The sequence below is a fragment of the Nerophis ophidion genome, linkage group LG04, assembly GCF_033978795.1.
Source record: "Nerophis ophidion isolate RoL-2023_Sa linkage group LG04, RoL_Noph_v1.0, whole genome shotgun sequence".
NCBI classification, from domain to species: Eukaryota; Metazoa; Chordata; class Actinopteri; order Syngnathiformes; family Syngnathidae; genus Nerophis; species Nerophis ophidion.
In genome coordinates this window covers 51704158-51848336 of record NC_084614.1, presented here as the reverse complement: position 1 = coordinate 51848336, position 144179 = coordinate 51704158, and the positions used below count along the sequence as shown (strand labels likewise).

The window sequence follows — 144179 nt, the reverse complement described above, 5'->3', positions numbered from 1 at the left end:
GTTTGATTCAAACAACAATGGCGGCGAGCAGTCGTGTGCTGACATTGATTCTGCTATTGCAACTGTTTTGTCAAATCAATCGAATATTAATTATTTAAAAGATGAACAGAGAACGGTTTTGAAGGCATTTTTTGGTGGCAAGGAGGTTTTGGCTCTTCATCCGACCGGGTTTGGATTTCCCAGTGCCGCTCTCATCAGCGTTACGGGTTGATTTCGATGTGAGTGGTTGAAGTAACACATTCAAGAAAAGGGACAAGTGGTTTATCCAATCACATACAATGATTTTTTTTACAACGCCCCGCCTTCTGAAATATATCTCCTATTGAGAACTCTCAGATCCTTGTGTGGCGCTCAGCGGACTACAGGGATCTGGAGAGAGTCAAGGTTATGAGTTCCCTCCTTCCATCTCCAAAGACATGCACCTGGGGGATAGATTGATTGGCAACACTAAATTGGCCATCGTGCGGAAATGTTAATTGTTGTCTATCTGTGTTGGCCCTGCGATGAGGTGGCGACGTTTCCAGGGCGTACCCCCTTCTGCCCGAATGCAGCTGGGATAGGCTACAGCACCTTCCGTGACTCCGAGAGGGACAAGCGGTAGAAAAAATGGATGGATCGGGATGGTGAAAATTTTAACGTGGGTTATTTATTCACGATGTATGCACGGTTTGCCGATGTTGTGAGATACTGCATACAAAACTCGATACCAGCAAACATTATGGCAGAGTTAACAGCATTACAAACAATAATTGAAATAAAACCAAAACAATCTGTATTCATGCGGGGTCTCATTGTCATCAGATCATGATAATTAATGTTTTTACATTCTTTCTTTTTATGTTTTCTAGTTGCTAAGTTTTATATTTTCATTTAAGAGGTCACTGTGTTTAAATTAATTGAGTTTTTAGCAGATTTTAAGTTTGTTTTGTTTTGTCATATTTAATTTGATATTGTGATGACAGTTTATCCTTTGCCACAATTATGATCAGTAAGTGCTGTATAACTTCGTATCACAAATAGCCTAAACTTTGTAAATTTTACAGACTGGAGTGCACCAAGAATAGGAAGTTTTAGTTCTTTTTCATCTTTACACATTTGTTAAAACCTAACCCCTAAACCTAACTTTTTTCCCATGTAATAAACATGATTTTTCCCAAACCTAACACTTTTTTAGTCAATAAATAAATCCAAAAAATATTTTTATATTGCTTTCAATGTTGAACAAACCAAAACGCTCCATACAATGTTTTTCAGTCTGTCACATCTGAAGAAACTGAACACAACATCATCAAAAAACTATTTGTTAGTGTACATACTTGGAACTTTATGAAAAAAACAATTATTATAGACAGGGAGGTACACCTCACCATCCTGTGCAAACCGCTTAAACCCTAACTCGAGACGCGAGACTCTTCAAGTCTACACTCAAAAACAAACAGTGACTATAGTTGGCATAACTTCCCTATGTCCTGTCAGATTAATATAAATAATTATATTAAATATATGGATTCATATTTTCAAAACAACTGACATGGAAATCAGAGGGCAGGACTTTATTTTTTTAAATATTTTTTTTGTGTTACATTTAAATTACGTCATTATTTTGACAGTTTGACAGAAAGTGGGTACGACAATCGCTCTTCCAACACACAGCGCGTGTTCTGGCTTTAAGGCATGGGGCACCTGACTGACCTGACAACGGTATACTCCCAACAGCGTTTTACATCAATTTTATTCAAGTCAACCCAACATTTGTTACGTCAGTATGATTTAATGTTAACCTTACGTTGACAGCACATTATGGATTAAATAATGTTTAAAATAAAAGTGGACTTCAATGCCAGGAGTTGCAGCGGGGTGTACATGACCTAAATGTTTATATTGAGAGAGGATGGTAATGTACAGGGCACACAAAGTCCTACACAAAGTATATTTGCAGTCAGTCATATCATCATCTGTCACTTAACTACCAAGGACATGACCTTGGTATCCTCAATGGTAGTTATGGCCATGCCTCTGACCTGCTCATTGCTAGATTAACCTGCCCCGTGTAAATGCCCACCACAAAAACAGGCTTCACATACATTTTAAAATGTATGGTGTTTTGCAAACTGTATGTCGATGATCTTTAAGATTTGTCACTTTCCTTTTCATTGAAATATGCTAACCGAGCATGATGTTGTCCTCTTGTTCCACTCGGCTGTGGTTTGTGATACGACATCTATACGTTGTTGTATGTGATGTATGATATCTATATGCTGTTGTATGTGATATATGATATGTTGCATGCATGGGATATATGACATCAATTTTCCTGTTGTCGGTGATATGACATCTATATGTTGTTGTACATGAGATATGACGTTACATTGTTGTATGTTCTATATGACATCTGTTACATTGGTGTATGTCAAGTGGTATTTATACATTGTGATATATGAAAGGTATTCAAACCTATTGAAAATGATGTGAGCATTTAGCATACTTAGTTTGAAACTCACCATTTTAGCTATAGTGTGAAAATTTAAACCAGACTCTCTGATGATGTCTCCCAGTTTGAAAATTGGACAGAAAGGATCTGTCTTTGAATCATGAAGACATTTCTTTATGTAATCAATGTCAATGTGCTCCACAATGTTACTCCTGCAAACACAAACGTGTACTGTGATGAGTAATTTCATGCCTGAGTTTCTGGTTGAATTCAGTTTGTTTTTTTCCACACACTTTAGGTGCAGAACATTGCTCACAATGCAAAATATGATCATTGATACAATTCCATCCAAGAGCTGCTTTCAAAATGTTTCCTTTAAAAACAAAATAAGGCTTGATAAATAAATACTAACAAAAATAACAGTAATAATACAATTGTAGACTGCAAACTATACATTAGATGAATATACAAATCCTGTTTCCATATGAGTTGGGAAATTGTGTTGGATGTAAATATAAACGGAACGGCGTGGCGCAGTGGGAGAGTGGCCGTGCGCAACCCGAGGGTCACTGGTTCAAATCCCACCTAGAACCAACCTCGTCACGTCCGTTGTGTCCTGAGCAAGACACTTCACCCTTGCTCCTGATGGTTGCTGGTTGGCGCCTTGCATGGCAGCTCCCTCCATCAGTGTGTGAATGTGTGTGTGAATGGGTAAATGTGGAAGTAGTGTCAAAGCGCTTTGAGTACCTTGAAGGTAGAAAAGCGCTATACAAGTACAACCCATTTATCATTTAACACAATGATTTGCAAATCCTTTTCAACCCATATTCAGTTGAATATGCTACAAAGACAACATATTGATGTTCAAACTGATAAACTTTTTTTTCCCTGCAAATAATCATTAACATTAGAATTTGATGACAGCAACACGTGACAAAAAAGTTGGGAAAGGTGGCAATAAATACTGATAAAGTTGAGGAATTCTCATCAAACACTTTTGGAACATCCCACAGGTCTGCAGGCTAATTAGGAACAGGTGGGTGCCATGATTGGGTATAAAAACAGTTTTCGTGAAATGCTCAGTCATTCAAAAACAAGGACGGAGCGAAGGTCACCATTTTGTGAACAAATGTGTGAGCAATGTGTCAAGCAGTTTAAGAACAACATTTCTCAACGGTCTATTACAAGGAATTTAGGAATTTCACCATCTACGGTCCGTAATACTATCAAAAGGTTCAGAAAATCTGGAGAAATCACTGAACATAAGTGATGATATAACGGACTTTCATTCCCTCAGGCGGTACTGCATCAAAAAGCGACATCAGTGTGTAAAAGGTATCACTACAAGGGCTCAGGAACACTTCAGAAAACCACTGTTAGTAACTACAGTTTGTCGCTACAAATTAAAACTACTATGCAAAGCCAAAGCCATTTATCAACGACACCCTGAAACGCCGCCGGCCCGAGCTCAGCTAAGATGGACTGATGCAAAGTGGAAAAGTGTTCTGTGGTCTGACGAGTCCACATTTGAAATAGTTTTTTGGAAACGATGGACGTCGTGTCATCTGAACCAAAGAAGAAAAGAACCATCAGGACTGCTCTAGGTGCAAAGCTGAAAAGCCAGCATCTGTGATGGTATGGGGGCGTATTAATGCCCATGGCATGGGTAACTTACGCATCTGTAAAGGCACCATTAATGCTGAAAGGCACATACAGGTTTTGGAGCAACATATGTTGCCATCCAAGCAACGTTATAATGGACGCCCTTGCTTATTTCTGCAAGACAATACCAAGTCACTTGTTACAACAGCGTGGCTTCATAGTAAAAGAGTACGGGTACTCCATTTATATTTACATCTAACACAATTTCCCAACTCATATGGAAACAGGGTTTGTAAATTATTGCGGCACATATAGCTATCTAAATAGATACAGTATACTGAACAAAAATATAAACACAACAATTTTGTTTTTGCTCCCATTGTTCATGAATTGAACTCAAAGATCTAAAACCTTTACTATATACACAAAAGACCAATTCCTCTCAAACATTGGTCACATATCTGTCTAAATCTGTGTTAGTGAACACTTATTCTTTGCCAAGACAGTCCATTAAGCCTAACAGTGTGGCATATCATGATGCTGATTAAACAGCATAATCCTTGCACAAGGTCAAAGTCAAGGTTTCTGCAGACATTTGTAATTCAGCATCAAGAATGAAACAAACACACATTCATATAAAACATAAAAATCATTATAACCCACAAACGATCACCAGTATACAGGTACACCATAGAACAATACAATATATTACCTAATAAACCCATAAAATAATCATGATAAAATTACCATGGTACAATAAATAAATGAAATCACCATGGGATGGCCTTTTTTAAGAGGGTGATGACAATATTCTTAAACCGTTTCGTCCTACAAAGCGGAACAACGAATCGCCGACCGTAGCGAAGGAGCTGGAATTCACTGCGTGAAGGGTGATGGGTGCAGTGATGAATAATAGAACTCGCCTTGCGCTTCCTCCATTCTGAGCTGCCAGCTTATTGTGGTAGAGGAGTTTGCCTGTCTCAATGATTCTAGGAGCTATGTTGTCCGGGGGCTTCTATGCCCCCTGGTAGAGTCTCCCAAAACAGGTCCTAGGTGAGGGATCAGACAAGGAGAAGCTCGAAGACCTTATTGGAAAATAATAAACAAGGACTTAGATTTCCCTCGCCTTGACCCGGGGCACCGGGGCTCCCCTTTGGAGCCGGGCCCAGAGGTGGGAAATGATGGCGAGCACCTCGTCGCCAGGCCTGTCCCCATGGGGCCCGCCCGGTCACAGCCCAACGAGGCAACGTGGGTCCCCCCTACAATGGGCTCACCAGTCACAGGATGGCCCATAGAGGTCGAGGGCAACGTGAGCATGGCAGCAGCCAAAGGCAGTGCACTTGACGGTCCTATCCTCGGCTACATAAGCTAGCTCTTGGTATGTGGACTGTCAACTCGCTGGGGGGGAAGGAGCTTGAGTTGTTGCACGGGGTGGAGAAGTTCCGGCTGGATATAGCCGGACTCACTTCAATGCACAGCAAGGGCTCTGTAACCAGTTTTTTCGAGAGGGGCTAGACTCTCTTCCACTCTGGCGTTGAACACAGTGAGAGGTGACGGGCTAGGGAGGCAATAATCCTTGTTTCCCCCCGACTCAAAGACCGCACGTTGGACTTTAACCCAGTAGACAAGAAGGTAGCTTCCTTTCACAATTGGGTGGGGGAAATGGGTGCTGACTGTTGTTTGTGCTTACGCACCAAACAGCCGCTCAAAGTACCCACCCATTTTTGATTCCCTATAGGGAGTACTGGAGAGTGCTCCCTCACGTGATTCCCTTGTTCTGCTGGGTAACATAGTTTATGTTGCCAATGACAAGTGAAACCTGAAGAGGTATAATTGAGAAGAACGGCCGCCCGGATCTGAACCCGAGTGGTGTTTTATTATTGGACTTTTGTGCTTGTCACAGATTGGCCATAACAAACACAATGTTCTAACATAATGGTTTCCATAAGTGTACATGGCGCCGAGACACTCTAGGCCGCAGTTCCATGATCGACTTTGTAGTTGTGTCATTGGATTTGCGGTCTCATGTTTTGGACACTGGGGTGAAGAGAGGGACGGAGCTTTCTACCGATCACCACCTGGCAGTGAGTTGGCTCCGATGGTGGGGGAGGATGCCGCACAGAACTGGCAGGACCAAGCGCATTGTGAGGGTCGCTGGGAACATCCAGCAGAGTCTCCTGTCAGAGAGAGTTTCAATTCCTACCTCCGGAAGAACATGTGTTACTAGGGAGGTGCTGGATATTGAGTCATAGTGGACCATGCTGCGTACCTCTATTGTCGAGGCGACTGATTGGAGCTGTGGCCGAAAGGTGGTTGGTGCCTGTCGAGGCGGTAATCCTAAAACACACTGCAGCAGCGGTGAGGGATGCCGTCAAGCTGAAGAAAGAGTCCTATCAGGTCATTTTGGCTCCAAGTCCGAGTCTATGGTTCTCACCCAGAAAAGGGAGGAATGCCATCCCCGGGTTGAGGAAGAGATCTTGCCTTAAGTGGAGGACTTCAAGTATCCCAGAGTCTTGTTCACGAGTGGGGAAGAGAGGATTGTGAAAACGACGGGTGGATTGTGAAAAGGACGGGTGGATTGATGCAGCGTCTTCAGTAATGCGGACACTGTATAGATCCATTATGGTAAAAATGGGAGCTGAGCCGGTAGGCAAAGCTCTCAATTGACCGGTCAAACTAAATTCCTGTCCTCACCTATAGTTATGAGCTTTGGGTTATGACCGAAAGGACAATATCACTGGTACAAGCGGCTGAAATGAGTTTCCTCCGTTGGTTGGCGGAGCTCTCCCTTAGAGATACGGTGAGAAGCTCTCTCATCCAGGAGGAGCTCATATTAAAGCCGCTGCTCCTCTACATCGAGAGGAGCCAGATAAGGTGGTTCTTGCATCTGGTACGGATGCCCCTCGGACACCTCCCTGGGGAGGTGTTTAGGGCACGGCCTGGTTCTCAGGCAGTGAAGACGTTGTTGTCCCTTTTTACACACAGCCTCGCAGTTCATCTCGAAGGTCACCTTTGAGTCTGTGACCATGTCAAGGTATTTGTAGCAGTCTACAGGCTGAGCTTTGATGACTGTGATAGATATGGCATTGGTGTGGGTTCTAAAAACACTAATAATGTCATTTGTCTTCAAGCTTTTCAGCTGTATAAAGGATTCCTTACACCAGCTGACAAATTCAATAACACGACTATGGCTGGTCTAATTTCCGCTATGAAGTCTCATGATAACTTTTGCATATGCATCCACATTTATGGATGTATGTTATATTGTCTTTATATTCCGGCGAGTTAATCCATTTTTTGGGGGGAATTGAAGGGATTATTATGATGGGTTCAAGAGGCCTGAGGGAAGAAGCTGTTACAGAACCTCCAGGTTCTGCTTCGGAGGCTGCGGAACCTCGTTCTAAAGCCCAGCAGTGAAAACAGTCCTTGGTGGAGGTGGGAGGAGTCTCTACAGATTTTCTAAGCCCTGCTCAGGCAGCGGCTTTTTGCGATCTGAGCACGCTTTACAACCCTAATGGCACAGTTCAGATTAGCTTAGGCTGTTTTTAGTGCTACTATGTCGACCGACTTAAACGCTTTGTTCCGAGCCTTCAGCATTGCACGTACCTCACTGTTCATTCAGGGTTTCTTGTTGGCCGGTGTGGGGATGTTCTTGATCACACTAACATCCTCCATGCACTTCTGAATGTATGCAGACACAGACTGTGCATACTCCTCCACACGTGTGATGATTGTCGGTGGCGGCTGCCTTGAACGTATCCCAGTCTGTTCTTTCGAAACAGTCTTGTAATGCTTCCATTGCTCCCTCTGGCCAGGTCCTCATCTGCTTCACTTAGCTTGCTTCCTGACCAGCAGGGGCTTGTATGCAGGAATTAGCATCACAGATGGATGGTCTGAGGAGCCGAGTTGGGGGCGGCCAAATCAATCTATCCCCAGGTGCATGTCTTTGAAGGTGGAAGGAAGCTGGAATACCCAGAGGCAAACCACACAGTCACGGGGAGAACATGCAAACTCCACAAACAAAGACCCCGAGCCTGGGGATCGAACCCAAGACACGTACTAAACCCTGTTCCACCATGCTGCCAATAATTTTGTTTAGCCTTTAATATTTCAACTTTCAGTTCCTTTTTTGCTGCCTCCATATAAAATGCTTCTTTCTGACTAAATGCTACTTTGTTTCTCTAAAAGGGGAACTTTATTTTTTGCCTATCGTTCACAATCATTATGAGAGACAAGAAGACAAAAAGTTTTTTCCCCGCTCTACCATGTAAAAACTGGCTCGTTCTAGGTGGCTCGCAATGGAGCTAATGGGAGCAATCAATTGCACCTCTAAATCACTTAAAAATGCATTCATAAACCGTCAACAATACTTCATTCACATTCCGTAACCCATATAATAACCAAGCTGTAGCGACATTGTTACTGTAAGAGCAAACACTGAGGAACTATTTTTCTATCATAGTAACACATCGGCGTGCTACGGTTTTAGCTCTAAAAGCTAACTACGGCAAGAGATAAGCGAGCTTCTGCAACAACACTGTGACATGACACCAAATTGTACTGACTGAAAAACATGAACGATCATATTAAAGTATCTGTGAAGTATTTGCCCGCATTTCATGTATTTTTTGTACACGGCTGAGCTAGCCAGCCAGTGGGTGTACTGTAGTTGTCATAGCACGCATGGTGTATGTGTATCATAATCGATATTAAAGTGACTCACTCGATGGACAGTTTTTGTCCGGTTCAGCTGGCCGGGGACGTTTCCTATTGATTTTGGGTGAGCAATCCATTTATGTTAAAATACCATGGCTCCAAGTTCCATATATAGCGTCAAAATTGCTTTCATCCCCCCCTTCGGCTTCCGTCTGCTTCAGCGTCTCAGTCTTCATTAGTGCTTGCTTCTATAAGCAGCAGTATATTTAGGTGCAAAAGTATACAATTGTAAATCTTCATTTGTCCAAAAAAATTCTTCTTTGTTGTCTGTTACCAGTCTGCTATAAATAGAAAACACACTGGTGTTTGATTCCAGAAGTAGAAACACAAATGTTACCAGAAGTCAGATGTGCGCTGCTTAGAAAACAAAAAACAATGCGCGGAATAAACCAGTCGCGGAAATGATTACAATTATCAAAATATGGTAAATATTGAATACAATACATATTGTTTTGAACGTGTCTTTTACAAGATTATAAATAGACTTGCAGTGTGTATATAAAATGTTGCTGGAGGGTTTTAAAGTTGTTTTAGATGGCTTTGAAGGCTACAACGGTGACTGCCATTAGCCGCATCTTTCAAGCGTTTTATATCATCTTTTAAAATTGTAAAAAAAAAAAAAAAGGCATGTGTGTTATTGTCTCTCATAATGATTGTGAACGATATGCAAACCCCCCCCCCCCCCCCCCCCCCAAAAAAAAAGTGCAGTACCCCTTTCAAATTGGATTTAACTGATTTAGACATCCATGGTTTATTATTGGGATAAATCCTAAGAGTCTTGGTTGTGATGATCATGTTCTTGCAGAAGGAAATATAAGAGCAGGTGACATCAGAGTTCATCAACGTCCTTACAAGAATCAGAGATCACGTCCCACATGGTGCAGTCAAAACAACCCTGCAGACTAGCAGTGGAATCCTAACATATTTGTACTTCTTTGGTCGATATTGTTTTCTTTCTTTAGTACCGTTTTATATGTTGGGAGGAGTTATGATCTGTAGACCATCAGGGAGGCAAGGGGATGGATTTAGAGGCACCTTTTACTGTGCCATAACAGAGATCTAATGACTTGTTCTGTCTGGTTGGACAAGTTACATATTGATAAAAAACAGACAGTGAATTCCTTAGGGACACATGATTAAATTCACCCAGTAAAAAATTAGATGCTTCAAGCTACAGTACTTGTGGCTGTGGTAGGGTTTGCTTTGGGGTGAATGTACACAGTCGTTAGAAATATTTGTGGAAACTCCCGGGGGTAAATGAAATGGACGAAGCGACACTGTCAGAATTTACACATTAGGTGTGCACAGTCTTTCCAACAGTGACAGCGCTGCAGTAGCATTGCCATGCTGGAAGATGAGGTGAATGGCACAACAATGGGTCTCAGGATTTCGTCATGGTATCTCTGTGCATTATAAATGCCATCGATAAAAATGTACTTTCATTTTTTTGTCCAAAACATACGCCTGCCAATACCATAACCCCGCGCCCACTATGGACCACTCAATTCACAACATTGACATGAGCAAACTGGTCTTTCACATAACGCCAAACACGCTGTCTTTTGCCATCTGCCCTGAACAGTGAAAACCGGGATTCATTAGTAAGGAGAACACCTCTCCAATGTGCCAGACGCCATGGAATGTGAGCATTTGCCCACTCAAGACAGTTACGACAAACTGCTGTCAGATCGAGACCCCAGTGAGAATGACGAGCATGCAGATTAGCTTCCCTGAGACGGTTTCTCTTGCAGTTTGTGCAGAAATTATTTAGTTATGCCAACCAGTTGTTGCAGCAGCTGTCCGGGTGGCTGATCTCAGAAGATCATGGAGATGCACCTGCTGGATGGGGACATCCTGTTCCTGGTTTGTGTTTTTCCTGCATTTTTTGAACATTAAATCATGTTTTCCTGTATCAAGCCTGCCATCTCTGCATCTTGGTGTTCATCACCACCTTCACGTGACACAGAGTGGTCTTTCATTGTGGGCAACCTAAGGCACACCTGTGCAATTATCATGCTGTTTAATTAGCGTCATGATATGACTCACCCCTGAGGTAAGGTGGATTATCTTGGCAAAGAAGAAATGCTCAGTAGCACAGATTTAGACAGATTTGTGAACAGAATTTGAGAGGAATAGGTCTTTTGTGTATATAATACAAGTTTTAGATCTTTTAGTTCAACTCGCTAAAAATGGGAGCAAAAACAAAAGTGTTGCAATTTATATCTTTGTTAAGTGTAGATAGCTAGATGATAGTTGTAATACATATGTTTTTTATCATAATAACTCATTGTACTTGATTGGATCATCCTTGTCACCTTGTTATGCCATATGACGGGAACGTCACAGAGTTCTTGATGAAGAGCGTATAATTCTCTGCAGACAACAACAAGGGAGGACTGCATGTAAAAAAACAGACATGAGCATTAGTTGTATGTATTTCAAGCAGATTGTAGAAAGTATTCCACAAACACTTTCCACTTACTCTGGTATTTTATTGTCGTTCTCAACTGGACACCAAGCCAGAACCTCACAGGTTTTTGTGGTTTTGTTACACACACCCGTCATACGCCCTTTAAAACAATAACATTACATAAGCATTTATGCACACATTTGTGTGTGTGTGTGTGCATGTATATATATATATAATGTGTATACGTACCTATAAATGTTTACATATATATATATATATATATATATATTTATATCCATCCATCCATTCCCTACCGCTTGTCTCGTTCGGGGTATATATACATACATACATATATATATATATATATATATATATATATATATATATATATACAAACGGGGTTTGTATATATATATATGTATGCACACGTTCGGGGGTATATTATATATATATATATATATATATATATATTATTATATATATATATATATATATATATATATATATATATATATATATATATATATATATATATATATATGTATATATACCCCGAACGGGACAAGCGGTAGAAAATGGATGGATGGATATATATATATATATATAAAAAAAAAAATTTTTTTTAAATCTCCTGATGATTGAGGGAACCCCTCATGAAACAGTTCTGTAGAGATGAAGTAGTCTTGTGATTTTTCCCACACCTACATATATATATATATATATATATATATATATATATAGAGAGAGAGAGAGAGAGAGAGAGAGAGAGAGTATACGTATCTATAAATGTGTGCATACTTATATCTACATAAAAACCCCATTTCCATATGAGTCGGGAAATTGTTTTAGATTTAAATATAAAGGAAATACAATGATTTGCAAATCATTTTCAACCCATATTCAGTTGAATATGCTACAAAGACAACATATTTGATGTTCAAACTTTTTTTTTCGCAAATAATCATTAACTTTAGAATTTGATGCCAGCAACACGTGACAAAGAAGTTGGGAAATACAGCTTCCATGAAATACAAAGTAATTCACAAACAAGGATGGGGCAAGGGTCACCAATTTGTAAGCAAATTGTCGTACAGTTTTACAAACCCCGTTTCCATATGACTTGGGAAATTGTGTTAGATGTAAATATAAACGGAATACAATTATTTGCAAATCCTTTCAAACCCATATTCAATTGAATGCACTACAAAGACAGGATATTTGATGTTCAAACTCATAAACCTTATTTTTTTTTTTTTTGTGTAAATAATAACTTAGAATTTTATGGCTGCAACACGTGCCAAAGCAGTTGGGAAAGGGCATGTTCACCACTGTGTTATATCATCTTTTCTTTTAACAACACTCAATAAACGTTTGGGAACTGAGGAAACTAATTGTTGAAGCTTTGAAAGTGGAATTCTTTTATGTTTTATGTAGAGGTTCAGTCGTTCAACAGTCCGGTGTCTCCGCTGTTGTATTTTACGCTTCATAATGCGCCACACATTTTCGATGGGGGACAGGTCTGGACTGCAGGCGGGCCAGGAAAGTACCCGCACTCTTTTTCTATGAAGCCACGCTGTTGTAACACGTGCTGAATGGGGCTTGGCATTGTCTTGTTGAAATTAGCAGGGGCATCCATGAAAAAGACGGCGCTTAGATGGCAGCATATGTTGTTCCAAATCCTGTATGTACCTTACAGATGTGTAAGTTACCCATGCCTTGGGCACTAATGCACTACCATACCATCACAGATGCTGGCTTTTGAAGTTTGCGTCGATAACAGTCTGGATGGTCTGCTTCCCCTTTTGTCTGGATGACACGATGTCGAATATTTCCAAAAACTATTTCAAATATGGACTCGTCAGACCACAGAACACTTTTCCACTTTGCATCAGTCCATCTTAGATGATCTCAGGCCCAGAGAAGCCGGCGGCGTTTATGGATGTTGTTGATAAATGGCTTTCACTTTGCATAATAGAGCTTTAACTTGCACTTACAGATGTAGTGATAAACTGTATTTAGTAACAGTGGTATTCTGAAGTGTTCCTGAGCCCATGTGGTGATATCCTTTAGAGATTGATGTCGGTTTTTGATACAGTGCCATCTGAGGGATCGAAGGTCACAGTCATTCAATGTTGGTTTCCGGCCATGCCGCTTACGTGGAGTGATTTCTCCAGATTCTCTGAACCTTTTGATGATTATTATGGACCGTAGATGTCAAAATCTCTAAATTTCTTGCAATTGCACTTTGAGAAATGTTGTTCTTAAACTGGTTGACTATGTGCTAACGCAGTTGTGGACAAAGGGGTGTACCTCGCCCATCCTTTCTTGTGAAAGCTGTTTTTACACCCAATCATGGCACCCACCTGTTCCCAATTAGCCTGCACACCTGTGGGATGTTCCAAATAAGTATTTGGTGAGCATTCCTCAACTTTATCAGTATTTATTGCCACCTTTCCCAACTTCTTTGTCACGTGTTGCTGGCATCAAATTCTAAAGTTAATGATTATTTGCAAAAAAAAAAAATGCTTATCAGTTTGAACATCAAATATATTGTCTTTGTAGCATATTCAACTGAATATGGGTTGAAAAGATTTGCAAATCATTGTATTCCGTTTATATTTACATCTAACACAATTTCCCAATTCATATGGAAACGGAATTTGTATAAATAAGTGTGTGTGTGTGTGTATATATACATATACAAACCCCGTTTCCAAATGAGTTTGGTAATTGTATTAGATGTAAATATAAACAGAATACAAAGATTTGCAAATCTGTCAACAAAATACGACAGCGGTACCCCCGACTGTTGAACGACTGAAGCTCTACATAAACCAAGAATGCGAAAGATTTCCACTTTCAAAGCTTCAACAATTAGTTTCCTCAGTTCCCAAATGTTTATTGAGTGTTATTAAAAGAAAAGATGATGTAACACAGTGGTGAACATTCCCTTTCCCAACTACTTTGGCACATGTTGCAGCCATGAAAATCTAAGTTAATTATTATTTTAAAAAAATGAGATACATTTTATGAGATTGAACATCAAATATCTTGTCTTTGTAGTGCATTCAATTGAATATAAGATTGAAAATGATTTGCAAATCATTGTATTCCGTTTATATTTACATCTAACACAATTTCCCAACTCATACGGAAACGGGGTTTAAAGTTAAAAGTTAAAGTACCAATGATTATCACACACACACTAGATGTGGCGAAATTATTCCCTGCATTTGACCCATCACCCTAGATCACCCCCTGGGAGGTGAGGGGAGCAGTGGGCAGCAGCGGTGCCGCGCCCGGGAATCATTTTTGGTGATTTAACCCCCAATTCCAATTTGTTTATATACACACACATTTATATATACATATACATATATATGTATATGTATATGTATGTACATATAAATGTGTGTATATATAAATGTGTGCGTGAATATATAGATATATGCATATGTATATATAGATGTGTGTGTGTGTGTATATATATATATATATACACACACACACACACACACACACACACACACACACATTATGGGAGTAACGGTTGATTGATATATAGATAGATCGATTTATATATTTCATATTACTAAGATTAAAAAAAATCAATATGTGCTCGGCTAGTTCGCCTTCCCGAAGATACATAATTGATCTAACATTGTTTTAAAAGCTTGTTCATCGATTTTATTGACACATTAAAATAAAATTTGCTTTAACAACAGCAGACTTCATATAAAGTTTATAGCACTTTTAAATAAATAAAAACGTTAATATTATTAAAAAAAACGCAAAGGTCTCCGAGTTAACCTTGTGCTTTTACTTAATTTCCCCACCTTTTTTTTATGATCAGGCAACTTTAATAAAGCTGAAATAGTGCAGCAGTTTTGGGCTCTTTGACCCAGCTATGCTGGAGTCCTTCTCTTTGCTAACATACCATGCAAACTAGAAGCTCGGACCACTGCAGAGGGGGAAAACAGATGACAACAAGCCGAAACGAAAGTGCGGCAGATGTGGAGGAGCTGGCCTTATGCCTCCCGTACACTGGGGTCGTCCTTATTACATTTTAGTGCGGGTAACTGAATTGCTTTTCCGGTTGACCTGTGAATTCACACAAGGCATTACAGATCCTTACAACTTGTTTTAACTGATGTTCGGCGCAATATTGGCACATATTAAGACATATTAAGTCTCTAAACCTACTCAGTGGCCAAGTGGTTAGAGCATGGGTGTCAAACTCTGGCCCGCAGGCCAAATTTGGCTCCCCTTGTAATTTATTTTGGCCCTTGAGACAATATTCAATTAACATTAGAGCTGGCCCGCCGGTATTATACAGTGGCGGTGCATTCACCGATAATTCTAATACTTGCCAACCCTAGGGATTCCCCCCCCCCCGAAAATCTACCGGCGCAACCATTCTCCCGAATTTCTCCCGATTTCCACTCGGACAACAATATCGGCGGCGTGCCTTAAAGGTACTGCTTTTAGTGTCCTCTACAACCTGTTGTCATGTCCGCTTTTCCGCCATACAATCAGCGTTCCGGCCCAGTCACGTGATATATGCGGATTCTACACACACACACAAGTGAATGCAAGGCATACTTGGTCAACAGTCATACAGGTCACACTGAGTGTGGCTTTGTAAACAACGTTAACACTGTTACAAATATGCACCACACTGTGAACCCACACCAAACAAGAATGACAAACACATTTCGGGAGAACATCCGCACTGTAACACAACATCAACACAACAGAACAAATACCCAGAACCCCTTGCAGCACTAACTCTTCCGGGACACTACAATATACACCCCCGCTACCAACAAACCTTGATTTTGCATGTCACTATATGTTCAATTTTCAATGCAAAACTTGTTTGGGTCCCTATTAAAAGGTTAAGTTGTTCAACTTTGGCCCGCGGCTTTGTTCAGTTTAGAATTTTGGCCCACTCTTTATTTGAGTTTGACACCCCTGGGTTAGAGTGTCCGCCCTGAATTTCGGTAGGTTGTGAGTTCAAATCCTGGCCGAGTCATACCAAATACTATAAAAATGGGACCCATTACCTCCCTGCTTGGCACTCAGCATCAAGGGTTGAAATTGGGGGTTAAATCACCAAAAAGGATTCCCGAGCGTGGCCACCGCTGCTGCTCGCTGCTGCTCAGTGCTCCTCTCACCTCCCAGGGGGTGATCAAGGGTGATGGGTCAAATGCAGAGAATAATTTTGCCACGCCTAGTGTGTGTGTGACAATCATTGGTACTTTAACTTTTAACTTTAATGGCTATGCTGATTTTTGTTTTAATGTTTCAGTAAGACATGCACCTGGGGATAGGTTGATTGGCAACACTAAATTGGCCCTAGTGTGTGAATGTGAGTGTGAATGTTGTCTGTCCATCTGTGTTGGCCCTGCGATGAGGTGGCGACTTGTCCAGGGTGTACCCTGCCTTCCGCCCGATTGTAGCTGAGATAGGCGCCAGCGCCCTCCGCGACTCCGAAAGGGAATAAGCGGTAGAAAATGGATGGAAAATGGATGTTTCAGTAATATCAACAGTAATGTAATATAAAGTAATATTTTACATATTGTGGACATATTATTTGTCTTAATACTTCAGTAATACTAACAGTAATTGTAATGTCATGTAATATTCACTTAATGTGGACATGTTCACCAGCTGAACGCAGGTTTGCGTGCACATTGAAGTGAAACAAGACAAGACAGACGCAAACATGGTTTGCTGGCAAGGACATAAAATGTTCAAGTATTCTGAGTCATTGTGTTTGTTTTTTTATGAAGAGCCAAAGCCCATTTCACAAACATCATCAATGTGTGAGAAGTGTGATCAGGTTTTGGACTGAATCCAAGTCAAATAAACTAAAGATCAACTTTATTTCTGCATGTAAACATACTGTAAGACAATTATAAATCCATAGCACACAGTCAGGATTTACCGTGTCCTGTACGTTTGTACTCCCCTCCCTGACAATCCACATCTTTTCTGCAGCTGTGCTTTCCTGGAAGCTGTTGGAACAAAAACACTGCTCACACTTTGCATACTAATAATCATTGTATAGGACTAATAGAAATACATAATAATCATGTTATAGGATCAATAGAAATATACAGTGAATATTGCATAGGACCAATAGAATAATCATTGTGAAGGACCATTATGAATACATAACTAGATGAGGCAATTCATGAAGGAATTACGTGTGAATGCTCCAATGCTGAAGTTGAACTGAAATGCTGATAGAATGTAGTATGAATCTAATAATTTGAATGTTGAAATTGTTTTAATGTTGAAGAGCTGACGCTGAACTGAAATGCTAATGGCTGTAAGGTGAGTGTAGAAATGGTTTGAATGTTGAAATTGTTGAAATGCTGAAATGGTTTGATTGTTGAAGCTGTTTGAATGTTGAAAAGCTGAACTGAAATACAAGTGAAAATGTAGAAATTATTTGAAATTTGAAAAAGAATGTTAAAATGGTTTGAGAGGTGAAGAGCAGAAGCTGTACTGAAACGTAGTATGAATCTTGGTATAGGTAGGAGAGTTAAAATGCTTCAAGAACTTACAAAGAAACATAATTTATATATTTTAGTTGTAAATATATCACATTAGTTAAAATACTGGCATAAAAACCCAGCATGCTAACAAGGTAACCGCCAAGTAACAAAATAAATGATTATTAGGTTTACAATGAACAATATTAGCAAAAATGTTCCAAAAAAAAAAGTTTTACTTGCTGACATGAACATGCTAACAGATACAGCTAACATGCTTATAAGATGGAGGCAAGTAACAAAATACATGTTTATTAGGTAAAAAAAAAAATTAAACTAGGTAAAAATGCTAGCATAAAACATTAACATGCTAACATTAGTATGGTATCAGTGAAACAGCTAGCATACTTTTAAGATGGCACCAAGTAACGGAATCCATGGTTATTAGGTTAAAAAGTATGAAAATAGCTAAAATGCTATCCTAAAATGTTAGCATGCTAACATTAGCATTGTACATGGGAACAGCTGGCATACCTTTAAGATAGCCCCAAGTAATGGAATCAATGATTATTAGGTTTAACATTTACATAATGAGCTGAAGTGCTAAAAAAAGGTTGGAAATGAGGTTCTTTAGAAACAAAAAAGCAATTCCTGGAAATCTGTTGAGCATGGAAAAATAGTAGTTTGAATGTCCAGAATGAGTTGAATGTGTTGAAGTTGTAATGGTTTGAAACGGTTGAAAAATGTGCGAATAGTGGAAATTTGAAAAATAGACAACTCAATTTGAATGGGGAAAATGTCCTTAAGAACGGGGAATTCTGGGGAAATCCGCTTTTTTTTTAATTGTTAAAAAACAGCACACAATTCTTGAACAGGCTTAATAATTTGAATTTGAAACGGTTTGAATTAGACGAAAAATGTGGGAGTTGTGGAACTTTGAATAAAGTCTCATTCTTTTTAATGGGAATTTCATAAAAATTGGAGAATTTAGGAAAATGAGCAATTTTTTTCTGAAAATGGTAAAAAACTTTGATGGTCGGTGTTGAAATTTTTCTTAATGGTCGAGAAATGTTGAAGTTGTACCATTTTTAATTGAGAAATGATAATACGGAATTTCGGGAATTTCGAAAAAACTGGGAATTTTTCCATTTCAAAAAACAACTTTGTTTTTTGTCCTGATTAAGAGGAATATTTTGACAGTGGAATGGTTGAAAAGGGTTGAAAGATTTGGAAGGAGTATTCGACAGAAAGTAGTGTGAAAATAGGGTTCGGAAAACTGGGAATTCTTGGAATTCCTGGAATTTTTTTGAACTTGAAAAAGTGATAGTTTGTATGTCCAGAACAAGTGGAATATGTTAAAGGTGTAACAGTTTGAATTGGTTGAAAAATTTGGAAATGGTTGAAGTTTGAAAAATGGCCAATTCATTTTGAATAGGAAAAATATACCGGAAAAGCGGGAATTGTGGGAAATTTGGGACTTTTTGGAATTTGTCGATGGAAAAACCCGCGATAGTTGGTAGTTTGAAGTTGGAACGGCTTTAATCGGATGAAAACTGTGGAAGGTAGCGAGCGCCAAAATCTGGAGAAGAATAATAACAATAAAAAGATTAATTTTGGTGAAGAAAAACATGTGTGAATACTTTGGAGCATTCACACAATTATCCATCCATCCATCCATCTTCTTCCGCTTATCCGAGGCCGGGTCGCCGGGGCAGAAGCCTAAGCAGGGAAGCCCATTTTTACTGTTATGATGCCATCAGCAGGTCGATCGATCGTGATATCTACACAAGTGTAAGCTAAATCTAATATACCCGCTGCCTGAGGGCACATCACTTGATAAAACTCCACTGCTGGGGCTTTGCCTGTCCACAACTGATTACTACAAGTAAGACAAACACTTATATTTGTGGTTTTTGTAACGATATGTTTATGAAATTATTTAAGACTTTATCGTGTCTGAAATTTGAAAAAGTCAGCTATTTCTATGGTATTGACGTGATTTTAATGGACTCTTGTTGTTAGACTTAGACTTGGACAAACTTTAATGATCCACAAGGGAAATTGTTCAACACAGTGGCTCAGTTACAATGATGGAAAGTGTAAGGATGGAAAGGACAATGCAGGTATAAATAGACTAGATATAGCAATGTAAAATATTACATATCTGCGAATATGTACAATATATACATAATTTGTGTACGGTATATTATATATACAGATATAATATGTCAAAAGCATATATACAATATATACCAATTACTATGTACAATATTACAGTCTATGTGTCAGCCCCAGCATAAAAAAGAGAGTAAATCCAGCAGAAAATAGAATATAGACATTAAAAACAAAGAGAAGTAGCTGACATAGAAGGTGTCAGGTAATAGACGGATATCATCTATTGCTGTATGGGGAGTGATTTTACAGCTGGATGGAGTGTGGAATGAAGGGGTTCTTGAATCGCACAGTGCGGGAAGGAAGTTGAAGGAGCTTGTTGGAGTATGAACTCCGCTGTCCCTCAATTGTTTGGTGGAGTGGGTGGGCAGGATTGTCCATGATGGCCAGCAGTTTGTCCAGTGTCCTCCTGTCCCTCACTGACACAAACGCCTCCAACTGCAAGCCAATAGTTTGGCCGGCTTTCCGGATCAGTTTATCAATCCGGTTTGAGTCCCTTTTGCTGGTGCTGCTCCCCAAACAAACCACTGCGAAGTGCAGTGCACTGGCCACAACAGACTGATTAAAGATCTCCAACAGCTTGCTGCACACATTAAAGGACCTAAGCTTCCTCAGGAAAAAGAGTCTGCTCATTCCCTTCTTGTAAACAGCATTGCAGTTGTCCTTCCAGTCCAACCTGCTGTTCAAATGAACTCCCAGGTACTTATACTGCCCCACCACTGCCACCTCCCGGGCCTGGATCTTGATGGGCTCCACCGGGGTCATCTCTTTCTGAAGTCAATGACCAGCTCCTTGGTCTTGTCCACGTTAAGGACCAGACCACAAAGTCAGCGATCAGTGTCCTGTACTCCAATTCCTGTCCCTCTCCAATACACCTGCCCACAGCAGAGTCGTCAGAGTATTTCTGCAGGTGGCAGAACCTGTAACTGTACTGGAAGTCTGAGGTGCACAGGGTAAACAGGAAAGGAGACAGGACAGTCCCCTGCGGAGCACCTACACCACTGACCACAGTATCTGACAGGGAGCACCCTAGTCGCACAAACTGGGGCCTGTCAGACAAGTAATCAGTGATCCAGGAGACCATAGATGAACTGATACCCATCCTGGGCAACTTATCACTCATCCGAATTGGCTAAATGTTGTTAAAGGCACTGGAGAAATTAAAGAACATGATCCTCACACTGCCCTTCCCACCATCCAGGGGAGCGTGAGCACGATGCAGCAGGTAGATAACAGCATCATCAACTCCTACATGGGGCTAATATGCAAACTGTAGAGGATCCAGGGAAGGAGCCACCAGGGGTCTCAGCTGATCCAGTACAAGATGTACTAAAACCTTGCTATTGTTTAAAAGCTACATACAATATTAATTGTTCTTTATTCATGCACATAATTCAAATTCTTTATTTTAATGTATTATTGGTTGCCAAAAAGTGATTCAACATAATATTTTGACATTGATCATCTCATCTGTGCACCTGCAATTATTTATTTACGTGTATCTACAATATTTGGGCCAGTACTAATTAGATTGTCTGCTAAACTCCAATGGAAAAAGACAGCAACATTACGATTTGGTTTAAAGAAATGTAAGAGAATGTAGGATACATTTTTATATAATCTTGGAATGTTCATAATAACACTGACATGAAAGCTGATTAAAGCAACCTGTTTTTGTCCACCACTGTATCGATCTGAGATTGTGAAGGTGTACCTACTGTTGTGACCGGTGAATCTACATCATGTTTATGAAGTTTATTTTTGACTGTGACTGCAAAAAATAATGGTGAAGTTTGTCTTCAAAATATATACATATAACATTGTGCATTTTCAAAAGATAAATTATGATACTTTTAGAGATCGTGGAGAATGGTTTTAATACATATACAATGCATATTATCTAGACCACAAAAAAGTGCTTCAAATGTAGATTAAAATAAAAAAGTCCACTTTAACTACTGTTTATTTAACAGCATAAAATGTGAATACAGCGACTTCCTGCCCAGTGCAGAGTAGCATGGCAATATTAAATGTAATCGTTCACACATGTATTATTACTTTTTGTATTATTTATTTGAAATTGTTAGTAACCCAAAGAAACAGTGTAAACTTTCTTGTCCTCGTATTATGCAGCATTTAACAAAACTACAGTGAAGTGAAGTGAACTTCATTTATATAGAGCTTTTTTGTAGTGACTCTGAGCACTTTACCCTGGTTTAAATGTTCACGTTACATTTAAACCAGTGTAGTGGCACTGGGAGCAGGTGGGTAAAGTGTCTTGCCCAAAAATGGCGGAGGAGGAGATCGAACCACGCCGCCCTACAGTGTATACTAGGGGTGCTCACACTTTTTCTGCAGGCGAGCTACTTTTCAATTAACCAAGTCGAGGAGATCTACCTCATTCATATTTTTAATTTATATTTATTTATGAAAGAGACATTTTTGTTAAGAAGTTAAAGGTGTTTAATGACAATACAAGCATGTTTAACACATATAGATTCCTTTCTTTCATGAAGACAAGAATATAAGTTGGTGTATTTGATTGTGATGACTTGGATTGATTGGAATCAAACAGTGGTGCTGATAACGTCCGCATTTTCAAATGGAGGAGAAAAAAAAAAAAAGTCTCCTCTCTGAGCTGCTACCTTACCGTGGTAGAGGAGTTTGCGTGTCCCAATTATCCCAGGAGCTATGTTGTCTGGGGGGCTTTCATGTCCCCTGGTAGGGTCTCCCAAGACAAACAGGTCCTAGGTGAGTGATCAGACAAAGAGCAGCTCAAAGACTTCTATGGAATTACAACAAAATGAACTCAGATTTCCCTTGCCCGGCCGGGCACAGCCCCAAGAGGCAACGTGGGTCATCCCTCCAATGGGCTCACCACTCATAGGAGGGGCCATAGAGGTCGGGTGCATTGTGAGCTGGGCGGCAGCCAAAGGCAGGGCACTTGGCGGTCCGATCCTCGGCTACAGAAGCTAGCTCTTGGGACGTGGAACGTCACCTCACTGGGTGGGAAGGAGCCTGAGCTAGTGCGCGACGTAGAGACGTTCCGGCTGATTATAGTCGGACTCACCTCGACGCACAGCAAGGGCTCTGGAACCAGTTCTCTCGAGAGGGACTGGACTCTCCCACTCTGGCGTTGCCGGCAGTGAGAGGCGACGGGCTGGGGTGGCAATTCTCGTTGCCCCCCGGCTCAAGGCCTGCACGTTGGAGTTCAACCCAGTGGACGAGAGTGTAGCTTCCCTCCGCCTTCGGGTGGGGGGACGGGTCCTGACTGTTGTTTGTGCTTACGCACCAAACAGCAGTTCAGAGTACCCACCCTTTTGGGTACACTCGAGGGAGTACTGGAAAGTGCCCCCCCGGGTGATTCCCTTGTCCTACTGGGGGACTTCAACGCTCATGTTGGCAACGACAGTGAAACTTGGAGAGGCGTGATTGGGAAGAATGGTCGCCCGGATCTAAACCCGAGTGGTGTTTTGTTATTGGACTTTTGTGCTCGTCACGGATTGTCCATAACAAACACCATGTTCAAACATAAGGGTGTCCATATGTGCACTTGGCACCAGGACACCCTAGTTCCATGATCGACTTTGCAGTTGTGTCTCATGTTTTGGACACTCGGGTGAAGAGAGGGGCAGAGCTTTCTACCGATCACCACCTGGTGGTGAGTTGGCTGCGATGGTGGGGGAGGATGCCGGACAGACCTGGCAGGCCCAAGCGCATTGTGAGGGTCTGCTGAGAACGTCTGGCAGAGTCTCCTGTCAGAGAGAGTTTCAATTCACACCTCCGGGAGAACTTTGAACATGTCACGAGGGAGGTGCGGGACATTGAGTCCAAGTGGACCATGTTCCGAACCTCTATTGTCGAGGCGGCTGATTGGAGCTGTGGCCGCAAGGTTGTTGGTGCCTGTCATGGCGGTAATCCCAGAACCCGTTGGTGGACACCAGCAGTGAGGGATGCCGTCAAACTGAAGAAGGAGTCCTATCGGGTTCTTTTGGCTCATAGGACTCCGGAGGTAGTGGACGGGTACCGACAGGCCAAGCGGTGTAAAGGTTTCAGCGGTCGCTGAGGCAAAAACTCGGACATGGGAAGAGTTCGGGGAAGCCATGGAAAACGACTTCCGGACGGCTTCGAAGCGATTCTGGACCACCATACGCCGCCTCAGGAAGGGGAAGCAGTGCACTATCAACACCGTGTATGGTGCGGATGTTGTTCTGCTGACTTCGACTGCGGATGTTGTGGATCGGTGGAAGGAATACTTCGAAGACCTCCTCAATCCCACCAACACGTCTTCCTTTGAGGAAGCGGTGCCTGGGGAATCTGGGGTGGGCTCTCCTATTTCTGGGGATGAGGTTGCTGAGGTAGTCAAAAAGCTCCTCTGCGGCAAGGCCCCGGGGGTGGATGAGACCCGCCCGGAGTTCCTTAAGGCTCTGGATGCTGTGGGGCTGTCTTGGTTGACAAGACTCTGCAGCATCGCATGGAAATCGGGGGCGGTACCTCTGGATTGGCAGACCGGGGTGGTGGTCCCTCTCTTTAAGAAGGGGGACCGGAGGGTGTGTTCCCACTCTCTTGGGATCACACTCCTCAGCCTTCCCGGTAAGGTTTATTCAGGTGTACTGGAGAGGAGGCTACGCCGGATAGTCGAACCTCGGATCCAGGAAGAACAGTGTGGTTTTCGTCCTGGTCATGGAACTGTGGACCAGCTCTATACTCTCGGCAGGGTTCTTGAGGGTGCATGGGAGTTTGCCCAACCAGTCTACATGTGCTTTGTGGACTTGGAGAAGGCATTTGACCGTGTCCCTCGGGAAGTCCTGTGGGGAGTGCTCAAAGAGTATGGTGTACCGGACTGTCTTATTGTGGCGGTCCGCTCCCTGTATGATCAGTGTCAGAGCTTGGTCCGCATTGCTGGCAGTAAGTCGGACACGTTTCCAGTGAGGGTTGGACTCCGCCAAGGCTGTCCTTTGTCACCGATTCTGTTCATAACTTTTATGGACAGAATTTCTAGGCGCAGCCAAGGCGTTGAGGGGTCCCGGTTTGGTGGCCGCGGGATTGGGTTCCTGCTTTTTGCAGATGATGTGGTCCTGATGGCTTCATCTGGCCGGGATTTTCCGCTTTCACTGGATCGGTTCGCAGCCGAGTGTGAAGCGACCGGAATGAGAATCAGCACCTCCAAGTCCGAGTCCATGATTCTCTTCCGGAAAAGGGTGGAGTGCCATCTCCGGGTTGGGGAGGAGACCCTGTCCCAAGTGGAGGAGTTCAAGTACCTAGGAGTCTTGTTCACGAGTGGGGGAAGAGTGGATCGTGAGATTGACAGGCGGATCGGTGCGGCGTCTTCAATAATGCGAACGTTGTATCGATCCGTTGTGGGGAAAAAGGAGCTGAGCCGGAAGGCAAAGCTCTCAATTTACAGATCAATCTACGTTCCCATCCTCACCTATGGTCATGAGCTTTGGGTCATGACCGAAAGGATAAGATCACGGGTACATGCGGCCGAAATGAGTTTCCTCCGCCGTGTGGCGGGGCTCTCCCTTAGAGATAGGGTGAGAAGCTCTGCCATCCGGGAGGAACTCAAAGTAAAGCTGCTGCTCCTCCACATCGAAAGGAGCCAGATGAGGTGGCTCGGGCATCTGGTCAGGATGCCACCCGAACGCCACCCTAGGGAGGTGTTTAGGGCACGTCCAGCCGGTAGGAGGCCACGGGGAAGACCCAGGACACGTTGGGAAGACTATGTCTCCCGGCTGGCCTGGGAACGCCTCGGGATCCCCCGGGAAGAGCTAGACGAAGTGGCTGGTGAGAGGGAAGTTTGGGCTTCCCTGCTTAGGCTGCTGCCCCCGTGACCCGACCTCGGATAAGCGGAAGATGATGGATGGATGGATGGATGGATGGAGAAAAAAAGTCTTCCTTTCTGTCCAATACCACATGAAAGTAGTTGGATTTGGCATCTCATTTGTCCAACTTGCATAATCGTTTATAAACACTTTGTTATGAGAGTAGCGTATGTGTGTGGCCCTTTAATGTCTGGCAGCAGTTGAGTGATGTCAGTGAGTGTGTGGGTGGGCGAGCGAGGAGAGGTAGCGGTCGCTGATGGCGGGGGAGAAATACATTGGCATCAAACGCCGTAGTTTGCTAGCTTGTGCACGCTTGCTTTCTGAGACTCTTATTTTGTTAGCACAGGCAGGATGAAGCAGGTCTTTTATGGTGAAGACAGGAACTGTGCAGTCGGTCTTTAGAGTTTTGACAGTAGGTACTGAGTTTGTTGAAATAAAAAGTCCTTCTCTCCGTCCGTCCTGTTAGTGATGTTTTTCTTAAATATGAGCTCGCAGCAGCCAGCGTCATCTCACAAAATCCTCGGGTGCCGAGAATGTCAAAAAACTGACGAAAGTGAAGTCTTGGTGAAGATTGATGATTGCTCATTTTTATGTCTATTTTTTAATGCCTGGCTTGAGATCGATTGACACACCCTCCGAGATCGACCGGTAGCTCGCGATCGACGTAATGCCCACCCCTGGTGTATACTATACGTTACAGCACGCCACACATAAAACACCTTCTTCTCTCTTGGACTCTAACTAGCAGGCAAACATCACTAGCCCTTATAGCCCAACCCCTAAATCATGGCTCATAAATATACACAATAATCTGTCCCTGTAATATATATAAAAAAAATAAAAATGAAAAATCCCCAAAAAAGTGTACACATATAGGGGAAAACCTGTCAACAAAAAAAATCTAAGAAATGCTTTGTTAACGTTTTGGTTATGTTGACAAACAACATAATTTGGGTGCGTTGACATACATTAAGAGGGTTCCACTGTAGTATAATTAGTTACTCAAAAACAGTCTTCGACAAGTTCAAATTGTACCTAAGAGGAAGACTGCAGTAGTATATAGCAGAAAAAGAGTAAATATATTAAAAAATGTTAATATAGTATTAAATATGGTAGAAGACGTTCACTTACCTCAGGACACGTTCCTATTTTCTGCTCTGCAGTCATGATGAAGTTGGTCATGACAACGAAGGAATAATCTCCCTTCAGCAATTCAAATACAAATGTTTGTTATTATGATGCAAGAAATACACACCAGACGGTTGTTATGGTGAAAACTCTTTGACTTCTCCCTGTCCTTTATCTGCTGTGTGTGACAGCGTAGCCTCAGGTATCCATGGGAACTAATAGGTGTTAGATACGCTGTAAATACATCTCTCCCGTCCAAAGGCAAAACCTATTAACTCACTTCTAGCTGATTTTGAGAAAACAAAGGAAAACCAATTTATCTTGATGCTGTCTTACAAAGATCTACAAAGTCATCAAACGTATAGATGTTTTCTTGAGCTTTCATTTTCTTGCCGATTGAGCCATGGATTGAATCTGCTCTCATGAACGTGTGCCCTTTCTCCAGATATTTTATCACAATCTCGGGTGGGCCCCATTCTGCGGTTGCACATTGTGCAAGAGCCGTGTACAGCGTCCAGTTTTTATTTTGACCTCCACAGTTATCTGCCCAAAAGAGTATGCAAGGGGAAGAATCAAGAACAATACATTTAATGAAGGTGCTTCCAACGTCCTGGGCCAATCTTCCAAATATCCCCTCGTGCCATAATATCACATAATCAGGTTGACCGTCGGCCCCCATTCGTGCAAATGTCTCATCAAAGACAATAAGGCGACTGACAAAGAAGCTCCGATTGGTCCCTTGAGATACTAAATTTTCTGTTGTATTTACGCGGTTATGTGGTAGTTGCTAGGTCCTGCCATGCGTGTAACAGCTTACTTACGGTACAAATTACAATATTGCATACACTAATGTAAAGCATATCACCTAGGAACTCCAAAATTATTATCAGCTCAGTTTTGACCAAAATTGAGTTACTGGGTTTTGCCTTCGGACGGGAGATCAAGTGTTGCAACTGTCTATTTTGCTATATATGGTTCATTTAACTTGCAAAAAGTTCAAGGAAGACTGTCACTTTGTCTTTATTTTCCTTCATCAATTAACAGGAACATTTCAATAAAGAAAATATAGCTGCCTGTAATATTTTCTTTTGATATAATGTCTGCTCGCTTATTTATAGGGGGTATACAGCTAGCAGAAGGACACCTTGATGTCAACCAATTTATGCTGGTCTCGTCCCACATGTTGTCACAATTGCATCTGGCATGGAGTCGAGCCAACAAACACAATTGCATCGTAAACTTTAAACTTTGTCACCATCAGGGCATATGGTTTTGATGTTTTTGGATCGACACAGCATACAATGTTCATCTATTCTGACAGTTTAATTTGAGGACTGAGGATAACGACACACATCATCTGTGATCCAAACAATAATGTGCACACAAACATAAATTCCTTCGTTGTTGGTCTCCATTATTATCACTAACCTGTGATGGGAAGACACAGTCAGCCACATCCCACACTCTCTCAACTCCAGATATGTTGGTGTAGCCCACGCCTTTCATTTTGGTAAAGACAGAGCTGACGCCTGTGTCTGTAGACTGGTAGCCTTTCTCGTAGATGAACTCCCACCTGAACAGGATGCAAGACAAAACGGATCAGGCCTGCCATCATGTCAAGCTACGCACCAAGCCAACAGACGGGTACATGTACTTGTGGACTACTAGCTCGCCTACCTGCACCTTGCAAACATTTGATTCATTGTTGTTACATCATGTCTTCTACTTTGAATGTATATCAAATAGAAATATTAAACTTGAACACCTTAGAGAATTCTACGACAACTTTTTTGTGGCATGGCAGGAACGAAAGTTGCATGTCAACAAACGAAAAATTACAAGTCAAGTTTTACGGTATAGCAGGCTTGACCTCAGTATGCAAAGTGCATGTAAAAATATATTGTAATTGGCAAAAATAGGTAGCGAGAAAATAAAAGGAGGTGACAATGACCCTGCGCTGGATAATGAACTCTCCTGATTGGCGATCAGGGACAGGTAAGGAAACAATCACTCTAAACAAAGGTGAAGTTTTCAATCAAGAAACAGGAAGTCAAACAATGAAAACTAAGAATGCGGGGAAGAATCGACAGGCTTTGCCAAGAGCGACCGGGTGGACGCATGCGGGCTGGGAAGGAACCCCCTGGATGACACAGCAAACCCCGCAGCCTACGAGAGCGAACCCCAAGAAACCCACAACACGCAGGGGCAGAAGAAACTCTGCCTCCCAAGTAAGTGCCGTGTATTGTGGGGACATCAACTGCCTTGGGCTGTGGGCTTGCGGGCTCGTGTGTCAATACGCTGGCTGTGGGGTTCTGTGGACAGGGGGCGATTTGGACCCAGGGACCTGCGGTGACCCCCGGAAGTGACCAAGAGGCGGAGCGGGATGTGTACGGCCACGTAAGTCCTGCGAGTGCCCGGAGAATGGCGAGGACAGTGGGCCTACCCAATACTTTGACGCGGAACTACAGCAAAGGCAGGGGAAACCCTGCCTTGTGTAAGTGTGACGTCAGCCTGGATAGCGTTTCCGTGGTTTTAGATGATTTTATGCCCGTGGCCTGCCTACGTTTTAATTTTCAGTGCATGAGGACGCCGTGGAAGTGGGCTCAGCCAAGATACGTACCCACTACGCCTGTTGTGTCTGTACCCTCGCCCATCACATTGGTTACCAATTGGTATTTTAGTGTTGACAACTTGACTGTTTTTTATTGTATTGTAATAAATTGTGAAGGAGTAGAATCATCTTCCCTTATTTTGGACAGCTGCTCTCACTACATTGGGTTCTTAATATTTATATTGGTATTAAGCAACATTTTTATTGTTTTTTTTTAATATTTTACCACTCGGGTCCATCACACTATCATGAGGGATCATAGCATCAATAATTGTGAAGAGATGGACATTTTTTGTTAAATATAATGAGTTACGATGACAGTTCCACTAGGGAAACTAAAGTGTTCCCAGACCATTCTGTCCTCTGCCAGACGTATCGCTGGCAGAGCACTCCAGCACTCACTCTGGAGGAGTGCTCAGAGCAGTGAACCCCAGGAAGGCAGCTGGTCCAGACGGTGTACCCGGGAACATGCTCAAAGCATGCGCTGACCAGCTCTCCTACATTGTCACTGTGTTCTTCAACCTCTCCTTGGCACAGGCACTCATCCCACCCTGCCTTAAATCCGCCACACTTATCCCGGTACCCAAGAAAGCTGCCATAAACAACCTCAACGACTATCGCCCAGTAGCACTCACACTTGTCATCATGAAGTGCTTCGAGAGGCTGGTCCTCCCCCCCACCCTAGACCCACAACAGTTTGCCTACCGGGCAAACAGATCCACGGAGAAAGCCATAAGCGTCGTCCACTCTGCACTGAGCCACCTGAAACACCTGGGGAACTATGTCAGGATGCTTTTCATCGACTGTAGCGCCGCCTTCAATACCATCATACCACACATCCTGGTCACCAAACTGCTGGACTTAGGCCTCTCCACACCCACCTGTCTTTGGATTAAGGACTTCCTGACCAACCGACCCCAGATAGTGAAACTCGACCCCATCTCTCCACCTCCCGCACACTCAGCATCGGCTCTCCACAGGTCTATGTGCTGAGTCCTTTGCTGTATTTCCTCTGCATCCATGACTGTATTCAGCCCACCCGGAGAACACCATCATCAAATTCACCGATGACACAACGGTGGTTGGACCCATTACAGGGGGGGATGAGTCTGCATACAGAGATGAGGTCCTGAAAATTTTAGCGTGGTGTTCAGTGAATAACCTGGCACTGAACACAACTAAAACAAAGGAACTGATCTTTTGACTTCAGGAAAAACACTGCAGACCCCGCGAAGATTCAACTTCCTAAGGGTGCTGAGGAAGAACAGACTGGAGAGGCAGCTGATGGTGACCTTCTATCGCTCGGCTGTCAAAAGCTTGCTGAAGTACTGCATAACAGCGTGGTGCGCCAGTTGCACCGAAGCATTCAAAAAGGTGATTCAGAGGGCCATAAAGTCTGCACAAAAAAATCATCGGCTGCCGCCTCCCCTCCCTGAAGGATTTGCACAACTCCTGTTGCCTCAACAGAGCAAAAAACATCACCAAAGACAGTACACACCCTGGCTTCCACCTGTTCAACCTGCTACCATCGGGCAGGCGCTAAAGGTGCATCAGAGCCAGAACAAACAAGCTCAGAGACAGCTTCTTTCCCAGAGCTGTCACCATCTTGAACTCTAATTTATAATAAATAATTCACCCTTATACAATATCCTATCCTAATACCCTAGTGTGCAATATTACCCTTCGAGTGAAATACATCCGACACTAACTGATATCACTTCGGTACTCATGTCTTGTTCTGTATATTATACAGTATTTTGTATATTGTTTTGTATATTGTACAGGATTGCTTATTATTTTTAATGGATAGTAGTCTATTTCTTTTAATTCTTAGTTATATCTTTATTACTTCTTGTGTAATTTATTCTTATCCCATATTTGTTCCCACTACGGCACCTTAATTTGGAGTCCTTAATCTCGTTATATGCAAATATAATGACAAAGTCCATTCTACTCTACTCTATTCTACCAAGTGCAAGACATAATCTCACTGACAAGTCCTCGGTCTACCACATGGAACACCTCACTAGAAAGGATGATGTCTGCCACTTCAACTGGCTTTGCTTGATGAGAAGGAGAAAAGTTTCAACTGTGAGCCCCTCCTGTCCATTAGAGAAACAACTTTTGGCCGATTGTATTCGCAATTTGTCCTTTTGGTCACTACCCAAAGCTTGTGGGCATAATTGAGGGTAGCTGAATCTCTCTTTTCACCATCACAGTCAGATACAGCGATAGCAACACTGCAGACTATACTGGAATCTTTGTGTCGACCTGACACTCCAGCCTTCTTTCACTTGTGAACCAGGTACCAAAAGATACATAAACACCTACACCTGGGGCAAGAACTTTGTCAAGCGAAATAAGTGCTCGCTGCGAAATAAGTGCCCAAGCGTGTCGGGGCATATATTTAGCGCTTTAAGTGCGAAATATGTGCCCACCCTATTGTATACAGTGCAGTGACGTGCAGTCAGGGGCAGCAGGTGAGGCCTGCCATTATGGAAAAAAAAAATGTAAAAATAAAAATGATATTGTTATATGTATTTAGTGATTATACTATAAAGTTATTTCCCATTTAACTTTACCAGTTTTAAATATTTTTTTATTCAAAATAGCTTAATTTTCACATTTGCCGTTCAAATTCTGAGAATTACTTGCAGTGAGTCCCAGCCAGCTGAGCCTCCCCGTGGATTGCGCAATGACTCGGCTAACTGCTGGCTGCGGTCCAGTGAGACCGTATTGCTACATGAATTATACTATACATTTCCATAGTTTAGTTAGCTGAGGTATATAATGTACAGAATATTTTGTCAACAACTGTATGTGTGCAACGTATTTCTTGCGCTGAGCAATCAAAAAAAAAGGCTCCGAAGACGGACTATGTGAGGCTCCTGTTCTCGGGCCTCCTGGTGGTGGAGGGGCGCTAGTGATCCCAGAGATCATTCTTGCACTACTCGGCTAGGCCTGCATGGGGAGATCTGAAGCCGGTATGTTTTAAAGTTGTCGTTTGCCTGCATATCGTAAAAACAACCGTCCAACATTTTACAACTAATTGTAAACTTATAGGTGCCAACCCTCAGGGCCGAGTTGCGACGAAAGATGAGTTGAGTTGGTAAGTGAATTTGTTTGCTAATAGTAGCTACTAGCCGTGCCCATGTATTTTCTATGGGCGGTTAGCATCGGTTGAATTTATATTTATGTCGAGTCTTTATTTAGGGTACTTAAATATGGTGACTGAGTACTGTGGCGTTTTAAGGCCAGCTGCACTTTTTATGCGCCGAGTTGGTAGGTCTATCTGTTTGCTAATAGTAGCTACTAGCCGTGCCCATGTAGTTTCTATGGGCGGTTAGCATCGGGTTTTAGTCCTGTTTCCTCCAATGTTTCTGCTCCGATTGAATTTATATTTATTTTGAGTCTTTATTTTGGGTTCTTAAATATGGTGACTGAGTATTGTGGCAATTTAGGGCCATATGCATTTTTTATGCTACAGTTAAGACAATGAATGAACACGGCGCCGCTGGAGCGCGGTTACTTCTGTCATAGTGACAACACTGTGTACTGTCGTGTTTGTTATTTTGTACATACATGTGATTATTTAATATTTTTATGTTAGGAGTTTATCCCTAATAATGATAAAAATAAGTGTAATTTATTTATACTATACTATACTATACTATACTATACTACACTATACTATACTATACTATACTATACTAGCTAAAGTACCTGCTACATGAAGTTAAAGTAGCAATGATTGTCACACACAAACTACGTGTGGTGAAATTTGTCCTCTGCATTTGACCCATCCCCTTGTTCACCCCCTAGGAGGTGAGGGGAGCAGTGAGCTGCAGCGGCCGGGAATCATTTTTGGTGATTTAACCCCCAATTCCAACACTTGATGCTGAATGAGCAGGGAAGAATGCTGGTATGAGCTTTTAAACATAACCCGTTAACTGCTGCCAATCAAATGGTGAATAATATACTCAATTGGGTTCATATGTTTATAAATCTGCCGTGATGAAGTCAGTGCCTCACCAGCCATGAACCTCACCTCACGTCACTGATACAGTGTGTATGGGACGGCTTGCCAAATAATTGCCCCTGTTGCCTCAGTGAGAGTGCATATGAGGTATACTCATTAGTTAAACTTGGATTTGCTGATATTGTTAGCTAAAAGAAAAATCGTATCATACCACTGCTGCTGACACAGTCGTCCTCTTCCATGACGGTTGTCAGTCCACACAAACAAACAAATCTTCAGAGTCTCGCTAAATCACTACTAGGATGGTCTCTCTCTCGCTACACAATGACGCCGCCCTGCTAAAAAAACTGCCTTGCTGGTCACTGCGCACTGGACTGCACTTATTTTGCTGGGCAAAAATTTGGCGTCACACCTTACTTGCAAACAAAAGGGTGCAATCCATCCTTTTCTAACAGCAAACCATGGCCACATACCTATTTTGCGAATCAATACCTTATACGTTTTTAGTGCCAGAGTGATAATAGGAACTATGATGTCCAAGGTCTTTCACAGAAAATTGGGCCACTGATTCAGAATACCCAATTGAAAAAAAGTTAAAATGACACCGCATGAAATGCTGGGAGAGGGGTTTTGCAATCCAACCCTTGGCAGTGTTGATCTGTTCTCTGCTACTTTGTTTTCTAAGGAAATACAACATGACCTCGGCTATGGCACCATTGCAATGAAAGAGGAGTTTTGAACACTCAAAGACAGATGATTAATTGAAATAAATGATAATGGAATTTTCTGAATAGTCAGTCAATTAAATTTAATCCAATATTTATCGTCAGTTTGAACAATTTAAGTCGTGTACAGAAAGCGACTTGTACTTCTTGTCGAAGCCAAACCCTTCCACATTATCATTGCCATGTAAGTTTATACAGCATTTAAGAATCATATCAATAGATGGCGGCGCCCGTACGGGCTGCAACATTGCGGAGCTGCTGCTAAAGATGGAACATTTGGCAGAAATACCGGACAATTCCACAAACTTTATGGCTGGCTCGCATCGTGGTCACTCTGTGATCACGTACGACCGCCAGACACTTCTGGATGTGGACATATCGGGCCGTTTTGGACTGATAGACGCTTGCGTGCTAGACTTGCTAACTAGCATGGGAATACGTCGGCGGCTACATCCAGCGGCCTGTGAAGCAGGGGAGTCTAGTAGCAGCGGGGGCCGTCTACGGAGCAGACGCCAGCGGTGTGATCGGAAACGCGAATGTCGAGCGGGGCTAAAAACAAAGCAGAAGGCTAATCCCCACAGAACACCACTTCCCTCCACCCTGCAGACGGATTTAGATGAAAGATGCAAGACTACTGGTCTGGGTAAGGAGTCTGTTAAATTAGAACACGTTTTTTCTGCTTTGAGTGTTTCAGAGTTGGACATGTGTTCTACTGAGGTGGCTAACTATGATGCGTGCAGTTTATCAAAGCAACAAACAAACAATCGGAAAATCCCCGTTACTGAGGTGGCTAACCATGATGCGTGCAGTTTATCAAAACAACAATCAAACAATCGGAAAATTCCTGTCGTATCAATTCGTAGATATGGTCGTAACTATACTAAATGCACTGGGCATAATAAACACAACATTATTAATATTGCTACTACGGATAATTTGATCAAAAACTCCATTAAACAGCCCACAACCTATAATATAGGTTTTTTAAACATAAGATCATTTTCTCCCAAAACATTATTAGTTAATGATATTATCAGAGACAACAATCTTAACGTCATCGGTCTCAGCGAAACCTGGCTTAAACCAAACGACTTTTTTGCGCTAAATGAGGCATGTCCTCCTAACTTTACACATGCGCATATTGCCCGTCCGCTTAAAAGGGGTGGGGGGGTCGCACTAATATACAACGAAAACTTTAACCTTAGTCCTAACATAAATAATAAATATAAATCGTTTGAGGTGCTTACTATGAAGTCTGCCACACCGCTGCCTCTACACCTGGCTGTTATCTACCGCCCCCCAGGGCCCTATCCGGACTTTATCAATGAATTCTCAGAGTTCGTTGCTGATCTAGTGACACACGCCGATAATATAATCATAATGGGGGACTTTAATATCCATATGAATACCCCATCGGACCCACCGTGCGTAGCGCTCCAGACTATAATTGATAGCTGTGGTCTCACACAAATAATATATGAACCCACGCATCGCAACGGTAATACGATAGACCTAGTGCTTTTCAGGGGTATCACCGCTTCCAAAGTTACGATACTCCCGTATACTAAAGTATTGTCCGATCATTACCTTATAAAATTCGAGGTTCAGACGCATGTTCGTCAAACTAATAATAATAACTGCTATAGCAGCCGCAACATTAATACGGCCACAACGACAACTCTTGCTGACCTACTGCCCTCGGTAATGGCACCATTCCCAAAGTATGTGGGCTCTATTGATAACCTCACTAACAACTTTAACGACGCCCTGCGCGAAACCATTGATAACATAGCACCGCTAAAGTTAAAAAAGGCTCCAAAAAAGTGCACCCCGTGGTTTACAGAAGAAACTAGAGCTCAGAAATTATTATGTAGAAAGCTGGAACGCAAATGGCGCACGACTAAACTTGAGGTGCACCATCAAGCATTTAGTGATGGTTTAATAACTTATAAACGCATGCTTACCTTAGCTAAAGCTAATTATTACTCAAATCTCATCCACCGTAATAAAAACGATCCTAAATTTTTGTTTAGTACGGTAGCATCGCTAACCCAACAAGGGACTCCTTCCAGTAGCTCCACCCACTCAGCTGATGACTTTATGCAATTCTTTAGTAAGAAAATTGAAGTCATTAGAAAGGAGATTAAAGACAATGCGTCCCAGCTACAACGGGGTTCTATTAACACTGACACGATGGTATTTACGGCGGATACTGCCCTCCAAAATAGTTTCTCTCGTTTTGAGGAAATAACATTAGAGGAATTGTTACAACGTGTAAATGGAATAAAACAAACAACATGTTTACTTGACCCTCTTCCTGGGAAACTGATCAAGGAGCTCTTTGTATTATTAGGTCCATCAGTGCTAAATATTATAAACTTATCACTTTCCTCGGGCACTGCTCCCCTAGCATTCAAAAAAGCGGTTATTCATCCTCTTCTTAAAAGACCTAACCTCATGGTAAACTACCGACCGGTGTCTCACCTTCCCTTTATTTCAAAAATCCTCGAAAAAATTGTTGCGGAGCAGTTAAATGAACACTTAGCGTCTAACAATCTATGTGAAACCTTTCAATCCGGTTTCAGGGCAAATCACTCCACGGAGACAGCCCTCGCAAAAATGACTAATGATCTATTGCTAACGATGGATTCTGATGCGTCATCTATGTTGCTGCTCCTCGATCTTAGCGCTGCTTTCGATACTGTCGATCATAATATTTTATTAGAACGTATCAAAACACGAATTGGTATGTCAGACTTAGCCCTGTCTTGGTTTAACTCTTATCTTACTGATAGGATGCAGTGTATCTCCCATAACAATGTGACCTCGGACTACGTTAAGGTAACGTGTGGAGTTCCCCAGGGTTCGGTCCTTGGCCCTGCACTCTTCAGCATCTACATGCTGCCGCTAGGTGACATCATACGCAAATACGGTGTTAGCTTTCACTGTTATGCTGATGACACCCAACTCTACATGCCCCTAAAGCTGACCAACACGCCGGATTGTAGTCAGCTGGAGGCGTGTCTTAATGAAATTAAACAATGGATGTCCGCTAACTTTTTGCAACTCAACGCCAAAAAAACGGAAATGCTGATTATCGGTCCTGCTAGACACCGACCTCTATTTAATAATACAACTCTAACATTTGACAACCAAACAATTAAACAAGGCGACACGGTAAAGAATCTGGGTATTATCTTTGACCCAACTCTCTCCTTTGAGGCACACATTAAAAGCGTTACTAAAACGGCCTTCTTTCATCTCCGCAATATCGCTAAAATTCGCTCCATTCTGTCCACTAAAGACGCCGAGATCATTATCCATGCGTTTGTTACGTCTCGCCTCGATTACTGTAACGTATTATTTTCGGGTCTCCCCATGTCTAGCATTAAAAGATTACAGTTGGTACAAAATGCGGCTGCTAGACTTTTGACAAGAACAAGAAAGTTTGATCACATTACGCCTGTACTGGCTCACCTGCACTGGCTTCCTGTGCACTTAAGATGTGACTTTAAAGTTTTACTACTTACGTATAAAATACTACACGGTCTAGCTCCATCCTATCTTGCCGATTGTATTGTACCATATGTCCCGGCAAGAAATCTGCGTTCAAAGGACTCCGGCTTATTAGTGATCCCCAAAGCCCAAAAAAAGTCTGCGGGCTGTAGAGCTTTTTCATTTCGGGCTCCAGTACTCTGGAATGCCCTCCCGGTAACAGTTCGAGATGCTACCTCAGTAGAAGCATTTAAGTCTCACCTTAAAACTCATTTGTATGCTCTAGCCTTTAAATAGACTCCCTTTTTAGACCAGTTGATCTGCCGTTTCTTTTCTTTTTCTTCTATGTCCCACTCTCCTTGGTGGAGGGAGTCCGGTCCGATCCGGTGGCCATGTACTGCTCGCCTGTGTATCGGCTGGGGACATCTCTGCGCTGCTGATCAGCCTCCTCTTGGAATGGTTTCCTGCTGGCTCCGCTGTGAACGGGACTCTCGCTGCTGTGTTGGATCCGCTCTGGACTGGACTCTCGCGACTGTGTTGGATCCATTATGGATTGATCTTTCACAGTATCATGTTCTCATAGTCATCATTGTCACCGACGTCCCACTGGGTCATTATTGTCACCGATGTCCCACTGGGTGTGAGTTTTCCTTGCCCTTATGTGGGCCTACCGAGGATGTCGTAGTGGTTTGTGCAGCCCTTTGAGACACTAGTGATTTAGGGCTATATAAGTAAACATTGATTGATTGATTGATTGATTGAATGAGGAAAGCATGGCTGAATGTTCAGACGAAGCAGTATAGGTGAGATGTGTTTCTGCAGTGGCGGAAGGAAAAGAGAAAGAAGGCATCTTGATGTTCGATTACGATTACCGTTCATAGTTTGAAACATCAAACCTGACATTGGATTGTCACTTTTGTCTTTTTAAATGTGACATTATTTAAATGTGAATTATTTTGAAAGTATGTTTATTTTGCTGAAGTTGCTAGCGATCGCTCTCTGGCTCTACTAAAGAAGATTACTTAGAGTTAAAACAATTTTTCTTTTAATGTTGTATTGTTGGAAGGATTTATGCATAACTATAAAACGGATGGTGTGTGTGTCTGTGTGTGTGTGTGTGTCTGTGTGTGTGTGTGTGTGTGTGTGTGTGTGTGTGTGTGTGTGTGTGTGTGTGTGTGTGTGCTTGTGTGTGTGTGTGTGTGTGTGTGTGTGTGTGTGTGCGTGTGTAATCCTTAAACTGTTAAATGGTCATGCACTGGAAAGAAATGCAATGTAAGTAACTGTATTTGTTTCTATTTTCAAACAGAAATCATGAAATAAGAAGTAAAAATTAAATATGTTCCAAGCCAATCAATGGTTTAATAAAGAGGCTGACTTGGTCAGCTACAGCCAAGGAAAGCAGCAGGCCCAGACAAGCTATACCCCCGATTCCTGAAGACCTGTGCTGCAGAACTGGGTGAACCACTTCAAAGGATCTTCAACCTCAGCCAGTAGCTGGGAAGAGTGCCCACCCTCTGGAAGACGTCATCCATCGTTCCAGTTCCCAAAAAGAACTGCCCCAGTGAGCTGAACGACTACAGACCAGTGGCGCTCACCTTTCATCTAATGAAGACATTGGAGCGGCTCTTTCTTACCCTCCTCAGACCACAGGTGCAACATGCCCAGGACAGCCTGCAGTTTGCGTACCAGGCAGGCATTGGTGTGGAGGATGCTATCCTTTACCTGCTGCACCGAGCCCACTCACACCTGGATAAGGGAAATGGCACTGTGAAGATCCTGTTCCTGGACTTCTCGAGTGCCTTTAATACCGTCCAGCCCCGCCTCCTCCAGGACAAGCTTTACAAAATGCGAGTGGACCCCTGTCTGGTTGCCTGGATTTCGAACTACCTCACCGACAGGCCACAGTACGTCAGACTGAAGGACATCACGTCTGGCACTGTGATCAGCAGCACCGGAGCACCGCAGGGAATGGTGCTGGCCCCTCTTCTCTTCACCCTGTACACCGCTGACTTCTGCTACAACTCAGAGCTGTGTCACATCCAGAAGTACGCGGATGACACAGCCATCGTCGGGTGCATCAGGGACTGCAGAGAGGAGGAGTTTCGGAACCTGGTGAGGAACTTTGTTGTCTGGTGCCACACAAACCTCTTGCAGCTCAATCCGTCAAAGACCAAGGAGCTGGTCATTGACTTTGAGAGGTCGAGTCCACGGTCACAACCTATTGTGATCGAGGGAGTTGAGGTACAGACCGTGGACTCATTCATGTACCTCGTGGTTTGGGTGGACAATAAGCTGGACTGGACTGTTAACACGGACCACCAGTACAAGAAAGGACAGAGCAGGCTGTACTTCCTCAGGAGGCTGCACTCCTTCAACATCTGCAAAAAACTCTTGTGGATGTACTACCAGTCTGTGGTTGCCAGTGTTCTGTTCTACATGGTAGTGTGCTGGAGGGGCAGTACATCTAAGAAGGACAGCTCCAGACTTGAGAAACTGATCAGGCGGGCCGGTTCTACAATCGGAAAGAAACTGGACTCACTGGTGACGGTGGCAGAGAAGAAGACTGTTGACAAACTAGTGAGCATCCTGGATGATGCCAGTCACCCTCTGCATAGCGTTATCAGTAGCCAGAGGAGCCTGTTCAGTGCCAGACTGCTTCATCCCAAGTGCAGGACTAATAGACTCAAAAACTCCTTTGTCCCACACGCCATTAGACTGTACAACTCCTCTCTGGGGCGGGGGGTACAAGGATGACAGGGGATGCAAAACAATAACAGTGCAATACGTTTTCATAACATGGTCACTACTGCCTACTTTCTCTTGTTATATTCTTATTTTACTGTTATATTTGTATTCCCATTGTTGCTTTTTATTTTTTATTCTTATTGTAATATTTCTCTATTCTGTTTCCATTTAAACCCCCATTATTTACTTTTTACTTTTTTATAAATTGATCTCACCTCTGTACACTGCTGCTGGAATTTTAATTTTCCTGAAGGAATCAATAAAGTCATATTTATCTATCTATCTATCTAACTTCTACTTCTTTGCGGATGACAGTGTCCACTACGAGTTTTTACTGGCAAGATCGCTATGATAAAGAGAACAAGGTAGATGAAAAAGTAAAGCTTGAAGAAAAGTTCAATTAAACAAGAAGGACAATAAAATTTACATTGTAATAAATGTATACAAAATGATTTCAAAGTTATGACACTTTTCAAACAGAAGAAAAACATTTATTATCAAAATAAAATAAACATTATACCTAGAAAATCGTGGACAGCGCAGACCAACGCCAGGCCCATTAGTAAAAAAAAAATGTCCTGAATACAGAATGTGATCCAGATCAGCCCCAATATGATAGTTTCACTGATTAGTACAAAGATGCCCCATAAACTACTTTCGTTCTTCTTTCCCTTTTTTTTCTCTCCGTTGTCAAGTTTGTTGTAACAGAAATACACAAGAAAAAAATAAATGAATAAATGACCGCATATATTCCAATTAAAGAAGTTAAATTGAGAGCTTTGCCTTCCAGCTCAGCTCCTTCTTCACCACAACATTATTGAAGACACCGCACCAATCCAACACGATCCATTCATCCCTCACTCGTGAACAAGACTCCAAGGTACTTGAACTCCTCCACTTGGGGCAAGATCTCCTCCCCAACCCGGAGATGGTACTCCACCCTTTTCTGGGCGAGAACCATGGACTCGGACTTGGAGGTGTTGATTCCCATCCCAGTCGCTTCACACTCGGCTGCAAACCAATCCAGTGAGAGCTGAAGATCTTGGCCAGATGAAGCCAATCAGGACCTCATCATCTGCAAAAAGCAGAGAACTAATCCTGCAGCCACCAAACCAGATACCTCAACGCCCTGAATGTGCCTAGAAATTCTGTCCATAAAAGTTAGGAACAGAATCGGTGACAAAGGGCAGTCTTGAGTCCAACCCTCACTGGAAACGGGTCCGACCTACTGCCGGCAATGCGAACTTAGCTCTGACACTGATCGTAGAGGGAGCGGACCGCCACAATCAGATAGTCCGTTACCCCATACTCTCCGAGCACTCCCCACAGGACTTCCCGAGGGACATGGTCGAATGCCTTCTCCAAGTCCACAGAGCACAAGTAGACTGGTTGGGAAAACTCCCATGCACCATCAAGGACCCTGCCGTGAGTATAGAGCTGGTCCACAGTTTCACGACCAGGACGAAAACCACAATGTTCCTCCCGAATCCGAGGTTCGACTATCCGGCGTAGCCTCCTCTCCATTACACCTGAATAGACCGTAACAGGAAGGCTGAGGAGTGTGATCCCACAATAGTTGGAACACACCCTCCGGTTCCCCTTCTTAAAGAGAGGAACCACCACCCCGGTCTGCCAATCCAGAGGTACCGCCCATGATGTCCACGCAATGTTGCAGAGTCTTGTCAACCAAGACAGCCCCACATCATCTAGAGCCTTAAGGCGGATCTCAACCACCCCCGGGGGCCTAGCCACCGAGGAGCTTTTTAACTACCTAGGCAACCTCAGCCCCAGAAATAGGAGAGGCCACCACATTCCCTAGGTACTGCTTCCTCAGAGGAAGACGTGTTGGTAGGATTGAGGAGGTCTTGAAGTATTCCCTCCACTGATCCACAACATCCAATGTCTAGGTCAGCAGAACACCATCCCCACCATACACGGTGTTGACATTGCACTTCTTCCCCTTCCTGAGGCGGTAGATGGTGGTCGAGAATCACTTCGAAGCCATCCGTAAGTGGTTGTCCATGGCTTCCCTGAACTTCTCCCCATGTCCAAGTGTTTGCCGCACACCGCTTGGCCTGTCGATATCTGTCTGCTGCTCCTATGAGCCAAAAGAACCCGATAGGAATCTTTTTTCAGCTTGACGGCATCCCTCACCGCTGTCATATTTCCGGCTTTTTCCCCCTGACTTCCATCTCCTATTACACTTATGCAAACAATTCTGACTTTTCCATCCGGGGAGGGCTCCACGCCTTTCCGGCCTTGTTACAGGCTGCTCCTCCTTGACACGACAGGCACCAACCACCTTGCGGCCGCAGCTCCAATTGGCCGCCTCAACAATAAAGGTACGGAAGATCGTCCTTTCGGACTCAATGTCCTGCGCCTCTCTCGTGACATGTTCAAGGTTCTTCCGGAGGCGGGAATTGTAACTCTCTCTGCCAGGCGACTCTGCCAGGCATTCCCAGAAGACCCTCACAATGCGTTTGGGCCTGCATCCTCCCCCACCATTGCAGCCAACTCACCACCAGGTGGTGATCGTTAGAAAGCTTCTCTCTTCACCCGAGTGTCCAAAACATGAGACTGGAAATTCGATGACACTACTACAAAGTCGATCATGGAACTGTGGCCTAGGGTTTCCTGGTGCCAAGTGCACATATGGGCACCCTTATGTCTAAACATGGTGTTTGTTATGGACAATCTGTGAGAAGCACAAAGGTCCAATAACAAATCACCACTCGGTGATTTGTTATTGGCGGCCATTCTTCCCAATCACGCCTCTTCAGGTTTCACTGTCGTTGCCAATATGAGTGTTGAAGTCCCCCAGTAAAACGAGGGAATCACTCTGGGGGAGCACTCTCCAGTACTCCCTCCAGTGAATCATAAAAGGGTGGGTACTCTGAGCTGCTGCTTGGCGCGATAGCGCAAACAACAGTCAGGACCCGTCCCCTCCACCCGAAGACGGAGGGAAGCTACCCTCTCGTCCACTGGGTTGAAGTCCAACCTGCAGGCTTTGAGCAGGGGGGCAACAATACTTGCCGCCCCAGCCCGTCGCCTCTCACTGCTGGCAACGCCAGAGTGGAAGAAAGTCCAGCCCCTTTCGAGAGAACTGGTTCCAGAGCCCTTGCTGTGCGTCGAAGTTAAAGTTAAGTTAAAGTAACGATGATTGTCACACATACACTCGGTGTGGTGAAATTTGTCCTGAAGTGAGTCCAACTATATCTAGCCGGAACTTTTCCACCTCGCGCACTAGCTCAGGCTCCTTCCAACCCAGCGAGGTGACGTTCCACGTCTCTAGAGCTGTCTTATGTAGCCGAGTGTCCTGCCTTCGGCTGCCACCCAGCTCGCATTGCACCCGACCTCTATGTGAAGTGAAGTGAATTATATTTATATAGCGCTTTTTCTCTAGTGACCCAAAGCGCTTTACATTGTGAAACCCAATATCTAATTTTTAAATTTAAACCAGTGTGGGTGGCACTGGGAGCAGGTGGGTAAAGTGTCTTGCCCAAGGACACAACGGCAGTGACTAGGATGGTGTAAGCGGGGATCGAACCTGCAACCCTCAAGTTCCTGGCACGGCCGCTCTACCAACCGAGCTATACCGCCCTATGACCCCTGCTATGGGTGGTGAGCCCATGTTGCCTCTTCGGGCTGTGCCCGGCCAGGCCCTCGCCATCGTGCCCCAAGTCTGGGCCTGGCTCCAGAGGGGGGCCCTGGTGACACGCGTCCGGGCAAGGGAAATCTAGGTCCTTCGATTGTATTTTTCATAGAGGTCCTCGAGCTGCTTTTTGTCCGATCCCTAAAAATTTGTCTGAGAGACCCTACCAAGGGGGCATAAAGCCCCCGGACAACATAGCTCCTGCGATCATTGGGACACGCAAACACTTTTACCACGATAAGGTGGCAGCTCAGAGAGGAGGCTAGTATTGCTGTGCCTCACCTGCGATCATGCAATGAAATAAAATATATAATGATAAAATAATTGTAATTGTAGTTTTTATTTTTTATTTAGCTTCACCAATTTTTATTATTTTTTCTTCAAAATCGCTGAATTTTCGCAATCCCTCGTTAACTGCTCTGTCTGGAATACTTTAGAGCGCGTTCTTGTCTGGTGTGTTGCTGAGCATTCAAAATGACAGAGAAAAAAGAGCGAGGTGAGGCAAACAGTTCTCGTGCCTCACGATAGGGGCGCTCATGATCCCAGACATACGGTGGCCTCAGCGAGTAAGTGCCGCAGCGACTTGTTTTTTCTGTCTCGTGCAGTCCGACTTTTAACATGGGTGACTATATTTCCACACTTAAACAGATTTCAAAAGTGTACTTTCAAACAATGCAGGAAATCAATACTAAAGGAAGACCAACGCCGTACCTGAATGGTTTGTTTCAATCAACAGGACGGAAAGTTATTCCCTCTTTTCAAATGGAGTGGTATACACGAAAAGACTGGCTTTGTGGATGTTCTACAAGAAACCACCTGTTCTGCTTTCCTTGTCTTCTTTTTTCAACCTGTGGCATCGTTCGGACTCAAAAGGGATTTTGTGACCTAAAGAATTTGCAAGAAGCCTCACCAAACATGAGCGGTCGGCCGCTCATATTCAAAGCCAGATTGCGCTAAAAACGTTTGGGATGACGAAGATAGACTTGGCTTTGGATGAACGGCGGCAACTCAACATCAGTGTTCACAATGCTTAAGTAAAAGACAACCGACCGGGAGATTTTAAAATGTCTTATCAATGCGACCTGCTTCCTTGCCAAACAGCAGCTAGCATTTCCTGGAAATGATGAGAGTATGAGCTCTGCTAATCGCGGAAACTATGTTGAACACTTACATGTCTTAGCTGAGAAAGATGACAGGCTAGCTAGACATTTGAAGACATCCACTGTATTTTGTGGCTTGTCGAATAGAATACAGAATGATTTAATTGAATGATGACATCATTAGAAATTATATTTAAAAGGACATCAGTGCAGCCCCATTTTTTACTTTAGAAGTAGATGAGAGCAGCTGTCACAAGCAAAGCTCAGAGATAAAACTGGTGCAGTCTGTGAGGTAACAGTGAGGTTTACTCACTGTTACGCACACAAACTGAACCTAGTGCTATTACGCTCGTCAAAGTGCATGCTCAAGTGTCGCGTATTTTCTAAAACAACCAAGGGACGAGGGATGTTTTTCAGCAAGTCTATGTAATGTGACTCTCGCCAGATCATTGTCGTTCACTGACCTCCACACATTGATCTGGACGTTCTCAATAGGAGATGTATTTCAGAAGGCGGGGCCTTGTAAAAAAAAAATTTTTTTTTTTTTTATATTTATATAGCGCTTTTTCCTAAAGTGTCTCAAAGCGCTTTACATAGTGACACCCAATATCTAAGTAACAAATAAACCAGTGTGGGTGGCACTGGGAGCAGGTGGGTGAAGTGTCTTGCCAAGGACACAACGGCATTGACTAGGATGGGGGAAGCGGGGATCGAACCTGCAACCCTCAAGTTGCAAGCACAGCCGCTCTACCAACCGAGCTATACCGCCCGGTATAAAAATCATATAAAATCAATGTATATGATTGTCACAGTCTCTGTCTGTGTCTGTTTATCTCTGTGTGTGTCTTTGGGAGAGTGGGCATGTTTTGGGCGTAGGCTTGGCTCTAGCTCTCAGCCTGGCACAGCTGTTTCCAGCTGCCTAATCACTCAGCTGCTTGCCATCAAGTCATCACCTGCAGCCTACAAATTTTGGACTTCACTCAGCGCGATCGCCAGATCGTTTCACGTTTCTACATGTTGTAACGCTTCTCGCCCATTTTTACTAGAATTCTAGCACTTTTGATCATTTTGCGAATCTGCCATTTTGGTGTTCTTTGACTCCTCATCTTAGCCCTGTTTTTTCCTCTACCTTCAGTTCCCTACCTGCCGTGTGTGCTTGCCTCAGCCTGCTAGCAACAGCCTGCTAGCCTCAGCCTGCCAGCCTCATTCTGCTAGCCTTAGTCTGCTAGCCTCAGCCTGCTCACCGCAGCCTGCTAGCCACAGCCTGCTAGCCACAGCCAGCTAGCCTCAGTCTGCTAGCATCAGCCCGCTTGCCATAGACTGCTCGCCACAGACTGTTAGCCTCAGCTTGCTAGCCACAGCCTGCTAGCCTCAGTGTGCTCTCCTGGACTGCAAAGCCAAGGACTACGAGCTCCCTCCTTTCACTCTGGTTTCATTAATAATAACCCCTGAACTTTAATTCAGCTTGTCTTTTCTGCATTTGAGTTCACCAGTTTTACCAAGCGTGACAGTGATTGGATAAACCACTTGTGCGTTATCTTGAATAACATGCTACTTCAACCACGAACAGCAAAATCAACTCGTGACGTTGATGAGATCGACACTGGGAAATCCAAACCCGGTCGGAAGATGAGCTAAAACATCCTTGCCACCAATAAATGCCTTCAAAACCGTTCTCTGTTCATCTTTTAAATAACGAATATTCGATCGATGTTGCAAAACAGTTGCAATAGCACAATCAATGTCAGCATATGACTCCTCGCTATGTGCCGCTATTGTTGTTTGAATCCAACAGTCCTTTGGGCACGACATCACATCTAGGAAATCCCACCCGGCGATCCTGATTGGTTCATTATTTTTTGCTATCTGGAAGGAGTTTGCAATGCCTTCGAGCCCAGACCTTTGTGTTGAGCTCAGCGAAATACAAGGATCTGGCGAGAGTCAGGTGACAAAGCGCACTCACTTGTTTGATGGTGTTGTCAAGCGTCACTTACCCAGAAAGGGCCTACAGGATGGAATTCTAATTCTAGGCTTCTGAAGGCAATAAACATGCACCAAACTGATCTTCACACTGTGTTTAATATCGTTATGGAAAATCCAGATAGCTGCGATAATGACACGCTGATCATGGCAGCAGGATACAATCTGTCAAAAGCGTCAACATGCTTTTTAATTACTGCGTATGAGTGCATTTATAACAAAACCGACGCACTTTACAGAGTGCTGCAAAACAAGGTGATTGAATACATTTGATTGATTGATTGATTGATACTTTTATTAGTAGATTGCACAGTACAGTACATATTCCGTACAATTGACCACTAAATGGTAACACCCGAATAAGTTTTTCAACTTGTTTAAGTCGGGGTCCACGTTAATCAATTCTTGCACACATCTGCGACACAGTCTCAGTTATCGAGTGCATGAGAGAGTTTGACAGTTTCTACGACCGATTTCAGCAGAAACTTGGCGCACTTAGTTTGACGGAGTGTGGAGACAGACAGTCGGTAAGAGAGGAACAGAGACGCGTGTTCTGTAATGTTATTGACGACATCAGCGATAAAATGAAGGAACGGTCTATCCATCCATCCATTTCCTACCGCTTGTCCCGTTCGGGGTCGCTAGAGCCTATCTCAGCTGCATTTGGGCGGAAGGCGGGGTACGGCCTGGACAAGTCGCCACCTCATCGCAGGGCCAACACAGATAGACAGACAACATTCACACTCAAATTCACACACTAGGGCCATTTTAGTGTTGCCAATCAACGTATCCCCAGGTGGATGTTTTTGGCGGTCGGAGGAAGCCGGAGTACCCGGAGGGAACCCACGCAGTCATGAGGAGAACATGCAAACTCCACACAGAAAGATCCCTAGCCCGGGATTGAACCCAGGACAACTCAGGACCTTCGTAGTGTGAGGCACATGCATCAACCCTGTTGTACCGTGCTGCCCCAAATGAAGGATAGGTTTGACCATTTCGATGTACTTGCTTTCCTCTGTTTGGTGGATTGCGCAAAATTTTGTGAAATGTCACAACATTTTTATTACATGAAACTGCAGAGCCTGTAAAAGTATGCCAAGTTCTTTGACTTTGTTGGACTTAAGGCCAATCTCATGGGACTGGATAGCTCAAAAAAGGTGAGGGATGTATGTAAATCTCCTGGACAGCTCCTCAAATTTTTGGCCAAGAATGACGTTACTTCAACTGTTCCTGAGGCAACAAAGTTGCTCCAGTTAAAGCTCACTGTGCCAGCTACTACAGCGTCAGTGGAGCGGTCATTATCAGCACTGAAAAGACTCAAAACATACAGCTGGAACAGGACTGATCAAGGAAGGCTATCTTCACTGGCGGTGATCTCCATTGAAACAGACATACTTTTAAAACCGAAGGAAGATAAAGAGGACTTTTACCAGAAAGTGACGGAAATTTTTATCCAGAAGGATATGGAATTCATGTAAGTAAAGGTAAAACAGAGATACCATTTTTTTCCTATTGTTTTTAATGAAATGTGCATTATGTGGACGACAGTTTGTATGCGTAAAGAATGCAGAAATTAAACATAACCCGTTAACTGCTGCCAATTAAATGGCAAATAATCTGTGCTGAGCGCATTTATTTGTAAATCTGATTCAGATTACGTCAATGCCTCACCAGCTATTAACCTCACTACACCTCACTGATCTTCGCTGGGCACAAACTCATGGTCAGAAATTCTCTGTTCTCTCTCCCTACTTGACAGAAGATGGCGTAGAAACACACAGAGTCTCAAAGACTGGCATACCCTCAACTAGATCAAGGGACAGACGAGAGCTACGCATAATTCGCTCCATGCCTGGGGCAGATGACTGCTGGACGGATCACCGCCTTCTCATGTGTCGCCTTGACATCAAGAGCCAGCAACCGCCAAAACGGGTTTCAGTAAGGTACGGACCACATAACCATCCCAAGACATTAGGGAATTTATTGAAAGAAACCTGATGGACCTCCCTGAGCCAGCATCTATTGAGGATCACTGGACCAACCTTCACGATGCTATGACCGCTGCCGCCAAAGAGACGATTGGCTTTGCACAAAAGAAGAACCAAAACTAATTAGTTGAGAATGAAAAAAAACATCTTCCATCACTTTAAAGCCGAATTTGGACACACCTTGCCCTTGAAAACCACACCACTGCGGAAAAAAAAATGGAAATACCAGCAGGCATCAGCAGAATGCCAGAGAAAATCAGAAAAACTCAATATACCCTCACAGACCGATTTTCAATCAATGGAAGGCTCAAGCAATGATGCACACTGGCGCCAACCTGTTTCTCATTGTACATGGCTGCCATAGTTAACGACATCCCACCAGACTTGCCATCCATCAACATACGCTAAAGTATGAACGGCGGACACATTTACACGATGGGTAAGTTTACACATTAGACACGTTTAGACAGGCACATTTACACATTAGACACATTTGTAAAATATAAATACATTAGACACTTTTACATGATACACACATTTTCACATTTGACACATTTACACTTTCGTTTACGCATGTTCTCATACATCCAGGTCATTATATTCTCAGGGCATTCAATCGAACGCAACGTGACTGTTTGGTTTGTCTTAGAAGACCTAATCTCATCCGAGTAGGCTTAGTCAGTTCATGTTCATAGACCTAAATTGGTCAGCTCTAGTCTTAGACTTAAATAGGCCAGATCTAGTTTTAGACTTAAATTGGCCAGAACTAGTCTTGCAGTGGGCAGCACGGAGAAACAGGGGTTAGTGCCTCACAATATGAAGGTCCTGGGTCCGATCCTGGGCTCGGGATCTTTCTCCCCGTGACTGCGTGGGTTCCCTCCGGGTACTCCGGCTTCCTCCCACCTCCAAAGACATGCACCTGGCGATAGGTTGATTGGCAACACTAAAATGGCCCTAGTGTGTGAATGTGAGTGTTGATGTTGTCTGTCTATCTGTGTTGGCCCTGCGATGAGGTGGCGACTTGTCCAGGGTGTACTTCACCTTCAGCCCGAATGCAGCTGAGATAGGCTCCAGCACCCCGACCCCAAATGGGACAAGCGGTAGAAAATGCATTGGGATTGGATAGTCTTGCAGTTGGTGCCATTTACACATTAAACACGTTTACATACCCATGTGCGCATTACACAACATCCATCCATCCATTTCCTACCGCTTATTCCCTTTTGGGGTCGCTGGCGCCTATCTCAGCTACAATCGGGCGGAAGGCGGGGTACACCCTGGACAAGTCGCCACCTCGTCGCAGGGCCAACACAGATAGACAGACAACATTCACACTCACATTCACACACTAGTGCCAATTTAGTGTTGCCAATCAACCTAACGTGCATTACACACATTACACATATTTACAAATTAAACATATACACATTACACGTATTTATATATGACACTTTTACACATTACACACATTTAACAATAGACACCTTTACCCATTACACATGCCTACAGTGTACAATGCAGTTATTAGCACCTACCGCGACCCTGAAAAGGACATGCGGTAGAAAATGGATGGATGGATAAATGTCTTACCCGATGATGTAGGCCAAGACACCCAGTTGGATGAGGCGGCACACCACCCCCACTTTCTTGTTCTTGACCAGCACCTGGCGGGGGGTCTCATACTCGAATAAGAAGTCAGAGAGAGCATCGATGATTTGGCTCTTCATTTTGGGGCAACTGACCGACAGAAAAATGGGTCTTCACCCCTTAAAAGCACCCTAACTTGTCCTCTTTTTTCACTTCCTCAACAGTGACTTCTCTCCTGTCATAAGAAACATCAGATGTGCTTTATGACAAGTCTTTAAACTCTCTCTCTCCCTCTCTCTCTCTCTCTCTCTCTCTCTCTCTCTCTCTCTCTCTCTCTCTCGCTCTGTCTCTCTCATGGCTGCATCTTTATTGTAGCTAAGGGCAAACATTAAATTTCTCCTGAATTTGACTATGTGGTGTACTTAAAATACACAACAGTTGCCACATCTACTCTTTAAGTAATCAAACCTTATAGTCAAGCCACTGACACCCTCTTCCTGCATGCAAGGTGCAAATAGGTACCAGGCAAACCCAAGACAAGTACATATTGCATGTTTGCATATCCTCTTGTGACTATTTGCAGGGATTATGCCTATTCTTTAGGGGCACACTGTGCTCTCTACTTCTTGCATTGTCACTTCATGTGTACAGCAAGGGAAGTAGAAACAGATAGAGTGGCTCTTAATTTGGTTCCATATCGTGCATGTCTCCCTGAGCGCTCGTTTCTCTCTTTTTGACAGACTTTCTTTTCGGACTTCGACAGACACCAAATATGGTCCAAAAGGTCAGAAATTCCACTACAATCACCTGTCCATGTTTGGCAGCCCAGCACACCTGGTTGCAGTAGCCAATCAGGCTACTATCTATGCCTGCCTTGCCTGTCCATCGGCGTCGATGATTGACTATGTTAGGGATCTTATGCTGGATGCATGACTTCTCCTCCTTGTTTGAGTATAATAAAAACTCTTACGTGCACGTCATTCTCCTGTTTGCTGCATCTTGGGGTCACACCTACCGCAGCTATGCGGGTTCCTCACACTAGTTATCTATTTAATACAACTCGAATACAGTATTTACAAAATTTAAAGTGGACTGAAAGGTCTTACATCGTCCAGATAACTGAAATTTCACTATCAAGTTCAATCAAAGTATATTTATATAAAATCACAGATTGTCATATTAAAAGCAGTTTTTGAGTTTTGTTTTGTATTTAGTTTTGCATCACATTCGACTAATATTACAGCTTGTCATATACCCTCACAGTGTCTCTGAAAAAATATGCCGATAAAAAAAATAATAATAATAATAATTATAATAATAATCTGGCCCACGGGCCGTAGTTTGGGGACCACTGCTCTAAACTATGAGTCTGAATGTAAGTTTAGAAGATTTTTTGTACTTGTGTCCTTTTAAGGATGTACCTGAAGTCAGCTGGCATGGGGTCAAACATAACGGTCCGGTGCATTGTGTGTAGGATGATATTCAAGAGCAGGCACCTGGGTGACATGGTCTTTGTCACCTCTCTGGTGGGGAGAGAGCCTGAATTTGTGCGAGAGGTACAGAAGTTCCGACTAGACAGTCAGATTCTCATAACCCAGATTTTAGGATGTGGAACCAAACTACTCAAGATGGGCTGAACCTTGTTCTACTTTGGAGTTGCTGCAGGGGACAGAGGGGAGCTGGTGTGGGCTTTATGTAGTGGCATGTCATGCAAACTCAACATTTATTACCTATTGATCCATGCTATTATGCATTTGGGATTTTCATAAAGGCTGGAATATATTCTAGCGACGTGTAGCTTGTGTCCCCCCCGATGGCGTCTTGTAATTGTAATTTTCAGCCAAAACATTACGGGGCAGTGTCTCCAGAAGGAACAACTACAGCTGCTGTTGACTTGATGCGATGTATTTTCTTCTTGTCGAGAGTGACGACAGACATGGACATCTTTGTCGCCACTGGAACTAATCATTCACAATCCTCAGTTTACTTTTAACAGACGTTTTAATTATAAAACAGAGGAAAATACCTGCGTGAAGACGGACAGTGCGGCTTTTGAATGAGTATTATACATAATGTATGAACGCTGTTATTATTTGCAACGCTATTCAGCTGTTATAATAATATGTGTAAATAAACTAAACTTTACAATAACTATTGTAAGTAAGCAACATGCTGTTGTTATTTTGTATGGTCATGTTCAGAGTTCACAAATGTTTGTAAATCTACCATGCCTGAAAGGTTATTGACGGAGAATGAGAAGTGTTGTCCATCAATCCACTTTGTACCGCTTGTCCCTTTTGGGGTCGCGGGAGGTGCCGGAGCCTATCTCAGCTGCATTCAGGCGGAAAGCGAGGTACACGCTGGACAAGTCGCCATCTCATCGCAGGGCCAACACAGATAGACAGACAACATTCACACTCAAATTCACAACAATTTAGTGTTGCCAATTAACTTATCCCCAGGTGAATGTCTTTGGAGGGGGGAGGAAGCCAAAGTACCTGGAAGGAACCCACGCAGTCGTAAACTCCACACAGAAAGATCCCGAGCCCGGGATTGAACCCAGGACTACTCAGGACTTTCGTATTGTGAGGCACATATACTGACCCCTGTCCAGCGTGCTGCCCGAGAAGTGTTGTATGTGAGAAAAAAAATATGTGTAGGCAGGAGAAAGAATATGTGTCAGAATTAAATCTGTTGTTGGCACAAGACTGGCAATAAAAGTTAAAAAGAGTGTCGTACTTTGTGACTTTTTCTGGATGCAACAACACCATCCACCCATCCGTCCACCCATCTTCTTCCGCTTATCCGGAGACTGGTCGCGGGGGCAGCAACCTAAAAAGAGAAGACCAAGCTTTTTCTTCCATCTCTTTTTTGTTTCGCGGAAATGTGCCTTCAACTCGGAAGGAGTCACTTCAAGTGTGTGCCAAGAAAAGCCCTGCTTCACCCACAAACCTTCACAATTGATGGATTTTCCTCCCAAAAAAACACTTTTAATGGCGGGCTCGGTGACTACTAACTATGGCAATGGAGCTGACCGGGATTATCCTGATACCAATATTTTGGTACCTGTATCGTTACTAAAATGTATTTTGATACTTTTGAAAATAAGGGGGACCGCAAAAAACGTCATTATTGTCTTTTTTCAACAGAACATCTTATTATACATTAAACATATGTTTCTTATGGCAGTCAAAGAACAATGTTGTCATAAAATATGAACAAATAGACAACTTCTCCTTCAGTAGTAAGTATGCAAACAGGTTACAAAAGCTCCTAATTTGCCTGCTGACTATGCAGTAAGACATTTTTTCATTTCCCATTGTATTATTTTGTCAAAATGATAAAGGACAAGCAGCAGATTATTAATCTACTTGTTTGTTTATTCTTAATATCTGCCTCCATTTGGCAGATGTTTCTACTTCCACTTCTCATCAACAACACAGACTTGGGAGCCACTATCCCATACAGCTTGTGTTTGCTACCTTGTACGTAGCACTGAACCAAGCACCGATTTCCTACCAGAGCAACAAAACGAGGCTTTCTGTCCTCTTCCCTCGTGTTATAACACATTTTTGGACAAGAGTGTTTGTTTCCTTGATGGTGAGAGTGCTGTTTGTTATTTATGTTTTAGCCAATCTTTAGCTTGACACGCTTTACAGCAGTATATTTTCTTTTACGTGACTCACATTGTCTCAGCTTTTGACTCATACACACGGATGATCTGTTGACCAGCTCTCTCCATCCCCGCTGCCCTCAGCAGCTCTCATTGCCTCATTGAGTTTCAAGTGAGTCCATTCTCCGATGTTATCTTCCCACCTTTTCGTTTGTCTTCCTGGTCTCCTGCCACCTTGTACGGAGCATTGCAGGATAGTCCTTGTGAGGCCTGAGGATCTGGTGATGTGTCCGTATCACCTCATTTCCTGCTTTATGACAGTGGTGAGCAGGTCATCGTGTGGGCCGGCACCTTGGCTAATCTTTTGCCGGACCTCCTCGTTTGTGACGTGTAGAATCTAATCTCCAAGCTCTGTTATATCTTTTGCAACTCTACTGTGATGGTCCAAGTTTCAAAGAAGTAAAGAAAGATTGAGATTACAATTGAGCGCTTTAGTCTCACCTTTGATGCTTTTTTTTGTTAAAAAAAAAAGTTAAAGTTAAAGTACCAACGATTGTCACACACACACACTATTGTCCATGTGGGCTTGAGTTTTGCCAGGGCAGTTTGACACATTCAAAACATACAGTTGATGTTGGCCCTTAATCACAAGTGCGACAACAGCCAAATTAATTTGATGACAAACTATTTTATAATAATAATAATAATAATGGATTAGATTTATATCCCCCTTTTCTATTATTAGATACTCAAAGCGCTCACAGAGAAGTGGGACCCATCATTCATTCACACCTGGTGGTGGTAAGCTACATCTCTGTAGCCACAGCTGCCCTGGGGTAGACTGACGGAAGCGTGGCTGCCAGTTTGCGCCTACGGCCCCTCCGACCACCACCAATCATTCATTCATCATTCATTCACCAGTGCGAGCGGCACCGGGTGCAAGGGTGAAGTGTCCTGCCCAAGGACACAATGGCAGCTATTTGGATGTCAATAGGTGGGAAGCGAACCTGCAACCCTCAGGTTTCTGGCACGGCCGCTTTATCCACTACGCCATACCGCCCCAGATTTCCAGTTATTTATATTTCCAAGGAAATATATTTTAAGACATGACAGCTATCTTACTGTTGTTAAATTACATGTATATTATGTGCAAAAAAATGTGCTGGTCAATGTTATACCAATATTTGATTTAACTACAATAGAATTATTGTGTCAGTTATTATATATATATATATATATATATATATATATATATATATATATATATATATATATATATATATATATATATTTATTTATTTGGGATGTGGGAAAAAATCGATTCGAATACGCATTGCGATTCTCACGTTGTGCGATTCAGAATCGATTCTCATTTTTTTTTAAATCGATTTTTTTAAATGTTTTATTTTATTTGAATTATTTTTTATCAACCCAACAAAGCAATACACAGCAATACCATAACAATGCAATCCAATTCCAAAACTAAACCTGCCCCAGCAACATTCAGAACTGCAATAAACAGAACAATTGAAAAGAGACACAAACACGACACAGAACAAAACAAAAGTACAATATTATCAACAACAGTATCAATATTAGTTATAATTTCAGCATAGTAGTAATTGAAAATCCCTCATTGACATTATCATTAGACATTTATAAAAAAAAAAAAAAAAAAAAATAGTGTCACAGTGGCTTAGACTTGCATCACATCTCATAAGCTTCACGACACACTGTGTCCAATGTTTTCACAAAGATAAAATAAGTCGTATTTTTGGTTCATTTAATAGTTAAAACAAATGTACATTATTGCAATCAGTTGATAAAACATTGTCCTTTACAATTACAAAAGCTTTTTTAAAAAAATCGACTACTCTGCTAGCATGTCAGCAGAGTGGGGTAGATTCTACTGAAATCCTATGTATTGAATGAATACAGAATCGTTTTGAATCGGAAAAATGTCGTTTTTGAATCGAGAATCGCGGTGAATCGAAAAAAATCGATATATAATCAAATCGCGAACCCAAGAATCGATATTGAATCGAATCGTGGGACACCCAAAGATCAAAGATTCGCAGCCCTAATATATATATATATATATATATATATATATATATATATATATATATTGGGTGTCCCACGATTCGATCCAATATCGATTCTTGGGGTTGCGATTCGATTATATATATCGATTTTTCCAATTCAACGCGATTCTTGATTCAAAAACGATATTTTTTCGATTCAAAACAATTCTGTATTCATTCAATACCTAGGATTTCAGCAGGATCTACCCATGTCTGCTGACATGCTAGCAGAGTAGTAAATCTTTTTTAAAAAGCTTTTATAATTGTGAAAGACAATTTTTTTATCAACTGATTGCAATAATGTAAATTTGTTTTAACTATTAAACGAACCAAAATTACGACCTATTTTATCTTTGTGAAAACATTGGACACAGTGTGTTGTCAAGCTTATGAGATGCGATGCAAGTTTTCTTTTTTTTTCTTTTTATAAATGTCTAATGATTATGTCAATGAGGGATTTTTAATCACTGCGATGCTGAAATGATAACTAATATTGATACTATTGTTGATAATATTCATTTTTGTTTAACTACTTTTGTTTTTTTCAGCGTCATGTTTGTGTCTCTGTTTATAGCAGTTCTGAGTGTTGCAGGGTCAGGTTTGGTTTTTGAATTGGATTGCATTGTTATGGTATTGCTGTGTATTGTTTTCGTTGGATTGATGAAAAAAAAATAAATTATTTTCTTTTCTTTTTTTGAATCGATTTTTTTTTAAATGAGAACCTATTCTGAATCGCACAACGTGAGAATCGCGATTCGTATTCGAATCGATTATATATATATATATATATATATATATATATATATATATATATATGTAGGTGTGGGGAAAAAAATCATAAGACTACTTCATCTCTGAGATGAAGTAGTCTTGTGATTTTTTCCCACACCTACATATTGCGCTCTACCACGATATCGAGCACTATTCTCTGGATAATCCAATCAAGACATATACATATATATATATATATATATATATATATATATATATATATATATATATATATATATATATATATATATATATATATATATATATAAAGGGTGTATATATATATATATGTATATATATACACTTTATATATATATATATATATATATATACACTTTATTTATATATATACAGTATATATATATATATATATATATATATATATATATATATATATATATATATATACACTTTATTATATATAAAGTCACTGTTATGGAATATGACTAATAAAGTATTGATTCATATCTGGAACACTGGCATTAATCATACATTAGCTGTGTTGGCCCTGTGAGGAGGTGGGGACTCGTCCAGGTTGTACCCTGTCTTTCGCCCAAGTGCAGGCTGGGATAGGCTGCAGCACCCTTGCGAACGCAAAAGAGACAAGTTTGTCGAAAATGGATGGATGGATAGCTTACCATATAGCTTGCTGGCAACAATTTCACTGGTGGGCACAAATACTGTACAATAATCTTTAATTCAGAAATTATAACCAATAGTAATAGTAATTGTAATGATAATGTTTGACTACATGGTGGTAATAATAGTCTACAAATGACTAGGAACCAATTATAGTTAGTGTTTAGCAGGACTCATTAGATGTAGACACACCTTGTACGCACGCGGGTTGAAGAAGCGTTGGTTATATGTTATCGTTATTAAAAGACAGTTCTACAAGACATCCAATGATGTGTTATTTTAAACAATAACATAACATGGTACCAGGAGTAAACGAAGATTGAAGTGGAGTATTGTGAAACGCGACATGGATTTGAAGCCACCTGAAAAGCTGAAGCTGAGTGGAAATGTCGACAGCAAGCAGCAGTTCCAACTGTACATGGCGGCTGTGGGACTGCAGGATAAGCCGGATGCAAGGAAGATAGCATTACTGCTTACAATAGCAGGCCCACATGCCATTGAAGTTTACAACAATTTTGTGTTTGACAATCCAGATTACAATAATAAGTTGGATGTTGTCATTGAGAAGTTTGATGATCATTGCTCTCCCAAGAAAAATGAAACATATCAAAGATATGTGTAACGGTGTAGAAAACAAAATATCCTTATGCTTGATTAAATTATGAATGAAGTGTTGCAACAGCGTCTGTTGCTGGCGAGAAGTGGTATGTACGGTCACCTGTGGGAAGTGCTCAGAACTGTGACGCCTCCAAACTGGTGAGACACGTTTTTGTATTGTCCGGGATTGATTACTAATTAGATGATTACTACTTTGTAACAGACACATAAAAAGTTTCGCTAATTGGTATTGACCAAAACTGTATCCTAGAGTGATATTTTAAAGACAATAACACACTTTTACTGTGTAAACTAATTGGTGATTATTGATGTGTTATTTAGAGAATCCCGTGACCCAAGTGGACTCACAATCTCACAATTTGCACTGTTTTACAGGTAATATTATATTTCATGCCACTGTGTTTGTTTGGCTGTTCACATATTTGTCCTCACCTATTGTTATGATGCTAATGCTAACATGGCTAGCCCGCAGCCTGGTTTATCAACCGCATGGTTTGAAGCAGCCATTTTGGATGCGAGGTGTGTTTAGGGACATCCTGTAAAATGTAGTTTCTGTAAATTTACTGTGTATTTTGCATATAAAAAAAAGGATTATTGTTAATTTGAGCACACCATTGTCAGTACATGTGAAACCATTGAAGAAATTAATATGATAATTAGTATAAAGATTTGGTCTAAACACTATACGATCACACCCAAATGTAACATGTTGTTTGTACAATGAAACTATGGTTTGTTATGTCAAACATCAGAACTGTGACGCCTCCAAACTGAGAATCCCGTGACCCAAGTGGACTCACAATCTCACAATTTGTACTGTTTTACAGGACACTGTTATTAAAGAACTTCATAATCCACCTGGTGCCAGTGATATGTTGAAGCGACAGCAGTGTGGAGCTCCATTTTGCCACATACAGTTGTGGACCGTCACATTGGTGCCGTGACCCGTCGAATTTGGCTCTTCACATCGGACCGGATCCATCTTGCTGGACGGCTTCTTCATTACGCCATCAGGTGGACAGGGTTTAAGCTGTGTGCACTGTATCCGATTTGAGTGTTTTATCCGTGTTTTTTTTGGTATCCATATTGTGAGTTTTATGCTATTTTATTTTGATATTTCAAAATGAGCTATTTAAAGTTTGACACTAGTACACCCTTACATAGAAGTGTTGGCAGAGGTAGAGGGATCCCATTGGTGTTGCAGTTTGACAGTCCTGTTCAAGGGGATGTAGCTCATGTGGCGGGGGGTAGACAGGTTCCAGTAGAGGCTCACTCAGATAGTGGAGACAGGGTTCCTTCTCAGAGCCACCACATGAATACTACATTGAACACACAGGTTACTGCTACGCCAACAGCAGATCCCACTTTACAGTCACACGATGTAGTCAGCCAGATGAGTGACATCATAAGGCACGTTGGCCAGCAGCTAGCTGACAGTATAGTTACACATCTAGGGCCAGCTCATACTATGCCGACACCTAGTGCCTCAGGTGTTTGTGACACGCCCATTAACACACTAACACAAGGTCAAGACTCCTCACAAGTGCGTCAAGTATCACACAGGAAGGTGAAAGAACCTCCGTCCTTTAGGGAAGATGACACGGACGCGGTGGATGTGCACGAATGGGAGGACCTGATGAGGAACTACATAAGGAGGTCTGACATCAACATGGAGAATCAGGCAGAAGAAATGCTTGTCCACCTCAGAGGCAGAGCAAGAGACATTGTGAAATTTGGCATGAGGAATAGTGGCATTGATGTTACAAAAAATCCAGATGCGATCTATAGCCTTCTTTGTAAGCATTTTGCTGCTGTGCCCTGCTCACCTCTTCCCCTGGCAGACTTCTACACAACGTTGCCGAAGGCAAATGAAGGTGCATACGACTACTGGCTGAGACTCAACCAAGCTGCTGACATTGCAGCTGACCGCCTCAAGGAACAAGGCAAGAATTTGGACTGTTCCGCCATTGAGGTGACACGAATGTTTATAAAGAATTGCCCCTCCAGAGATATTTCCATGACATTCAGGTCAAAGACGATTGACAAGTGGTCGGCTGTGGAAGTCCAGGCTGTGCTGGATGAATATCACACAGAGTTGTGCTCAATGAATGCTGCTGAGATGAGTAGGAAGCCCAATGAATGTGTGTATTTGAACAATGTTGATATGCTTCACACTGCAGTTGGTCGTTCTGACACTAAAGAGGCTAACATGGCTAAGGGTACAGACCAGAATGCCATGTTAGAAAAGATTTTGCTGGTGCGGTCTGCTCAAGCCCGTACCTCTGTGGCCAGACCACCAAAGACACGGTTCTCCAGAATTATGGGTCTGGATAACTCGCCTTGTGCTGTTTGTGGTGACATGACTCACTCTGCACTTTTTCACTGCCGTAGGGATGGACTCTGTTTTCAGTGCTATTCACCTGACCACGCCAGGCGCGATTGTCCTGCTCAGGCGAGGTTCACGCCAGCTGCACAGTCGGAAAACTGATTGATCTGCACCAGGGGGAGGTCGGTGTAGATCCTGTTAATGATCCTCCCAGTAGTTTTTCCTATGATTTAGAGTCTATGTTTGAGTCACTCAGTTCCGACATACCCCCAGATAGAACAGTTGTTTTCCAAGGCACACACAGAATTCAGAAGTCTGATAGCTTGTTCTATACTACTGTCACATCAGGTGGTATTCCCCTGACAGCGATGATTGATAGTGGGTCTACAGGTTCCACATTAAGTGAGCGTGCTGTAGCGCGGTTGTTGGAGCACATTCCAAACATGAAGCGACACTCAAATGATGGTGTTGTCATTATTGGATGTGGTGGCCATCAAGTGACCCCTTCAGCTGTTTATGATGTGGAAGTGGTGGTGTATGAATGCAAGTTGGCTGTTCCCATGTTTGTTGTGCCTGGACAGACAGACGACATGATCTTGGGCAGTAATGTCATAAAAAAGATTCTTCAACTGATGAGAGGGACTGAGAGCTACTGGCGACTCATGTCATAGCCTAGCAGCGTCATTGATGAAGATTGCCACCGGTTGTTCTCTCTCCTTTCTAACACAGAGAAATGGAGGGGTGAAACTGTGCCTGACAAGGTTGGCACGCTGAAGCTTCAGCAATGTGTCATGCTCCAGCCGATGAGTGAACACCTTGTTTGGGGTAAGCTTCCTGCCTCAGCACCTTTGTCAGTTGGCAGCACAGTGATGATCGAACCGACCCAGTCACGGTGTAGATCAAGGAAGATTCTAGTTGGTAGGGTGATTTCACCAATGTGGGGTGATCGATACCTGCCTATGAAAATCATCAACCCCACCAGTGAGCCTGTGATGCTTAAGAAAAACTCAAAGCTAGCAGATGTGTTTCCCTGTGTTCCTGTTGAAGATTTGTCTCAGCCTGACCACATCCAAGTTCATTCCCAAGTTGTGTCTGCTGCTACAGAGGGTAAAGTCTAAAGAGGACATCAAGGCAGCGCTGCACAGGCTTGGTCTGCAAGATCTGGATCTGGATGCTTGCGCTGTCTCCGACCTTTGGAGAGACAGGCTTTTCCGGCTCATCGAGAGACATGAGACAATCTTTTCGCGCAACAAGATGGACTGTGGGGAAGCATCTGACTTTGTGCACAAGATACATCTGGTGGATGAGAGGCCTTTCCGCCTGCCCTATCGCAGGGTGCCACCAAATTACTATGAGAAGCTAAGAACCGCTCTCAGTGAGATGGAAGAAAACGGCATAATCCGGAAATCCACAAGTGAATATGCATCACCTTTGGTTCTTGTTTGGAAGAAAGATGGAAATTTGCGCATCTGCACTGATTTCAGATGGCTCAATGCGAGGACAGAGAGAGACGCACACCCACTGCCTCATCAGGCTGATGCTCTCGCCGCACTTGGAGGAAATGTCTTTTTCTCCACCATGGACCTCACGTCAGGATTCTATAATGTACCTCTGTTTGAAGGACACAAGAAGTACACTGCCTTTTCCTCCCCCTTTGGTCTTCATGAGTACAACCGAATGCCACAGGGTCTCTCGAACAGCCCAGCTACATTTATGAGGATGATGCTCTCTATTTTCGGGAATGAGAATTTCACTAGCCTCTTGTGCTACCTTGACGATCTCATGGTCTTTGGTCCAACAGAACAGATAACGCTTGAGCGGTTGGAGATGGTTTTCTCACGCTTGAAGGACCACAACCTCAAGTTAGCACCAAAGAAGTGCTACTTTCTCAGGAGATCAGTGAGATTTCTTGGCCATGTTATATTTGAGTCAGGAGTCCAAACAGACCCTGAAAGGTTGAAGCCATTTGCAGAGTGCAGGCATCTGACTTGATGGATAGTGATGGTGTAACTCCCTCTCAAAAGAAGATTCGATCTTTCTTGGGGATGGTGTTGTATTATCAACATTTTATTGAGGTTTGCTCCATTAAGGCTAGACCCTTATTTAAGCTCATCTCGGGTCAGAAGGCAATTGGTAAGGCCAGGCGAGGAATGAAATCTAAATTGAAGCGGTCGAGTTGTGTCAAACTGTCAGCAGAGGACTGGACAACCGAGTGTCAGGAAGCCTTTGAAACTTTGAAATGTGACCTGTCCCAAGGGTCACATTTCCTGACTTCGGAAAGCCTTTTATTCTTGCTGTGGATGCTTCGTTTGATGGCATCGGAGCTGTTTTGTCCCAGCTTAGTGCTGGCGAAGAAGTTTCAAGGCCAGTCACATTTGCTAGTAAAACGCTGTCAAGAGCCCAGCTGAACTATCCAGCTCACAGGCTGGAATTTTTCGCTTTAAAATGGGCCATTTATGAAAAGTTCTCCCACTGGCTAAAAGGGAGGCACTTTACTGCATGGTCTGACAACAACCCCCTGACCTATGTCTTGACAAAGCCCAGGCTGGATGCCTGTGAACAAAGATGGGTTGCAAAACTGGCAGCTTACGATTTTGACCTGAAATATGTGCCAGGGCCCAAGAATACAGTGGCTGATGCCTTGAGTCGTGAGCCCTTTGTGCAGTCCTGTGTCAGTCATTGTTTGGTAAAGGAGCCATATCTGTCCTTGTTGGATCAAGTGAATGAAGTTGTGAATGATACTGTACAACATGCTTTACGTTTGACCACCAACTGTCAAGCTGTTCGATCTACAGGAGGCCAATCGACCGAAGGACAAGTTTCTTCTCAGTCACCTGGAGGTGCAATTGCTGCTGGAGAAGTGTCCGCAGTGTTAGATGCACACCGGACTGGCGGTGTCTCTTTGCTGCCAGGAACAAGCCCAACATCGCTACAGCTGCCCAAAGAAGATTCATCTGTGGTTGTCCCTCACAGTCAACTACAAAATCTTCAGCAGCAGGACCCCACGATTAGCAGCGTTCTCTTCTATGTGAACCGACACAAAAGAACGTCAAGACATGAAAGAACGACTGAGTCGAGCTGTGTGCTCAGATTGTTGAGACACTGGGATAAGTTCAAAGTACGTGGTGGAATTCTATATCGAGTGAAGAAGGACCGCTTCATGAACAAGAAAATCTTTCAGTTTGTCGTTCCAGACTCGCTGAAGAGACAGGTCTTACATGGCGTTCATGACGCAGCTGGTCATCAGGGCCGCTCTAGGACAATTTCTCTGGCCAGCGAAAGATTTTTCTGGGTAGGAATGGAAAAAGATATCTTGAGACATGTTGTCAACTGTCAGAGATGCATTTTGGGTAAGACACCTGAACCAGAAGCCCGTGCACCTCTTGAGAACATCCGCACTTCGGCTCCCATGGAATTAGTGTGCATTGATTTTTGCACAGCGGAATCAGGTGACAATAAATGCACTGATGTCCTGGTTATGACAGACCATTTCTCGAAGTTGGCTCTTGCATTCCCCTGCAGAAACCAATCAGCAAAGCAAGTTGCCCGGTGCCTGTGGGACAAGTTTTTCTGCATCTATGGATTCCCTAAAAGGATTCATTTGGACCAAGGAGCTAACTTCGAAAGTAGGCTTATCAAGGATCTTCTTCAGATGGCGGGAGTGCAAAAATCCCACACGACTCCATATCATCCAATGGGCAATGGTATTACTGAAAGATTCAACAGAACTCTTGGAGGTATGATTCGGACCCTTCCCCCGAAATCCAAGTCCAGATGGCCGCAAATGCTCCAGACTCTGACGTTTTGCTACAACTGTACAGTGCATGAGACCACAGGCTTTGCCCCGTTTTACCTGATGTTTGGTCGTGTCCCACGCTTGCCTGTTGACGTTATGTTCCATCATGTCTTGGAGAACTCCACTGTTGTCAGCCACAATGAGTTTGTGTGCCATCTAAAAAGGGATTTCATTGAGGCCACACGGATTGCTAAACAACACGCAGTTGATGAGGAGGATCGTCATGCGAAGATATACAATCGAAAGGTTAAAGGGTCACAGTTAGTTGTAGGTGACAGAGTGTTGCTTGCCAATCGAGGTGAAAAAGGGAAGAAGAAAGTTGCAGACCGATGGGACTCAACCCCTTTTGACGTTGTGTCTGTGAGATCAAAGATCAATTTGTACCGGATTCGTGATGCAACAGGGAAAGAGAAGGTAGTACACCGGAATTTGCTGCTCCCAGTTGATGTCCAGACATTCCCCGGGATTGATGAAGCCCAGACAAATTCTGATGAGTCACAGTCAGATACAGATTGTGGCGATAGCCAGCCTAGTGTTTTATGTAATCAAGATGATGTTCAAGCATGGACTAAGGAATGGCTCATGCAGTCACCGGCTCAGGCAGAGGCAGGAACTGATGATGAAATTGAGGATGATCAACTCGATGAAGGCTGTCGGATGGATGGCATTGTGGAAAGCCAGTCTGTGGAATTGCCTATCAACCTCTCTGCCGGATCTGGAAGCAGCCACATGAGTCACGCACACACTGAACTTTCATTTGACCCTGTAGTTCACACACCAAATTTGACAGACCTTCCTGTTGCCCTAGACAACACGTCCCCACTACAGGTTGAGTTAGAAGAAGTAGTCTGCACACATCCACTAGACACTCAGGGAACCTTAGTCTCCACAAGGTATGGTAGAAGTATTAGGCCACCCAAAAGACTTATTTGGGAGATGTCATTCCAGAGAGTTGTTGTACCACCATTAGTATGGGTGTAATTATTTGATTTGGTTTTGGGACGAACCGTGATATTGTTGACTTGTATTAGCACAATTGTAAAATGTATTTGCTATGCTGGACGCTAATAGCGCTACTGCTGGGCGTAGATATGTACGTGTATGTGAAATGTAAATGGCATTTCTAATGGTCTGTGATAGGTGCAGGTTTTGGTACCCTCCTGTGCCTACACACTTCTTGAGGAAGAATTTCTGACATTGACTTTTCCGTTGTACATTATTGCCCGAGATCCTCATACTGTTTCTACTTTTTGTCGTTAAAACTGTTCTTCATGTTTTGCCTCACTTCAGCATAATTTAAGGGGGGTGTATGTAACGGTGTAGAAAACAAAATATCCTTATGCTTGATTAAATTATGAATGAAGTGTTGCAACAGCGCCTGTTGCTGGCGAGAAGTGGTATGTACGGTCACCTGTGGGAAGTGCTCAGAACTGTGACGCCTCCAAACTGGTGAGACACGTTTTTGTATTGTCCGGGATTGATTACTAATTAGTGAATATTGACTGTCTATATTTTGATTACTACTTTGTAACAGAACATAAAAAGTTTCGCTAATTGGTATTGACCAAAACTGTATCCTAGAGTGATATTTTAAAGACAATAACACACTTTTACTGTGTAAACTAATTGGTGATTATTGATGTGTTATTTAGAGAATCCCGTGACCCAAGTGGACTCACAATCTCACAATTCGCACTGTTTTACAGGTAATATTATATTTCATGCCACTGTGTTTGTTTGGCTGTTCACATATTTGTCCTCACCTATTGTTATGATGCTAATGCTAGCATGGCTAGGCCGCAGCCTGGTTTATCAACCGCATGGTTTGAAGCAGCCATTTTGGATGCGAGGTGTGTTTAGGGACATCCTGTAAAATGTAGTTTCTGTAAATTTACTGTGTATTTTGCATATAAAAAAAAAGGATTATTGTTAATTTGAGCACACCATTGTCAGTACATGTGAAACCATTGAAGAAATTAATATGATAATTAGTATAAAGATTTGGTCTAAACACTATACGATCACACCCAAATGTAACATGTTGTTTGTACAATGAAACTATGGTTTGTTATGTCAAACATCCAAACTGAGAATCCCGTGACCCAAGTGGACTAACAATCTCACAATTTGCACTGTTTTACAGGACACTGTTATTAAAGAAATTCATAATCCACCTGGTGCCAGTGATATGTTGAAGCGACAGCAGTGTGGAGCTGCATTTTGCCACATACAGTTGTGGACCGTCACATATGTGTTCCGTTCAAGAGTGCAATTTCATGGAGAAAAGTTTGACGGATTTGAGGCTGAAAGCACAAACATGCAACTTTGCTACACTGAAAGACTCTATGATAAGGGACCAGATCGTATGTGGCATAGAAGACAAAAAAGTCAGAGAAAGTGTTTTGAGAGACAGCATTGTCATTGGAGAATGACATTGAAATTTGTCATTCAGCAGAATTGTCACAGATGCACATCAAGACGTTTGGTGAAATGGCGTCCACCGCAGCCAGCAGTGTGGCAGGTGACAACGTGTGTGTCGTGTCAAGGGGATGGAAGTCGCAGCCTGCACAGCAGAAGAGTGACGTCATGTTTCAATGCAAGCACTGTGGATCCCAGCACAAGTCAATGCAGTGTCCAGCATTTGGTAAGCAGTGTTCCAAATGCAATGGAAAAAATCACTTTACCAAACAATGTTTTGCAAAAGGAAAACCATGCGCTAAGAAGGAAAAATCTGTCAATGTAGTGGAGGACACTGATCTGGGTGAAACATTCTTCGTTGGCCTAGTGAACAGTGAAAATGAAACTGAAAAAGAAGTCAATACTGTTGATAAAGACAAGTGGATTGCATCGCTACAAATAAATGGAACTCTAATTACCATGAAACTAAATACTGGTGCAAAGGCAAACTTGGTCAGCATGGCAGACATCAAGGTGATGAGAGAAAGACCGAACATCCACAAAACAACAGTTGCTCTGAAAGACTGCAATGGTCGTAGCATTGACAGTCTGGGCACATGCAAATTGAGAGTCACAGTAAAAGGATGAGTGCACTACCTGCTATTTTCAGTTGTCACTGAAGAACGTGCGTCTTTATTGGGTGACAAAGCATGTGAAATTTTAGGACTGGTGAAAAGAGTGTATCTTGTGTACACAGATGTGAGCGCTCAAAAAATTTAAACTGATTCAATAGTGCAAAACTACGCTGGTGTGTTTACTGGTTTTGGTGCTTTACCATTTACCAGCTTAAAGAGCAGGCACGTCCAGTTGTCCATGCAGCGCGAAGAGTTCCAGCAGCACTTAAAGAGCGTCTCAAAAAGGAACTGGACCGGATGACAACACTGGGTGTTATAAAGAAAATTGAGGAGCCAACAGATTGGGTAAACTCCATGGTCTGTGTGAAAAAGAAAAATGGCGATCTAACAATATGCATTGATCCAAAAGACTTGAAAGAAAACATAAAACGTGAGCACTACCAAATACCAAAACGTGAAGAAATAATCAGTGAGATGGCTGCCGCAAAATATTTTTTTTAATTGGATGCGTCAAATGGCTTTTGGCAAATCAAACTAGACAAAAACATTAGCAAATACTGCACTTACAACACGCCTTTTGGTCGTTATTGCTTCCAACGCTTGCCATTTGGGATAAAATGTGCATCAGAAATATTCCATAGAGCAATGGAAAATACCATTTAAGGCTTGGAAGGCGTGCGAGCGTACATCGACGAAATTGCTGTGTGGGGAAGAACAGCAAAAGAACACAACGAAAGGCTGACCAAAGTGTTGGAAAGTACAAAAATATGGACTCAAATCAAACAAAAAGAAGTGTCAGTTTAGAGTGTCAGAAATATTTTTTCTTGGAGACAAGCTCAGTGCACATGGCGTTCAACCTGATGATGAAGAATTACACGCCAGACAAAGAATGCCAAGTCCCACAGACAAGACAGGTGTACAGTGTATATTGGGCGTGTTCAACTATATTGGCAAATTAATCCCAAACCTTGCTGTGAAAACATCCTGCATTCGTGAACTCCTTCACAATGACACAGAGTTCAAGTGGACGTCCAGGCACGAGGATGAGTGGCAGAGACTGAAGGAAACACTCACTGCTGCACCTGTGCTGATGTTCTTTGACCCTACATAGAAAAAAAAGGTGTCAACAGATGTCTAAAGATGGACTGGGTGGAGTTTTACTACAGGCTGATGGTGAACACTGGAAACCAGTAGCCTATGCATCACAATCCATGACACAGGCTGAATGTAGGCATGCTCAAATAGAAAAGGAATGTCTTCACTACCTTCACTGTAGAAACAGACCAACGTCCCCTAGTTTCCATCATCAGGATAAACCTGAATGAAATGACACCAAGAATACAATGTTTCATGATGAAGATGCAGCCAAATGATTTTCAACTCATCTACACACCTGGAAAGCACTTGATACTGGCTGATGCACTCTCAAGAGCACCCATGGAAAACAGCGTCAGTGCTACTGAAGAGGAAGTACAAAATCATGTGAATATGGTGTCAGCTGCACTTCCAGTGTCAGACATAAAATCACAACAAATCGCTAAGGAAAAGGCAAAAGATGAAGAGTTGCAGCGCGTTATTACCAACATGCAGAATGGATGACCTCCACATTCCAGCCCACGGTTCTTCCATGTTAGAGGTGAACTAACTGTTGTGGATGGACTTTTACTGAAGCAAAACCAAATAGTCATTCCACAAACATTGAGGCAGGATATACTACAAAGAATCCATGAAGGTCATCCAGGGGTTGAAAAGTGCAAGAGACGAGCACGCGATACTGTATACTGGCCTGGAATCAACAAAGACATTGACAACATGATTGGCAGATGTTCAACATGTCAAAAATACAGAAACAAACAAACCAAAGAACCCATGATATTGCCTGACATTCCCACTGCAGCATGGCAGAAAGTGGGAATGGATTTGTTTCATTTGAAGGACAAAGAGTATGTTGTTGTAATTGACTACTATTCTAATTTCCCTGAAATGGCTTTGCTATCAAGCACATCATCAAACTGTGTGACCACGCATGTCAAATCTATATTTGCTAGACATGATATACCGCATACTGTGGTGAGTGACAATGGACCATGTTTCAACAGCAAAGAGTGGCAGCAAATTGTAAACCATGATGATTTCAGACACGTGACGTCAAGCCCTCTGTATGCACAGTCAAATGGAAAGGCTGAGAAAGGAGGACATATTCTCAAGCAACTTTTGAAGAAAGCAGTGGATAGTAACTCTTGATTCATACCTAGCACTACTTAGTTACAGAGCAACACCTCTTGAGTGTGGCTTGTCACCCTCTGAACTACTGATGAAAAGAAAGCTTCGTACTACACTACCAAGTATGTCAACACCAAGGCAGAGTCAAAAAGTACACTGAAAGCTAAAGCAACAAAAGCTAAAGCAGAAGTCATTTTATGACAAAGCAGCCAAATCGCTCCCACCAATATCATTAAGTGACGCAGTGAGAATTTAAAGTCCTGATGGTTGGAAAAAAAAAGCTACTGTTCTCCAAGAAACATCACCACGAGCATATACTGTGAAGACTGAAGAATGAAATATACTTTGTCGAAATCGTCGCAGTTTGCTGAAGGTTCCTGGGACTGTTTCAAACCAAGCAACAGCTGAGTCCGAGGTTTCATCTACACCTACTGACTTTGAAACAATGCCAGTGCAGCACATGAATGAAGATGTGACTGACGATTCTGAACCTGTGTTGAGAAGATCCACAAGGCAGATCAAGAAACCTGTGGAAGATGACTACCTGTATTATTTAACTCTTAATTTCAAACTGATTGACAAGCAAAAGAGTTGATATTTTCTAATACTGTTCTACATGGATAATTTTTGAAAAGATTGCATATTCATGTGGTAAAGAAAGAAAAACAAGTTATTTGTTTAAAGGGGAACAGTATCATAATTTCAAAAGGGTTAAAAACAATAAAAATCAGTTCCCAGTGGCTTGTTGTATTTTTTCAGTTTTTTTTTTCAAAATTTTACCGGTCCCCGAATAGCCCTAAAAAAAGCTTTAAAGTGTTTGATTTTCGCTATTTGTGATGCGACGATCCATTTCCCTGTGACGTCATACAGTGCTGCCAATGTAAACAAACAATGGCAGATACCACAGCAAGATATAGCGACATTAGTTCGGATTCAGACTCGGATTTCAGCGGTTTAAGCGATTCAACAGATTACGCATGTATTGAAACGGATGGTTGGAGTATGAAAGTATTGAAGAAGAAACTGAAGCTATTGAAAGAATAGCTATTGACGCTATTCATAGCCATAGCATGGCCGAATAGCTGCGTTAGCATCGCCGGTAAATTGTGCGGACCAAACGATCAGGACTTTCGCATCTCTTGACACTGGAGCAACTTAAATCCGTCGATTGGTAAGTGTTTTTTTTGCATTAAATGTGGGTGGAAGGAAACGTAATATAGTTGCAAATGCATCTGCAGGTTATCCATACATCTCTGTGCCATGTCTGCTTTAGCACCGCCGGTAAATAGCATGTTAGCATCCATTAGCATAGCATGTTAGCATCGATTAGCTGGCAGTCAACATCATCAAAACTCACCTTTGTGATTTAGTTGACTTTATAGTTGCAAATGCATCTGCAGGTTATCCATACAGCTCTGTGCCATGTCTGCCTTAGGACCGCCGGTAAATAGCATGTTAGCATCGATTAGCGTAGCATGTTAGCATCGATTAGCATAGCATGTTAGCATTGATTAGCTGGCAGTCACGCCGCGACCAAATATGTCTGATTAGCACATAAGTCAACATCAACAAAACTCACCTTTGTGATTTCGTTGACTTTATCATTGCAAATGCATCTGCAGGTTATCCATATATCTCTGTGCCATGTCTGTCATCGCCGGTAAAATGTGGAGACACTTTGGTACATTCAATGGGGGTCTGGCGGCAGACACTATCGCATCTTCGGGCCAACGGTGCAAATTGAATCCCTCCCTGTTAGTGTTGTTACACCCTCCGACAACACACTGACGAGGCATGATGTCTCCAAGGTTCCAAAAAATAGTCGAAAAAACGGAAAATAACAGAGCTGAGACCCGGTGTTTGTAATGTGTTGAAAATGAAAATGGTGGCTGTATTACCTCGGAGACGTCACGTTCTGACGTCATCACCACATGAGCGATAAACAGAAAGGCGTTTATCCATCCATCCATCCATCATCTTCCGCTTATCCGAGGTCGGGTCGCGGGGGCAACAGCCTAAGCAGGGAAACCCAGACTTCCCTCTCCCCAGCCACTTCGTCCAGCTCTTCCCGGGGGATCCCGAGGCGTTCCCAGGCCAGCCGGGAGACATAGTCTTCCCAACGTGTCCTGGGTCTTCCCTGTGGCCTCCTACCGGTTGGACGTGCCCTAAACACCTCCCTAGGGAGGCGTTCGGGTGGCATCCTGACCAGATGCCCGAACCACCTCATCTGGCTACTCTCGATGTGAAGGAGCAGCGGCTTTACTTTGAGTTCCTCCCGGATGGCAGAGCTTCTCACCCTATCTCTAAGGGAGAGCCCCGCCACACGGCGGAGGAAACTCATTTCGGCCGCTTGTACCCGTGATCTTATCCTTTCGGTCATGACCCAAAGCTCATGACCATAGGTGAGGATGGGAACGTAGATCGACCGGTAAATTGAGAGCCTTGCCTTCCGGCTCAGCTCCTTCTTCAACACAACGGATCGGTACAACGTCCGCATTACTGAAGACGCCGCACCGATCCGCCTGTCGATCTGACGATCCACTCTTCCCTCACTCGTGAACAAGACTCCTAGGTACTTGAACTCCTCCACTTGGGGCAGGGTCTCCTCCCCAACCCGGAGATGGCACTCCACCCTTTTCCGGGCGAGAACAATGGACTCGGACTTGGAGGTGCTGATTCTCATTCCGGTCGCTTCACACTCGGCTGCGAACCGATCCAGCGAGAGCTGAAGATCCCGGTCAGATGAAGCCATCAGGACCACATCATCTGCAAAAAGCAGAGACCTAATCCTGCGGTTACCAAACCGGAACCCCTCAACGCCTTGACTGCGCCTAGAAATTCTGTCCATAAAAGTTATGAACAGAATCGGTGACAAAGGACAGCCTTGGCGGAGTCCAACCCTCACTGGAAATGTGTTCGACTTACTGCCGGCAATGCGGACCAAGCTCTGGCACTGATCGTACAGGGAACGGACCGCCACAATAAGACAGTCCGATACCCCATACTCTCTGAGCACTCCCCACAGGACTTCCCGAGGGACACGGTCGAATGCCTTCTCCAAGTCCACAAAGCACATGTAGACTGGTTGAGCAAACTCCCATGCACCCTCAAGAACCCTGCCGAGAGTATAGAGCTGGTCCACAGTTCCACGACCAGGACGAAAACCACACTGTTCCTCCTGAATCCGAGGTTCGACTATCCGACGTAGCCTCCTCTCCAGTACACCTGAATAAACCTTACCGGGAAGGCTGAGGAGTGTGATCCCACGATAGTTGGAACACACCCTCCGGTCCCCCTTCTTAAAGAGAGGAACCACCACCCCGGTCTGCCAATCCAGAGGTACCGCCCCCGATGTCCACGCGATGCTGGATCTCGTCCACCCCTGGGGCCTTGCCACCGAGGAGCTTTTTAACTACCTCAGCGACCTCAGCCCCAGAAATAGGAGAGTCCACCACAGATTCCCCAGACACTGCTTCCTCATAGGAAGACGTGTTGGTGGGATTGAGGAGGTATTCGAAGTATTCCTTCCACCTATCCACAACATCCGCAGTCGAGGTCAGCAGAACACCATCCGCACCATACACGGTGTTGATAGTGCACTGCTTCCCCTTCCTGAGGCGGCGGACGGTGGTCCAGAATCGCTTCGAAGCCGTCCGGAAGTCGTTTTCCATGGCTTCCCCGAACTCTTCCCATGTCCGAGTTTTTGCCTCCGCGACCGCTGAAGCTGCACACCGCTTGGCCTGTCGGTGCCTGTCCACTGCCTCCGGAGTCCTATGAGCCAAAAGAACCCGATACCAGCGGTGAGGGAAGAAAGGCGTTTAATTCGCCAAAAATCACCCATTTAGAGTTCGGAAATCGGTTAAAAAAATACATGGCCTTTTTCTGCACCATCAAGGTATATATTGACGCTTATATAGGTCTGGTGATAATGTTCCCCTTTAATACATGACATTGTATTAGCAATGTGTGCTTAGCTTGGAAAGGGGGATGTAATGATAGTGTTTTACCACATGGTGGTAGTAATAGTCTACAAATAACTAGGACCCAATTATCGTATGTGTCTAGCAGGACTCATTAGATGTAGACACACCTTGTACGCACGAGGGTTGAAGAAGCGTTGGTTATATGTTATTGTTATTAAAAGACAGTTCTAGAAGACATCCAACGATTTGTTATTTAAAACAATAACATAACAGTTATGCTCACTCTTACTTGTGAAAAGTAATCTCTCGTGACTTGTTTTCCACCTCCGCCAATTTGTGCGAGAATATTAAGCACAATGCTGTGGTGGGGTCATGTTCTTCCTTCTTCTTTCTGCTGCTCAGAGGACTAGAACAGTGGTTCTCAACTTTTTTTCAGTGATGTACCCCCTGTGAACATTTTTTAAATTCAAGTACCCCTTAGTCAGAGCAAAGCATTTTTGGTTGAAAAAAAAAAGCTAAAGAAGTAATATACAGCACTATGTCATCAGTTTCTGATTTATTAAATTGTATAACTGTGCAAAATATTGCTCATTTGTAGTGGTCTTTCTTGAACTATTTGGAAAAAAGATATAAAAATAACTAAAAACTTGTTGAAAATTAAACAAGTGATTCAAATATAAATAAAGATTTCTACACATAGAATTAATCATCAACTTAAAGTGCCCTCTTTGGGGATTGTAATAGAGATCCATCTGGATTCATAAACTTAATTCTAAACATTTCTTTACAAAAAAAGAAATCTTTAACATCAATATTTATGGAACATGTCCACAAAAAATCTAGCTGTCAACACTGAATATTGCATTGTTGCATTTCTTTTCACAGTTTATGAACTTACATTCATATTTTCTCGAAGTATCCATCCATCCATCCATTTTGTACCGCTTATTCCCTTTTGGGGTCGCGGGGGGCGCTGGCGCCTATCTCAGCTACAATCAGGCGGAAGGCGGTGTACACCCTGGACAAGTCGCTACCTCATCGTAGGGCCTAACACAGATAGACAGACAACATTCACACTCACAAGGGCCAATTTAGTGTTGCCAATCATGTTGAAGTTGTATTCAATAAATATATTTATAAAATATTTGTTAAATTATTGCTATTTTTAGAATATTAAAAAAAAAAAATCTCACGTACCGTTTGGCATACCTTCAAGTACCCCCAGGGGTACGCATACCCCCATTTGAGAACCACTGGAGTAGAAGACCGGCTCAAGATGGCGGCTGTATTTCCTGTCCCACCGCACCCGATATGGCGTCTAATGGACATGATGTCAATAGTGATAGGCCGGAATGGTGAATGACGTCGAAGACCTGCGACAGTTTTTACCTCGGCTTGGTGCTGAGAAGTGATTCCGGTTGACCGAGTGGGTGGTGACCTGGAAGGACAGACGAGGAGAGACGCGGAACTACCAAACATTTGGAGTGAATTTGGCGGCGGCGAGAGTATCTAAATCTGTTTTGGCGGTTGAGCATAAGCTGTTTTGTGACTGGATCGAGATGGAAGGGGATAGTGACGGGATGTATGAGGATAGTATGGAAATGGATAGGACTAGAGGGGAGAGAGGAAAGAAGGGGAGAGGAGGGAGTGAAGGAAAGGCGAGTACTAAAAGAGTGCATGAAGACGATGAAGAGGTTGATAAGAGGAAAAGGGTTATGATGGATGAATATAAGATAATTTATACATTTAAATCAAACCAAGATATGAATGACATTAGTTTGATGACTCTGGTTAAGGGATTAAAGAAGGACATTGGAGAGGTGGAGATAGCCAAGGTGCTCAGGGACGGACGGCTGTTGATTAAATGCAAAAATGGAGAGCAAAAGAACAAAGCAATGCGATTGCAAAAACTGTGCAACAAAATAATAAAGGAAAAAATCGAAGTGGGAGAACGGAAGGGGGCAAGAGGAGTCGTGACAGGAATCCCAAGAGGAGAAAATTTAGATGATCTGAAAAGAGAAATAAAAGGAGGAACTGTCACTACGATGAAAAGATTGATGGCATTTAGGAACGGTGAAAAGACTGAGAGCGAATCCGTGCTAGTGCAATTTGCAGAGGAGGTCCTTCCAGAGAGAATCATGATTGGGTATCTAAGCTTCTATGTTAGAGCTTACGTGCCACCCCCAGTACGTTGTTTCAAGTGCCAACGCTATGGGCACATAGCTAGTGTGTGTCATGCTAAGATGAGATGTGGACGGTGTGGAGGAGAGCATGAATATGGACAATGTGGAGAAAATGAACAGGTCAAGTGTTGTAATTGTGGCGGGAATCACACAGCAGCGTATGGGGGCTGCATCATAAGAAAACAGGCAACAGAAGTACAGCAAATCAGAGTTGAACGAAATATTACTTATGCAGAGGCAGTTAAAATAAGAAATCAAGAAAGTGCAGAACAGGACAGAAGTGAAAATAGTTCAAGAAATAAAAAACAAGAGGCAGCAAATACAGGAATTTCCATGGATAAACTAGTTGTATTCCTGGCTTATGTAATAAATTGTACAGAACAGGCTAGAAACAAGACTGAGAAAATCAAAATAATTGTCAAAGCAGCAGCAAAGTTTCTAAATTTAAAAGAATTATCCTGGGAACAGGTGCAAGGTGAGCTACAGAGAGTAGACGAGACCGAGTCATGTTACCACAATCCAACGCCATGTTAATTGTTCAGTGGAATGCCAGAAGTCTGATAGCAAACGGACAGGAATTAAAGGGATATATTAATAATATGAAAAATAAACCACATATAATATGTATTCAAGAAACATGGCTGAAGCCAAAATTAAACTTTATAATAAAAGGATATATAACGATACGTAAAGATAGGAATGATGGGCAAGGAGGAGGATGTGCCATATTTATTAAGGAAGATATGCATTATTCAATATTAAAAGTAAAACAAGAACTAGAGATAGTAGGAGTAGAAGTATGGAATAATAAAGAAAGATACAAAGTACTAAACTTCTATAATCCATGCAAGAAATTAGAAATTCACCAACTAGAAACAATAATGGAGCACTGGAGTGGCAATATTATTTGGTGTGGTGACTTTAATGCACATAGCACAATGTGGGGTGAAAGGGATGACTGGAATGGGGATACATTGGAAGCACTTTTGGAGGAAAAAGAACTGGTGTGTGTGAATGATGGGTCGGGAACAAGGTTAGATGTCGTCACGGGTAAAGAAACAGCAATAGATTTAACACTAGTGTCACAAGGGTTAGCAGGAAAGGTGGAGTGGGAAGTAAATAAATACAGCACAATGGGAAGTGATCACTATCCAATCGTCATTCACATAAACATAAATCATAGGACAGAAAGCACTAGGATAGAAGGAAGATGGAAGTATAATCATGGTGACTGGGAGAAATTTAGGGAAATTACCGACATAACTTTAAAGGAAGTAGATATAAATCAAGATATTGAACAATTAAATACAGATATTACAAAGTGCATAATAGAAGCAGCCGAACAGAGCATACCAAGGAATAGTATAGGGAGAAGAAGGAAGATAGTGCCGTGGTGGACACAAGAGTGCACAGATGCAATACAAGAACGGAATAGAGCATTTAGAATATTGAGAAGAACACATAATTTCCAAGACATGATCCAGTATAAAAGGCATCAAGCTAGAGTAAGGTATGTTATTAAAAAAACAAGAAAACACCATTGGAGAACTTTTTGTGAAACACTAAATAGAACTACTCCTTTAAGCCAGGTGTGGGGAATGATCAAGAGAATGTCAGGGCTCAGAAAAGAACATAAAAATCATGTGATGAAAGATGGAATGCGGAGTGTGGTAGGAAATAAAGAAAAAGCAGAACTTTTAGCAAAAACCTTTGTTAAAGTGCACAGTAATGATAATTTGAAAAATGTAGAAAAACAAAAGAGAGAAGAAACAATTAGTGTAAATATTGAGGAAATGAAGGAAGACAACGATAATAGTTTTATCAACACTGTGGATATGACATTTTCTTTGGATGAAATGGTTCGAATTTTAAAAAAAGTTAAAAATACGACGGCAGGGAAAGACCTGGTGAGTTATCAAATGATCAAAAATTTAGGTAGCATCGGCAAAGAAGTGGTCTTGAAATTATATAATAGGATATATGAAGAAGGAAAATTACCAGATGAGTGGAAAACAGCTGTAATAATTCCAATATGCAAGCCAGGGAAAGATCCGGAAGAGGCAGGAAATTATAGGCCGATTGCATTGACCTCAAATTTGGGCAAAGTAATGGAAAAAATGATTAATGAAAGATTAATATATTATTTAGAGTCAAAAGAAATTATAAAAAACTACCAAAGTGGTTTTCGCAAAGCAAGAAGCACAAATGACCCAGCAGTGCAGCTGGAAGAGGAAATTAGAAAGGGACAAATAAATAAAGAAAGTATAATTGCGGTATTTTTTGACATAGAGAAAGCGTATGATATGTTGTGGAAACAGGGGTTGCTGATGAAACTAAATAGGATTGGGATTAGAGGAAGAATGTACAGATGGATAAAAGACTTTTTAACAAGTAGAACATTATTAGTAAAGATAGAAAATGAATATAGTAGAGAATACAAAGTGGAAAATGGGACCCCACAAGGGAGTATAATAAGTCCAGTACTATTTTCCATCATGATAAATGAAGTTTTTAGTGAAGTGGAAGGGTTAGTGGAGGTGGCATTGTTTGCTGATGATGGAGTGATGTGGAAGAGAGGTAGAAATACAAATTATATAGAAAAGAAGATTCAAAAAGCGGTAAATAATGTTCAAGACTGGGGGACGGCTTGGGGTTTAAGATTCTCTGTTGGAAAGACAAAAGTCATACATTTTACGAAGAGGAAAATACAAAACAAGCTCCAAATAAAACTCTATGGAGAAAACATAGAAGAGGTACAAGTTTTTAAATATTTAGGAATATGGTTTGATAAAAATATTAACTGGTCAACCCACATCAGCAAGATAATGGAGAAAAGTAAAAAGGTGTTAAATATAATGAGGGCTTTGAGGGGTAAAGATTGGGGGGCTGATAGGTTAACATTGAAAACAATATATATCACTTTAATTCGGTCTGTTATCGACTACGGATGCATTATTTATCGATCTGCTTCAAAAACTCTACTTGAGAAAATAGACCGGATCCAGTCGCAGGCGTTAAGATTATGTTGTGGAGCTACTAAATCTACTCCAGTGGCAGCATTACAAGTAGAAATGAATGAAAAACCTTTGGACATGAGGAGAGATCAACTCTCAGCAGTTTATTGGGCAAACTTAAAAGGATCCAAGCAAGGACATCCAACCCGTCAAGTGCTAATAAATTGCCAAGAAAAAGGGAAGAAAAAAATGAATAGTTTTGGGTGGATAATAGGAGATATATGTAAAAAAACACAAATTGACAATATTAAAGTGAGCCCTACAGTACCAATTCCTGCAATACCACCGTGGATGTATGAAAACCCAAAGGTAGACATGCAGTTACTGAAGAATAGACATTTAAATAGTTACCAAATAGAACAACGGATTGAGGAAATGTTTTTTGATAATATTATGATATACACAGATGCATCAAAAACTATAAATAGTAAAGTAGGAGCTGCTGCAGTTATCCCACAGAGAAATATAGTGTTGAATAAAAGAATTAGTGATAAACTATCTGTTTTTACGGGGGAATTGGTAGCAATTTATATGGCAGTTAACTGGATAGAGGAAAACAAAGCTAGGAAAGTAGTCGTGTGCTCGGACTCCAGCAGTGCATTGACGAGCATAAAAAACATAACATCAGAAACAAGACTAGATATAGTTTATGAAATAGTTCAGGCAATCTACAGAATAAATAAAGCGGGAGGTGTGGTAACATTTCTCTGGGTTCCTGCTCATGTAGGAGTTGAGGGAAATGAGTTAGCTGATAGATACGCAAAACAAGCAACCACTAAAACAGAAGTAAACATGGAGATTAAGCACAGTAAAGAAGAAGTGAAGAGCATAATTAAGATAGAACACAATAAAAAGTGGCAGGATAATTGGAATAAGGAAACAAAAGGTAGAGAGTTTTACAAAGTCCAGAGGAAAGTAGGTGTAATGAGAGGAGGGGGTAGAAATAGGAAGGAAGAAGACATTATGACTAGAATGAGATTAGGGCATACATATCTAAATAGTTCACTAAAATTGATAGGCAAACATACTACAGGGCTGTGTGATTTTTGCCACCAGATAGAAAATGTTGACCATGTCTTAATACAATGTAGGAAATATAATAGAGAAAGAGAAATACTGGAAAATAAGTTAGCAAAAGAAAATATTAGGTTAGAAGTGGGAGATATATTAGGATTGCATTCAGAAAACATAGGATATAAAGCAATATACACATATTTAAAAAACACTGGGTTAAGTAAAAGAATATAGAGTAGGGATCCACCTCGGTCCACACTCCATTACAGTAGGTGGCGGTAATGCACACCAGAAGGTTGCTTGCCAACCGCCATAAAAACAAAAGAAGAAGAAGAAGAAGAAGTTTTTACCTCGTGAGACATTTTAACTGTTAGCTGGTGCTTGCTCGTACCGTGAATAATCACGAAAAGTACCTTTCATATTTTGCCATATCCAGGGTAATATATTAAAAAGTCAGGACTCTGAGGAAGGCTTCTCTTCTAGATCATGCCCAATGAACCCGATCATCCTCCGGCTAAAAAATTTAAGCCGGCGTCTGTTTTCTTCCGCCTCGACAAGCAGAAAGCTGGTATGTTGCTGCCTGGGAAACCAAAAACAACGACGATTGAAGACCAAAGAAAACAACTTCCTATTTATCAAGCCCGAAATCAGCTTTTACACCACCTGAGACAACTTCACAACGCTATTCTCATAGGTAAAGTCTCACGATCACATGACACTGTTAGCGTGGTGCTGTTCTATGTTTATCTTGTTCATTCATGATTATCGTAAACATAAAAGTACTGGACCTAAGCTCCCACTTGAACTGTTGTTATTGAATGTAGTGAGCAGATCGATTACAGGGATAGGATCGATATCGGGTCCATACGAGCGTGGTCGGATCTCGATCATATAACTTTTTGTTAGTCTGGCAAAGTAAAAAAAGAGATTCGCACATTCGAAGTTATTGAATCAATAACTGAAAATTGAAACGTGAATGCGACTTGACAGTGTATAATAATTTAGATTTGTATTTTTTATTATGTGTGAAATAGGCTCCAGTGACCCCGAAAGGGACAAGCGGTAGGAATGTTGTAAGCACAATACCAATGGGCGCAATTTGCAAAATGTGCAACCGCATTTTGCAAATTTAATGTCAAATCAAATCAAATGGTTATTGGATTCCTCAATATACAGCAGGGATAGGGAACCTATGGCTCTAGAGCCAGATGTGGCTCTTTTGATGGATGCATCTGGCTCTCAGATTAATCTTCGCTGACATTGCTTAACACAATAAGAAATTTATATTTCCACTGGTAATCAGAGTTAAAAATAATGTTCATAATACAAAACATTCTCCTGCATTTTAATCCATCCATTCGTTTTCTAACGCATCTGTTCAAGAAGGCGCATCAATGGAAAGAAGTATTCTATTTATTATTGGTTAGCTTCAGAATAAAAATGTTGTTAAAAAGAATATGAGAGTTATTGTACTCCAAAAATGTTGACGTTACTTAAAAAAGCACGCATTTAGTTGTTTTCAGTGTTAAAAAAAATAATATAAGGCTCTCATGGAAATACATTTTAAAATATTTGGCTTTCATGGCTCTCTCAGCCAAAAAGGTTCCCGACCCCTGCTATACAGTGTACATCCACGACTAAACTACTGACTAAACTACTACCAAGTGTGGATTCAGGCCGGGTGGCCTATTTCAAGTTCCAGGTAACCCTACATTATTATATTTTATAAATAGTAAACCAAGTTGTGGTAGTAGTTTAGTCAGTAGTTCTGTCGTGGATGTACACTGTATAGTGATGAATCCAATAAACATTTGATTTGATTTGATTTGATTTGATTTGACATTAAATGTTTAATTTTTTTTATATTTAATTTAATTTTTTATTGCGCTCATTGGTATTGTGGTTACAATAAATGTATGGATTTTCTTGTCAGGGGTTGCTCTTTGTAGACGGTCCCCAAGTAGTAGAATTGTTTACCATTGTACTGTGATTGGAAGGTAAATAACAAGCGGTAGAAAATGGATGGATGGATGGATAACTTCGTCATCCATGTTACCATGGATTGATTAACGTGGACTCCAACTTAAACAAGTTGAAAAACGTATTCGGGTGTTACCATTTAGTGGTCAATTGTATGGAATATTTACTGTACTGTGCAATCTACTAATAAAAGTTTCAATCATTCAATCAATCCGAAATAAATAAAATAAAAACGACAATAGACCCATTTCTGTTGAAAAAAGCACATTGACCGGTTTTGTTGTAAGCACAATACCAATGGCGCGCCCGCATTTTGCAAATTTAATATCAAATCAATTCAAGTCAAATCAAATGTTTATTGAAATCATCACTATACAGTCTACATCCACGACAGAACTACTGACTAAACTACTACCACTACTTGGTTTACTATTTATAAAATATAATAATGTAGGGTTACCTGGAACTTGAAATAGGCCACCTAGCCTGAATCCACACATGGTAGTAGTTTAGTCAGTAGTTTGGTCGTGGATGTACACTGTATAGTGATGAATCCGATAAACATTTGATTTGATTTGACATTAATTTTGCAAAATGCGCCCATTGGTATTGTGCTTACAACAGTTTCCTACAAATTCTTGCAGATTGTATTGCTGAAAATTAACTTGTAGCTCATTGTCTCCGCTACTATGGTCACAAAAAAGTACTATTTGTGCTTTAAAGATGTTTGGTTTTTGAGCTATTGAGGTGTTATAGCTATCTCTGAATGTGCGAATCTATTTCTAACTGTACCGCAGTCTTTAAGTTGCGTTATTAATTTTGTGACAAAGTTAATATTGTTTTGTATGGTATTAAATGGTATAAATGATTCATTATAAATGATAAATCCATTGTATATAGAAATGTTACATAGTTTGCAAAGTCAGTGAGTGAATACGTTGTTGGACATAGGGGACTTTAAAAGATACAATGTTAGTGATGTATGTAATAATCACTTTGCATGTATTTATTCTAAAGTTTTCACAGTCAGTGAATAAACCATTTGGAAAATAAGAGGACTTTAAAATATGATAATGATATGTATGATAATTACATGGCACACATGTATTATTATACTTTATAATGTTAGCAAATTAGTTGTTTGACATTAGGGTGGGCTTTAAAATACAAAAATAATATATTTGATAGTTAAATTGTATAAATAGTGATGGTCAGATGAAGCCTCATGAGGCATAGAACCACTGAGCCAATTATGAGCTGGCCACAACTCTCTAAAGTTAAAGTCCCATGGATAGTCACACACACACTAGGTGTGGTGAAATTATCTTCTGCATTTAACCCATCCCTATGTTCACCCCCTGGGAGGTGAGGGGAGCAGTGAGCAGCAGTGGTGGCCGCGCTCAGGAATCATTTGGTGATTTAACCCCCAATTTCAACCCTTGATGCTGAGTGCCAAGCATGAAGGCAATAAGTCCCATTTTTCTATAGTCTTTAGTTTGACTCGGCTGGGGTTTGAACTCACAACTTCCAGTCTCAGGGTGGACCCTCTAACCACAAGGCCACTGAGCAAAAGCCCACATTTTCAATGTAGTTTGGGCAGTTTCTGTCTTGTCGAATCTTCCGGCACAATCTGAACTGCGTCCCGAACAGTCACGTTGTACAAGCGGGTAGCAGGACTTTGCAAGTCATTATAACCGTCTCTTTCCCTACATTAAGCAAGCCTCAATACGCGCTTTGCGAAAACTCCCCCTCCATTACTCCACACACGCCTCGAAGCCTTGGCACATTTCGTCCTATCACAAATAAATAGTTTACAAAGTCAGTGAATAAGTTGTAGTTGGGGGACTTTGACTGTATTTTGGCCAAGTAATAAGTAATAATAATTTATTGTTTTACGTTTCGTTGATATTGTTTCATATTGTTGTATTTATTTATATCAGGTTGTTCACAAAAAGGTTTGGATATATGTGTTTGCCTAAAATGTGTGTCATGTTATATTGTGATGGTAATCATGATCAACACAATAAATGCTCAATAATGAAATCACTGAAGGATGTAGAAAAATGTCTAGTAAAAAGCGGTTGTATTGATAATGCTTACTGTCACATTTACAATATTTAAAAAAAAATCGACAGCAAAACTTCTAAGGGTGTATGTAATGTGTGACGTGACACTTTTTTGATCAGACTTTTTTTTATTGTCAGGGGAAACAGGCTCAGGAAAGACCACCCAAATCCCCCAGTATCTCTATGAGGCAGGGATTGGACGCCAGGGCCTCGTTGCAGTCACTCAGCCCCGCCGAGTGGCTGCTATCTCGCTGGCAGGAAGAGTGGCAGAGGAGAAAAGGACACATCTTGGCAAGCTGGTATGTCAGCAAAACCATTATGTCCCACATCACGTCTACTGAAGTTATTACTTACGGATAAAATGTGGCACCAACAGTCTGTTCTTTTTGGACCAGATCACAAAAGAGATACCTGCCATATAAAAATTGTGTTTTTTTAAAGTCTTATATTGTTTATCTCTTCTACTAATGACGGCATATAATGTCCCTCTCTACGCCGTGTTTTTTACTATTTCTCTGCTATATTGAGTGCGGAGAATAATGGGTAAACCTAAGGTCATATAGTAGAAAAGATGCAGATCAAAATCGAATCCAATTGTTCCTTATTCAATTTCTGGCATTTCTTGGAAGTTTCTTCAAAACAGGCCATAACTTTTTGAGTGTGACAAGGCACGGTCATATCTGTTTGCTGATATTGTCCATTATATTTTTTCAGGTGGGGTACTCCGTGCGTTTTGAGGATGTCACCTCCTCTGAGACCAAGCTGAAGTTTATGACCGATGGTATGCTCCTACGTGAGGCCATTAGTGACCCCTTACTGCTGCATTACACAGTAGTAATCCTAGATGAAGCTCATGAGCGCACCGTGCACACAGATGTGCTGTTTGGAGTGGTTAAAACAGCTCAGCGCAGGCGCAAAGAACTTAATAAGATTCCTCTGAAGGTAATCCAAATCAAACCTGTTTCTCATTGGATTTCATTTAGCTTAAATTTGTCTCAAAATGTTTGTGCTTCAATCTGCTCAGGTCATCGTGATGTCAGCTACAATGGATGTGGACCTGTTCTCTGAATACTTCAACAGGTCACCTGTACTGTACTTGGAAGGCAGACAACATCCCATTCAAATCTATTACACCAAGCGGCCTCAATCCGACTATCTCCAAGCTGCTCTCGTCTCAGTGTTCCAGATACACCAGGTAGATACCATAAACACCAGGTAGATACAATAATCACCAGGTAGACAACTGATTAAGCCGGGGCCGTTAAAACATTTTGCTGGGTGATTTATTGTCCCACAAATTATTGCCGATAAACTACCGGATATTATTGTTAGCATTATTTTGTGACCAAATTGAGCACTAATGTAATAATAATACAAAATAATAATGCAAATAACCATTTAGAAGGATATACACTTTTATTTGTCTTCTCTCTGTGACTGCGTGGGTTCCCTCCGGGTAGTCCGGCTTCCTCCCACCTCCAAAGACATGCACCTGGGGATAGGTTGATTGGCAACACTAAATTAGCCCCAGTGTGTGAATGTGAGTGTGAATTTGTGTTGGCCCTGTGATGAGGTGGCGTCTTGTCCAGGGTGTACCACGCCTTCCGCCCGAATGTAGCTGGGATAGGCTCTAGCCCCCACGCGACCACAAAAAGGACAAACATTAAAAAATGGATGAATGGAAGTAGGGATGTCCCAATCCGATATTGATATCGGAAATCAGTCCGATATTAGCCCAAAAAGTGAATATCGGATTTTATCGGACTGAATCTAAAAACTCCGATATAAGCTGTACTTTTACCGCTGCAGCACTTCTTTAATAGGTGACACTGGTTTGATCACACTCCACCACAGAAGGTGGCGGCAATGCCCCTTAATTAACGTTGGGGCCGGCCGCGGAAGAAGAGCGTCTCTGATCCAGCATGCACAGCTCACGTGATCACAACAACAACGCGTGTACTTGCAACAAAGTGTAGTGAATCACTACACTTTGCTGCAAGCACATCACTACTAGTGATGTCAGCTGTGTGGAAGTATTTTAACGTAAACTCGGACAAAGACGTTGCCGCTAAATGCAACATTTGTCAGGCGCAAGTGTCCCGTGGAGGTACAGAACCGGGAAGGTTCACTACAAGCAACCTCATCGCACATTTGAAAAAACACCACAAAAAAGAACATGAGGATTTTCGCGAGAGCAGCAAGGCGAAGCAACAAACCTCTGGCTCGCTTCAGCAACCCACGCTGGCCGAAAGCTTTGCAAGACGTGACAAACTACCACGGGACAGCAAAAAGGCAATGGCCATAACAGAAAAGATAACCCAGTTTATTGTGCTTGATGACCAGCCCCAGTGGTGAGTAATGTCGGGTTTAAACGCTTAATGGAGCACCTCGAACCTCGCTACATTATTCCTAGCCGCCACTACATTTTCGACAAAACTATACCCCAGATACACGAAGAGGTTAAAAAGTGTATTGCCGCACACGTGGAGAAGACAAATGCTATAACAGGGGTCGGGAACCTTTTTGGCTGAGGGAGCCATACAAGCCAAATATTTTTAAAAGTATTTCCGTGAGAGCCATATATATATATTTTTTTTAACACTGACTACAACTAAATGCGTGCATTTTTAAGTAAGACCAACAATTTGCCTTGTATTCTTTTTAATAACATTTTTATTCTGAAGCTAAACAACAGTAAATAAAATATTTCTTACCATTAAGGCAACTTCTTGAACAGGTGCGGTAGAAACCGGATAGATGGATTAAAATGCATGAGAATGTTTTATATTTTAAACGTTATTTTCAAAGGCCTACTGAAACCCACTATTACCCACCACGCAGTCTGATGGTTTATATATCAATGATGAAATAATAACATTGCAACACATGCCAATACGGCCTTTTTAGTTTACTAAATTGCAATTTTAAATTTCTCCCGAAGTGTCCTGTTGAAAACGTCGCGGAATGATGACGTGTACGCGTGACCTCACGGACTGTTAGGAAATATTAGCGCTGCGCACACACACAGCTAAAAGTCGTCTGCTTTAACCGCATAATTACACAGTATTTTGGACATCTGTGTTGCTGAATATTTTGTAATTTGTTCGATTAATAATGGAGAAGTCAAAGTAGAAAGATGGAGTTGGGAAGTTTTAGCCACAGAAACACACGGTGTTTCCTTGTTTAAAATTCCCGGAGGTGAAACTTTCCTATGGATCAGAGCGGTCAAGCGAACATGGATCCCGACTACATGTCAACCAGCAGTTTTCGGTGAGAAAATTTTGGTAAAAAGTCTACACTTACCGGAGATCAGCTGAGCTTGTGCTGGCCGTACAGCTGCCGTCGACTTCCATCAGACACTGAGGTCAACACACCCGTGGATACACCCTTCCGACTGTCAGGTACTATTGAACCACTAAAACACTAGCAACACAATAGAAAGATAAGAGATTTCTCAGGATTATCTTAGTAAATGTGTCTAAAAACATCTGAATCTTTCCCAATGCAATCGTGTTTTTTTGTTGTTGTTGTTGTTTTTCTAGTCCGTCGCTATCAATATCCTCAAACACAAATCTTTCATCCTCGCTCAAATTAATGGGGAATAGCTCTTTTTGTTGGAGGCCCCCATTAAAAACAATGTGAGGATGTGAGGAGCCATCAATGTGTGATGTCATCGTCTGCGACTTCCGGTAAAGGCAGGGCTTTTCTGTTAGCGACCAAAAGTTGCAAACTTTTTCGTCGATGTTCTCTACTAAATCCTTTCAGCGAAAATATGGCAATTTTGCAAAATGATCAAGTATGATACATAGAATGGACCTGCTATCCCCGTTTAAATCTCATTTCAGTAGGCCTTTAACACTGTGATTACCATCGGAGTTATTCTTTACTTATTGTGTTAAGCAATGTCAGCAAAGATTTATCTGAGAGCCAGGTGCAGTCATCAAAAGAGCCACATCTGGCTCTTGAGCCATAGGTTCCCTACCCCTGTGCTATAAGCTTCACCACAGACGTCTGGAGCTCAGACCATCGTCCGCTGTCTCTGTTGAGCCTGACTGCTGCGCACTGGGTGGACACTGAATTCACACTGTAGAGAGCAGTGTTACATGCACGTGAATTCAGGGGATTGCACACAGCTGATGCAATCATGCACGCCATGGAGGAGATGCTGCATGACTGGAAGATTGAGAAAAATAAGTTCCATGTCGTTATAAGAGACAATGCTGCCAACGTGAAAAAGGCAATGGATCAGCTAGGTGTATCAAGTTTAGGGTGTTTTGCTCACACTCTTCAGCTTATAGTCCATGAAGGGGTCTTGTCACAGCGAGCTGTAAGTGATGCACTAGCCAACGGGAAAACAATTGTGGGCCACTTCAAACATTCCCCCAAGGCTTATTCAAGCCTTGAAGACCTGCAAATAGAGCTGAATGTCACACCAAAACGTCTCCAGCAGGATGTCCAGACACGATGGAGCAGTACAAAGTACATGATTTACAGCCTCATTCATCAAAAACGGCCACTGCATGCCTACTCATCTGAAGAAAACCACACCCTGCCAGCCATTCTAACAGCAAACCAGTGAGGGCTGTTAGAAAAGACCTCAAAAGTTCTGACCCCTTTTGAAGCGCTTACAACTCTAGTCAGTGCCGCGTCTGCTACTACAGCCGATGTCATCCCCTCTGTCCTTGCACTGGTACGGTTTTTCAGTAAGGAGAGTGAAGATGATCATGGCATTCTAATTATGAAAGCCACCCTTCTGGATGCAGTCCACAGACGTTTCAGGCATGTGGAATTCGGATTCCACATGCCTCTACACCGTGGCAACACTGCTGGATCCACGTTATAAAGACAAGTAATGGAATTTATGTTAAATTCTTACATTTATATAGCCTAATCTGATGTATATGAGAAAAACTGTACTGTTTACAGTGAGTTGGTTGTAGCTTATCTGACTGTGTTGTGACTGCATAAAATAAGATTACAGGTTATACAGGCTAAAATAGGCATGTTACATTATTTTATATATTTTATATTTATGCCAGGTACTTCACAAACCCAGAAAACCTGGGACATGCAAAAGCAGCATTAAAGGCAGCGAGCGGTATGTAAAGTAGAAGAGGAGCTGAAGACCACGCCTCCACCTGATATGACCGAGTCAGTGGACAAGACTCCACGGATGGCGGGTGCAAGCAGCAGCCTTGGCAGCATCTTTGAAAAAATACTGGAGAGCAGCACAGGAGCAGGTCCGTCTGACCAGATCACCACAGGGGCAATCTGTGAAATGGAGAGCTACTTCTGTGAGGCTCCGATTGAACGGAAGACAACCCTTTACACTACTGGAGTCTAAACCAAGCTCGACTCCCCACCATGGCAGCAACAGCAGCTAAATTCCTCTGTGCTCCCTGCACGAGTGTGGAGAGTGAAAGGCTCTTCAGCACAGCGTCAATTATCATTGAGGAGCACAGGAGCAGGCTGACAGCACAGCATGCCGAAATGCTTATCTTCTTAAAAAAAATCTCCACATTATGCTCGGTAGAGATGCGCGGATAGGCAATTATATCATCCGCAACCGCATCACCAAAGTCGTCATCCACCCGTTGTCCACCCGAACCAACATTTTATCAGAACCGCAACCGCCCGCCACCCGCCCGCTGAAATACATCAGGGGTCGGCCACCTTTACCACTCACAGAGCTATTTAAACCCGTTTCACAGAGTAATGAAGACGATGGGAGCCGCTAACGTTCTCGCGAATATCCAATGGCGTTCATCCTGTTGACAAGAATATGGGCGTGCTGTGAAGCCATTGCCATTGACACCTTCAACATGTACAAACCGATTGTTAGTCCGGCAACATGTTGCGTGCAGCTTCTGCAATCACACGTACAAGATTGAAAGGCATACTGGGTGTACACTGATGGTTGTGGTATAAACAACTTTAACACTTACTAATATGCGCCACACTGTGAAGCCACATCAAACAAGAATGACAAACACATTTCGGGAGAACATCCTCACAGTAACACGACATAAACGCAACACAACAAATACCCAGAATCCTTTGTATCCGTGACAATACCGGAATATATTTTACACCCCCGCACCACCAACCCCTCCCACCTTACCGACGCACGGGGGGTGGGGGAGTTTGCTGCTAGCGGGGTGTATAAAATAGTCAGGACGTATCATGGATACAAAGGATTCTGGGTATTTGTTGTGTTGCGTTTATGTTGTGTTACTGGGAGGATGTTCTCCCGAAATGTGTTTGTCAATCTTGTTTGGTGTGGCTTCACAGCGTGGCGCATATTACTAAGAGTGTTAAAATGGTTTATATCACAATCATTAGTGTACTCTGTGTCACCCAGTATGCTTTGCAGTTGTGTGCGTGTTGCTGCGGAAGCCACACACAACATGTTGCTGGACTGACAAGCAGATCGTACATGCTGTAGAAGGCGACAAAGCCAATGGCTTCATAGCACGCCCTAATACTTATTAACTGGGTGACTGCCGGCAGTCATTTTAGAGAATAATAGCATCTCCTAATTTCTTCTTCGCTTTGGGACACGGGTCTTAAATGGCTCTTTGAATGGTAAAGGAATACCGATCCCAGAACCATGTACATCAAATATTTCCGGATGGTTCAACCGCCACCCGCCCGAATCTAATTAAAATCTATTTTTTCGTCATGTCACCCGCCCGACCCGCGGTTTATCCGCGGACTCCGCGGATGAGACCGCAAACCGCGCATTTCTAATGCTTGGACTGCAGAAAGTGGAAAAAGAGGAGGAGGAGTAGTAAGGGTAGTCAGCACTGACTGATTATTATTTCTTTTATGCTCTTGTTATTAGAGTGATATGTTTATTTTGTTTACACTATTCTCCAGTGAAGACTAAGAGTAATTACTACATTGTTTTGGGCACAGTCAGTCAGTGAAACTGGAGCTGTGAACTCTTAACTTAGAGCAGTTGGACAGTGGACAATATTGTGTTGTTTTTGTCCCTGCCCACAGTTGTTTCCAACATACGCTGACAGTAAAAAAATAACTGAAGTGAACTTGAATTGTTTGCACTTTAAAACGTTTTTTTTTTTTTTAACTCGATTTATTTAGGTTATTTTTCAGAATCTTCTAATTTCTTTTTAATGTATTCTATTCAATTGTTTAATTATGTCGGTATTAGTGGTTATTTTGCACTTTAAATATAACATTTAGTTTTTATTGGATTTGTTGAGGTAATACTCTTTATGTTGAAGGTTAAAATTTATGTAACCAATTGGTTAATAATAAATGGGTCAGTTTTTCCTATACCTACTCTTGCTGACTATTGTGTTCTGTTTTAACGCTACAACATCAGTAACAGTAACATCACTTTATCAAGCCTTTTCTAACATTCCACACAACAAAATAAGGAATAAATATATGTATGATTCGTGCCTATATCGTATCGTATTGATATCGGTATCGGCCAATACTCAAGGCTACAATATCGGTATCGTATCAGAAGTGAAAAAGTTGAATTGAGACATCCCTAAATGGAAGTGAGTCGCCGCTTGACAAGTTGAGAACAGCACAGCATACTTCCCCCCTTTCGCAATAATAGTGATAGCACAATAATAGTGTGCCACATCCGAAATTAAGGTTTCAAAAAAGTACCTTACACAAGCATAATGCACTTAAAGGTACATATACAAAATTTTTGATAGGAATTTACAAAATTATTGATAGGAATTTATAACTTTTTATGAACATCTGGGCCGAGTGTCGGTCACAGTGAAACTGATAAATCACAAGTTGTGGTGGACAAATTGATTGACAGTTGTGACATTTTGTGCGTTCAGGAGAAGTTCCTGGCAAGACTAAATGTTATACATGCTGACTTTCATGGTGCAGGATAATCAACGACTGAACTGAGTACTAAAGTCGTCCAGGGAATGATTCCTGTGGCGGTCTCTACAATGTGGTATAGGAAATATGACCAGTTGGTTAATATTATAATCGATCAAACAATCAATCAATGTTTACTTATATAGCCCTAAATCACAAGTGTCTCAAAGGGCTGCACAAGCTTCACCGTCATGTTGATACAACCCACCACACCCACTGCCACACCCTCGATTGCCAATCTGTGGGAAATGCTGAACCAGCAGAGGCGCTGTGGGTTGACCCTCAATGAGAAGAACTTGCGCACCAGCATCATGTTGCTATAGTATGTACAGATGCAACACTGGCATCATAGTAACAGAGTAAAACTCATACGATTTTACCTACATAGTTTATTTTCTCACAATTTAGCAAAACAGACCAGAAGTTAAGAATGCAGTGGGAGTGCGTTATAGTAGCATAACATTGGGAGTTGACTAGGCTATTGTGATTGAGCTGTGTTGTGATGATAAAAAGGTGATAATTCTGAAAATATATATATGCCATAAGAATCTGTACGACATGAAGAAGAATACCTCAGTAGATTGGCTTTTATATTGTCTTTCATACATGACAGCCCTGTATTTATGTTGTCGGTGACATGAATGCTGACATAACTGACATCACTCTTTATTTGGTAACCACTTAATTCAGTTTTGTTCAGATAGTGGATTGATTTTTTCTAGTAAGGTACTGTTGCCAAATGTTAGTTATTCTTACATCAGCGAGGCTTGGCACTTGACTTCCTGACTAGACCACTGCCTTTGTACAGGGGCTGCACATGACTCAAATGAGATGATGAAAATTGATTATGATCTGGCTACGTCAGACCATATTCCTTCTCGCATGGTGTTAAACACAGGCAATTTTCCTGTGTTGCTGCCTGTGGCATTGAGGTGGGGAAAATAGATTGGTTTAAATTGACTCAGAAAGATCTAAATAAATATGCTAATCATTCTGATGCTTTGCTGGGCAGTGTTAAGGTCCCAAAAGATGCCTTATCATGTCATGATGTGAACTATAAGAATGGCCAACACCGAAAGGAACTATGCTCCCTTTATGAAGCCATTGTTGAGAGTCTCAGTACCTTGAGCAGGCCCCATTAAAATGTGGGACAACGTGTGCAATATTAAGCCGGGTTGTAAGGATCATGTAGATGAGCTCAATGCAGAGGCCCAAATTGCTTTTCAAGAATGGGCTGAGACAGGCAAAACCAGACATGCCCTCCTTTTTTGAGAACAAAAAATGCACCATTGCTAGATTTAAACATGCACTTCGCTATATTAAAAGAAATGAAAACACTATAAGGTCAGATTCGCTGGTAAGAAAGCTGCAAAAAAAATAATTGCAATGACTTCTGGAAAGGAATAATAAATATTAACAATTGTACAACATCTCTACCATTGAATATTGAAGGTGTGACAGGGTCTGAGGACAGTTGTTGCAGAAACAATATAGTGAGCTGTTAAAATGCGTATGTAATGCACAGCGGTATTTAATAATGATGTAACTGTCACTTTGACTGAAATACATGGAGCAATAATGAAGTTGAGAGATGATAAGGCCTGCGATCTGGATAACATTGCAGCTGAACATATTAAACATGCTAGTAAGAAAATGTACCTTCTGTTGGCTATGTGCTATACAGGTTTTTTTGTCCATGGAGTGTTACCGATGCTATGCCAACTGTTGTGCTAGTACCTGTGATCAAATATAAAGTGTGAAAGCTAAACAGCTCAGATAATTATAGGCCAATAGCCCTGGTAAATGTCTTGTCCGAAGTGTTAAGAGGCCTTTCTACTGAAGAGACTGGAGAAGTACACTTTAACCACTGACAACCAATTTGTTTTTAAACGGAAACATGGCACTGACTTGTGTATTTTTGCACTAAAGGAGATTTTAGATAAATATAACAGACATAATTCCACAATGCTTGTATGCTTTATATATGCTTAGAAAATATTTAATAGATTTAATCATGAAAAGTTATTTTTTAAATTGTCTAAAAGTGGTGTCCCTTGGTATTTCATCAGACAATTAGAGTAAGATGGGGTAATGAATATGTTATCAAATTATTTCCATGTTAGCAATGGTGTGCGCCAAGGCGGAATTTTGTCACTGTTCCTTTTTAATGTTTATATGAATCATTTGTCTCTGATGTTAAATGTGGCTGATACTGGTTGTAGGATTGGTGAATTAATGATCAGTAGCCTTATATACGCAGATGATTTGGTCATTTTTAGCCCTTCTTAGAGCTTCAAGGCGCTGCAGTGCAAGACTAATTTGTCAGTATTGGGGTCCCCACCTGCTCTGCCACATTACGTTATCTCATGTACAGGTTCATGTGTAGGGCAGCTGAGTCAGACAACAATGTAATTAATGGTCTGACTAACTGTACTCGCAGTTCTGATAGCTTTTCATCCAGTCTGTGGAACCATTGGCGAGCAAGCCTCTGTGCTCTATTCTCGCTTCCTTGCTCCCTGGAAGTTTATTGAAGATCATAAATCATGCATCTCACTTGGACAGGAGACGTCTTAGGAGGTAATCCTTCAAGTTGGTACACTTTGACGGCGGGAAAACCACAAAAAGACGTTTGGTCCCCCATTCATATATTGCTTGTACAATAGCTCGTGTAGTACATAACTCACAGTATTGTACAATATCTCTTCTACTACATTACTTACAATATTACTTGTACAATATCACAACTACTATTACTACATTACTGCCAATATGTTTATTGTACAACATCACTACTACAACATGTCTTACAATACATTACTTGCACAATATCACCACAATTACATTACTTTCAATATATTATTTGTACAATATTACTACTACTACAATACTTGCAATATATTACATGTAAAATATCAATAGTATTACATTACTTACAAGAGATTACTGTACAATACCACTACTAAATTACTCTTAATATATTACTCATACAATAGCACTATTACTACATTACTTACATATATTACTTGTGCAATATCTCTTCTTCTACATTATTTCCAATATTACTTATACCATATCACTACTTCTACATTACTTACAATACATTACTTGTACAATATAATTACTACTTTACTCACAATATATTACTTTTACAATATAACTACTACCACTAGATTACTTACCATATATTACTTGTGCAATATCTCTTCTACTACATAACTTACAATATATTTATACCATATCACTACTACTGTATTACTTACAAAACATTACTTGTACAATATCACTGTTACTACTTTACTCACAATATATTACTCGTACAATGTCACTACTATTACGGCATTACTTACAAAATTATTTTTACCAAATCACTACTACTACGCTACTCACAATACAATACTTGTACATTAGCACTACTACTGCATTACTTGATATATATTACTTGTACATTTTCAATACTACTACGTTACTTACAATATATTACTTGTACAAAAGAACCACCATTATCGATTAATAATTTCATACACCAGTTTGACAATCTTTTTTATTCACACCTTAATACTCAACACTACAATAATGTGATTAGTTTGGTGGCAGGGGGACATTCCCTTAATTAGTTATGCAAGTCAGACAATAGCGTCATCTAACCAAAATAAAATATGCTGCAAATTGACACTTTTTAATTAGAATATGATGCATACATTATACAGTGTAGAAATGTTTTGGATAATCTAAGTTGTGTACGGTATTGAGAAAGCTCGACAATGCAAATCTGTATCGATCATTATCACAGAAAATATATAATGTATCATGTGTATTATATGGCAGCAAAACAGAACACATTATTTTTTTCCGCTTGCTATATTTTAATTGGGACATTTTGGTCATTCCTATTGCTTTGTTTCATGGCTCATGTTTCGTTTGAAGTTGGTGCTGATGATACTGCTTGTCTTTGCACAGGAAGCTCCTCCCTCACATGATATCTTGGTCTTCATGACGGGTCAGGAGGAGATTGAAGCTCTAGCAAGGACATGTCGAGACATTGCCAAGCATCTGCCAGACAATTGTGGATCTATGCTAGTTGTTCCTTTGTACGCATCCTTACCTCCCACCCAGCAGCTCAGAGTCTTTCGGGACGCTCCAAAGGTGAAAGCTTTGGTCAAAAGAACAATACAAGTTTAAAATTTGTGTCTGATTTTACAATGTATGCAATGTGCTTGTCATTCTTTATTTTCCAGGGTTGCAGGAAGGTTATCTTGTCAACGAACATAGCAGAGACCTCCGTTACAATATCCGGGGTCAAATATGTCATCGACACAGGGATGGTAAAGGCCAAACGTTTCAATCCTGGTAAGATAAGAACACGGCATATTCATACTTTAAAGTAGTATTTAATGTTAGCATAAGACAACTATAAAATGCTCAGAATACCTACTCTTTATGCTATAGAAACAAAGCACATGACACCATTTAAGGCAAAGCTGTCCAATTTTTTTGCCTTCAAAGTCCACATACAGAAAAATTTAAGTGGGCAACTTAAATTACGTATACACTTTTTCTCATATCATATTTTGTATAAAATGTTCTACATTGACTCCAGTGTATCCATCCATCCATCCATCCATCTTCTTCCGCTTATCCAAGGTCGGGTTGCGGGGGCAACAACCTAAGCAGGGAAACCCAGACTTCCCTTTCCCCAGCCACTTCGTCTAGCTCTTCCCGGGGGATCCCGAGGCGTTCCCAGGCCAGCCGGGAGACAACGTGTCCTGGGTCTTCCCCGTGGCCTCCTACCGGTTGGACGTGCCCTAAACACCTCCCTAGGGAGGCGTTCGGGTGGCATCCTGACCAGATGCCCGAACCACCTCATCTGGCTCCTCTCGATGTGAAGGAGCAGCGGCTTTACTTTGAGTTCCTCCCACACGGCGGAGGAAACTCATTTCGGCCGCTTGTACCCGTGATCTTATCCTTTTCGGTCATGACCCAAAGCTCATGACCATAGGTGAGGATGGGAACGTAGATCGACCGGTAAATTGAGAGCTTTGCCTTCCGGCTCAGCTCCTTCTTCACCACAACAGATCGGTACAACGTCCGCATTACTGAAGACGGCGCACCGATCCACCTGTCGATCTCACGATCAACTCTTCCCTCACTCGTGAACAAGACTCCTAGGTACTTGAACTCCTCCACTTGGGGCAGTGTCTCCTCCCCAACCCGGAGATGGCATTCCACCCTTTTCCGGGCGAGAACCATGGACTCGGACTTGGAGGTGCTGAATCTCATTCCGGTCGCTTCACACTCGGCTGCAAACCGATCCAGTAAGAGTTGAAGATCCCGGTCAGATGAAGCCATCAGGACCACATCATCGGCAAAAAGCAGAGACCTAATCCTGCGGTCACCAAACCGGAACCCCTTATCGCCTTGACTGCGCCTAGAAATTCTGTCCATAAAAGTTATGAACAGAATTGGTGACCAAGGACAGCCTTGGCGGAGTCCAAGTCTCACTGGAAATGTGTTCGACTTACTGCCAGCAATGCGGACCAAGCTCTGGCACTGATCGTACAGGGAGCGGACCGCCACAATAAGACAGTCCGATACCACATACTCTCTGAGCACTCCCCACAGGACTTCCCGAGGGACACGGTCGAATGCCTTCTCCAAGTCCACAAAGCACATGTAGACTGGTTGGGCAAACTCCCATGCACCCTCAAGAACCCTGCCGAGAGTATAGAGCTGGTCCACAGTTCCACGACCAGGACGAAAACCACACTGTTCCTCCTGAATCCAAGGTTCGACTATCCGGCGTAGCCTCCTCTCCAGTACACCTGAATAAACCTTACCGGGAAGGCTGAGGAGTGTGATCCCACGATAGTTGGAACACACCCTCCGGTCCCCCTTCTTAAAGAGAGGAACCACCACCCCGGTCTGCCAATCCAGAGGTACCGCCCCCGATGTCCACGCGATGCTGCAGAGTCTTGTCAACCAAGACAGCCCCACAGCATCCAGAGCCTTAAGGAACTCCGGGCGGATATCGTCCACCCCCTGGGCCTTTCCACCGAGGAGCTTTTTAACTACCTCAGCGACCTCAGCCCCAGAAATAGGAGAGTCCATCACAGATTCCCCAGGCACTGCTTCCTCATAGGAAGACGTGTTGGTGGGATTGAGTAGGTCTTCGAAGTATTCCCTCCACCTATCCACAACATCCGCAGTTGAGGTCAGCAGGACACCATCCGCACCATACACGGTGTTGATAGTGCACTGCTTCCCCTTCCTGAGGCGGCGGACGGTGGTCCAGAATCACTTCGAAGCCGTCCGGAAGTCGTTTTCCATGGCTTCCCCAAACTCCTCCCATGTCCGAGTTTATGCCTCAGCGACCGCTGAAACCTTTACACCGCTTGGCCTGTCGGTACCTGTCCACTGCCTCCGGAGTCCTATGAGCCAAAAGGACCCGATAGGACTCCTTCTTCAGCTTGACGGCATCCCTCACTGCTGGTGTCCACCAAGGGGTTTTAGGATTTCCGCCTCGACAGGCACCAACTACCTTGCGGCCACAGCTCCGATTAGCCGCCTCGACAATAGAGGTGCGGAACATGGTCCACTCGGACTCAATGTCCAGCACCTCCCTGGTGACATGTTCGAAGTTCTTCCGGAGGTGGGAATTGAAACTTTCTCTGACAGGAGACTCTGCCAGACGTTCCCAACAGACCCTCACAATGCGTTTGGGCCTGCCAGGTCTGTCCGGCATCCTCCCCCACCATCGCAGCCAACTCACCACCAGGTGGTGATCGGTAGAAAGCTCCGCCCCTCTCTTCACCCAAGTGTCCAAAACATAAGGCCACAAATCCGATGACACAACTACAAAGTCGATCATGGAACTGCGGCCAAGGGTGTCCTGGTGCCAAGTGCACATATGGACACCCTTTTGTTTGAACATGGTGTTTGTAATGGACAAACTGTGACGAGTACAAAAGTCCAACAACAAAACACCACTCGGGTTCAGATCCGGGCGGCCATTCTTCCCAATCACGCCTCTCCAGGTTTCACTGTCGTTGCCAACATGAGCGTTGAAGTCCCCCAGTAGGACAAGGGAATCACCCGGGGGAGCACTTTCCAGTACTCCCTCGAGTGTACCCAAAAAGTGTGGGTACTCTGAACCGCTGTTTGGTGCGCAAGCACAAACAACAGTCAGGACCCGTCCCCCCACCTGAAGGCGGAGGGAGGCTACCCTTTCGTCCACTGGGTTGAACTCCAACATGCAGGCTTTAAGCCGAGGGAAAACCAGAATTGCCACCCCAGCCCGTCGCCTCTCAACGCCAGAGTGGAAGAGGGTCTAGTCCCTCTCGAAAGAAGTGGTTCCAGAGCCCTTGCTGTGCGTCGAAGTGAGTCCGACTATATCCAGCCGGAACTTCTCCACTTCGGGCACTAGCTCAGGCTCTTTCCCCCCCAGTGAGGTGACGTTCCACGTCCCAAAAGCTAGCTTCTGCACCCGACCTCTATGGCCCCTGCTATGGGTGGTGAGCCCATTGGAGGGGTGACCCACGTTGCCTCTTCGGGCTGTGCCCGGCCGGGACCCATGGGAACAGGCCCAGCCACCAGGGGCTCGCCATCGTGCCCCACCTCCGGGCCTGGCTCCAGAAGGGGGCCCCGGTGACCCGCGTCCGGGCGAAGGAAATCTGGGTCCATGTTTTGTCTTCTTCATAGAGGTCTTCGAACCAGTGTATCTCAAGATATACAAAGCTGTTAAACTTATTACAATCAGTGTCTTTGAGTGCATTGACAAGCACTTTAAAAATACAATGTATTAGTATTATTAGTATCATCATCTTGTTCAACAATTTGGATCTTCTCCTTCTTAATTTTTCATGTGAATTTAAAGTATAGAATATTACTTGGGGGCAACGTAAAGCAAGCTATCTTACTTTAAATTGATTTAAGCTTTCAGGCCACTGTTATTGTAGGAAATATGTAAAAACAACACAACTATATATATATATATATATATATATATATATATATATATATATATATATAGTTATATATATATATACATATATATACATATATATATATACATACATATATATATACATGTATGTATATATATATATGTATATATGTATGTATGTATATATGTATATATATGTATATATACATATGTATATATATATATACACATATATTTATAAATATATATACATTATACATATATTTATATATATATATATATACATATATATATACATATATTTATATATATATATATATATATATATATATATATATATATATATATATATATTCCTCGCGCACTAATTGAATGAAAGAGCGCGAACTTTCTGCGCACTCGCCCGACACTGCAGCGCGATGGCGATGATGTCGATGGGAAAATGCATTTTTGGACAATATGATTTACCTGAGCGGCCAGGAGACGCCGAGAGTAACAAGCGGTAGAAAATGGATTAGAAAGGACAGATTTAAAAAAATAATAATTAAAAAAAAAAAAATATATATATATATATATATATATATATATATATATATATATATATATATATATATATATATATATATATATATATATATATATATATATATATATATATATATATATATATATATATATATATATATATATATATATATATATATATATATATATGTATATGTATATATATATATATGTATATATATATATATATATATATATATATATATGTATATATATATATATGTATATATATATATATATATATATATGTATATATATATATATATATATATATATATGTATATATATATATATATATATATATATATATATGTATATATATATATATATATATATATATATATATATATACTTTTTTTTTCCTTTGCTTGGGACTTCCCGCAGGCCGGATTTTGGACGCTTGGAGGCCGTATTCGGCCTGCGGCCTGTAGTTTGGGGACCCATGATATGTGACATAGTTTGTTGTATATTGTGCATATGTTAAAGGGGAATTGCACTTTTGAGGGAATTTTGCTTATTGTTCACAATCACTCTGAAAGACATGACGACGGATGTACTGTAAAAAAAAAAGCTTTCATACCCGTAAATAAACGTGAATAAAAGTCAGCTTACAGTGGAGCCAATGGGAGGTCCTCTATTCCGCCCATGAAACCCAATAAAAAAGCATCCAAAAAATGCGAACAATGCTCAATAATTTACATTTACATGTCCTGACTTGAAAATTAACCAAGTATTAGTGATATGTTATTATAAGTTATTATAAGCGCTAACGCAAACAAAGTATTGATAGAGGCGCTGTGATCACAAGCTTGCGTGCCAATGTTGACATGATCCGCTGATGAGCTGCTTTCTTGTTTCTTTGATTGTCAAATTTTAATTCTAGATCATAAATCATGCCTTTCACCTAGTTAGTAGAAGGGCGAGGATGACAAGTCGGTAGACTTTGACAGCCAATCTGGACCTGAAAATGGCAAACGACATGAAAAGACTCTTGGTTCCACCCCTCTTTTTTTGCGAGTATTATGAGTAATTTTTCATCCAAACAAGAATATATAATGTTCTAGAAGTTGGCATTCAACCTTGACCTTGCACAGTAAGTACTGTTAGTACTAATCAGTAATGTTGTAAAAATAAATTAAAAAAAGCGAATGTTGCGAAGCATTTATCAGATTAATTATGCTTAAATGATCAAAATACGTAAATATTAAATGTTATTAAAAATGTGCCGATTACTACATTGCATATATACTTACAGCATGTACAGTATATAAAACATCATTGGAGGTGTTGGTGGAGATGTTTTTAAAGGCTTTACAAGCAGAATAAAGCAGCTCTAATAGGCTTTATGGTAAGCAAACTTTTGATTGCATTTATTTACAAGTTAGAATGCAAAATGAATACATAAATAAATCCGTCGTCATGTCTTTCATATTGATTGAGAACCATAGGCAAAATTCCAAAAAAGTTCAGTTCCCCTTTAAGCCAGAGTTTCCCAAGCTCTATTGAGCCAAGAGAGGTAGATGTACATGTAACAATAAATTGTCATGTTAATTCATTTGTTTGCGACTGTACAAAACTGACACAGATAGACAAACAATGATATGTGGCATGAATACAAAGTCTGTTTCTGATAAATTAAGTAAGATTGGAAATGTTCTCTGGTACATCTGGGGATCTCTCTTGGCACAGTTCTTAAGATGCATGAAGCTGCCATAGGGGCAGACAAAATAAATATTGCATTTAGTGTTTACTGCTTGTTTTTGTTGCCCTCACTTGGAAAAAAACATAAATTGTTGGGTGTCTATATCCCGAAAAGGAATGCGGTGCCACAGATTACTAGGGCTGCTTCTAACAAATAATTTGATTAACAATCTTAAAATGAACCTATAATGAAAATAATCTACATCCAAAAACACTCTCTTCTGGTCTAGATAATATGTATTGGATATGCTTTAGTGGGAATTGTGCTCCACAGTCACAATCCGGGCTATAATGTGCACCTGTTTACTATATAAGCCACACCAACCAAATTTTCGAACACATTTTATTTTGTACATATATTGGCCACACTTTTGTAGACCTGCGTGTCAACATAATGACATCTCACAGCAGAGAAAAATTTGAATATGTGACCCAATTTAGCACAGTTTGTTACTGCTAACAGCACATGTAGCATTAGCAGTTTAGCTGCTACTAGTAGACTTGTATTGCAGCTGAAACTGTCTGTATTGTTAATAAAGATGATACACATTTGCACGTAGCCATGATAACAGCATTTGTAGCATCATAAGTTCAAAATGTTAATGTTTACATTTAAAGATATCTTATTTACTCCCACAGAACAATGAGTTTATTTTGGGTCTAGTATGACTTCACAAACAATCTGAACTGTATACTAGGTCAGTGTGTTATTTCCTTTTTGTATACATTTGTTTTACTATTGAGTAAAATATGTATTCGATCAAATTTCTAATTGTTTTAGCATTTAGTCAGATGTTTTAAAACTGGGAGGTTGAAACGATAATAAAAAATGTTCTATAAACCGGTGACTTGTCCTGGGTGTACTCCACCTTCCGCCCGATTGCAGCTGGAATAGGCACCTTTGTGACCCCAAGAGGGACAAGTGATAGAAAATGGATGGATGGGTTAAATAAATCAAGATCGGATAATATGAAAAAATTGATTATGATCTTTTTTTTTGCTGTACAGCTCAGCCTTATTTGTCAAGATTCTTAACAGTCCTCCCGTACCGACTTAATTAGGATCAGTACCACTAAATATTGGTTGTTTTTACACATCCCTGCAGACAAGTTGCTTTTATCTCCAGTATTATTTGTCACACATTATAAAAGAACACATGCAATAACCTGACAATGTAATAACACTGTGACAATTTACCTTTTTTAATATCACAATATTGTATAGTGTTTTTGTTTTTGTGTTGCTGAATGTTGCATTGTGTTATGTGCTTTTAAGACAGTGGCTTGGAGGTTCTGGCAGTGCAGCAAGTTTCTAAAGCACAGGCATGGCAGCGAGCAGGCCGTTCTGGCAGGAAGGAGTCTGGATTTTGCTATCGTCTCTACACTGAGCAGGAGTTCGACAAGTTTATCCCTATGACTGTGCCTGAAATTCAGAGGTCAGAGCATTTTTCTAAATAAAATTGGGATGTCCCAATCGCCAGAACTAAACATACATACACACTCATGGTACATACATGCACGCACACATTCACTGTACAAACATACATCTACACAAACTGTACATATACAATCACATATGCATACATACTGTACACTAATGCATACATTCACATTTCATCAAACATATATTAACATTGTTCCCCTAGGGGAAACTGGGTAAAACACGGCACAATGACAAAGCTTAACCTATTTTTACTATAACAATCTACAAGGTTAATACAATTTGCTTCTCTTTCTTTTGTAATTCAAGTTATTGTTATTGTTGCATTCAAAACAATTGTATTGTTGATAATAGAGGTAATTATTATTCATTATCAATAGTACTATTTGTATTTTTTTATTCCTCCATTTTTGTAGAACAATAATGTTAATGTCATTTCTGTGTTACTAATTTTTACTTCACCAACTGCTTCTCTGCTATCACATTTTGTATCATATTTGTACATATCATATTTGCTGTTGTTGTCTTTTTGTCTCATCCCTTTTTTTGTCCAGGCAATTTATTTTCTGTCTTCCTTTTCTGTCTTCTTTCTATCCCCTCTTACTCTGGTCTAGCTGCTCCAAACATTAATATAAATCCATTTAATAAAGACAAATACCATATTTTTCGGACCATAAGTCACAGTTTTTTTCATAGTTTGGCCGGGGGTGCGACTTATACTCAGGAGAGACTTATGTGTGAAATTATTAACACATTACAGTAACATTTTTAAATAATATTATTTAGCTCATTCACGTAAGAGACTAGCCGTATAAGATTTCATCGGATTTAGCAATTAGGAGGGACAGATTGTTTGATAAACGTATAACATGTTCTATATGTTATAGTTATTTGAATGACTCTTACCATAATATGTTACGTCAACATACCAGGCACCTTCTCAGTTGATTATTTATGCATCATATAACATACACTTATTCAGCCTGTTGTTCACTATTCTTTATTTATTTTAGATTGCCTTTCAAATGTCTTTTCTTGGTGTTGGGTTTTATCAAATACATTTCCCCCAAAAATACGACTTATACTCCAGTGCGACTTATATATATATATATATATATATATATATATATATATATATATATATATATATATATATATATATATTTTTTTTTTTTTTTTTTTTCCCCTTCTTTTTTATGCATTTTCGGCAGGTCCGAAAAATATGGTGCAAATAAGACAACAAGAAAAGTATCCCACTATTCTTTTTTGTAAAGTAAATCTTTATAGCAGATATGGGCATCTACATCAACAATATGATTTGCCTGAGTGGCTGGACAGGACAAAAAGATACAAGAAACAAACAAACAAAAAATCACTAATGGTAACATAAACTGGAGCATGTTCCAAACAACACTTTTAAAAACAATTAGATTAAAACAACACAATAATAACACTTACAACTAATATGCAATAGTTTTATGACTGTAACAGAGTTGGTAGATTTTCCCATATCCAGCACTCCCGTGAACGCATCACTTGTATTTTGTAATACGGTAATAGTAATGCGCACAATTGACTTTTCCAAAAGACTGAATAGCACTTCAAAATCATTTTCTGTCCATTCTGACATCTTCCCGTCCCAAAAGATCCAATATGTACAATGAAGAGGGAAAGCTGGTCAAAAATGCAAAGATGGCAGAGAGTAATAGCGTTGAAAAAAACTGTTTCACCTCCAGCTGGCCTGATAATGTCTGAAGACAAAACAAATATATAAGACGGCCAAGAGGCATGGGCAAAATGTAAATGTAAGGTGGAGAGACAATTTGTAATAAACATAGTTTATTGGCTACAGTGGAGGTGATAAATATGAACATACAGAAGACAGTTAGCTGCTAGCCGCCTCTGTCAAAAATGAATCAAGTATCCTCCACAAGTGATTGTTTTTTGTCATCGTCTTTGAAAAGAATTAGCCGGCATTGACTGATCACGTACTTTTTTTGATGGTAATTGGTCGATACGATCAATTGAAGCATCTCAAGTATACAGTCATGTCTTTAACGTTCTCATTCTGCTGTTTTGTAGGTGTAACTTAGCCAGTGTGATGCTGCAGCTCATGGCTTTAGGGATTCAAGATGTCATGAATTTTGACTTCATGTCAAAGCCCTCTGCAGGTAGGAAGCAGCAAGTGCTGCAGTGTAGAGCGTGTTCCGTGCTATGTTGCCATGTGGCTGCTGTGTTGCAGAGGCCTTGTGCTCAGCTGTGGAGCATTTGGAGCTGCTGGGGGCTGTGGAAAGAAACCATGGACACGTTGTCCTCACAGGTTTGGGGAAGAAGATGTCACGATTCCCCCTGGAGCCAAGATATGCCAAGGTTGTACATATTCATACATACTCAGTTTGGTAAATGATCAAGTGTTTATTTATCAATGATTGTAAATATATTTGTAGATGACAAAAATTAGTACAAGTTAAAGTAATAATGATCTATTTTGGATCTGGACAAATGTTATTACTGTTGGCTCCAATCTGACCCAACGGTCCGTGTTCCCGCTTTGTAGACCATCCTGCTGTCCTCCAACTACTCGTGCTCTGAGGAAATGTTGAGCATGGTGTCCCTGCTATCGGTAGACACCGTGCTCTACAACCCACCAGCACGGCGAGAAGAAGTTCTCGCGGTTCGCAAGAAGTTCATGTCCAGCGGAGGAGATCACATGACGCTCCTCAATATCTACAGAGCGTTCCAGAAAGTCAATGGAAATAAAGTGAGAAAGAAATTAATAACTGTATAATAGCTATCAGACGTCATTCTATAATATGCTGTGCTTTTCCAGGAGTGGTGTCGAGAAAACTTTGTCAACAGCAGGAACATGAGTCTGGTGAAAGACGTCCGAGCTCAACTAAGAGAAATCTGCCTTAAGGTACATTTGCACATCTGAACATGAGACATGATATTTTTTTGAAGGATCAATACAAAACTGTTACCAGTTTGTTATTTTCTATGGTACTGTCACATGAGCATTTTGTATTCATGCTGATACTAAATCACATGTTTACACTTTCACAATTCAACATTGAAGAGTAGGAAGATGCAGATCTCAATCTAATCCTTAAACATCCACAGGTTTCAGAACATATAGTCACTTCCTGTTACGTTTCTAATTGCTAACTTGCAAATGTTCACTATTTACTGTTTATTTACATTTAAGTGCACCTGTAAGAGTGTTTGAAAAGTTTAGAGGAGAATATATATTTAAAAAAATGTGATGGAGTGGCTCATACACTCTTAAAGGGGAACTACACTTTTATTGGGACTTTTGCCTATTGTTCACAATCATTATGAAAGTCATGACAGTATTTTTTCAAATGCATTTTAAACAAACGTAAATAAAAGTCATCCTACAGCAGAGCCAATGGGAGCTCCACTATTCCGCCCATAAAATCCGATAACCACTCCAAAAGCGCTAACAATACTCAATTTACATTTTGTGACTTGAATATTAACCAAGTATTAGTGATATTGTTGTTGTAAGTGCTAACACAAACTATTTATAGCAGCAAAATAATAACTTCTGTTTGTCCCTATGTTTACATCAAGTGGTTTACTGTTTTCTTGCTTCTCTGCTCCCTGTAATTTTATTGTAGATCATGAACCATGCCTCTCACCTAGAAAGTAGATAGCTGAGAATATAATCCGACAAGTCTGTCACTCGAAGTGCATTTGAGGGGGAAACATAGCTCGTCTTGACACAGCTGCATAAACAAGTTGTAGATAAAATTGAGCAAAAACACAAAACAATAGAAATAGCTTAAATGCTAACATGAAAACAAGACACATTAACGTCTTTCCCCCACTAAGAAACGACATAACCTAATCTAAACCTATGTAAACACATTGCTATGTGAGCAACTAAGCTATTCAATTGTGCACATTGAACCTACAAACTGTGCTCTCTTAGCACAAAGGGATTGTTCTAAACTCAGAAGAAGACGGGACAAAGGTACGTTCAAGGACTGCTGAACACAGTAGGGTGCCACAACTCCACCAGGAATAATAAATAATAACAGATTTTATTTTTTACACAAGTTTTATTTAAGGAAATCTTAAAGTGATACAGTATATTATATTATAATAAGTATATTATATTATAATATCCATCCATTTTCTACCGCTTATTCCCTTTTGGGGTCGCGGGAGGCGCTGGCGCCTATCTCAGCTGCAATCGGGCGGAAGGCGGGGTACACCCTGGACAAGTCGCCACCTCATCGCAGGGCCAACACAGATAGACAGACAACATTCACACTCACATTCACACACTAGGGCCAATTTTAGTGTTGCCAATTAACCTATCCCCAGGTGCATGTCTTTGGAGGTGGGAGGAAGCTGGAGTACCCGGAGGGAACCCACGCATTCACGGGGAGAACATGCAAACTCCACACAGAAAGATCCCGAGCCTGGATTTGAACCCAGGACTGCAGGAACTTCGTATTGTGAGGCAGACGCACTAACCCCTCTGCCACCGTGAAGCCATATTATAATATACTATATAAAAAAAAAATAAAAGCTGAGCCATTAAAACATATAAAATACAAAGACTAAAACACTATCAGTTAAGATTAGGAAACACAAAACATATAAAATAATGTTTTTTCTAACAGTATGTATATTTATTTTAGTTATTTAAAAAATATATATATTTCAGTATGTGCATAACTACTTTTAGAGCATTCAACAATACCGCAATGATAATAACTGTGACAATTTGGTCACGATAACCATTATATGACATTTCAATATCGTTATATCCTTAGTGGCCTCACAATGGATCAGAATAAAACAATTTCTACAGCTAGACTTCAAGAAACATGCATAAATTGCTAGGTGGCAACATGTGTGTCTTGTCACTCTGGGAATCATGGAAGGAACTACAAAGAAAGCAGTTACAAAAACAAAACAAGTCAGAAACCTGACAATAATAATAATGATTAGATTTATATAGCGCTTTTTTTCTAGGGACACTGAGAATCCATCATTCATTCAGTCCACATTCCTGCATTTATGGTGGTAAATTACATAATAAGATACAGCTGGACTGAGGCTAGACATAAATGTGGCTGCCAATTTGCGACTATGACCACCACCAAATATTAATTCACTTTTATTCCCCAGTGTGAGTGGCACTAGCAAGGTGGGTGAAGTGTTTTGTTCAAGGACACAACGGCAGTGACTGGGATGGCAGAAACTGTTTCTGAACGGCCGGTCTACCATTTAAGTCACGTTATGGGAAAACGTATACCATATTTTATATATAAGTCGCAGTTTTTTTCATAGTTTTGCCGGGGGTGCGACTTATGTGTGAAATTATTGACACATTACCGTAAAATATCAAATAATTGTTTACTATTCTTTATTTATTTCAAATTGCCTTTCAAATGTCTATTCTTGGTGTTGGGTTTTATCAAATACATTTCTCCCCAAAATGCGGCTTATACTCCAGTGCGACTTATTTATGTTTTTTTCCTTCTTTATTATGCATTTTCGGCAGGTGCGACTTATACTCCAGAACGACTTATACTCCGAAAAATACGGTAAATAAAGTTGCCTTTCATTTAGATCTCAAATTGGCTTTGTAGCTCAAAGTGGGTTTGATTTGGTGTAAATGAGCCAAAATGCCAATCTTTGTTCTAGATCAGGGGTCAGCAACCTTTACCACTCAAAGAGCCATTTTGACCTGTTTCACAAAATAAAGAAAGCAATGGGAGCCACAAAACACACTAAATTGGCCATAGTGTGTGAATGTGAGTGTGAATGTTGTCTGTCTATTTTTGTTGGCCCTGTGATGAGGTAGCGACTTGTCCAGGGTGTACACCGCCTTCCACCCGATTGTAGCTGAGATAGGCACCAGCACCCCCCGTGATCCCAAAGGGAATAAGCGATAGGAAATGGCTGGCTGGCTGACCCATTTACCATTATTTTTACTTTATGATGGACTATCTTGGCAACTCTATAATAACTTTTTATAAAGACATGTTGGATGCATTTCCACAGGTGATTTGCAGAATTTCCATGTAACTATTTGCTAGAATACTCTTGTTTGCCCACCATGTGTTTGTCAGCAACCATTATCCGTCTTACACACTCCACACACACACACACACACACACACACACACACAAGCTGGGCCTCACCAGTGAGAAGCACCGCAAGGTAACAAAAATTGGAGGGAAAAAGATGACTTTAAAGCTAAATGTCCCGAGAATATTTTGTCGTCTGAGTGACCAAGATGAGCCCATCAACACGGATGGGCTAGTATCCATCCATCCATCCATTTTCTACCGCTTATTCCCTTTCGGGGTCGCGGGGGGCGCTGGCGCCTATCTCAGCTACAATCGGGCGGAAGGCGGGGTACACCCTGGACAAGTCGCCACCTCATCGCAAGGCTAGTATCAGTATTCCCAATTTGTTGAAAAGTGATGGCAACAAAAAAAGATAAACAAAACATCCAACTCAGTTTTTACAACTGTCGAAAAAAACTGCACTTCAAGATGTTAATTTTTAAGTGCATTTTTTGTTAGCAAGATACTGAGTCAATTTTATATTTTATTATTATTTAATGTTTGTCTACTTATTTTGGATTTGACTTTCCAATTACAATAGGAAAGTCAGCATTCTATTATTACAGTGTACATGTTTCTGTCACAGCCGCTGTAATCTGTTATTTTCTTGTTCTTCAGCTGAATTTAAAGTTGGAGTCATGCGGTGCCGACACTGGAAAGATCCGACAGTGCATTGCTCATGGGATGTTCATCAACGCTGCAGAGCTTCAGCCCGATGGCAGTTATTTAGCACTGGACACTCACCAACCAGTAGCCATCCACCCTTCTTCTGTCCTTTTTCAGGCTAAACCAGCAAATGTGGTGTTCAATGAACTGCTGCACACCTCACGCTGCTACATGAGGGACTTGTGTCTTGTCGATGCTGATTGGCTGCTGCATGCAGCCCCACAGTACTTTGGCCGGAAACTGCATCCCAGCAAAAGCTGAGCACCTAGGATTTTAGTATGTCTCCACAAACAGGTATCTGCATGTCAATGAGATATGATAGTAATAGATTAAACTACCTCCCGCTTTTAGCTGTCACAGTAACGTTGATGACATGCTATCTTCTACCGATTCAAATTTCATCTTGCTAAATAATAATACTTAGCAGTTATTGCATTGTTTGTCGTCTGACTGAAGACAAATATTTTAATTTTTTGCCATCAATCTTAAAATTACTTTTGACAAAAAGTTTCCAAGTTTCCAAATAATGTGGATTATTTCAAAGCATTGAATTGATTCAAAGGTTTTGTAAGACCATGGATGTTCACAAACTCATTAAAATTGATGGTATTGTATTAGGTTTTAGTTGACATACCAGGATGACGTTAAATTTCATACATCTTTCGACTTTTGTTCCAAGTTTCACTACTTATTTTTTTTTTTTACATAAAATCATAAAGAATGTATTTCTGTCACTCTTCTCTGCTGATTACGCTCTAATTTCAGTGACCCCTTCCCTCTGACAACTTCCTGTTTGACAGCTGGGGTGGTTGTATTGAATAATTGTTGTGAACTATGATGAGGAGAATGTTTAAATGATAACTAACGTGTTGATCATACACCTTTGTCAATATTAATGTTGTAGTGAAACATTCAACATTTAGTGATGGTCAAATCAAGGTCATCTGTAAAGGTTTTATTAACTTCATCCTGAAATGTCGAATCTATTCCAATATCATAACTTTTACGAGTACTGCATGTCAAGCAGACATGATCCTTTTCTAATTATCTATTGTGTTATAATAATCTATATCAGTTTACACTTTTCTATACAGTGAGAAACATGCACGCATTATCTACGTTTTGATAGTCTGCATTTACTGTTTATGAACAACACATGTATGCAATGCATGTCGACTAACAGTAATGATTTGACTACTCAGGTCTTTCGCACTTTGTAAACTATAAATCACAGATTATGGAAGATGCATATTTGCATCTTTTGTACACGACTCAGGATTGTGCAGTACAGTATGTAACCACCTTTTTTCATACTTATGAAAACCAAATATGATTGACTTGTCTTTAATTAAAGTGTTGCATATGAATTTGTTTTTTTTTTTACAAATCCAACTAATTGTACTTTGGACAGTTACTGAGAACATCTGTTGCAGAGCCAACATGTCAAAATGAAAGGAAATAATTCAATTCGATACACGTTACCACATGTCAAAAATAAATATACATTACAGTAATGATATTTAATACATGACAACATTTACAGTAAAGTACATTTACAATGACGTAAATGTTATTGACAGTAATTTAAGTTAAAGTGCCAATGACTGTCACACACACACACCAGGTGTGGCGAAATTATTCTCTGCATTTGACCCATCACCCTTGATCACCCCCACGTGGATGAGGGGAGCAGTGGGCAGCAGCGGTGGCCACGCCCGGGAATCATTTTGGTGATTTAACCCCCAATTCCAACCCTTGATGCTGAGTGCCAAGCAGGGAGGTAATGGGTCCCATTTTTATAGTCTTTGATAATGAAAATGTGTAATACATTACAGCATGTCAAAATTTAAAAATAAATGTACAATACCGTAGTTTCATACACCAAAACATTTACAGTAATGTTTAATACATTGCAACATATGTAAAAAAAACAAATGTACACCACAGAAATTATGTTTATCACATTACAACATTTAATACATCCCCAAAAATGTGAAATTGTTTTATATTACTTTAATGTTTACCATCACAACATTTACTGTAATGGTGTTTAATACATCACAACGAATTTCAAAAATAAATACACATTACAGTAATGATGTTTAATACATCACAGCATTTACAGCAATGTTTAATAAATCACAACATATGTCAAAATCATTATGTACTACATTAGTGTTGTTTATTAGTTCACAACATAGTTTGTCAAAAATACGTATACATTAGAGTGATGCTTAATTCATCACAACATAATGTCAAAAATAAATGTTCATTGCAGTTATGTTTTATATCACAAGAATTGCCCAAAAATAGATGTATATTACACTAATGTGCAATACATCACCACAATTGTCATTAATGAATGTACAATGCCGTAATGATCCTTAATACATCACAAATAAATGTACATTACAGTAATGATATTTAGTACATCACAACAAATGTCAAAAAATAAATGTACATTACAGTAATTATATTTAATCAATCAATGTTTATTTATATAGCCCTAAATCACAAATGTCTCAAAGGACTGTACGAACCACTACGACTACGACATCCTCGGAAGAACCCACATAAGGGCAAGGAAAACTCACATCCAGTGGGACGCCAGTGACAATGATGACTATTAGAAACCTTGGAGAGGACCTCAAATGTGCCCCCCCCCCCTCCCCCTCTAGGGGACCGAAAGCAATGGATGTCGAGCGGGTCTAACATGATACTGTGAAAGTTCAATCGATAGTGGCTCCAACACAGCCGCGAGAGTTCAGTTCAAAGCGGATGCAAGACAGCAGCGAGAGTCCCGTCCACAGGAAACCATCAAAAGCGGAGCCGGATCAGCAGCGTAGAGATGTCCCCAACCGATACACAGGCGAGTGGTCCATCCTGGGTCTCGACTCTGGACAGCCAGTACTCATTCATGGTCATCGGACCGGACCCCCTCCACAAGGGAGGGGGGGACAGAGGAGAAAAAGAAAAGAAGCGGCAGATCAACTGGTCTAAAAAGGATGTCTATTTAAAGGCTAGAGCATACAAATGAGTTTTAAGGTGAGACTTAAATGCTTCTACGGAGGTGGCATCACGAACTGTTACCGGGAGGGCATTCCAGAGTATTGGAGCCCGAACAGAAAACGCTCTATAGCCCGCAGACTTTTTTGGGGCTTTAGGAATCACTAATAAGCCAGAGTCTTTTGAACGCAGATTTCTTGCTGGGACATATGGTACAATACAATCGGCAAGATATATTTTATACGTAAGTAGTAAAGCCTTAAAGTCACATCTTAAGTGCACAGGAAGCCAGTGCAGGTGAGCCAGTATAGGCGTAATATGATCAAACTTTCTTGTTCTTGTCAAAAGTCTAGCAGCCGCATTTTGTACCAACTGTAATCTTTTGATGCTAGACATGGGGAGACCCGAAAATAATACTTTACAGTAATCGAGACGAGACGTAACAAACGCATCGATAATGATCTCAGCGTCCTTAGTGGACCGAATGGAGCTAATTTTAGCGATATTACGGAGATGAAAGAAGGCCGTTTTAGTAACGCTTTTAATGTGTGACTCAAAGAAGAGAGTTGGGTCGAAGATAATACCCAGATATTTTACCGAGTCACCTTGTTTAATTATTTGGTTGTCAAATGTTACAGTTGTATTATTAAATAGAGGTCGGTGTCTAGCAGGACCGATAATCAGCATTTCCGTTTTTTGGGCGTTAAGTTACAAAAAATTAGCGGACATCCATTGTTTAATTTCACTAAGACACGCCTCCAGCTGACTACAGTCCGGCGTGTTGGTCAGCTTTAGGGGCATGAAATTTGGCGTGACAGCCCCTCTGATGCTTGAAGGACCCCAATGAGGGTGAAAGGACCTTGAAGCAGCTTCTTCTTCTTCTTCTTCTTCTTTTGTTTTTATGGCGGTTGGCAAGCAACCTTCTGGTGTGCATTACCGCCACCTACTGTAATGGAGTGTGGACCGAGGTGGATCCCTACTCTATATTCTTTTACTTAACCCAGTGTTTTTTAAATATGTGTATATTGCTTTATATCCTATGTTTTCTGAATGCAATCCTAATATACCTCCCACTTCTAACATAATATTCTCTTTTGCTAACTTATTTTCCAGTATTTCTCTTTCTCTATTATATTTCCTACATTGTATTAAGACATGGTCAACATTTTCTATCTGGTGGCAAAAATCACACAGCCCTGTAGTATGTTTGCCTATCAATTTTAGTGAACTATTTAGATATGTATGGCCTAATCTCATTCTAGTAATAATGTCATCTTCTTTCCTATTTCTACCCCCTCCTCTCATTACACCTACTTTCCTCTGGACTTTGTAAAACTCTCTACCTTTTGTTTCCTTATTCCAATTATCCTGCCACTTTTTATTGTGTTCTATCTTAATTATGCTCTTCACTTCTTCTTTACTGTGCTTAATCTCCATGTTTACTTCTGTTTTAGTGGTAGCTTGTTTTGCGTACCTATCAGCTAACTCATTTCCCTCAACTCCTACATGAGCAGGAACCCAGAGAAATGTTACCACACCTCCCGCTTTATTTATTCTGTAGATTGCCTGAACTATTTCATAAACTATATCTAGTCTTGTTTCTGATGTTATGTTTTTTATGCTCGTCAATGCACTGCTGGAGTCCGAGCACACGACTACTTTCCTAGCTTTGTTTTCCTCTATCCAGTTAACTGCCATATAAATTGCTACCAATTCCCCCGTAAAAACAGATAGTTTATCACTAATTCTTTTATTCAACACTATATTTCTCTGTGGGATAACTGCAGCAGCTCCCACTTTACTATTTATAGTTTTTGATGCATCTGTGTATATCATAATATTATCAAAAAACATTTCCTCAATCCGTTGTTCTATTTGGTAACTATTTAAATGTCTATTCTTCAGTAACTGCATGTCTACCTTTGGGTTTTCATACATCCACGGTGGTATTGCAGGAATTGGTACTGTAGGGCTCACTTTAATATTGTCAATTTGTGTTTTTTTACATATATCTCCTATTATCCACCCAAAACTATTCATTTTTTTCTTCCCTTTTTCTTGGCAATTTATTAGCACTTGACGTGTTGGATGTCCTTGCTTGGATCCTTTTAAGTTTGCCCAATAAACTGCTGAGAGTTTATCTCTCCTCATGTCCAAAGGTTTTTCATTCATTTCTACTTGTAATGCTGCCACTGGAGTAGATTTAGTAGCTCCACAACATAATCTTAACGCCTGCGACTGGATCCGGTCTATTTTCTCAAGTAGAGTTTTTGAAGCAGATCGATAAATAATGCATCCGTAGTCGATAACAGATCGAATTAAAGTGATATATATTGTTTTCAATGTCAACCTATCAGCCCCCCAATCTCCTTGAAGCAACCTACACAGCTGCCTGTTTTAAAAAAATTATAATTGGCTGATTGTCATCGGTGAAAAATAACGGTGAGGAAAAAAATATTAGCATTCCAGCATGCTAATCTTTCAAGCTATTTTTGCTTCGCTAATTTTGCAGCTGTAACCCTTAAGAGTCATGTATCTTGGTATTATCGCGCCATCATTGGGGTCCTTCAGGCATTAGAGGTGCTGTCACGCCAAATTTCTTCCGGGGGGAAGAAATTTGGCGTGACAGCATTTTACAGCGCACATTGTTCTACTTCCGTTCCTTGACCTACTACTTCCGGAGCATAAATTGTATTCACGACAGGTCAACGTGCCCTTCCTCGTTCACACGTGTATCATTTATCGGCCTTCACTCCCAGCAAGAACAGCGGGACTCTTATTTTGGATTTTTTCTTTGCCGTTTAACTCATTTTAGTATTTTACATTATCATGTATAAGTCGGTTATTCGTGTAGCTGCGGCTGCTTTTCGCTATCCAATCGCTTCCACAGGCACAGTTCGGGTTCTGCCGCTGAGCTGCCCGATACTTGGCTTACCAAACTCAGCCACTGCCCGACCCTTCACACGGTCTCTCTGGATGATGAGCGGCACCAGAGCACCAAAACTTTTTACTTCCAAAGTGTTGAATCCTTCGATGTCGTGTGGCTGCGGTGGACTGCACACAGAGGGTACATTTTATGTTTTTATTTCCCTTAAGAAGTTATCATGAATAGTTTGAAAACTTGTATTTACTGGAGTAATGGTAACGTAAATTCAAGTAAAACCCTGTTATTTGAAAGTTTTCAGTGAAGGTAAGATTATGTTTGCACTAATCTAGCTTGTTTGCATTCACCTTGAAAAATGCGGTATAATCGTACATTGTAGGATTATTCACTGGCTAATTCTTATTTTGACTTTTAATTAGTAGTTTATGTCTCAATATTTTATGTACGTAGCTCAAAGGGGAACTGCACTTGTTTTGGAATTTTCCCTGTCGTTCACAATCATTATGAAATACATGGTTTACGTTTATCTAGAATGTTAGAATGCATTAAAATACTTCCATTATTTCTTTCATAATGATTGTGAGTGTTAAGCAAAATTACCCAACATTTGCAGTTCCCTGTTAATTAGGCTGACCATATTCGAAATCCCAAAAAGAGGACACATATATGCGTGCCAAGGCCTGGAGTAGGTGAAAATATGCCAATGATACTCTAACTTGCTTTATAAATAATATATTTATTTAAATAAAGCTTTTTTTTCCTCCTGTGTTGGCGCTAGGGATTTTTAAAATGGGGTCCCAGGGACTCCATCAAGTCATAAAAATGGGGTCCCACTTTTTTGTAAGCGTTTTTAAAAACAAATGTTAAACGTATTCATTATTCTGTTGTATCCCACATTCTATATTGTGTTTTGGAAAAAGGTTGTCATAAACGTTACTTATTTCATAAAAAAAAAAAAATAATAAGAAAAGAAAATGTGTATACATACTGTATGTAAATGTATTCAGTTATAAACATTCATTCACTTTCTTCTTTCCTTCATGGATCTAAACTTTACCGCTGCTGGTAGTTTTTTCTATCTTTTTATTTAATAAGTTGTAGGTGTATTTATTTCAGTATAAAAGTGTAAAAAGTGTTTTGCTTCGGTCATGAAATGATGATAATGGTGTGCCAGGGCATACATACATTTTATATCTTACGCTTAAATCTCTGGAGTCTACATCAACTTCACATCTAAACCTCATTTCAAAATGTTTTATTTTTTTATGTTGTTTTTTGTTTGTTTTCCGCCCTTTTTTGTCTAACAAAACTATGTTTTTAATGGCAAACACAAAATATGCACGATCTTCCACCAAAAATATATTTCTTAGTGGATGTGAAGTAATGGGAACCTTGGATAGGTCAGTAATTCATAATAACATTGATTTTTATTCAATATTATGTTTTGAGCAACTACAGTTTGAAAGAAAAAAAAACAGCTTTGTTTTTTTAGTCAACATTGCAACTTTTTCTAAATTACATTTCACCTTGAAGCTTTTTCATTTCACTTTTGTTATTTTTAGTTTATTTTAATAGTATTTTTAGAATGTGCCGTGGGCCTTTAAAACATTAGCTGTGGGCCGCAAATGGCCTCTTTGGCACACTTTTGACACCCCTGCTATAGATAATAAAAAAATAAATCTGATAAATCTATCGCATTTATCATAACACACAGCTTCGGTAAACAATGACGGTGATGACGTCACTGTCAGCGATGCTAACTTGTCAGCCACTTGTTCAAAAGGCTCCTTTTGAACACTCCTTGCACATTAACACTTCAAAAGGCAAACAACTGCCCCGTTTTTTGACCTGCAAAGTATGTTTTTGAGGTGGAAGAGTCTGCTAGGGTGCTGGTTAGCTTGAAGCTAACAGCTAGCCTGTCTCCATCCTCGAACGATGCGGATCCAGCGGGAGATAAAAGTTAAGTTTCCATGGACTCACAAATACTAAAATAACTCATTTATTGGAGTTAAAAATGTTGACTTTACACTCAGTGTTTACCAAGAAGTCTATTTCCTTTTCCCGGCAAAACTCGAACCAACACTTCCTGTCAATAGCGTCACTTCCCTTACTTCCCCGGAAGTCCCCCCCCCCAGCCAAAGCCATTGGCTAACACCCCTTAGCCAGCCGCTACAATATGGCTCTTTGGCCAGTCTGATGTGGCTCAGCTGCATAATCGCCCACCCCCCGATTTGTTTCGGGGGGTTTCCGGATTTTGGTGCCTCTGACCCGAAGTTAACATTCTCCGATTTTCACTCGGATTACAATATTGAGGGCGTGCCGTAATGGCTTTACTTTCAATGTCCTCTACAACATGTTTTCGCCCGCCTTTACACCATGCTATCTGCGTGCCGGCTGGGCGCATGCATCTCGCTGCTTCTATCGTCACACGTACGAGATTGCAAGGCATATAGTCAACACTTAAGGTTGGGATATAAACAACTTTAACACTCTTACTAATACGCGCCACACTGTGAACCCACACCAAACAAGAATGACAAACACATTTCGGGAGAAAATCCTCACAGTAACACAACATAAACGCAACATAAGAATTACCCAGAATCCCATGCATCCATCACACATCCAGGCTATATTATACACCCCCAACCCCGCCCACCTCAACAGACGCAGAGGGGGGGGGGTTTGGTGCTAGTGGGGTGTATAATATAGCCTGGAAGAGTCATGGATGCATGGGATTCGGGGTAATTGTTATGTTGCGTTTATGTTATAACTGTGAGGATGTTCTCCCGAAATGTGTTTGTCATTCTTGTTTGGTGTGGGTTCACAGTGTGGCGCATATTAGTAAGAGTGTTAAAGTTGTCTATATCACAACCTTCAGTGTAACCTGTATGGCTGTTGACTATATGCCTTGCAGTCGTGTACGTGTATCAGCGGAAGCCCCGTACAAGATGTTACTAGGCTGGCAAGCTGTTTTTACATGTTGTAGAAGGCGTCAAAGGCAATGGCTTCATAGCACGCCCTTATTATTGTTATCTGGGTGACAATCAGCAGATGTTAGCGAAAATGGTTGCGGCTCCCATTATCTTCTTTATTTTGTGAAAGGGGTCAAAATGGCTCTTTGAGTGGTAAAGGTTGCCGACCCCTGATATATTTATATTAGGGGTGGGCAAATTAATGTGTTAATTACGAGTTAACTCGTCAATCTATTAACACCGACAATTATTTTATCGCACATTTGCGTATGTTATTTACATGCTTTTATTTTGTTAACGCCTTTTCTTAACAAGATGGCGCCGCCCGAATGGGCTTCGGCGTCGAGGTGCTCTTGGTAAAGATGGAACATTTGGCAAAAATACCGGACAATTCTGCAAATTTCATGGCTGGCTTACAGCGTGGTCACTCCGGGATCACTTACGACCGCCAGACAATTCTGAATGTGGATGGATCGGGCCGTTTTGGACTGAATAACGCGTGATTGCTAGACCGGCTAGCTAGCATGGGAATACTTTGCCGGCTACATCCAGCGACCTGTGAAGCAGCGGAGTATATGTGTTGTCTGTCTATTTATGAATAATGCAGACGAGGAGTGTTGGCTGAGTTCTTAACGTTTGCTTTCAGAGCGTGCATATCACAACATACAAGATGCCGTCATGGCGACACAACCTATACCGGGCTACCGCGCATGCTCGTCACTTCTGTTGCATGCTGGGTAGGGTAGTTATTTTTTCCCCTGGCTCATAACATCACATTATAGTACCATGTATATGCGTTCAGTTTATCAAAGCACCAAGCAAACAATCGGAAAATACCCATCATATCAATTCCTAGATATGGTCATAATTATTTTAAATGCACTACGCAGAATAAACACAACATTATTAATATTGCTACTACGGATAATTTGATCAAAAATTCCCTAAAACAACCCACTACCTATAATTATAGGTTTTTTTAAACATAAGATCCCTGATCAAAAAATGTTTCTGCTGTAACCTCAGAAATTGCCTGTTCAGATGTTATGATTGTGGCTCAGAGATTTGTATGTAGATTATATTTATTTTCCATAACAAACAGGATAACTTAAATACTCTGGCAGTGGCAATAAGCTTAAATGTTTGTATTTACATTTTTTGAGTTGATTTTCATAAAATATGCTATTTAACTGCTACTGTTTAACAAGGACTGATTTAAATTGTGTTTGCACAACAAATGTTTTGGCGCTTTTGTTCATGTGGGAGAATATTCCAATAAAGGTGCACTACACACTACTTTTGAATTCATTATTGGGCCTTGTGTATACAATGCAGTTAATCGCGATTAATCGGCGAAATATTGCGATTAACTTCGATTAAAATTTTTAATTGTTGCCCAGCCCTAATATATATATATATATATATATATATATACACACACATCCGGTAACTTAACCTTGGACCTACATTGAAAATACATGCAACCCTAATTCAAAATGCCGGACATTAGAAGCATTTTGAAAAACCCGCCCGTGACCCCCGCAAAAGAGGACATGTCCGGGGAAAAGAGACTGGCTTACAGCCTACTGATTTGTATGGAATCTTGTCTTTCACATGTATGCATATAATGAATTGGAAAATCAAACATTTTTGTAATAACAGGTGATAAAGCATTTGGAGAGTTTCTATTTGATGAAATCAAAGAGGAGAAAAAGATCCAGAAAGGCGAAAACTTACCGAAGATGTCTGGAGGTTGGCAGCTGACTATGGATGGAACAGAAGTACAACTCACCAAAAACGTTGCTACAGAAAAGTAAGGAAATTATGAATATTATATATGTGCTTTTCTGGACTACTGCCGTCTTCAGTGTGTTATTTGCTTATTTATTTAGAGCATTATCACATCTATCTTGGGGCTGTTAGCATATTATTTCTTTATAGATTAGATTAGATAGTACTTTATTTATTCCTTCAAGAAAATTTAAATTTTCAGCACGATCCCATTCAAGATCAGACAAACATTACAGGGAGACAGAACAGGATCGCTGACGGTTCTGCCGGCTTCCAGCGCCCCTTACAAAAAATGTGAGATACAGGTAAACAAGTGGGGGGAATGGGAGAAAAAAATAGAAGATTAAAATAAAATAAAATGAAATAAAAAAATCGGTCTAAATGGGGTTTGTACACACATTTACATGTACCAATGTGTGTACATGTACATGCTCTATCCGGACAGATCCATTGAGAGCTTGAGCAGAAATTGGTCGTATAGGAATTGTGGTGGATGGTCCGAAGCTTAAACAGCAAACAAAGTGGATTTAGTACAAAAGTTTTATCTACCCATAATCAAAAGTACAGAGTTGGATTGAATTGCCCATGCAGACAGACAATGTCCTCCGGAGAGACATGGATGATCAAAATCATGCGAATCATCCATAATATTTGTCTACTGGACTTTTATGTTTCCCTTATGTGTCACGGTCCCGTTGTTTTGGACCTGCTTGCTCCGCAACAACCTTGCATCCCTTAGTCAGAATATACAATCAAAACATTTTGTAGAATGGTTAGCCCGACCACAAGTTCAACTTTCACCTACATATGATCCCTCAATAGTTTTGATTAGGAAAAAAAGAAAAGAGCAGACCTCTTAAGGCTTTTTGACAGGCTTTTCTCTTGGACTTCGACAGACACAAAATATGTTACAAAAGGTCAGAAATTCCACTACATACCCCCCTTCCTGGGTTCTACAACCCTGGACCATACAGATTTCTGACCTAGGCCACTGACCTAAAATCTCTACCACAGATAAAGGCGAAAACCCCAATGTTGTTATGCGAGGTGAAAATTCCTCTATGACCCTCACTGAGTGATCACTGTTATCAGCCTGCAGTAAAACCATCTCGCAGAAAACAATTAGTGGCCTCCCCTTAGATTCAGTAAAATGGAGTAACAGAATATTTTGATCATGAGCATCATTGAACATAATTAGATGAATATATATATATATATATATATATATATATATATATATATATATATATATAATTTGCCTTTTCAGATGTATTTCACATTAATGATCAATCAAAAATAATCTGTTTAAAAATGAAAATAGACATATGACTGTATGGTTGTTGCAGAATTCTCTCTCCAGCATTTGCAATGAATGTAGTTACCAATATGATTATGTGTTTTGAACAAAAACTGAATTTCGTATGAGTCCATGCTCGATTAGTGCTTGTGTAGATTCCTCGGTGGTGCCTCAGGCTGGTGGCCTGCCGACACCTCGTTGGGCCCTTGACTGCCCCGGTGGAGAAGGAGATCCACTCCAACAGTCCGGCTCTGTCTCTCTTTGGGGTGTGTCTCTGTCCATTGGACAGACTGTGCAGTGGCATGTGCGTGCTGGCCGTTATGGGGAAGGATGAGAGGGAGTTGGAGCTGTTGGTGTTCAAGTCCAGGTCCTCTGCTTGCTTCAAGGCCTCCTCGTTGTTTGGTACTCCCGACACCTCTTTCCACAGCTGCTGGAGGTCCGATGGACACATCGTGGCTGGCAACCTTAGTTGTTCTCGTCATCGCTGGCAAGGTGTTTTCTCTTCTGAGGTTCCTCCCAGTCAGGTCTCGGGAACAGGTCTGGGATCCGACTTTGACCCTGACCCTCTCAGTGGGTGGAAGGGAATCTGGAGTGGCGGCCTGTCATCCTCGAATCTGCACAGAGGAACTGACACAGATTCTGCATCTTTTTTATTTTATAATTACCTTTTTGGTCTCACGCTGATTCCTCCTTCCGTTGACACTTATGTCCTGGAAAGGGCCAATCTGTATGCAGCTCACAGGGTGAAAAATTCAAAAGCGCAAAAACAGTTGTATTCAGGGACATTCAAATGATCATTAACACTAATGGCAACATGTCAATAAAATTCAATTTGGTCTGTGCACAGATTTTAGCCAATTTGTTTTGATGTTCTGGTTCATCCTTTTCAACATTACCTTGGGACTGAGGATGAACCTATTTTCTAGTCTGTGAGCCTTTTCGACCAAGGCTTAATGAGTTTTTATTTTTTAATGTTTGCTGTTTTTAACCTAATCTTTTTGGGGAAACCAACCCCAACCTTTGAGGTTGGGGTTGTTTCCACCAACCATTAATTACCAACCATTTATTAATTAAATAAAAACCTCGACGCGCTCAAACTTGACACATTCCAAACTAACCTCCTCCCCCCTCTGTCCCTGAAAACGGGACAGTGTTAGTTGTTGTAGTAGTAGTAGTAGCAGTAGTGGTAGTTGTAGTAGCACTTTCAGAAACATCCAAGAAAAGGCAGCTGATAGTCAAGCGCAGCAAGAGCAGAGGCAGAGGACAGGTCATGTTTGGGGTCAATGTTTGCTTTTGCAGAAGTAATTTGATATTTTACAACACATAGTGAATTATTGTGGCCTCAATAATTCACTAAGGAGTTTATTTAATTTAGTCCTTATATGATAGGACAATGTACAGAAACAGTAAGTTAAAAACCAGACATGTTCTGTACCAGATTCTATCTAAATAGCTACTTTCCATCTGTACTCCCTGGCTACCTAAATTAAAGGAATACAAAAATCATGCAATAAAATTATGACACTAATCAATCATAATTAATAGTGTATATATATAAATAGTTCATAATTAATCAATAAATTATCATAATATAGCATGTAATCAAATTAAGAAAAGTCATAATTTGCCCTTTCATTGACACATACTTAATATCCAATACAACCACACCTTATTTACATTATCACACAAAGACAATACATGCTCTTGTTCACATCTGTCATCATTTCTAAAAACTACCATGATTTTAACACACACCTCACAATTAACAACAAAAATGCTCTCATGGATAAATATAATACACATTAAGTTGATGTCAACACAATGCCCACCTTAATGACCGTGTGAGCAGTTTTGATTGCTCCAAAGCCATTTTTTAATTTAAATTTTTCTATTCCTTTTGATGTAACAGGGAGAGGGCTAATTGGTCTGTACTTGTTGATGTCTTGTTTATTTCCCTCTTTATGGATTGGGATGATAGTAACAGCTTTCAACGTGGTAGGGAAAGTTTTTTCTGTTATTGATTTATTTATCAATGTTGTTATAGGAGCATTAAGACTATCTTTATACGTTTTTAGGAAGCAAGTGTACCGACCGTACATCTCTCGAGATCGTGAGTTTGATAATGCAGGGAGGATTTTGTTGACCTTTGTTTCATTTGTTAATTCTAAACTTAGTCCATCCTGAATATATGGCAATTCTTTGCATTGATTTTAAGGGACTTTTTATTTAGGGCTTGTACAAACTGGATGAAATGTTCATTAAAATTATTATTTATGTCCAGACTTTTTGTGATATTACCGCCATTGATATTAATTCTAAGTGAAAGTCAGCCCTAGACTTCCGCATAAGCATTGTAACTTTGTTCCTCAAAACTTTTTAAAAAAAAAATCATACGATCCGTATTTAGACCTGTTTTAATCGCTCTTTTGAGAGCTGAGTCCCGATTTTTTATTAGAATCTAAATTGTTTCATTAATCCGAGGTATTTTTATTTTAGCACTTTTCTTTCTGGGTTTTGTGTTAGTGTAAAATGTAAATGGGTTGTACTTGTATAGCGCTTTTCTACCTTCAAGGTACTCAAAGCACTTTGACATGACTTCCACATTTACCCATTCACACACACATTCACACACTGATGGAGGGAGCTGCCATGCAAGGCGCCAACCAGCACCCATCAGGAGCAAGGGTGAAGTGTCTTGCTCAGGACACAACGGACGTGACGAGGTTGGTACTAGGTGGGATTTGAACCAGGGACCCTCGGGTTGCGCACGGCCACTCTCCCACTGCGCCACGCCGTCTATTTATAGATGATCTGTTTGATTTTTGTACCCAATGTAATTCTAGTAGGGCTGCTTATCATTTGTGTCATGTAGAAGCCGTTTATAATATCCTTAAGTTTCTTTCTACGCGACTTATTTTAACCAGTCCAGATTAACGTCCCCCATGGAGTTCAATTCTTTCATACTGTGCTGTTTGAGGATGTCTAAAAATGAATTGAGAAAAATGTCTTTAGCTGTGGGTGGTCGGTATACTACAATTACCTTGAAGTACATTTCTGAGGAAAATGTGATTTTAATTCCAACACACTCAACATGATCTACTGGGAGGGTAATTTGTTCACTTTTAATGTTTTCCCTTACATAAATCATAAATAAATGATAAATGGGTTGTACTTGTATAGCGCTTTTCTACCTTCAAGGTACTCAAAGCGCTTTGACACTACTTCCACATTTACCCATTCACACACACATTCACACACTGATGGAGGGAGCTGCCATGCAAGGCACCAACCAGCACCCATCAGGAGCAAGGGTGAAGTGTCTTGCTCAGGACACAACGGACGTGACGAGGTTGGTACTAGGTGGGATTTGAACCAGTGACCCTCGGGTTGCGCACGGCCACTCTCCCACTGCGTCACGCCGTCCCTCTCCCCTTTGTCACTTGATCTGTTTTTCTGTAATCTTGTACCCCGTAAAGTTGCAACATTCTCTAATCAATTTTAGTTTTGTCAGCTTATTTTGTTTTATTTTGTTAGAAGTATTAAATTGGTAATGAGTTAGATGAAACACAATTAGGTCGAATTTAAAAAAAAAAGGTCAATTTTGCAAACCGAAATATTAAGGGTGGGAATTGTTACGATTTTTCCGGTTCCGACTTCACTTTCGATTCTGTTTTACGATTCAGTTCCTTAACGGCTCTCTTAACGATTTTAATGTGGGGAAAAAAAGACAATAAAGAGTGGATCAGCAGAGTATTTCTCTGACTGTCTCCTCCTTGCAACATTGCAACATCATAACTTTCAATTACAGCACCATTGAAAAGCCACAATAATTACAAACAACACAATTTCAAACCACAATTTGTTGCACCGGCTCTAAACACAAGGACAAGTCATTTCATGAGAAACAAATAGACAAGATGGATTAAGGAGGCTATGGAAATTAAGAAGCAAGGGACCAAAATAATCAAAAGGGATGACGGGGCACACATGCTTATGCACACCTGAGACACTGTCTGTATTCAGCGACGCGAGAGCAGAGAACAGATACTACATGGCCTGGTCGGAGAACTTTAGTGCAAAGATAAATCTACTGGTAAAATGTTGGTTGCCGTACTTCTATTGAAATTTGCTTGAATGTTTAAAATGTTAGGAGAACGTAATTCCTCAGTTTCGCAATGTCTGGCCAACAGGCGCAATCCACAGAAAAGGCTGCACACAACAGGCCAGTAAAAAGTATGGTGGAGTTGATGGCTGGAGTTAGCGAATGTGCCAATAAAATATAAAAAACGATCACATTTTCACAGAGCCCCTTCTAAGTACATCTTGCACCGAACTTGATCAGCTGGAAGTCCCAATCATGTGAATGTATTTGTTCTTTTTGTTTTTCAGAATTACTGTAACCTTTAACGTCAACAACAGCATACTTCCCAACTTTGCAGAAGAGGCGGATCAAGCACAGCAGAAGTCAGGGGAAGAGGTAACATAGTTCATACCTTTTAATATGTGGTAATTTATGTAGTAACTTTGAATTAAATGTACCCTGATTATCTTCACAGTTGGAAATTTTGTCAACACCCAACTTTGTTGTTGAAGTCGCAAAACAGGCTGCTAAACACACACTGACGATTGACTGCCAGTTTCTGCAAGACGAGGTACTGTACTTACATAAACTTTTTTATAGATACATGCATACATAGAGTGGAACTTTTATTTATGAACATGACTCGACAGGAAACAATTTAAATATGTGTAAACTGTCTCTTCATTAACAAGCCAGTCAAAACAACAATCAAAATCAGCTTTATTGGCCAAGTATGTTTAGCACACAATACATTTGACTTGGTAGACTGTGCTCTCTTGTTCAATGTAACAGATATTCTACAAAAAAACTACCCGAGTAATGAGTGACGAGTGAGTAACTAACGATTTTTTTGTAGCTATTTTATAATTGTTCTTGGACTACAATAGTTAAAGTTAAAGTACCAATGATTATCACACACACACGAGGTGTGGCGAAATTTTTCTCTGCATTTGACCCATCACCCTTGATCACCCCCTGGGAGGTGAGGGGAGCAGTGAGCAGTTGTACTTGTGTGCATATGTATAAAACATACAATCATATACAATTTGTTGCCATATCTTTTCTGTAGTTAGTGGTTGAATTATTGTAGGCTGAAATGCGAACATTTCTACTGACATAAATGGCAACACATGATATAAATGTTCTTTTTACTAGTTTGAAAATAATCATTGAAGATTTCTGCTGCCTTGTCTGACATTGTGTCACTTTTCACAATCAGTACATTTCTATGCACTAAATTAGTCTGATTTGTCAAATTATTCAGTTTATTCTATTATCACAGCTACATATGAAGTCCTAGTTTTTATGATCTCAATCAAACATCTTCTTCTGGTGTTATAAAATGTACTAGTGTTTAGAGACTCTCAACTTCTGTCCCTCAATGTTGCTGACAAAAGAGGCAAGCTGCAGCGAGCATGACATCAGGGCTGTACGCTTAGCTTTTTTCACTAGGAGCACCAGTGCTACTAAATGAAACACTTTAGTTGCACAGAAAACAATTAGGAACCTAGTGTGTGAATGAGGTGGTGACTAGTCCAGGGTGTATCCCACCTTCCGCCTGAGTGCAACTGGGATAGGTGCGATACACCCGCGACCCCGAGAGGGTCATGCGGGTAGGAAATGGATGGATCTCTGATGTGACTGTTGGCCATACACAATGTGCCTCTTGTACACCAGGGGGCGATTGTGGTCATATCAGCTTACTTGACTATGTGGAAATGTAAATACAATAGAAGTAGAGAATGCTAAATTCAAATAGGCTATTCATTTTCAAGGTCCGGATCCAACAGACTAACTACAACTTTCTACTGCTATTTAGTGTTGTTTTACAGCATACACGGTACATATTATATATTTTATGGCATTTAACTTACTTTTTACTTACATTTTATTGCATACAATGTACTTCTTTTAAAAATATTTTTACAGCATATAAAGTACTTTTTATGTTATTCTGTTTGTTTAGTTTGTTCATGTTTTGATTTATATTTATGTACACCATGTATGATCTATGTATGAGGCATGTGCAAATGACAGGGAAACTTGAGGTTTTTAAAATCTTTTGAATTTCTTTTTTCGGGTAGGACTTTCTTCACAATCATATTTTGAAGGTTAATTTGTCTTTCCCTGATCGCATTCCTGATGCAATGTTCTTGTTTTACTGCATACTTAGTCCATTTATTACATTGTTATGACAAACATTTGATTGAAAAGCCAACAAAGTCAATTTTATCTGTTGTTCTAGATGGGTCACGGCGAAGGAGAAGATAGTGACATCTTTGGAGTCTTTGAAGTTAGCTTCCAGCCAGATGGTGAAGAAGATTGGAAAGAAAACAGCTACACACTTACCAAAGATTCTCTAAATGATGTGAGTTTATTATCTTGTTATGTACATAAATACCTCATTCACCTGACAATTTGCTCTGGAATTTGAATTTTGCCTCCAAAATGTGCAGTTTCTGATTTACTATGAATACAGAACAAACCCCTTCAGGTTTTTGTTGACAAGCTTATGTCCTATTCCACTGTGTTCTAGGGTACTAACACCTTTTTGGAATGTTGCATATGTAGGGGGGTAAACTATAAATACACAAGTTCAAGAAAATTCATATTTCATAATACTAGGTATATTTTCATATGTTATATATAGTTTCATATGTTATAATTAGCTAAATTCATATTTCATTTATGGATTGTGTTAAAAAAAAACATTCAAAAGTACCTGGATATAAGTATTTGTAAACTACGATCTATTTTATTTTCATTTTATTTTGAAAAGGAAGTGCCGCGTGTGTTGTACGTCACTTACCTTTGTATTATTATACGCTCTGTGTAACCAGAAATATTATTGGAGGTAGAATTTAGCTTGTAGAAAGGATTTGTTGCATGGCTAACAAGGTAAAGAACATTGATATGATACTACTGGAATGCACAACACGTATATATCAAACATATACAATAGACAAGGGAACTTGTATGCTAATAGAGGAACATCTAAGACACATGCACAAACATGAATTCATAGAGACAAAAACTACACAGGTTAGAAACTTCCAAAGATCCACAAGGCAGTTGAACGTCACCCAAGTCGCACAACAACAAGGAAATGGGGCCGTAACATTTCCAAACACTCGCTATCTACCACCAAGTAGAGCAAAGAAAGACTGGCGTGAGTTTTTTCGAAGGGATTTCCGGACAGAGAATCATGGAAACAAAACTTTTGAATGTCTCGGAGTTCATTCAAAAGGCTCTGTGGATTGGTGAAAATAGTTTCAAATCCAAAGGAAAAGACAGTTTGTCCCAGCCAATAATGTTCCAGATGAGGCTTGCTATTGTTCTGCACTATCTTGCCAGTTGTATTTTTTTAGTTAATCAGTTAGGAGTGCACAAATGCAGCATGAAGCGTTTTTTTTATTTCCCTTTTGATATACCTACTTCATTATTTTTCATCTCATTTGTATTTTGTTCTGGAGTCCGAATTATAAATTTCCTCAGCAACATTCTTAAATCTCAGTTTCTTTTCTTTCTACCATTGATGCGTTTCAAAATGCGTTACAATTGTTGCTGTTTTTTATTAAATGGCATCTGCTTCTGGGTTGTATCCTGCGCGTTTACTGGCACATGCGCGATACATAAGATCCTCTCTGACCGCACACACCCCCGCGAGAGGGTGTGTTAGTCCTGTTAGACAGGAATATAAAATGTATCAAAACACCAGAATATCATTCAAATTTACACATTTTTCACGAGCTGCATTGAGGATGTCAACCTAAACAGTGGTACTTTTAGTAACACAAACACATTGTGTGACAAAAGTGTATTTGTGCCGAATGTTGCACTGCGTGTCAGGTAACAAAGATGAACAATATTATTGAATATATTTCTGCTTTCAGGCCCTTTATGATCACATGATGGACTTTCTGGCTGACCGGGGAGTCGACAACACATTTGCTGATGAACTGATGGAACTGAGCACTGCTATTGAACATCAAGAGTACATCAAGTTCCTTGAAGATCTCAAAAGCTTTGTGAAATGTAACTAATGTATTTATAGATGACACTTCTCTGTAAAACTAAAACTAATGTTCGCTGCACTAGAACAATCTTTGGCTCAGCTCAGCTCAGACGTGTTCGACGACACATGTTGACAATGTAATCTTGTCTATTTATGCCATCTGATCTAAATGTATGTGTCCAACTAATTATTCCCCCAAGAAAATGTAATAATGTATTTGGCAGTCAGACTTAAAAGATCATTTGAACCAATGTACAAAAACATTGCTTAGTCAGAGAATTAAATGTCTAATAAAGTACTTTGATATAATTGTTTTAAATCATTGCTGATGTTGGGTCTCTCAGACACAGATAGTTTGAAAAACGCCTAACCGTGGTTAACACAATCTACATGACGTGTGTTCTTCAGATGCTTATAGGAAATGATAATGACAGCGATAAGGATTGTCTTGAAAATAACCAGGGCTAAGACGCATCCTTGTTTCACTCCAATCTTGACATCGAAGGGGTAAGACATCCATCCATCCATTTTCTACCGCTTCTTCCATTTGGGGTCACGGGGTGCGCTGGTGCCTATCTCAGCTACAATCGGGCGGAAGGTGGGGTACACCCTTGTCAAGTCCCCGCCTCATCGCAGGGCCAACACAGATAGACAACATTCACACTCACATTCACACACTAGGGCCAATTTAGTGTTGCCACTCAACCTATCCCCAGGTGCATGTCTTTGGAAGTGGGAGGAGTTCCTGGAGGGAACCCACGCATTCACGGGGAGGACAAGTAAACTCCACACAGAAAGATCCCGAACTCTGACTACTCGGGACCTTCCTATTGTGAGGTAGGCGCACTAACCCCTCTGCCACCGTGAAGCCCAGGGATAGGACAGTTGTTAACCAATTCAAACCCTGGCTTGCATGCCATCATGAAACTGTTGAAGAATAGTGAGTAATTTGGATGGGACTTCAAACCGGCTGAGGATGCTTTCGACAGATCGATAAAATCATGTACAGGTCTTGTTTGTGTTCTCTGGCTTTTTCCTCTATTTGCCTGGCAGGAAATATGTCAATTGTGCTACGGTCCTTCGGAATCCATACTGGATTTCTGGCAAGATGTTCTTTGAAATGTGCACAGCTAGACAGGAAAACATTAACCATGTCAGGATTATGCCTGCAACTGAAATAAGTGAGACACCTCTGATGTTGTCACAAGACGATTTATCACATTTCTTTTTACAAACCCCATTTCCATATGAGTTGGGAAATTGTGTTAGACGTAAATATAAATGGAATACAATGATTTGCAAACCATTTTCAACCCATATTCAAATGAGTGCATTACAAGGACAACATATATGATGTTCAAACTGATAAACATTTATTTTTTGCAAATAATCATTAACTTTAGAATTTGATGCCAGCAACACGTGACAAAGAAGTTGGGAAAGGTGGCAATAAATACTGATAAAATTGAGGAATGCGCATCAAACACTTTTTGGAACATCCCACAGGTGTGCAGGCTAATTGGGAACAGGTGGGTGCCATGATTGGGTATAAAAACAGCTTCCCAAAAGATGCTCAGTCTTTCACAAAGGATGAGGCGAGGTACACCCCTTTGTCCACAACTGTGTGAGCAAATAGTCAAACAGTTTAGGAACAACGTTTCTCAAAGTGCAATTGCAAGAAATTTAGGGATTTCAACATCTACGGTCCATAATATCATCAAAAGGTTCAGAGAATCTGGAGATATCACTCCACGTAATGACCGTGACCTTCGATCCCTCAGACGGCACTGTATTAAAAACCGACATCAATCTCTAGAAGATGTCACCACATGGGCTCAGGAACACTTTAAACCACTGTCACTGAATACAGTTTGTCGCTACATCTGTAAGTGCAAGTTAAAGCTCTGCTATGCAAAGCGAAAGCCATTTATCAACAACATCCAGAAACGCTGCCGGCTTCTCTGGGCCCGAGATCATCTAAGATGGACTGATGCAAAGTGGAAAAGTGTTCTGTGGTTTGACGAGTCCACATTTCAAATTATTTTTGGAAATATTCGGCATCGTGTCATCCGGACCAAAGGGGGAAGTGAACCATCTAGACTGTTATCGACGCAAAGTTCAAAAGCCAGCATCTGTGATGGTATGGGGGTGCATTAGTGCCCAAGGCATGGGTACCTTACACATCTCTGAAGGCACCATTAATGCTGAAAGGTACATACAGGATTTGGAACAACATATGCTGCCATCTAAGCGCCGTCTTTTTCTTGGACGCCCCTGTTTATTTCAGCAAGACAATGCCAAGCCACATTCAGCACGTGTGACAACAGCGTGGCTTCGTAAAAAAAGAGTGCGGGGACTTTCCTGGCCCGCCTGCAGTCCAGACCTATCTCCCATCGAAAATGTGTGGCGCATTATGAAGCGTAAAATACTACAGCGAAGACCCCGGACTGTTTGGCGGTTTTGCTCGGTTGGTAGAGTGGCCGTGCCAGCAACTTGAGGGTTGCAGGTTCGATTCCCGCTTCTGCCAACCTAGTCACTGCCGTTGTGTCCTTGGGTAAGACACTTTACCCACCTGCTTCCAGTGCCACCCACACTGGTTTGAATGTAACTTAGATATTGAGTTTCACTATGTAAAGCGCTTTGAGTCACTAGAGAAAAAGCGCTGTAGAAATATAATTCACTTCACTTCACTTCTCGGGACGGTCTTGGCCAAAAGACTCATTCTCAAAGAGTGGAAAACCTCATCTGCACCGAACGACTGAGGCTCTACATAAAACAAGAATGGGAAAGAATTCCACTTTCAAAGCTTCAACAATTAGTTTCCTCAGTTCCCAAATGTTTATTGAGTGTTGTTAAAAGAAAAGGTGATGTAACAAAGTGGTGAGCATGCCCTTTCCCAACTACTTTGGCACATGTTGCAGCCATGAAATTCTAAGTTAATTATTATTTGCGAAAAAAAAAAATGGTTTATAACAGGGGTCGGGAACCTTTTTGGCTGAGAGAGCCATGAAAGCCAAATATTTTAAAATGTATTTCCGTGAGAGCCATATAATATTTTTAAACACCGAATACAACTAAATGCATGCATTCTTAATTGATAACAACATTTTTAGAGTACAATAAGTCTCCTATTATTTTTAATAACATTTTTATTCTGACGCTAACCAATAATAAATAAATTACTTCTTACCAATAATGTGACTTCTTGAACAGGTGCGGTAGGAAATGGATGGATGGATTAAAATGCATGAGAATGTTTTATATTTTGAAGGTTGTTTCTAACACTGTCATTACCAGCAAAATTTTTCCTTACCTATTGTGTTAAGCAATATCAGCTAAGATTTATCTGAGAGCCAGATGCAGTCATCAAAAGAGCCACATCTGGCTCTAGAGCCATAGGTTCCCTACCCCTGGTTTATAAGTTTGAACATCAAATATATTGTCTTTGTAGTGCATTCAATTGAATATGGCTTGAAAAGGATTTTCAAATCATTGTATTCTGTTTATATTTACATCTAACACAATTTCCCAACTTATATGGAAACGGGGTTTGTATAATCTATCAGATGCCAGTGTTTGGAAATTGGATGCTGCCAGGAGGTCTTCAGTTAGATTTTTCCTGGAAGATGGTATTGGTAAGGACAAGTTGGTGCTCTGAGCAGTGTTAGTAACCTGAGACCATTGTCATTCAGCTTGCTGATGCCATGTTTGCCAAGTACGTCTTCCCAGAGCCCTTAGCATTGAAGTCGCCCATTAGCAGAAGTTTGTCACTCGGTGGTGTCTACTGGCTGACAGAGTCCAGTGTGCTGTAGAAGTTGTCCTTGATGTCCTCACTACCATCTAGAGATGGTGCATATGCGCTGCTGAGAGTTGCATGTCGACCTTTCGTGAGTGGAATCCGCCAGGTCATTAGTCTCTCGCTGATGCCTGTTGGCAGGTGAAACCTGCTCCAACTTCTGTTAGAGTGCTCGCCATTTAAGTGGGTTTCGCTGAGTGCTGCTATCTCCTTGTTTTATTTCCTCAGCTCATGGGCAAACACTGTTCACCCGCAGGGACGGATGGATTCCTTGGATATGTCCAAGGGGGTTGGCACATTCCATGTTGCGATTGTAAGGGTTATCTTCTTTTTGCTTGTGTTTCGACCCCAGAGAGGGATGACCAGACAGCCGCGGTAAACTGTCCGGGTTGAGGAGGAAAACGCTATTTTTGGGCCTCTTTTTCTAGGCCTTTCTCTCTTCAGGGTGAGCAGAGCGGGGCTGCTCAGTCGCATGGGGAGACATATCCCATATCTCAGCAACCATCGTTCCCATGCTGCCTGTGTGTAAGGGTTGGGTTAGGTGCTTCCAGTCACATCCCTGACCTGCACCCACCGCGCTTCCCCATTGCCACAGGGCTTTGAAGGGGGAACGGCACTATGGGCCTGCGCAAGGAGTAGATTTGGGTGAGTGTAGGGGTGCGCAGTTCTGAGACTCACCGTCTCGGTTCCAACCAGCTTCTTCTAGTGACATGAGTAATCACGACGACCTGCTAATTGGAGTTGCAGGGGACTGCAAGACATCCTGCCCAAAGATTTTTCTTTCCGGGTTTACTCCCGTAGTCATGCACCCTCCCCGGGTTTACCCACATGACACTGGGGAAGTTGTTGGTGGAGAGCCAGGGCGTGTCCACATTCTGGTGGGCCTGCAGACTCCACCTCTAGGGACCACTGCAGCTCCAAGATCCCCTACTGGTTAAGCCTGGCTTCCCGAGATGCCAATTACCGCGTGTGGCCACTAAGAGGCACAATTGGAATTTGGGTGAGGGAGAGGATATGTACTGACCTCAGAAGGATTATGCACTCGGCTTCCTTTATCCAGGCTGGGTTGGTCAGTGGCAGGAATTAAAGGAGGGGGGGTTACATGCATTTCTACAGGCAATGTTTCTCTAGCATGCTGCACTACATGCATCACTACACCCTGCGAGCAAAACCCACACAAATACAGTTATACATATACATACACACACACACATATATCTACATATATACACGCATATACATTTATATATATACACATAATATACAGTCGCAATCAAAAGTTTACATACACTTGTAAAGAACATAAGGTCATGGCTGTCTCGAGTTTCCAATAATTTCTACAACTCTTATTTTTTTGTGATAGAGCGATCTGTGCACATACTTGAAGTTTGGTTCTTTTATGAATTTATTATGGGTCTACTGAAAATGTGACCACATTTGCTCGGTCAAATGTATACATACAGCAATGTTAATATTTGGTTACAAGTCCCTTGGCAAGTTTCACTGCAATAAGGCGCTTTTGGTAGCCATCCACAAGCTTCTGGCAAGCTTTTGGTTGAACTATTGACCACTCCTCTTAAAAAAAATGGTTGCAGTTGAGCTAAATGTGTTAGTTTTCTGACATAGACTTGTTTCTTCAGCATTGTCCACATGTTCTCAATGGGGTTTGAGTCAGGACTTTGGGAAGGCCATTCTAAAACCTTTTTTGTAGCCTGATTTAGCCATTCCTTTACCACTATTGATATGTGTTTGGGGTCACTGTCCTGCGCCCAAGAGCTAACCCAACTGATGATTTTAGATTGCCTTAAAGAATATGGAGGTAATCCTCCTTTTTCATCGTCCCGTTTACTCTCTGTAAAGCACCAGTTCCATTGGCAACAAAACAGGCCCAGAGCATAATACTACCAGCACCATGCTTGATGGTAGGCCTGGTGTTCATGGGATTAAAGGCCTCACCTTTTCTCCTCGTAACATATTGCTGGGTATTGTGGCCTAGTGTGTTAATGTTGTCTCTCTGTGTTGGCCCTGCGATGAGATGGTGTACCCCCCATTCCATCTGAATGCAGCTGAGATGGGCTCCAGCTCCCCCCGCCCCCCCGAAAGGGACTAGCGGTAGAAAATGGATGGATGGATGGATAGATGTGGCCAAACAGCTCATTTTTTTGTCCAAGCTACAACTGGGTTGTATTAACACGGATATGAATGTATGTACAACGGATATTGCCCTCCAAAATAATCTCTCTGTTTTTGAAGAAATAACATTAAATGAACTCCTGCAATGTGTAAATGGGACAAAACAAACCACAGGTTTACTTGACCCACTTCCTGGGAAACTTATCAAAGAGCTGTTTGTAATATTAGGACCATCAATGCTAAATATTATTAACTAATCACTTTCCTCTGACACTGTTGCCCTAGCATTAAAAAATGTGGTTATTCATCCTCTGCTCAAAAGACCTAACCTTGATTCTGACGTCATGGTAAACTACTGTCTACCTTCCCATTATCTTGAAAATCCTCGAAAAAAATATTTGCACAGCAGCTAAATGAACACTTAGCGTCTAACAATCTCTGTGAACCCTTTCAGTCCAGTTTCAGGCCAAATCACTCTACGGCGACAGCTCTCGCAAAAAGTACTAATGATCTATTGCTAACGATGGATGCTGATGCATGTTGCTGCTTCTTGATCTTAGCGCTGCTTTCAATACCGTCGATCATAACATTTTATTAGAATGTATCAAAACACATTGGTATATCAGACTTAGGCTTTTCTTGGTTTAACTCCGCAAATACGGTGTTAGCTTTCACTGTTATGCTGATGACACCCAACTCTACATGCCCCTAAAGCTGACAAACACGCCAAATTGTAGTCACCTGGAGGCGTGTATAAATGAAATTAAACAATGGATATCCAGCAACGTTTTGCAACTTAACTCTAAGAAAACGGAAATGCTGATTATCGGTCCTGCTAGTCATCGACACCTATTTATCAATACAACCTCTCTCATTTGAGTCACACATTAAGAGTGTTACCAAAACAGTCTTCTTTCATCCCCGTAATATCGCTAAAATTCGTCCCATTTTGTCCACCACTGACGCTGATATCATTATTCATATATTCCCTACGTCTCGCCTCAATTACTGTAACGCAGGGGTCTTAAACATGCGGCCTGCGGGCCATTTGCGGCCCGTGAGACGTTATTATGCGGCCCGCGCTTTGATATGACAATTTAATGTTGGTGCGGCCTGCGAGTTTAATATGGACAGCGCTTGACAGCGTCATACTTGCCAACGTCCTCAATTTCCCTGGGAGACCCCTGAATTTCAGGGCACCAATTCTCTCAAAAGCCCCTGTCAATTTTTTTTTACCAGATCAACAATATTCAGGGAGTGCCATAATGGCACTACCTTTAACGCCACTTACATCCTGAACTGACAGCGTGCAAGCCCAGTTGTATGTTGCATCTGGCCATGTGAGACGCACGTGTATTTTTGCAAGATATATTTGATCAAAGCTACACAGGTCACACTGAGGGTGGCCGTAAAAAAAACTTTAACACTGCTACATATATGTGCCAGACTGTGTACCCACACCAAACAAGAATTACAAACACATTTCGGGAGTACATCCGTATCGTAACACAACATAAACACACCAGAACAATTACCCAGAATCCCATGCAGACCTAACTCTTCCGGGCTACAATATGCACACCCTGCTACCACCAACCCCCCACACCCCCACCTTCCCTTTCTTGCGTCGGTTGAGGTGTTGTATATTGTAGCCCTGCAAGGTGTCCTGGGTATTTGTTCTCTTGTGTTTAAGTTTTGTTAGGGTGCGGACATTCTCCCAAAAAGGGTTTGTCATTCTTGTTTGGTGTGGGTTCACAGTGTGGCGCATATTTGTAACAGTGTTAAAAGTTTTTTTACGGCCACCCTTAGTGTGACGTGTATGGCTGTTGAACAAGTACGTCTTGCAGCCACTGACGTTGTTCTGCACAAGTCTCACACAACATGTTACAGAGCCGGCACATTGGATGTGTGATATAAAAGCATGCGCGATGACATGTAGTGGAACAGTAGTTTTCTTCTGGGGGCGCGCGGATCCCTGCAGGTACTTGAAGGTATCCCAAGGGGCAAGTGAGATTCATTAAAAACATTCTAAAACACAGCAGCAATTCATAAATTCTCTATACAAATGTTTATTGAATAATACTTCAATGAAGTATGAATGAAAGTTCATAAACTATGGAAAAATAATACAACAATCTAACATTCAGGGGTGACAGCTAGACTTTTTGTGGACATGTTCCATAAATATTGATGTTAAAGATTTTTTTTTTGTGAAGAAATGTTTAGAATGAAGTTGATGAATCCAGATGGATCTCTATTACAATCCCCAAAGAGGACACTTTAAGTTGATGATTACTTCTATGCGCAGAAATCTATATTTATAATTGAATCACTTGTTTATTTTTCAACAAGTTTTTTAGTTATTTTTATATCTTTTTCTCCTAATCGTCCAAGAAAGACCACTACAAATGAGCAATATTTTGCGCTTTTATACAATTTAATGAATCAGAAACTGATGACATTGTGCTGTATTTTACTTCTTTATCTCTTTTTTTCACCTGGGGATAGGTTGATTGGCAACACTAAATTGGCCCTAGTGTGTGAATGTGAGTGTGAATGTTGTCTGTCTATCTGTGTTGGCCCTGCGATGAGGTGGCGACTTGTCCAGGGTGTACCCTGCCTTCCGCCCGATTGTAGCTGAGATAGGCGCCAGCGCCCCCCGCGACCCCGAAAGGGAATAAGCGGTAGAAATGGATGGATATCTCTTTTTTTCAACCAAAAATGCTTTGCTCTGATTAGGGGGTACTTGAATTAAAAAAATGTTCACAGGGGGTACATCAGTGAAAAAAGGTTGAGAACCACTGTTGTAAAGGGCGTTAAAGGTAGTGTCGGCCGAGTGAAAATTGGGAAAAATTCGGGAGAATGGTTGCACCGGTAGATTGTCGGCAGGTGCACTGAAATTCAGGAGTGTCCCGGAAAAATCGTGAGGGTTGGCAAGTATGTTGCTAGGGCGGGAAAGCCATTCATAGAAGGTGAATTCATTAAAAAGTGCCTCACCCAGTTTCTGCATCCTTTGGGCCCCAGGTAAATTGAGTTTGAGACCCCTGCTGTAAAGTATTATTTTCGGGTCTTCCTTTGTCTAGCATTGAAAGATTACAGTTGGTACAAAATGCGGCTGCTAGACTTTTGACAAGAACAAGAAAGTTGGATCATATTACACCTGTATTGGCTCACCTGCACTGACTTCCTGTGCACTTAATCTGCTACTTTAAAGTTTTACTACTTACGTATAAAATACTAAAAGGTCTAGCTCCATCGTATCTTGCTGATTGTATTGTACCGTATGTCCGGCCAGAAATCTGCTTTCAAAGAACTCCGGCTCATTAGTGATTCCCACAGCCCACAAAAAAAGTATGCGGGCTACAGAGCGTTTTCTATACAGGCTCCAGTCGTCTGGAATGCCCTACTGGTAACAGTTAGAGATGGTACCTCAGTAGAAGCATTAAAGGCCTACTGAAACCCACTACTACCGACCACGCAGTCTGATAGTTTATATATCAATGATGAAATTTTGACATTGCAACACATGCCAATACGGCAGGTTTAGTTTACTAAATTGCAATTTTAAATTTCCTGTGAGGTATCCTGTTAAAAACGTCGCGGAATGATGACACGTGACGTCTCGGGTTGTGGCGGACATTTTTTTCCAGCCCGATCCAAGCTATAAGTTGTCTGCTTTAATCGCATAATAACACAGTATTCTGGACATATGTGTTGCTGAATCTTTTGCAATTTGTTCACTTAATAATGGAAAACTCAAAGTAGAAAAATGGAGGTGGGAAGCGGTGCACTGCGGCTGCCTTTAGCATCACAAACAGAGCCAGTGTTCCCTTGTTTAAAATTCCCGAAGGTGAAGCTTTACTATGGAACAGAGCGTTCAAGCGAACATGGATCCCGACCACATGTCAACCGGCAGGTTTCGGTGAGAAAATTGTGGTGATAAGTCGGCTCTTACCGGAGACATCAGCGGAGCTTCTGTCCTGCTGCAGCTGCGTGGCTTCCCTCAGAGACACTGGCGGTCACCACACCCGTGCCCACACCCCTCAGACTTTCATGTACTATATAATCTCACTTAGATATGGGGGTGGTTTAGCTCGGTTGGTAGAGTGGCCGTGCCAGCAACTTGAGGGTTGCGGCTTCGATTCCCGCTTCCGCCATCCTAGTCACTGCCGTTGTGTCCTTGGGCGAGACACTTTACCCACCTGCTTCCAGTGCCACCCACACTGGTTTGAATGTAACTTAGACATTGGGTTTCACTATGTAAAAAGCGCTTTGAGTCACTAGAGAAAAAGCGCTATATAAATATAATTCACTTCACTTCACTAAAACACTAGTAACACAATAGGCAGATAAGGGATTTTCCAGAATTATCCTAGTAATAGTAAGGAAGACCCAGGACACGTTGGGAAGACTATTTCTCCCAACTGGCCTGGGATCGCCTTGGGATCCCCCGGGAAGAGCTAGACGAAGTGGCTGGGGAGAGGGAAGTCTGGGCTTCCCTGCTTAGGCTGCTGCCCCCGCGACCCGACCTCAAATAAGCGGAAGAAGATGGATCCTAGTAAATGTGTCTAATATCTGAATCGTTCTCACTGCCCTTGCCTTTTTTTTTTTTTTCTAGTCCTTCACTCTCATTATCTTCATCCACAAATCTTTCATCCTTGCTCAAATTAATGGGGAAATTGTCGCTTTCTCGGTCTGAATCGCTCTAGCTGCTCGTGGCCATGATCGTAAACAATGTGAGGAGTGTTACGCCGGTTTGGCATTGTGATGCCGGGTTCGATTCCCTCGAGGATGCGTCAAGTGAACACAGCAAAGGTAAGATATACACAATTTATTTAAATAACAAAAAGAGCTATATAACAAAAATGCTAGAGCTAGTAGAATAAAACAAACAAAGGACGCTAGCATAAAAGCTAGGATATACAAAAATGAGAACTAAACTGGCACATAGACACATTAAAGAGAAAAACAAAACATACAGCATGAGAGCTGGAATAAACAAATGGCTGAGCATAAAAAGCTAGCGAGAATATACATACAATGTAGAGTGCAAGCGTAACTTGTTGCGTGAAAGCAAATTATGAACCCAGGCTGAACAAACAAAAGAGGACGGCTTATAAAGTGACGGTGATTATCTGTAGCAGGTGTGCGGGGCGTGAGCAGCAGGTGAACTGATGTGTAACCATAGTGATGGACAAAAACAGGAAATAAACGGGTCAGAATGAGAATGAAAAAACAAACATGTGAAGATCTGAGCAGCAGATCGCAACAGTATTCACCCCCCAACAAAAGACAGATACCAGATGTCTCAAAAAACACAAACAAAAACTTGAACCCCCTCCCCAAAACCAGAAAGTTCACAAACGAAGGGAGGGTGGAGGGAGGCCACGGTGGAGGGTCGCCAGATCGCATATCCCCGAATCCACCGAGGACACATCATGTGTCGGCGGCGGGTGGAACGCCGCTGCCGAAAAAGTTTTGGCGGGCGACCTCGAAAAAACCACATTAGTGGCCGCCTCGTAGGATGAGGTGCCCGGCGAGGCGGACGACCCGGGCACGGCCACATCCGTGGCCGACATGGAGGAGGGAGTGTCTGGCGAGGAGGACGACCTCGCAGAGGCCACGCCCGTGGTCAACGTGGTGGACGACGCCTCAGCACCGAAATCCCAGCAGGCTTGGAAGCAGCAGACGAGGGTGTGGGGACTGCAGCCAAAGCAGGCCCGAGTGCAGCTGGCGATGATGATGCGGGTGCTTCAGCCGAAGAAGGCGTCGGAGGCGGCGTGGTAGCCGCAGGAGTCGTCGGCGTAGAAGCAGACGGCGACGTCGTCGTAGGCGTGACTGGTGTGGACTCCAGCCTCGTCGTCGGTGTCGGCTCCAGCCCCTTCGTAGGCGGTGCTTGGCGGCGTGGAGCTGGTACCGGTGCTTGGCGGCGTGGAGCTGGTACAGATACCTGTCGAGGTGCTGGTACTGGCACTTGTCGAGGTGCTGGAGTGGGCTCCAGCCCTGTCATCGACGCAGGTGTATGCTCCAGCTCTGGAGTTGGTGCTGGAGTGCGCTTCAGCTTTGGAACTGGTGGTGGAGTGCGATCCAGCTTAGGAACTGGCGCTGGCTTGAGAACCAGGCTAAAGTCAGTTTCTGGTGCGAAAACCAGACTGGGAGAAGTGCAGAACACCGGTGGTGGAGGACGTGCTGGAGGTAATGACCTCGCGAGTCTGAACACCGGTGGAGGAGGTCTACTTGGTCGTTGGGATTTGACCGGGGGAAACACAGGTGGAGGAGGTCTACAAGGCCGTTGAGACTTGGCCGAGGGAAAAACAGGTGGAAGAGGTCTACAAGGAGGAGCTAAGCGTTTAGCGAGCCGAAAAACAGGTAAAGGGGGCCTCATAGGAGGTTGCGGTTTGATAGGTCGCCTTTGTGCTGCCTCCGTAGCACAGCTATAGGCCATAGCCTCCCCCTCCAGACGGGGATCCCAGACCCGTTCCCTGTGGTCAGGGACTGACCTTAAGGGAGGGTGGTGGGAGGTTTGGAGGTAGGCAGACTCCTCCCCTTTAACTTGTACACAATTAGAAGGCGAAAAAACACTATACTTGGGCGGTGAAAGAGGTTTAAACGGTGGAGTAGAAGAAAAACTAGGTGACTGAGGTTGACTAAAATAATGAGAAAAAATATCCTGATAATTATTTATTTTTATCATAAATGTTATTGGTATTCGAAAAAGGTTGGGAATGAGAATTACTGTCCACAATATAAAAATCTTCTGAAAAAATGTCATCAACAGAGGCCGGTGTTGCGTCACCGGTGGGCGTTCCCCAAATGTCGTCATCGCTTGTGTCAGAAAAAGTGTCATGGCAGCTGAAGGAATGATTTGAAAAAAAACAAGCAGGATTACCGGTAATGATGGGTGAATCCTGGACGGGGTGAAACATGCTGTGTCCATGGGGAGGAATAAGTGGTGCTGGAACATTACCGCCGCGCGGGGGACCACTCCACTGGACCCCCGCCTCTTCGGGGCAGCGCGAACGGCTTCGGAGGAGACTTCTGGCCCACAGCCGAGTCTTTCCTGCTCCCAAGCCATGAGCTCCAACCACAACCCTAAGTCGAAGGGTTCCTCCCTCTGGTTCGACGCGAGGGAATTCTTTTTTGCTGGGTTCATACTGTTACGTCTGTTCGGCATTGTGATGCCGGGTTCGATTCCCTCGAGGATGCGTCAAGTGAACACAGCAAAGGTAAGATATACACAATTTATTTAAATAACAAAAAGAGCTAAATAACAAAAATGCTAGAGCTAGTAGAATAAAACAAACAAAGGACGCTAGCATAAAAGCTAGGATATACAAAAATGAGAACTAAACTGGCACATAGACACATTAAAGAGAAAAACAAAACATACAGCATGAGAGCTGGAATAAACAAATGGCTGAGCGTGAAAAGCTAGCGAGAATATACATACAATGTAGAGTGCAGGCGTAACTTGTTGCGTGAAAGCAAATTATGAACCCAGGCTGAACAAACAAAAGAGGACGGCTTATAAAGTGACGGTGATTATCTGTAGCAGGTGTGCGGGGCGTGAGCAGCAGGTGAACTGATGTGTAACCATAGTGATGGACAAAAACAGGAAATAAACGGGTCAGACTGAGAATGAAAAAACAAACATGTAAAGATCTGAGCAGCAGATCGCAACAAGGAGCCCTACAACCCGTGACGTCACGCGCACATCGTCTGCTACTTCCGGTACAGGCAAGGATTTTTTATTAGCGACCAAAAGTTGCGAACTTTATCCTCGATGTTCTCTACTAAATCCTTTCAGCAAAAATATGGCAATATCGCGAAATGATCAAGTATGACACATAGAATGGACCTGCTATCACCGTTTAAATAAGAACATCTAATTTCAGTAGGCCTTTAAAGTCCCATCTTAAAACTCATTTGTATACTCTATCCTTTAAATCGACCCGTTTTTGGACCAGTT

General features: G+C 41.5%; 3 protein-coding genes and 1 long non-coding RNA gene across 7 annotated transcripts in view; 2 read left to right on the top strand and 2 right to left on the bottom strand.

The window, feature by feature from the left end:
• p2rx1 (purinergic receptor P2X, ligand-gated ion channel, 1) overlaps positions 1 to 51120 on the bottom strand; it is a 65220-nt gene extending 14100 nt beyond the window's left edge. Inside the window, exons 1-7 of one of the 2 annotated variants that reach the window (XR_009806519.1) lie at positions 50653 to 51120; positions 28216 to 28360; positions 26791 to 26862; positions 17110 to 17179; positions 11232 to 11319; positions 11065 to 11145; positions 2502 to 2643 (exon numbers count right to left, since the gene is read on the bottom strand). Coding sequence is in view for 1 of the 2 variants with exons in the window: in XM_061898269.1 (XP_061754253.1) it covers positions 2502 to 2643; positions 11065 to 11145; positions 11232 to 11319; positions 17110 to 17179; positions 26791 to 26862; positions 28216 to 28360; positions 50653 to 50789 (735 nt within the window). In the remaining variant the exon portion in view is untranslated. The remainder of the gene's footprint in view (positions 1 to 2501; positions 2644 to 11064; positions 11146 to 11231; positions 11320 to 17109; positions 17180 to 26790; positions 26863 to 28215; positions 28361 to 50652) is intronic. The other variant, XM_061898269.1, reaches the window with a different exon arrangement.
• A 22880-nt stretch (positions 51121 to 74000) lies between these two features.
• LOC133551506 (uncharacterized) lies at positions 74001 to 75056 on the bottom strand. Its single transcript, XR_009806520.1, has 3 exons — positions 74872 to 75056; positions 74573 to 74721; positions 74001 to 74121 (listed from the first exon to the last, which is right to left on the bottom strand). It is a non-coding gene; the product is annotated as an uncharacterized LOC133551506 (long non-coding RNA).
• A 5166-nt stretch (positions 75057 to 80222) lies between these two features.
• Positions 80223 to 111599, top strand: dhx33 (DEAH (Asp-Glu-Ala-His) box polypeptide 33). 3 transcript variants are annotated; one of them, XM_061898267.1, is made up of 13 exons: positions 80223 to 80579; positions 84070 to 84230; positions 84646 to 84873; positions 84956 to 85126; positions 95767 to 95952; positions 96045 to 96156; positions 103289 to 103448; positions 105536 to 105624; positions 105696 to 105823; positions 106011 to 106214; positions 106284 to 106370; positions 108996 to 109038; positions 110185 to 110496. In XM_061898267.1, the coding sequence occupies exons 1-13, from the start codon at positions 80372 to 80374 to the stop codon at positions 110352 to 110354; spliced, it is 1947 nt and encodes a 648-aa protein (XP_061754251.1). In that variant the 5' UTR covers positions 80223 to 80371; the 3' UTR covers positions 110355 to 110496. The 3 variants fall into 3 exon arrangements, with proteins under 3 accessions (XP_061754251.1, XP_061754252.1, XP_061754250.1); XM_061898268.1 differs by lacking the exon at positions 110185 to 110496 and adding an exon at positions 109139 to 109331; XM_061898266.1 differs by lacking the exon at positions 108996 to 109038 and having other exon boundaries at positions 80224 to 80579; positions 110185 to 111599.
• Positions 111600 to 115904: 4305 nt separating this feature from the next.
• c1qbp (complement component 1, q subcomponent binding protein) lies at positions 115905 to 130590 on the top strand. The gene is made up of 6 exons (XM_061898265.1): positions 115905 to 116305; positions 120760 to 120910; positions 126575 to 126662; positions 126742 to 126837; positions 128512 to 128634; positions 130160 to 130590. The coding sequence occupies exons 1-6, from the start codon at positions 116068 to 116070 to the stop codon at positions 130307 to 130309; spliced, it is 846 nt and encodes a 281-aa protein (XP_061754249.1). The 5' UTR covers positions 115905 to 116067; the 3' UTR covers positions 130310 to 130590.
• Positions 130591 to 144179: the final 13589 nt, after the last annotated feature.

What these genes read in the sequence shown, in the direction of transcription:
- dhx33 (XM_061898266.1), top strand. Translation starts at nt 80,372, where the DNA reads ATGCCCAATGAACCCGATCATCCTCCGGCTAAAAAATTTAAGCCGGCG. An exon ending in TTAATAAGATTCCTCTGAAG is followed by an intron (nt 84,874 to 84,955) that starts GTAATCCAAATC and finishes CAATCTGCTCAG; the next exon opens with GTCATCGTGATGTCAGCTAC. An exon ending in CATGTCAAAGCCCTCTGCAG is followed by an intron (nt 105,625 to 105,695) that starts GTAGGAAGCAGC and finishes GCTGTGTTGCAG; the next exon opens with AGGCCTTGTGCTCAGCTGTG.
- c1qbp (XM_061898265.1), top strand. Translation starts at nt 116,068, where the DNA reads ATGTATAAGTCGGTTATTCGTGTAGCTGCGGCTGCTTTTCGCTATCCA. An exon ending in CGGTGGACTGCACACAGAGG is followed by an intron (nt 116,306 to 120,759) that starts GTACATTTTATG and finishes TTGTAATAACAG; the next exon opens with GTGATAAAGCATTTGGAGAG. An exon ending in AGCAGAAGTCAGGGGAAGAG is followed by an intron (nt 126,663 to 126,741) that starts GTAACATAGTTC and finishes TTATCTTCACAG; the next exon opens with TTGGAAATTTTGTCAACACC.